At 57.0% G+C, this 116211-nt stretch overlaps 24 protein-coding genes across 24 annotated transcripts; all 24 read left to right on the top strand.

Annotated features, from left to right (window-relative positions):
* Nucleotides 1-2925: 2925 nt before the first annotated feature.
* Nucleotides 2926-4686, top strand: JKF63_06349 (uncharacterized protein; the record flags this gene model as incomplete). Its single annotated transcript, XM_067902299.1, has 1 exon — nt 2926-4686. The coding sequence occupies one exon, from the start codon at nt 2926-2928 to the stop codon at nt 4684-4686; it is 1761 nt and encodes a 586-aa protein (XP_067758796.1).
* Nucleotides 4687-6549: 1863 nt separating this feature from the next.
* JKF63_06348 (uncharacterized protein) lies at nt 6550-7947 on the top strand (the record flags this gene model as incomplete). The annotated part of the gene is made up of 1 exon (XM_067902298.1): nt 6550-7947. One exon carries the CDS (start codon nt 6550-6552, stop codon nt 7945-7947), a length of 1398 nt encoding a protein of 465 aa, XP_067758795.1.
* A 1868-nt stretch (nt 7948-9815) lies between these two features.
* Nucleotides 9816-13112, top strand: JKF63_06347 (uncharacterized protein; the record flags this gene model as incomplete). Its single annotated transcript, XM_067902297.1, has 1 exon — nt 9816-13112. The coding sequence occupies one exon, from the start codon at nt 9816-9818 to the stop codon at nt 13110-13112; it is 3297 nt and encodes a 1098-aa protein (XP_067758794.1).
* Nucleotides 13113-15741: 2629 nt separating this feature from the next.
* JKF63_06346 (uncharacterized protein) lies at nt 15742-16803 on the top strand (the record flags this gene model as incomplete). Its single annotated transcript, XM_067902296.1, has 1 exon — nt 15742-16803. The coding sequence occupies one exon, from the start codon at nt 15742-15744 to the stop codon at nt 16801-16803; it is 1062 nt and encodes a 353-aa protein (XP_067758793.1).
* A 1176-nt stretch (nt 16804-17979) lies between these two features.
* Nucleotides 17980-21519, top strand: JKF63_06345 (uncharacterized protein; the record flags this gene model as incomplete). Its single annotated transcript, XM_067902295.1, has 1 exon — nt 17980-21519. One exon carries the CDS (start codon nt 17980-17982, stop codon nt 21517-21519), a length of 3540 nt encoding a protein of 1179 aa, XP_067758792.1.
* Nucleotides 21520-23358: 1839 nt separating this feature from the next.
* Nucleotides 23359-24756, top strand: JKF63_06344 (uncharacterized protein; the record flags this gene model as incomplete). The annotated part of the gene is made up of 1 exon (XM_067902294.1): nt 23359-24756. One exon carries the CDS (start codon nt 23359-23361, stop codon nt 24754-24756), a length of 1398 nt encoding a protein of 465 aa, XP_067758791.1.
* Nucleotides 24757-26625: 1869 nt separating this feature from the next.
* On the top strand, nt 26626-29922 carry JKF63_06343 (uncharacterized protein; the record flags this gene model as incomplete). The annotated part of the gene is made up of 1 exon (XM_067902293.1): nt 26626-29922. One exon carries the CDS (start codon nt 26626-26628, stop codon nt 29920-29922), a length of 3297 nt encoding a protein of 1098 aa, XP_067758790.1.
* Nucleotides 29923-32609: 2687 nt separating this feature from the next.
* Nucleotides 32610-35450, top strand: JKF63_06342 (uncharacterized protein; the record flags this gene model as incomplete). Its single annotated transcript, XM_067902292.1, has 1 exon — nt 32610-35450. One exon carries the CDS (start codon nt 32610-32612, stop codon nt 35448-35450), a length of 2841 nt encoding a protein of 946 aa, XP_067758789.1.
* Nucleotides 35451-39049: 3599 nt separating this feature from the next.
* Nucleotides 39050-42109, top strand: JKF63_06341 (uncharacterized protein; the record flags this gene model as incomplete). Its single annotated transcript, XM_067902291.1, has 1 exon — nt 39050-42109. The coding sequence occupies one exon, from the start codon at nt 39050-39052 to the stop codon at nt 42107-42109; it is 3060 nt and encodes a 1019-aa protein (XP_067758788.1).
* A 2938-nt stretch (nt 42110-45047) lies between these two features.
* Nucleotides 45048-47384, top strand: JKF63_06340 (uncharacterized protein; the record flags this gene model as incomplete). Its single annotated transcript, XM_067902290.1, has 1 exon — nt 45048-47384. The coding sequence occupies one exon, from the start codon at nt 45048-45050 to the stop codon at nt 47382-47384; it is 2337 nt and encodes a 778-aa protein (XP_067758787.1).
* An 887-nt stretch (nt 47385-48271) lies between these two features.
* Nucleotides 48272-48748, top strand: JKF63_06339 (uncharacterized protein; the record flags this gene model as incomplete). The annotated part of the gene is made up of 1 exon (XM_067902289.1): nt 48272-48748. The coding sequence occupies one exon, from the start codon at nt 48272-48274 to the stop codon at nt 48746-48748; it is 477 nt and encodes a 158-aa protein (XP_067758786.1).
* Nucleotides 48749-52457: 3709 nt separating this feature from the next.
* Nucleotides 52458-67397, top strand: JKF63_06338 (uncharacterized protein; the record flags this gene model as incomplete). Its single annotated transcript, XM_067902288.1, has 1 exon — nt 52458-67397. The coding sequence occupies one exon, from the start codon at nt 52458-52460 to the stop codon at nt 67395-67397; it is 14940 nt and encodes a 4979-aa protein (XP_067758785.1).
* An 861-nt stretch (nt 67398-68258) lies between these two features.
* On the top strand, nt 68259-68909 carry JKF63_06337 (uncharacterized protein; the record flags this gene model as incomplete). The annotated part of the gene is made up of 1 exon (XM_067902287.1): nt 68259-68909. One exon carries the CDS (start codon nt 68259-68261, stop codon nt 68907-68909), a length of 651 nt encoding a protein of 216 aa, XP_067758784.1.
* Nucleotides 68910-70124: 1215 nt separating this feature from the next.
* JKF63_06336 (uncharacterized protein) lies at nt 70125-74813 on the top strand (the record flags this gene model as incomplete). Its single annotated transcript, XM_067902286.1, has 1 exon — nt 70125-74813. The coding sequence occupies one exon, from the start codon at nt 70125-70127 to the stop codon at nt 74811-74813; it is 4689 nt and encodes a 1562-aa protein (XP_067758783.1).
* Nucleotides 74814-75380: 567 nt separating this feature from the next.
* JKF63_06335 (uncharacterized protein) lies at nt 75381-77294 on the top strand (the record flags this gene model as incomplete). The annotated part of the gene is made up of 1 exon (XM_067902285.1): nt 75381-77294. One exon carries the CDS (start codon nt 75381-75383, stop codon nt 77292-77294), a length of 1914 nt encoding a protein of 637 aa, XP_067758782.1.
* Nucleotides 77295-79688: 2394 nt separating this feature from the next.
* JKF63_06334 (uncharacterized protein) lies at nt 79689-80429 on the top strand (the record flags this gene model as incomplete). The annotated part of the gene is made up of 1 exon (XM_067902284.1): nt 79689-80429. The coding sequence occupies one exon, from the start codon at nt 79689-79691 to the stop codon at nt 80427-80429; it is 741 nt and encodes a 246-aa protein (XP_067758781.1).
* Nucleotides 80430-85005: 4576 nt separating this feature from the next.
* JKF63_06333 (uncharacterized protein) lies at nt 85006-87405 on the top strand (the record flags this gene model as incomplete). The annotated part of the gene is made up of 1 exon (XM_067902283.1): nt 85006-87405. The coding sequence occupies one exon, from the start codon at nt 85006-85008 to the stop codon at nt 87403-87405; it is 2400 nt and encodes a 799-aa protein (XP_067758780.1).
* A 3420-nt stretch (nt 87406-90825) lies between these two features.
* On the top strand, nt 90826-93165 carry JKF63_06332 (uncharacterized protein; the record flags this gene model as incomplete). Its single annotated transcript, XM_067902282.1, has 1 exon — nt 90826-93165. The coding sequence occupies one exon, from the start codon at nt 90826-90828 to the stop codon at nt 93163-93165; it is 2340 nt and encodes a 779-aa protein (XP_067758779.1).
* Nucleotides 93166-93613: 448 nt separating this feature from the next.
* Nucleotides 93614-94807, top strand: JKF63_06331 (uncharacterized protein; the record flags this gene model as incomplete). Its single annotated transcript, XM_067902281.1, has 1 exon — nt 93614-94807. One exon carries the CDS (start codon nt 93614-93616, stop codon nt 94805-94807), a length of 1194 nt encoding a protein of 397 aa, XP_067758778.1.
* Nucleotides 94808-95474: 667 nt separating this feature from the next.
* JKF63_06330 (uncharacterized protein) lies at nt 95475-97244 on the top strand (the record flags this gene model as incomplete). The annotated part of the gene is made up of 1 exon (XM_067902280.1): nt 95475-97244. One exon carries the CDS (start codon nt 95475-95477, stop codon nt 97242-97244), a length of 1770 nt encoding a protein of 589 aa, XP_067758777.1.
* Nucleotides 97245-98276: 1032 nt separating this feature from the next.
* JKF63_06329 (uncharacterized protein) lies at nt 98277-100370 on the top strand (the record flags this gene model as incomplete). The annotated part of the gene is made up of 1 exon (XM_067902279.1): nt 98277-100370. The coding sequence occupies one exon, from the start codon at nt 98277-98279 to the stop codon at nt 100368-100370; it is 2094 nt and encodes a 697-aa protein (XP_067758776.1).
* Nucleotides 100371-102776: 2406 nt separating this feature from the next.
* Nucleotides 102777-105275, top strand: JKF63_06328 (uncharacterized protein; the record flags this gene model as incomplete). Its single annotated transcript, XM_067902278.1, has 1 exon — nt 102777-105275. The coding sequence occupies one exon, from the start codon at nt 102777-102779 to the stop codon at nt 105273-105275; it is 2499 nt and encodes an 832-aa protein (XP_067758775.1).
* Nucleotides 105276-106980: 1705 nt separating this feature from the next.
* Nucleotides 106981-110556, top strand: JKF63_06327 (uncharacterized protein; the record flags this gene model as incomplete). Its single annotated transcript, XM_067902277.1, has 1 exon — nt 106981-110556. The coding sequence occupies one exon, from the start codon at nt 106981-106983 to the stop codon at nt 110554-110556; it is 3576 nt and encodes a 1191-aa protein (XP_067758774.1).
* Nucleotides 110557-111888: 1332 nt separating this feature from the next.
* JKF63_06326 (uncharacterized protein) lies at nt 111889-114948 on the top strand (the record flags this gene model as incomplete). The annotated part of the gene is made up of 2 exons (XM_067902276.1): nt 111889-112456; nt 112487-114948. The coding sequence occupies 2 exons, from the start codon at nt 111889-111891 to the stop codon at nt 114946-114948; spliced, it is 3030 nt and encodes a 1009-aa protein (XP_067758773.1).
* Between the last annotated feature and the right edge of the window lie 1263 nt (nt 114949-116211).

Genomic DNA, 116211 nt, shown 5'->3' with positions numbered 1-116211 from the left:
TCTTCAGAAGAAAAGTGGAGCACGAAGAGGAGATACGGAGTCTCGAGCACATAGACAAATCGTATACAGGCAAAAAAAAACGACACCCGAACGGACGCATCGACGCTCAATTAAGTGATTGAAATAGTGAAGAGCAACGCTTGAAGGAGAGAATACAGCGGGCAAGCACGGCAAAGTTGATTTACCCTCCACCCCCCCCTCCCCTCCCCTCCCCTCCCTTCTCTCCTTCTCCCCTCCCTTCCTTTCCTTTTTTAAATATATTGGCTCACAATACTCGATTTGTGTTCTTGTACATTAGTATATATATATATATATATATATTCCCGACATTTTCCTCCTGTGAGGTGTGCCCACTTTGTCCGAGGCTCTGCTTCTGCTGAATTTTTTCTTTTTTTTCTTCTGCTGTTGTTATTTTTTTTTTTAGTTGCGCTCTTCCGTTTTTTTTTGTTCGCCCTTTTTTTTCCCGTTTCCAGATATTTGGTGCCTCGTGTGAAAGAGGGGGGAGGGGGGTACGTTGTGTGTGTCTGCGTGCGCGTTGTTTTGCTGCTGCTGCTTCTTACTCGATTTAGCGCAATTATAACAAAACGGAGAAGTATATGTAAATCAAATATATACATATACATATATATTTATATATTCCCGCCTATTTTCCCCCTTTTCCCCACTTTGTTTTGGGTGCCCCTTCCTCACAATTGTCTCTGGTTCTTCCCATTCCCCCCCAATTGCCGTCCTTTTCCTTCCTTCCCCACATTGCTCTGGGATACGTTCTCTTACTTCCAACGGTGTGTTCAACGTACGCGTTTTTTTTTTGACATTTCAAATCTTGTTATCTCTTTGTAGCTCTCTTGTTCGTATTCTTTCGTCCCTCCCCTATTTTCCCTCTCTTGGTCATCGTGTATCGGTTGTGCACGTCGCTCCTCCCCCCCTCCTCCCTCCCCCCGATTTGCACAACGGATTTAGTTCGATTTTTGTGCTTGCGCTAGTTGCTTGTGTGTGTGTGTGTGTGTGCGTGTTAAATCTACACAAACGTATATATATATATATATATATCCATATAAATTCTTCTGATTCTGCTGTGGCGGTACGTTGCCTGCCCCCCTCCCCCCTCCCCCCACTCACTCACTCCAGACGTTTGTGGCTTCTCACCTGCTTCTTTTACACGCCAATCACTTCTTAAATTTACGTCACCAAAAAGACGGGCTGTTACACCTCTCTTCCCCCACTCGCTTGTCCTGCGCGAGGCATCGTTCATCTGAATCCTCTCCCCCCCCCCTTCCTCCCATCCACACACAGACCACCATCACTACCCTTGCACATTCTTTTCGGCTTTGCATCCATTAGTAGAACTTTCCTGCTGATTGGTTGCACCTCTTGTCTTGCAGATAACGAAAACAGAGGTAGGGAGAGAATAATATTGTTATACCTACATATTTTACAGATACGTGTCTGTCTGTGTGTGTGTGTGTGTGAGGGGGAAGCTAAGGCATAAGACAAGTTGCACGGAGGGTGTCAAGATCGCACCAAGTGTTAGAAAAAAGTTCTCGAACACACAACAATACAACTATATATTTATCTCTCTCAAAGCATAAGGAGGAGGGTCCGATTGCTTTATCCCCTTCTTTTTTTCTCCCTGGCATTTTTTTGCGTCATTGGTGTCTGAACAGGATACGCTAGGCTACACGCGAAGAGTGTACTTCACCACTAGAAGACCAACAAAAGAATACTACGAGAACACTCACAAGGGGAGAGAGAAGTGAAGGAGGCTCCGTGTACACATAGCGGAGCTCACTGTGCCCCCCCCCCTCCTCCCCTCTCCCCTTCTTCTCTTCACCCGGAAGAGAAGAGATCGCTTTGTATTTACAGATCAAAGTGGAAGGCGAACCTTTTCTTGGCTTCTTTTTTTCTTGTAAATAATAATAACCGCACCTATTCGCGCTTCATTGACATAAGCACACACACACACATATAGAAAACAGGAAACGTGAATTCAACAAGGAAAAAAGGGGGTCTGTAGTGTCTCGTGGAGGAGACTCATTACGCCAACCGTCGCTATCTCTGTGTGTGTGTGTGTGTGTGTCTATTCCCCCCCCCTTCCCGCTTCCCTTATTAGTGGAGGTCAGGTTCACATATTATATTTATTTGACTCTCTTAAAAAAACCTTTTCCAGGGGTTGCTCCGACCCCAGACGTGGAGGCACAAGGTCCCCGTCGCTTCGATTCTTTGTTCCCCTCCCCCCTTCCCCCTAAAAAAAAAAGAGGTGAGGACAAGGGAGACAAGACAAAGACCATTGAGTACGTTCATACATTTTTGAGAAGTTGACATACACATAGCCTGTCTTCCTTTTTTTTTGTGGTGTGTGTCCGTGTGGACATTCCACTAGACTAGTTTCTTTTCGTTGGCTCTATTGTGCTTTTTTGTGTTGCCTTCGACCTTTTTTTCTTCCCCCCCCTCCCCCCTCGCCTGTATCTTTAGCGCGCGTGTGCGTGCGTTCGTGCGAGTCTTTTGTTTTGTTCGTCTGCTTCTCTCCCCACCCCCTTTTCTTTGTGTGCCGGTCGATCCATTTTTTCGGTTTCCAATATTTTGTGTCCATCCTCATCTGTGTGGTGTCCGGGGATTATAGCCCCCCTCCTCCCCCCCCCCCCCCACCACCACCACCAGCTCCCCACTATTTGTCTGTTTGTTTCCCCGTTCAGTCGTTTCTCCGTTCCTCAGCTCGATAGAGGAGGAAGTCATCACTTGTCACGTCTCCGTCCGGCCTCTTTCTGCCTCTTTTTGTTTTTCCCCTCGCGTGGCTGTGTGTGTGTGTGTGTGTGACTGCGCCTCACCCGTAGCGGCGGTTCGCTGTAGTCATCTGCGTGAGCTGTCCACCATCTGTACGTAAAGTACGCGCATCTCCCCACCCCCTCTGTCCTCCTAATGCCGCTCATGGATGAGCCTCTGCAGTTGACCGCTTTGCGCGAGGATAAAGATGAGGACGTCTCGTTAAGGGCAGCCCCCTTGTTGAGCTCCTCGTGCTTAGAGTCCTCGGTTAGCATCTCCAACACTCGGGACAGTGCCACAACGAGTGGCTGCGGCAGCAGTAGCGACGACTTCGGCGATTCCCCCAACGGACTTCGTGTGAGGGCCAGAGATTTGGAGCTCCACGACGCAGACATTAGCTGCGAGGTCCATAGAATCAGTCTCTCAACCTCGTCCATGTACCCCAGCAACACAGCCATGACTAACGTGTACGCCACCACAAGCGGTTGCCATGCCATACCCTTCTCTGGAGGGCCACAAGAAGCTGTGCCCCGGGTGAGCTCGGGCGCAGGGCGAGCCTCCGGTTTCGTTCGTCCTCTCAAGATCGCAAGGCGCCACGGTAACATGTGCTCTGCTCCGTGCAACACTGCTGCTGAAGTCCACCGAGAGGCCCCCAACTGTCTCAAGAGTTTAGACAACGCCGCCGAGGTCCTCTCCCCACCTGTGTTCCCCTCTGAGAAGAACGATAGGGAAATCAGGAGTGCCACTCCGCTAGGTTTGTCGCAGAACTCGACAGATGTTGAGGATCTGCAGACGGGAAATTTGCACTTTTCCAGCAGCGGTGAGGCGGAGGACGGTAGACCCTTCTTCCGCACTGCGCCACGCAGCGGTGTGTTTGTGCCGTTGATCGAGTGGCTTCTGCGCCGCGGCAGGTGCGGCGGCATCGGGTCCTCTGCAGCGTCTCAGAATGGCGGCAGCGAGTACACGCAGGCGGACCTCTTCAACAAGGACTACATCAGCAAGTTGTGCGCCGCCGCGACGGCTGTGCTGGCAAAGGAGCCAACGCTGCTGATGCTGGAGGTGCTGGCGCACGACACGCTGGTGGTGGTGGGCGACATCCACGGTCAGTTCCAGGACCTGTACACGAGTGTGCTCTGTCAGCAGTACGACCAGCGCCGATGCAACCTCGATGGGCGTGACCGCCGCTTTCTGTTCATGGGCGACTACGTGGATCGCGGCCCACACAGCCTTGAGGTGGTGCTGCTGCTGCTGGCGCTAAAGGTGGAGTACCCGACGCTGGTGTACTTGACGCGCGGCAACCACGAAGAGGAGAAAACGTCGCGCGTGTACGGCTTCCTGACAGAGGCAATCGCGTCGCTCGGCTCCACAGCCGGCACGGCGGTGTGGAATGCCATTAACCAGGTGTTTCTGGACCTGCCGCTTGCGGCGATTGTGCAGACACCGTACATGCGCTTTTTTGTGTCACACGGTGGCCTCTCACCTGCGCTGCAGACTGTTGATCAGGTTGCGCGCATCGAACGCCATGCCTATAGCGTCGGAGAGTTGACGAAAGAGGATCACGACATTGTGGATGGTCTTCTCTGGTCGGATCCGTGTACAACTGCGGGCCTCTTCGCCGCCAGTTCGCGCGGGTGCGGGTGGAACTTCGGCCCTGCCGCCTCCAGCGCTTTTTGTAGCAAAAACAAGTTTAACTTTATCTGCCGCGCACACGAGGTGGCGATGGACGGATACTTCTGGACGCACAACGACCGCGTCGTGACAGTCTTTTCAGCTCCCAACTACTGCGGCATCAACAATAACCGTGGTGCCATCATGGTTGTCTCAGGGGAAGCAAACAAGCCGTCTTTTGAACAGTACGACTACTACAATGAGATGAGCACCTCCTTCCCCGACGCCCTCTTCCCCCAGGCCGAGTACTTTTTCTGAGCTTTCATTGAGAGAGAAAGAGAGAGGAGGGAGGGAGGGAGGGAGGGAGGGAGGGGAAGGGGTATCGGCTTCAAAAGTGGGGCGAAAGTCACGTGGGTATCGTACGCGTCCCCGTGCACGCGTGACCTCCGTCCCTTCTCACCCCGCCTCTGTCTATTTGTCTAGCAGTGGCTCAGCGCCTCCTCGCTGTTAAGAGGTGCTCACTTCCCCGCACGGGTGTGCAATTTGTTCGCCAGTGCATTGCTCGTTGTGCGCCTGCTTCTCGACTCTCTTTTCGATCCCATTTTTCTGCACCAAGGCGACGCCCACTGTTCCTGTCGAAAAAAGGGAAGGGGGTGTTCGATACGTCCGTGAAGCACAGCGTGCGTGTGTTAGTGCGTATGTGTTTTGTTCTTCCCCCTCTTGTGAAGAGGGGGATGTCTGGGGCGCGATGTATGTACCTGCGTGTGATTGCATTGCAGTGTGAACCCACCTGTCCCGGGCCGTGCAGCAGTCTCTCCCCCACCCCCATTTTTTTTTTTATTTGCTCCGCTCCGTTGTGTGCTACGGCGTTCGGCATGTGTCTTGTCCGGCTATTGTCTTGCCTCTGCCTTTTTCCCCCTTTTCCACTATAAGAAAAACGTTCAACTTTTATTTTGCTCTTTTCTCCGTATTTGCTTGTTCGCCCGCGTGTAACGGACACGTGGGAGGCTGCGTGGTTGACTGACAGATCCTCATCCACCAAGCCTACGCCTGCATCGCGTGTGCGTGGGGATTTTTTTTTTTTTTGGGAGGGGTGGGTGGGTGGTCGGTGCGCTTTTAACCACTGAAGCACCACCCCCACCCCCGCCCTGTGTATATATAAAACATATATATATATATAGTAATGCACTGTTGCTCCTCTGGGACACGCATACTTGCGTGTGTACAGACACTTGGTCGCACCTCACACCACACGCAAACCTGCGAAAGTGAACACCATATGGAAACACACTGGGGAGCGTATCGTGGCTTTTTCTCCCTTTTGTGTGTACGTCACTCTCCACGGAGGAAGCGCAACCCCGCTTCCCGTCCGGAGCGGACTTGAGGAATCTAGTCTCTACATCTCCGTACGAAGGTTGCGGGGGAGGTCTGTGCCGTTTGCTTCAGCGGAAGGAGCTGGACTCGGGTCGACGATGGCTCCATTCTACCATGGCTCGAATTGGAACGACTCAGCAACACTGTCCAGGACTCAAAGAATCTCTCTATTGATTCCTTACTGCGATGCGGGTACACGTGTTCATCCCCTCTCCCCAAATATATACATGTGCGCCCATATGCACTACATGATGTACTTCGCCAACAGCTTCATGGGTGACTCAGAAAAAAAAAGAGGAGAGGGAGTAGGCGGCAAGCAAACACATAAATGTTGAATATACATGCCGAGGATGTCCGCCTGTAGCACATTCTAGTGTGGTCACTGCTTTCACACCTGAATACCATTCCACTTTCTTCCCCTCCCCTTCCCTCCCCCCCACCCCTTCCCCCCCCACCTCGCCCACGAATCCCCTTTGCTGCACCGGGAGGCTCCCTTGCCTTTGAAATATCCAAAGGCATACCTGGACTTGGAGACGCGGTACCGCATCATCGACGCAGACTTTTGCACAGCCACCACAGTAGCGGACATATGTTTATATTTATATATACACATATATTTATACGTGTGCCTCTTCGTCGTCGTCGTTCTCCCTCCCTCAGCGCCACGAAACCGTGGAATCCCCCCTTTCATCGTGGCGGCGTCTACCGCGTGAGGTAAGCCGTGCGACGGCACGTGTGTGCGTGTGGGGGAAAAGAGTGGCGCACCAGCGGACTCTATTTTCCCGGTGCGACTTGCACGGTGGCCGCATGAGTGAAGCTTGTGCGATGGCCGGCGAGGCAACGCTAACTGAGCTGGTGTCCAGGTGCTGCTGCTGTGTGGCGGAGCTGATTCTTGGCGAGGGGGCTGCCGCCGACGTCGGGGGCTACAGAAGCGTCTACCACACGCGATGGCTGGAGCGCTGCAGCCTCGTTGCAGGAGGAGGGGGGACCGTAGGCGAGGCAGAGCTGCATCCGGGACAGCAGCACGAGTGCAGCCCCGCCGAGCATCTAATTAGTCAACTTGCGCGCATCTTCCCGCTTCTTCAGCCTGCAGCTGGGGGCAGTAATAGCGCCTGCGGCGACGGTGGCGCGCTGGCCCCGTCCTTGGCACGCAACGTTGGCGCAGGGGTCTCTGAGACGTCGCCGTCGTGGCAGTCCGCTTTTGCGCCCCCGCCACCGACTTGGTGGGACGGCGTTGCCGACGCCCTCGATGCACTCTTTAGTGCCGTGGACGACGTATGCGTCGACAGTGTGGGTGTGTCGTCGTCCACTGTGTGTTCCTCAGCCCTCTCGCTACCCCCAGCCGTGCTTGGGGGTGAGTCGCTCTCTCAGATCGAGGCTGCCCTGACGGAGAAAAGCTGCATCATGGCTGGGCTGCTGCTCCACCGCGACGTGCTGCTACGCAGTGGGCCGTGCTATACAGCGGTGGTGTCACCTGTGCTGGTTGCATTGGACTTGGATGGTACGCTGCTGCGCTCCCCACTGAGCTCCATCTCGCTTCGAGCTGCGCTTGCGGCGACGGCGGCGGAGGTGCGTGCGCTGTTCGTGGACGCGGACTTCCTAGGCGCGTTCTGCGAAGCGGTCACTCGGCACGGGCACGAGCTGGCGATCTGCTCCCTGACCGAGGGGGCCGCTGATCAGTGGGCCACGTGTCTTTCGGTGGCTGAGACAGTACTGTGCCTGCTCTCGCGCGTTCTTCCACCCATTCGCGCCTACCTCACGAGCACCGACGATGTTGTGTGCGTACCGCGGTCCGTGGCGGGGCCGGGCAAACTCTATCACCTGCAAGAGCTGCAGCAACGTCGAAACTCACGGGACGAGGGGCCGCATCCACTTAGGAGGCCGATGCACCCAGATGAGATGCAGCAGCGGGTTAGTGACACGGGCGCCTCTCCGTCGTCTGCGTTTCTCTACCCCTCACACGACGACGACATTGTGAGGGAGGTGTGGGGCCAATCAACGACTCTGATGCCCAAGTGGCTGAGCACTGATATGGTGCTGATCGACGATGACAGAGAGAATTGCCGCACGGCTGTGACGCAGGGCTACCACGCCACGCCGTGCAGCGAGACAGGAATGAGCGCTGCGTGGTACGCGGCGAACCCAGAGCTGCAGGTGCTCCTCGGCACCCCTGCGAGCGAAGTGGTGCCGCGCAACAGCGCCTGACCAGGGAGTACGTGGATGTGATGCTTCCGCAAGGGCTGCCAAGCGCACCTCCCACCCTTACCGGCGGTGCTTGCATTATTTTCTTGTCTTGGTGTGATTGTCATCTTTTTGTTGCAGCAGCAAACCCCTTCTTTGCCCCCCTCTCCCCACCCCTCTCCGTTCCACACAGACACACGCAATCACACATTGGCGTAATGCCGGGCGCATCTGCACTGCAATAGACGCCGGCGTTTGTGGTGGTGGTGCATCTCGTGTAGGCGTCGGTGTATGTGCAGCTTCCGCGCTGGGTAATGACGACGGTGGGTCCCTCCGCACGATAGGGGAAGGGGGGGTATGTCAGCAAACGGCGACTGCTGGAGAGACGGATGTCTCGTCGACTTTGTAGAAAATGACAACGCACTCGAGCGATTACAACTGGCAATGAAGTTGCATGGACACGCAGACGGGTGGGTGTGGCCCCCCCCTCCCCCTTTAACTCTCTCCTTTGGTGTACCAACGACCCTCGCGTATCGTGCCTCGCTATCATTGTGCTCACTTGCCCTCTTCTTCCTTTCTGCACCCCCACTCACCACAACTCCTCACCCAAACACACACGCTCGCTGCTTGAAACACACCAAGACTATTTACCCCCCAACAGAAAAAGTGTTGGGTGGCGGCTGGACCCTCTCCCCCCACCCCCCTCCTCCCACCTTCCCACCCCCAGTCCCTCTTCCCGTTTCTTCCTGTGCGGTTCGAGGGTTATATATTTCGCCCGCGTTACTTTCTCCGTCTCTCTGTGAGCATATCACTGCAGGGTTGTTTCTCGCTGCCTCTCGCCAGTCCTTGCAGTCTGGCCCCCCCCTCCCCCCCCCTCACTCACTCACTCACAAGCCTGTAAGCGCATTTAAGCATCACCCAACCCACCAAAGGAATCGTCATAAACTCTACAGAAGTCTTCTCGCATCGAGTGTGAGCCCCCCACCTCGCCGCACTTCCCAGCACCGCTTTTTGTTGTCCAACTGAGGTGTGGTGTACTGTTGCGACTGCCGCTGTCATTTCGCCGTTCATCCAACCCCCTCCCTTGATTTGTTGTAAGTTGTCCCGCCTGTGAATTCCATCTTGGGTCATCTTACTTTTGCAGTCCCTGTGGCACACACCGTTGCCGTCGGTGCTGTTGCTGCACCCGACTCGGCAGGAGCGTCCCCATACATTTGCAGGTCCCGTTGTGTGTGCGTGTGAGGGCCTCGTCTCTCCGTGCATTCGTCGTCTACGTTCCCTTTTCTGTGGAGGCTGTGCCCCCCCCCCCCCCCTCCCTCCCTCAGACTGCGTATGGTGTTTCGCTGTTTCTCCCTCTGAAACACACTACCGGGGTCTTTTTTATATATTTTTGCCACGTGATCACATCGAATCGTGTCTTCGTCGCGTGCGCACTCAAAGCTTATTTCTCTCCGCCCTCCCCTCTCCTCCTTTTTTCCCCCTCCTTTTCACTCGTCCGTCGCTCTTAGGCCTTCTTCACCTCCACCCCAATCGGTCTTTTCGCCGCTCGCATCTTTTTTTTTGGTGTGTGTTTTTTTCCTTCCCGACTCTTTTAGGTTGCCTCCACTCTCGTTTTTGATCTCTTCCATCCCTCTTTCCCTCTCTATTTTACTTTGTGTGTGTGTGTGTGTTGGCTCAAGCTTGCTGTCTGCTTCGTTGTGATTTACTTGTTGCCCTCACATCCTTTGCTGTGCTCGGACTTTACCGCAAAACGTTGTCTGTGTGCGTTTTTATTTTTATTTTCTCAGCACGTCTCTCTCTCTGTCTTCTCGTTTTTTTCACACTCACAGTTGCCATACAAATACCCTCGTTAAAGAGAGAGAGAGGGCGGGCGGCGGCGGCCGTGGCCAATCATGCTGAGCCAAGGGCCTTATTGGCGTAGGTACTTCCCCACCAGCGTCTTCCCGGACAAATTGTGTAGTTTCATTTGCTGCAGTCGTCTCGCGGAGGACGTGGATGAGGGAGATGGCGAAGTGATTGTGTACATGAACGACCCCGAGTCAAACGCGCAGTTTCACTACCCATCAAACTTCATTTGTACCTCGAAGTACACCGCCTTTTCTTTTGTGCCGATGTCTCTCTTTTTCCAATTCCACAAGGTGAGCAATGTGTTCTTCCTTATCACAATGCTCTTCAGCCTCATCCCAGGCGTGGCTCCGGTGAGTCCGGCGACGTCCATCGTGCCACTCGTCGTCGTGCTTGCCGTTGCGCTCATCAAAGAGGGTGTGGAGGACATCAAACGGCATCAGGCAGACAACCGCGCCAACTCTATTCCATCGTTGGTACTGCGCAACGGCGAGCTCGTGTCGGTTAAGAGCAAGGACATCCGAGCTGGTGACGTCATGTGCATTAAGAACGGCGAGGAGGTGCGTGCCGATGTTGTCCTGTTCGCTTCATCCGTCGAGGAAGGACTGGCGTTCATCGACACGTGCAACCTGGATGGCGAGACGAACCTCAAGTCACGCAAGGCGCTGGAGGCGACCTGGAAGCTCTGCGAAGTCGAGGCCGTTATGAATACGAAAGCTGTACTGCACACGAGCACGCCGGATCCGGGACTACTCTCGTGGGCGGGGCTTCTGGTGCTCAACGACGAGGAGTACGCGCTGTCGTTGGAACAGTTCCTGTACCGCGGCTGCGTCTTGCGCAACACGGACTGGGTGTGGGGCATGGTCGCCTACGCCGGCGTCGACACGAAGTTGTTTCGAAACTTGAAGGAGAAGCCACTAAAGTCGTCGAACTTGGATCATAAACTCAACTATTTCATCGGTGCCATTTTTCTCGTGCAGCACGCCATGATCTTCACAGTCGCGTTTTTGGCGTTGTGGTGGAGTCAAAAGCACAGAAATGTGCCACACCTCGCATTCTTCATTGAACAGTATCAGGGTGGACGTCTGTGGGGGTACCGCTACTTGACATACTTTATTTTACTGAGCTACTGCGTTCCCATTTCGCTGTTCGTGACGATTGAGATGTGCAAAGTCATCCAGGCGCAGTGGATGCGGGTCGACTGCCTCATGATGGAATACATGGGCAACCGATGGCGGCATTGCCAGCCGAACACGTCGAACCTCAACGAGCAATTGGCAATGGTGCGCTTCATCTTCAGCGACAAGACCGGGACGCTGACGGAGAACGTCATGAAGTTCAAGCGGGGCGACGCTCTCGGCATTCCGATTGACGCCGACAACCTCCATGAGACCATCGTGCGCCTGCGCAGGGAGGAGGAGTCGAGTGAGCTGGGGACGCTGCAGGAGTACTTCCTCGCGCTGGCCTTGTGCAACACGATTCAGCCCTTCAGGGAAGAGACGGCTGAGTTTGGCATAGTCTATGAGGGCAGCTCCCCGGACGAGGTTGCGCTGGTCGAGGTTGCTGCCGCTGCTGGGTATCGCCTCATCAAACGCACCGCAAGGAGCATGACGATCCTACTGCATAACGGCACGCGCAAGGAGTACAACATCCTCGCCACGCTGGACTTCACGCCCGACCGCAAGATGATGAGCATCATTGTCGAGGACGTCGACACGAAGAGGATCACACTGTATAATAAAGGGGCCGACAGCTTCATCAGGCTGCAGCTGAGCCACGCCCCGGATATGCAGGGACAAATGGAGAAGATGGACAGCACACTGACGGACATGTCCTCCTCAGGGCTGCGCACGCTGCTTGTATGTGCAAGGGACATCACGCGGCGCGAGTTCGACCCCTGGCTCATAGACTTCACTGAGGCCGGCAAACTCCTGAAAAACCGGAGCGCCATGGTTGACAAAGTTTGCCTGCAGATGGAGAGAGACTTGCGACTTGTCGGCGCCACCGCCATCGAGGACAAACTGCAGGATGAGGTGCCCGAGACGCTGTCGTTTTTCTTGAACGCCGGCGTGACCATTTGGATGCTCACCGGCGACAAGCGTGAAACCGCCGTGACGATCGCGGCGACGTCGACGCTCTGCGACCCGAGGAACGACTTTGTCGATCACATTGACATTGGCCATTTGTGCCCATCGGACCCTCAGGCCATCGAGCGTGTTGGACACGACCTCGACGTGGTGGAGAAGCACGTCGCGCTGAAGGGGACACCCCAGGAGCGGCGCTGCACTGTGGTTCTCGACGGCCCGGCACTGAACATCGCAATGGAGCACTATTTTGAAAAGTTCCTGCGCCTTTCCCAAGAAGTGAGCTCCGCTGTGTGCTGCCGCCTGACGCCGATTCAAAAGGCAAACGTGGTCAACATGTTCCAAAGGTCGACCGGCAAGACCGCGCTGGCCATCGGCGACGGTGCCAACGACGTCTCAATGATCCAGGAGGGGCGGGTTGGTGTGGGCATTATTGGGTTGGAGGGCGCACAGGCTGCCCTCGCCGCAGATTACGCGATTCCCCGCTTTAAGCACCTGCGCCGCCTGTGCGCCGTGCACGGCCGCTACTCGCTCTTCCGCAATGCCAGCTGTATTCTTGTAAGCTTCTACAAGAACCTCACGGTGGCGACTGCGCTGTTCATCTTCGCCTTCTACTCTGGTTTCTCAGGACTCACGCTTTTTGACGGATGGATACTGACTTTTTACAACGTCGTCTTGACAAGCATCCCACCTTTTTTCATGGGCATATTTGACAAGGACCTTCCCGAGGAAGCACTGCTGGAGCGGCCGGAGCTGTACACGCCGTTGTCGCATGGCGAGTACTTCAACTTCACGACGTTGCTGCGGTGGTTCACTGAGTCGGTTATAACAGCGGTGATCCTCTTCTACGTTGCCTTCCCGACGCTGGTCAATCTGGAGGGCTCTCACCGGCTCTACACTGGCAAGGAGACTGGCACACTCGTGTTCAGCGGCCTGATCTTCGTTGTTCTCACTCGCTTCGCGCTGCAGGTTCACTACTGGCAGTGGCTACAGGTGCTCGGTATTTTCTTGTCCGTCACATTTTACCCCGTAATGATGATGGTGCTCTCCGTCATACCTTCCATCTTGGGTGACACAACTTTGTACTATCAAGCGTTTGACCTGATGTCCACCCCGAAGTACTGGTTTTATATTATCCTCTACGTTGGCATGGTGCTGGTGGTCATCCTCGGCTACACTGTATTCCAGAAGACTTTCTTCCCATCCCCGCGCGACATCGCCGAGCGTCAGTACATCGTGAAAATGGGTGGTTTGCTGTGAGAGATGTGCAACATTAGAGGATCAAAGGCAGGCGATCAAAGCGGGTGACAGTGGCGGTGGCGACAATTGAGAGAGAGAGAGCAACGCACGGTGTATACTCTCCAGGCGACATTATAGTGAAACAACAGACACACCCGCAATAACAGAAGAGGAAACACTTCGCCCTCTAAAAAAAAAATAATCATCAAAAAGAGGGGGAGCAAAAAAAAAATTAATAACATCCGTGCAGTCCACAGAAGTGTGGCGGGGAGGGAGGGAGGGGGGAGAACAAACGAATAAACGAATAGACCAACACAGGCCCCCTCCCCCTCTTCCCCCTCCCGAGCCGGTTAGACGTGTGCGTCACCCCCTCCTTCCTTTAATATTTTTCCCATCGGTTGTGTTTTTGCCATTTTTATCCCGATGACCTGGAGCCGCCTCTCCCGCGTGTGGGGAGGGGGGGGGAGGAGATCTGTGGTGTGCGCATGGATGGTGGTGCGGTGCGGTCCGCTACCCGCTCTGTGTGTGTGGGGGGTGGGGTGGGAGGAGAAAAGAAAGCACACATCCTTCCCCTCTATCCGCCTCTCAAGGACGAACCATCTCTGCTGGTGACACGATCGAGCGCCTGCGATGTGGGGGTAGCGGGTGCGATGTACCGCTACGGACGTCGGCCGTGGGGCCCCGGGCCGGTGGTGCTGCGTGCGGGCGACCTGTAGCACTGAACACGTTTGCACGATCCATGTGCTGGGCGGCGCGCCAGCGTGACTCGATGGGTGAGCCACCCCCGACCCTCGCTGCCTAGTGGTGGGGGGGGGAGGGATAGAGTGAAGTGGTGGGGAGGGGGGGGGGCGTAGAACTGGGCGCCGTGGCCGCGGTGTTGGGGTGTGTGGCTGAGCCGGCCATGACTGTACCGCTGCCTCGCACCACACGCTGGACCAGTAAACGGGCCGCGCGTGGTGGTGGGGGTCTGTGTGTACGGAGCTGATGTGCATGACACAGCGAACATCGTCGGTTGAAAGCGGCTGATTGTGTGTGTGTGTGTGCGTGCGCGTATTTTCACTGTTTATTTGCGATGGTCTCGCGGCATCTGAGAATGCAGTGACAGGCCAGCCTGTGTGGTGATATGTGCTGTGCTTGCGTCGGCTGCCCGTATGTAATGCTTCTTGACCACGAGTGATTCTTTTTTTTTTACGTGGTGGCTTAATTCTTTATTTTGAGTTTCGTGCGGGTGTGCGTGTGTTGTTGAGGAGGCCGTACTTTCTATCACTCTCGTGTGCTGCTCGTCCTTTTTTCCTCTCTTCCCACGTGTGTAAGTGTCTCACCATCCCACCCTTCCGCACTTCTATTTATATCACTGTGCATTGCGGTGAAGGAGGTGCCCCCTTGGCCAGCGAGTGCTCGCGACTGTCTCTGGAGGAGTTCTTCACTGCATGTTTTTTTTTTTTGGTGTTTCTTTTCACTCCCCCATACCGGCAGGTGAGTTCAACTTTGTCCCCGCAGAGTACACGGATATGCATACACGCACCTATATATAAATATATATTTATATATGTACATGTGTATATATGTGTATGTATATGTATATATGATGTGTGTGTACATGTGTGTACATGCGCTCTTTGTTGTATCTCCGCACGCTTCTCAACTGGGGGCGTAAAGGTGTGAGAATATCGACAGGGAGGGGGTGGGGGGGACTTGATATTGTGGTTGGGGGAAACATCCTGGCGATGGGAAACAGTCTATTCTTCAGAGAATGAATGAGCTTCGGTCGTGTTGTTCGTGGATTTGTGTGTCCTGTTCGCTGAGAGACAGAGCGACGTACTAAAGTGTGGTGCAGAACTCCTGTGTGTGTGTGTGTGTGTGTGCTGTGGGTCTCCGCTGACCAAGTCTCGGCTGCATTTTTTATTTTACGTTTTGTTTTTACCTCCCTGCTTTTCTGAACATGCAAGCCGCGCGACTGCCGTACGTGGCGGACACAACGAGGTGAGATGTTATATAATAGAGGAATGGGGAAATTGTACATACCGCACGGGGGAGTTTCCCTTGCTGCCTTCACTCCCCCACCTCCCTCCCCCCCTTTATCGCCGATCTTTTCGTGCCATGTACCCCACACTCATTGTCTCTCCTCACTTCTCCTCATCCATCATCATGCCCCCTACCCCCCCCTGTTCTCCCCTGACTTTCCACTCTTTACGTATCGAACACCTATACATATATATATATATATCTACAAACACGCACACACACACACACACGCGTGCGTGTGTTCACATCAAAATGATTTGTACAGAAAAAGAGGGATTTTTTAAAATTTTATTCTACAGTGCGTCTGTGTGTGTGTGCGTGAATCGTCATTCCGACGGGCCTGCCTGCTGCGTGTGTTTTTTTAAACGTTTTCTCTTTCTTTTGTTCTTTGAGAAAAGCAAAAAAAAAAGAGGAGGACATAAACGTCGGCGCCGTCGTTTGTTGAGGGGCATTGTCTACCCTCTGTGGTACGTACCTCCCACAGAAAACATCACCAACCGGTGACGTGTGTAGGACGAAGAGGGGGAGGGGGAGGGGCGTCTCCTCTTTGTTGAGGGGATATCGCACATTGTTTTTTTAAAATCTGCTACACAACCAAACACACGCAGTTGTGTCTATTCACAATATGGACCAAAAGCAGATGCACAAGTTGCTCCTCATGGGGCCTGGCGGAGCCGGCAAGACATGTATGCGCAGTATTATCTTCGACAATTATCTTCCACGCGATGCTCTGCGACTCGGCATCACTATCTCACTCGACCAGAGCCAAGTGCACATACTGCGCAACCTTTTTTTGAACCTGTGGGACTGCGGTGGCCAGCACCGGTACGTCACAGAGTTTTTAAACCGCCAGAAGGAGTACATTTTTCGCTACGTTGGCGTGATGCTTTTTGTGTTTGACATTAACAGCATGAGCCGTGATAGCCACAGCGGAATGGGCGGCCCTGGCTGTCTTGCAGGTGAGGGTAGCAGCGCCACAACGGACTGGAAGCTCCCAGAAATGCTGGAGTACTTCCGCGAGGCGATGCGTTTTATTCGTCAGTACAGCCCCAAGGCAAAAGTCTTCGTGCTGCTGCACAAGATCGACCTAATCCACAAAGATCTCCGTGAGGAGATCTTTCAGAAGCGCAAGCAAGAGATCTTGAACTCCATCGACGCAGGCGATAGCACGGACATCGAGTTCTTCGGAACCAGTATATGGTCTGATTCACTTTACCTTGCCTACAGCTCGGTAGTACGTTCGCTCGTGCCGCACCGCGATGTTCTGGTTGAGACGATGCGCAGTATTGCCATCGCGTGCAACGCGGCTGAGGTGGCCCTCTACGAGCGGAGCACTTTTCTCTGCCTGACGCACATCAACCGCAATACAGCCTCCGACGGTTCGACAGCGCTGTTTTTGCAGGGAAGCGGGGAACTGCGCACGACGGAGGTGAGTGAGACGGTGAAACGCTTCAAGTTGAGTTGCATGAACAACACAACCAGCCTTGGCGGTCTGAGCATCACCACGGAGACGTTCACAGCCCTCTTGTGTCCGTTCACGGATTGCACGCACGTGCTAGTCGTCTCGGTGGACCCCACAGTAAACGTGGAGCTGCATCGCCTCAACGTGAACGCAGCGCGCCGACGCTTTGAGCAGTTTCTGGACTCCGACGAGCCCACCGCGTGTGCGATGCGAGAGGTTCTGTAAGAAGCGGGACGTCGTCGCAGTGGAGGTGGTGGAAAGGGGGAGCGAAATCAGCGTCTTCGACACATTTGCGTGGGGTCTCACACTTTCTCAAACTCCATACACCCTCTTGGGTTTCCGTCCACTTTTTCGTTTTTTTTCTTGTAATACCGCTGCTGTCTCCCTCCCCCTTTTTTTTTCTTGGGTGGGGTGGGGTGGGGTGGGTGGTCGTGTCTGCCCTCTCAATTTTTTTTGTTTGCAGAGGGAAGGGGGTAAGAGATAAAGAGCCGCGGGTCGCCCCTCTTGTGTACGTATGTGCATGTATGGTTCTGTGTGTGTGTCTGTAGTATGAGGAGTGGAAAGGACGAGTGTATGTTTCTTAGCCACCACCACCTCCTCGCGTGCATCTCGCTCTCTCTCTCCCCCCCCCTCGTGTGGCTCCGCTCTGCGTTATGTTGTTCTGCATAGGTGAAGACACATGGGAACGCCTGAAAAAAAAGGAAGTATGCTCATGAATGGGAATCTAGGGTGGTGTGAGGCGTGGGGGCCACGGCACTCTAGGCAGGTGAACAAGTGCACTGACACCCACCCATTTGGATGCGAGGTTAATTTTGCACCGTTTTCTCTGCTAGGGTTATGCATGCCATACATCTCTGCATTCTGTCAGCGTTACCAGACATTGTTTTCTTTCGCTGCCGAGCAAGAATGAGCATGTCGGGCTCTGTGCCATACCCCTCAGGCTTCTTCACAACCCCTTCCCTTCCCCTCCTCCTCCTCCTCCCCCGCTTTTTTCCCCATCTCGACCACACTCGTTCCTTGAATGGCGCCTAGCCGATGGACGCTTGCGGTTGGGGTCAGAGTTTCGTCTTATTTGTTTTTCCGCAGGTCATTGTTGATGCTGCCTCTCAATTTTTTTTCCATTGGATTTCACACCCCAACACTCTCCTCCTCCTCCTCCTCCTCCTTCACCCCCCCCTCACACACACACACACACACACACACACATCACTAGTCCGAGCTGGCGCAACGAGAACTAAAAGGAAGAAAATACACGCACACGCGTGCACGAAGTCACGTTCCCTCCCCCTCCCCCCTTCCCCCTCCCCCTCCTGGCCCTGATTCTTTTTTCTCTCACCCATTCTACCATTCACCGTATATCGCCCAAAGGAAACAACGACGCGCGCGCGAACACGTGTTGCCATGGAGCCGTCATCGTCTCCGCCGTCCACAGCTATTGTGCCCACGTGGCGCGTTGGCCACGCCGTCACCTCGTCGTCACGGTGTTCCACAGCGTACCGCAGCCACTACGTCGTGTACGCCGCTACCGACAATTGCATCGCCTTCGTCGATGTGTCGACGGAGCAGCAGAAAAGCCTTCATGCGGAGGCGCGTTGGCGACATTCCATGCGCTTATGTGCCCTTGCCTCACCAAATGAGTGCGTCAGCTTCGTTGCCGGCCATCCTGAGAAAGATCTCGTGTGCGTCGGCACGGACTGCCATGGCCTTTACCTCACTTCCCCCACGAATCCTCTGCTGACAGAGGCAACAAAGCTGCCGCGCTCTGTAACGGGGGACTGCACATATGGCGCCACCTTTCTTTTCACGGAAGAGGCGAACTACCTAGCATTCTCGTCTCTGTTGCATAGTCGTCCGTCTGAACAAACACCGCACAGGCTGTTCCTGTGGAGTATTGATGCGAAGGCACTCGTTTGGCGTGGTGCCATGGGACCTCTGCAGAGCATGTGCAGCCTCGCCTACGATCTTTCCATCGCCGCCTGCAGCGCCGGCAGGATTGGCCTGTTTAGCGTGCAACACATTGCCAATTCTGCGGCTGGAAGCACAGAGACACCAGCTGACAGACTGACGCCCAGTCACCGAGAACGAAATCGCCTGATAGTGCTGAGCCGCCACTGCAGCACCGTGGAGGAGTTGCATGAGGCCGAGTACACGTGCTGCGTGGCAAGTCCAGTGGAGGGCGAGAGGGTGTATTTTGCGTTGACACGCAGCGGCCTCTTGGTCGCGTTCGACAGTTCTGCTGGGTCAGTAGTGCGGTGGATGGACTGCAGGGTTCCATCCGCCACAGCGTTGTGCTGCGTTGGCAAGGAATGCTTGATGGTGGCCGGTACCATCGCGCGCCTCTTTCAGGCCGAGACGTGGGAGTTTCAGGGAAAGGCCAAGTGCCAGGACACACTCGTTACCAGCGCTTCTGCAGGCGGAGGTGTTGGGGGTAGCGATGAGGTTGGTGCAACGAAGGAGGCGCGCGAGGAGATCGGTGCTGCTGAGAGCGGCACACCTGTTTTTACAAGTGGGGTCAGCGCAGGCAATGGGCTCTTGGCTATATTTGAACAAGGTGGCGCCCTTTCACTATACTCGACGGAGCCGAAGGCAGGCACACAACGCATAAACCTGCACCGTATCTCCGTCTTCAAGCCGCCTCCTTTAGCGCCTGCGGAATCGACTGAGATATGGTACATGAGTTCATCACTTTGGTGCTGGTGGACACCCCAAGCGCTGATGTTTCTCTCTCCCCCCGGCTGCACGTTGATCGCCTCGTTTGGTAGACCTTCTACCTGCGCGACGCTACACCCCGCCACCGGTGTAGTGGTGTTATTCGACACGGCGCGCAACGCTCTCGTTGCTTACGGACGTACATCGGGGGAACCAGCCGAGGTGGGCAGTGCAACTATGGTCGCTGGGGAAGGTGTGCTCAGCCTCACCAGCTCTCCGACTGGTGATGTTTTGTATGCACTGACAACTTCGGCAACAGCAGCGGGGGCGAACATGTCCTCGGCGCTGCGGCTCAGTCGATACCGATGCTGCTGGGCTGAGACGCCAAAGGAGGGCAGTAGCGGTTGCGGCCGTGCTCTCCTGCTAGAGAAAATCAAAACGAGCAGCTCTGCTCTGGTGCCTGCGGGAACGCACGCATTGGTTGTTTATAGCAAAAGTGACGTGACTGCCTCACAGCCCGAATCCGCAGCTGATGAGACAGACCAAGTCGTGGCAGTGCAGCGCGCGTGCATCACAGCGCTCAGCAGTGGTGCGGCAGTGTCCGGTCAGGCGCCTGTCTTGCCGACGTACACCCACCAGGATGCTATTCGCCAGGTGATACCGTGCCGTGGTGGGCTCGTCGTGGCGGGCGTCGTAACCTCCGCCTATGTGCAACTCAAAGATAAATCGCAGTGGCTGATGAAGTCACTCACAGAGCCATCGGCTGCAGAGGGGACGCAGGAGAAAGGCGATGCCAATGTGCAGGTCGTGGCCACCGTAGCGAGGCACCGGCCGGATATAGTAGCAGTTTGCCGTGGCTCGCGCCTCTCGGCGTGGCAGCTGAACAGCGGCAGTCCTCTGCTGATCGCCACAAGGGTTCTTGCGACCTCTGTACGTGCTATGTGTAGTGCCGAGGGCAAAAAAGGTGCAGAACTGCTTGTGTGGACACTTGGGTGCGGCGGCTTGGACCTGTACACGCTGGGGCCACTGCAATGCACCGCACCGCTTCGCTGCGATGGGGAGAGGCTTCTTCCACCACCTAAAGAGGTCACGAGGAGGAGGACAGTCCCCTCGCCGTCAACACCTCTGGCGTTTGCGTCATCACCAGCGCAAGGTCCTTCCGCTACCCCACGGCGCATCGCCCGCACTCCCCGCGGCCTTGCTGTAACAGGACGTGACGCGTCCAAGGCAGCAGGGGCCCGTGGGCAGCGCCGCACCGCTTCTACAGGTGCACCATCCAGTCGCGAGCTGAGCGACCGCTTTGACAAACTGACCGGCTTCTATGCGCGTCAAAAGCACGACAGCCAAACAGGCGACCATGCACGCACCCCTCGTTCGGTAGGCCTCTCTCGGCGTTCCCAGCCTCCCATCATTAGAGCCGCTGAGACTAGCATGTCCTCCTCGCAGGTAGACAGTGCCCCGGCGCCGTCTCACACGCCTCGTGATCGCTATACTGAGACTCCGTCGAACCCCCCGGCCACCGCCAGCTTGTGTGCCTCAGCGGTTGATGTGTCGGACCTAACGGTGGACTCTCAGGTGTTCCGTGCTGCGGTGGCGGCAGCTCACGCAGGTGTTGACGACGGACCCTGCATAGGCAGTGGTGACGCATTCTCGAAGAATGACGGTGCCTCGGCAGCCTTTGATAGAGCACTCGCCAGCGAACCCGCCATGTGTGCTGATAGCCCACCGCAGCGACGGGACCCACAGTTCACCCCTTTGCCGCCTCTTCCGAACGCAGAGGATGTCGTCTTGCACACCACCACCCCCAGCGGTCGGGCAAAGCCGCCTTTCGGCTCCGTATCTCTGCAAAGTGAGGAGCGGCCGTTGGGGGACGTGAGGCCATGTTCTACCCCGAATGGCAGCAGCTGCTCGATGACAACAGAGCAGTTCGCTGTGCAAGCTCGTCACCTGCGGGAGTCTCTGCTTCACCTGAAAGAGTTCCTGGAGCAGAGCGAGCTTTCAGAATCCGCTAGCGAGGCATCCTTTGCCGCGGCGACGGAGGAGGACCTCGACGAGCTCTCCACCCTCCTCACAACAGTTGCGGCACAGCTGCAGCTGCGCCAGGTCCGGCGATCTGGTGAGAGTGTGCGTGCGTACAACGCGAAGGGGTCCTCCGTTGCTGGTGAACCAAAGGCCACACCTGACGCGTATGCGGTGGTGGCAACCGAGCTTGCTCGGATACAGGCGCAGAATGCGAGGCTGGAGGAGCAGAACCGTATTATCCTTGCTCAGCTGCGCGGGGGGCCGCACTAAGTACACAGTTGCAACGCACGCTGGCGCCCACCTACCAGCATACATGCGCACACACGCGTCGGTACCACGTGAAAGAACGTTGCCCTCTCAACCCCTTGGGTCGCTCCTCCTGAGCGACCCTGTTTTGGCTCCCCACCTCCCTCGCTCCGTTTTTTGTAATGCGTGTCGTTTGCTATACTTCGCTGTGGATATGGCCCCCACCCCCTGTAGTGTTGTGGGGCCTGCGTCTAAGGGGGGGGCGTTCCTCGACTCTTTTCTGTTGTTTTTTTCTCTCTCTTCCCTTTTGAGCACTTCCCATCTCACTCATGAGATTGCGCGCCCCCCCTCCCTCCTCCCTCCTCCTTGCACACTTTCGAAACCAATGATGTCACACAACAAATGTGTGTATCTGTTGCTCCCCTTCTTGTTTTCTTCGTCCCTTTTCTTGTTTCACATCCCACTCCATTTTTTTTTTGCACACACACGTACACACACACACACACACACACCATCACGTCACGTTACGTCATCTCTCCACACTCCTCCAGACCTCGCCTCCGCGGCCTCCGATGGACACCTCGGACTCGCGAATACGTTTGTCTGCGCGTTTTTTTTTTGTCCCTTTTCCCCTCCTCATCGGGTAATCGTGTTTTTGCCATTTCTTATCCCGATGACCTGGAGCCACCTTTCCCGCCTGTGGGGAAGAGGGGGGGGGGAGGGGATCTGTGGTGTGCGCATGGATGGCGGTGCGGTGCGGTCCGCTACCCGCTCTGTGTGTGTGTGGGGGGTGTGGGGGGGGAGAGAAAAGAAAGCACACACCCTTCCCCTCTATCCGCTTCTCAGGGACGAACCATCTCTGCTGGTGACAAGATCGAGCGCCTGCAATGTGGGGGTAGCGGGTGCGATGTACCGCTACGGACGTCGGCCGTGTGGCCCCCGGCTGGTGGTGGTGGGGGTCTGTGTGTCTGTGCTGAGGGGGGGGTCTGGGGGAGGGTGTTCAGTCGGGGAGTGGACTTGGCCTGATGTTGTATGGCAGAGGGCGGTCGCGTTTGCACAAACCGTTTTTGTTTTTCCTTTTGTTTCGTCCGTGTCGCAGGGACCCCCATGCGTAGACGGTGCTTAGCCGCACCTACAAAAGAAGTAGCTCGCGTCTGGCCACAACATCAAAAAACTTTTCACGCATTGAGCCACAACGCGTTAACGCCGCGGAGAAACTCAGCGCTGCAGCACACATAGTCAGCGTCCCGGGCCTCCTTTTCTCTTTCGCGTCTTCCCGGCCCCCGTTACCACGCTGTCCGACGGTCCGACGACCGCCTGTGCGTCACGGAGCATGTGCAGGTTATGTGCATGCTTTGGTGTGTGCGCGGGTCGGGTGTCTAGTCCGATCTGTGTCACTGTGCCGACCACTACGCATGCATGTTTCGTCACGACGTCCCATCACCTTTGTATTCAATGTTCTTGTGACGGGTGTGCGCTTTTTTCTATGCCTCTCTCCATGCACGTCTCTCGGGGGGGGGGGGAGTCTAGCGGATGCATGGGTGCCCGGGTCGCACCCGAGGGCACTATCACAGCTCTACAGGAGATAGGGGGCCTCTCTCGGCTAGAGGCGTAAACTCTTGCACAGCCACCACAGTAGCGGACATATATATGTATATACATATATACATATATTTATACGTGTGCCTCTTCGTCGTCGTCGTTCTCCCTCCCTCAGCGCCACGAAACCGTGGAATTCCCCTTTCATCGTGGCGGCGTCTACCGCGTGAGGTAAGCCGTGCGACGGCACGTGTGTGCGTGTGGGGGAAAAGAGTGGCGCACCAGCGGACTCTATTTTCCCGGTGCGACTTGCACGGTGGCCGCATGAGTGAAGCTTGTGCGATGGCCGGCGAGGCAACGCTAACTGAGCTGGTGTCCAGGTGCTGCTGCTGTGTGGCGGAGCTGATTCTTGGCGAGGGGGCTGCCGCCGACGTCGGGGGCTACAGAAGCGTCTACCACACGCGATGGCTGGAGCGCTGCAGCCTCGTTGCAGGAGAAGGGGGGACCGTAGGCGAGGCAGAGCTGCATCCGGGACAGCAGCACGAGTGCAGCCCCGCCGAGCATCTAATTAGTCAACTTGCGCGCATCTTCCCGCTTCTTCAGCCTGCAGCTGGGGGCAGTAATAGCGCCTGCGGCGACGGTGGCGCGCTGGCCCCGTCCTTGGCACGCAACGTTGGCGCAGGGGTCTCTGAGACGTCGCCGTTGTGGCAGTCCGCTTTTGCGCCCCCGCCACCGACTTGGTGGGACGGCGTTGCCGACGCCCTCGATGCACTCTTTAGTGCCGTGGACGACGTATGCGTCGACATCGTGGGTGTGTCGTCGTCCACTGTGTGTTCCTCAGCCCTCTCGCTACCCCCAGCCGTGCTTGGGGGTGAGTCGCTCTCTCAGATCGAGGCCGCCATGACGGAGAAAAGCTGCATCATGGCTGGGCTGCTGCTCCACCGCGACGTGCTGCTACGCAGTGGGCCGTGCTATACAGCGGTGGTGTCACCTGTGCTGGTTGCATTGGACTTGGATGGTACGCTGCTGCGCTCCCCACTGAGCTCCATCTCGCTTCGAGCTGCGCTTGCGGCGACGGCGGCGGAGGTGCGTGCGCTGTTCGTGGACGCGGACTTCCTAGGCGCGTTCTGCGAAGCGGTCACTCGGCACGGGCACGAGCTGGCGATCTGCTCCCTGACCGAGGGGGCCGCTGATCAGTGGGCCACGTGTCTTTCGGTGGCTGAGACAGTACTGTGCCTGCTCTCGCGCGTTCTTCCACCCATTCGCGCCTACCTCACGAGCACCGACGATGTTGTGTGCGTACCGCGGTCCGTGGCGGGGCCGGGCAAACTCTATCACCTGCAAGAGCTGCAGCAACGTCGAAACTCACGGGACGAGGGGCCGCATCCACTTAGGAGGCCGATGCACCCAGATGAGATGCAGCAGCGGGTTAGTGACACGGGCGCCTCTCCGTCGTCTGCGTTTCTCTACCCCTCACACGACGACGACATTGTGAGGGAGGTGTGGGGCCAATCAACGACTCTGATGCCCAAGTGGCTGAGCACTGATATGGTGCTGATCGACGATGACAGAGAGAATTGCCGCACGGCTGTGACGCAGGGCTACCACGCCACGCCGTGCAGCGAGACAGGAATGAGCGCTGCGTGGTACGCGGCGAACCCAGAGCTGCAGGTGCTCCTCGGCACCCCTGCGAGCGAAGTGGTGCCGCGCAACAGCGCCTGACCAGGGAGTACGTGGATGTGATGCTTCCGCAAGGGCTGCCAAGCGCACCTCCCACCCTTACCGGCGGTGCTTGCATTATTTTCTTGTCTTGGTGTGATTGTCATCTTTTTGTTGCAGCAGCAAACCCCTTCTTCGCCCCCCTCTCCCCACCCCTCTCCGTTCCACACAGACACACGCAATCACACATTGGCGTAATGCCGGGCGCATCTGCACTGCAATAGACGCCGGCGTTTGTGGTGGTGGTGCATCTCATGTAGGCGTCTGTGTATGTGCAGCTTCCGCGCTGGGTAATGACGACGGTGGATCCCTCCGCACGATAGGGGAGGGGGGGGGTATGTCAGCAAACAGCGACTGCTGGAGAGACGGATGTCTCGTCAACTTTGTAGAAAACGACAACGCACTCGAGCGATTACAACTGGCAATGAAGTTGCATGGACACGCAGACGGGTGGGTGTGGCCCCCCCCCCTCCCCCTTCAACTCTCTCCTTTGGTGTACCAACGACCCTCGCGTATCGTGCCTCGCTATCATTGTGCTCACTTGCCCTCTTCTTCCTTTCTGCACCCCCACTCACCACAACTCCTCACCCAAACACACACGCTCGCTGCTCGAAACACACCCAAGACTATTTACCCCCCAACAGAAAAAGTGTTGGGTGACGGCTGGACCCTCTCCCCCTTCCCCCCACCCCCTCCTCCCACCTTCCCACCCCCAGTCCCTCTTCCCGTTTCTTCCTGTGCGGTTCGAGGGTTATATATTTCGCCCGCGTTACTTTCTCCGTCTCTCTGTGAGCATATCACTGCAGGGTTGTTTCTCGCTGCCTCTCGCCAGTCCTTGCAGTCTGGCCCCCCTCCCCCTCACTCACTCACTCACAAGCCTGTAAACGCATTTAAGCATCACCCAACCCACCAAAGGAATCGTCATAAACTCTACAGAAGTCTTCTAGCATCGAGTGTGAGCCCCCCGCCCCACCGCACTTCCCAGCGCCGCTTTTTGTTGTCCAACTGCGGTGTGGTGTATTGTTGCGACTGCCGCTGTCATTTCGCCGTTCATCCAACCCCCTCCCTCGATTTGTTGTAAGTTGTCCCGCCTGTGAATTCCATCCTGGGTCATCTTACTTTTGCAGTCCCTGTGGCACACACCGTTGCCGTCGGTGCTGTTGCTGCAGCCGACTCGGCAGGAGCGTCCCCATACATTTGCACGTCCCGTTGTGTGTGCGTGTGAGGGCCTCGTCTCTCCGTGCATTCGTCGTCTACGTTCCCTTTTCTGTGGAGGCTGTGCCCCCCCCTCCCCTTCCCTCAGACTGCGTATGGTGTTTCGCTGTTTCTCCCTCTGAAACACACTACCGGGGTCTTTTTTATATATTTTTGCCACGTGATCACATCGCATCGTGTCTTCGTCGCGTGCGCACTCAAAGCTTATTTCTCTCCGCCCTCCCCTCTCCTCCTTTTTCCCCCTCCTTTTCACTCGTCCGTCGCTCTTAGGCCTTCTTCACCTCCACCCCAATCGGTCTTTTCGCCGCTCGCATCTTTTTTTTGTGTGTGTGTGTTTTTCCTTCCCGACTCTCTTAGGTTGCCTCCACTCTCGTTTTTGATCTCTTCCATCCCTCTTTCCCTCTCTATTTTACTTTGTGTGTGTGTGTGTGTGTTGGCTCAAGTTTGCTGTCTGCTTCGTTGTGATTTACTTGTTGCCCTCACATCCTTTGCTGTGCTCGGACTTTACCGCAAAACGTTGTCTGTGCGCGTTTTTATTTTTATTTTCTCAGCACGTCTCTCTCTCTGTCTTTTCGTTTTTTTTCACACTCACAGTTGCCATACAGATACCCTCGTTAAAGAGAGAGAGAGGGCGGGCGGCGGCGGCCGTGGCCAATCATGCTGAGCCAAGGGTCTCATCGGCGTAGGTACTTCCCCACCAGTGTCTTCCCGGACAAATTGTGTAGTTTCATTTGCTGCAGTCGTCTCGCGGAGGACGTGGATGAGGGAGATGGCGAAGTGATTGTGTACATGAACGACCCCGAGTCAAACGCGCAGTTTCACTACCCATCAAACTTCATTTGTACCTCGAAGTACACCGCCTTTTCTTTTGTGCCGATGTCTCTCTTTTTCCAATTCCACAAGGTGAGCAATGTGTACTTCCTTATCACAATGCTCTTCAGCCTCATCCCAGGCGTGGCTCCGGTGAGTCCGGCGACGTCCATCGTGCCACTCGTCGTCGTGCTTGCCGTTGCGCTCATCAAAGAGGGTGTGGAGGACATCAAACGGCACCAGGCAGACAACCGCGCCAACTCTATTCCATCGTTGGTACTGCGCAACGGCGAGCTCGTGTCGGTTAAGAGCAAGGACATCCGAGCTGGTGACGTCATGTGCATTAAGAACGGCGAGGAGGTGCGTGCCGATGTTGTCCTGTTCGCTTCATCCGTCGAGGAAGGACTGGCGTTCATCGACACGTGCAACCTGGATGGCGAGACGAACCTCAAGTCACGCAAGGCGCTGGAGGCGACCTGGAAGCTCTGCGAAGTCGAGGCCGTTATGAATACGAAAGCTGTACTGCACACGAGCACGCCGAATCCGGGACTACTCTCGTGGACGGGGCTTCTGGTGCTCAACGACGAGGAGTACGCGCTGTCGTTGGAACAGTTCCTGTACCGCGGCTGCGTCTTGCGCAACACGGACTGGGTGTGGGGCATGGTCGCCTACGCCGGCGTCGACACGAAGTTGTTTCGAAACTTGAAGGAGAAGCCACTAAAGTCGTCGAACTTGGATCATAAACTCAACTACTTCATCGGTGCCATTTTTCTCGTGCAGCACGCCATGATCTTCACAGTCGCGTTTTTGGCGTTGTGGTGGAGTCAAAAGCACAGAAATGTGCCACACCTCGCATTCTTCATCGAACAGTATCAGGGTGGACGTCTGTGGGGGCGCCGTTACTTGACATACTTTATTTTACTGAGCTACTGCGTTCCCATTTCGCTGTTCGTGACGATTGAGATGTGCAAAGTCATCCAGGCGCAGTGGATGCGGGTCGACTGCCTCATGATGGAATACATGGGCAACCGATGGCGGCATTGCCAGCCGAACACGTCGAACCTCAACGAGCAATTGGCAATGGTGCGCTTCATCTTCAGCGACAAGACCGGGACGCTGACGGAGAACGTCATGAAGTTCAAGCGGGGCGACGCTCTCGGCATTCCGATAGACACCGACAACCTCCATGAGACCATCGTGCGCCTGCGCAGGGAGGAGGAGTCGAGTGAGCTGGGGACGCTGCAGGAGTACTTCCTCGCGCTGGCCTTGTGCAACACGATTCAGCCCTTCAGGGAAGAGACGGCTGAGTTTGGCATAGTCTATGAGGGCAGCTCCCCGGACGAGGTTGCGCTGGTCGAGGTTGCTGCCGCTGCTGGGTATCGCCTCATCAAACGCACCGCAAGGAGCATGACGATCCTACTGCATAACGGCACGCGCAAGGAGTACAACATCCTCGCCACGCTGGACTTCACGCCCGACCGCAAGATGATGAGCATCATTGTCGAGGACGTCGACACGAAGAGGATCACACTGTATAATAAAGGGGCCGACAGCTTCATCAGGCTGCAGCTGAGCCACGCCCCGGATATGCAGGGACAAATGGAGAAGATGGACAGCACACTGACGGACATGTCCTCCTCAGGGCTGCGCACGCTGCTTGTATGTGCAAGGGACATCACGCGGCGCGAGTTCGACCCCTGGCTCATAGACTTCACTGAGGCCGGCAAACTCCTGAAAAACCGGAGCGCCATGGTTGACAAAGTTTGCCTGCAGATGGAGAGAGACTTGCGACTTGTCGGCGCCACCGCCATCGAGGACAAACTGCAGGATGAGGTGCCCGAGACGCTGTCGTTTTTCTTGAACGCCGGCGTGACCATTTGGATGCTCACCGGCGACAAGCGTGAAACCGCCGTGACGATCGCGGCGACGTCGACGCTCTGCGACCCGAGGAACGACTTTGTCGATCACATTGACATTGGCCATTTGTGCCCATCGGACCCTCAGGCCATCGAGCGTGTTGGACACGACCTCGACGTGGTGGAGAAGCACGTCGCGCTGAAGGGGACACCCCAGGAGCGGCGCTGCACTGTGGTTCTCGACGGCCCGGCACTGAACATCGCAATGGAGCACTATTTTGAAAAGTTCCTGCGCCTTTCCCAAGAAGTGAGCTCCGCCGTGTGCTGCCGCCTGACGCCGATTCAAAAGGCAAACGTGGTCAACATGTTCCAAAAGTCGACCGGCAAAACCGCGCTGGCCATCGGCGACGGTGCCAACGACGTCTCAATGATCCAGGAGGGGCGGGTTGGTGTGGGCATTATTGGGTTGGAGGGCGCACAGGCTGCCCTCGCCGCAGATTACGCGATTCCCCGCTTTAAGCACCTGCGCCGCCTGTGCGCCGTGCACGGCCGCTACTCGCTCTTCCGCAATGCCAGCTGTATTCTTGTAAGCTTCTACAAGAACCTCACGGTGGCGACTGCGCTGTTCATCTTCTCCTTCTACTCTGGTTTCTCAGGACTCACGCTTTTTGACGGATGGATGCTGGCTTTTTACAACGTCGTCTTGACAAGCATCCCACCTTTTTTCATGGGCATATTTGACAAGGACCTTCCCGAGGAAGCACTGCTGGAGCGGCCGAAGCTGTACACGCCGTTGTCGCATGGCGAGTACTTCAACTTCACGACGTTGCTGCGGTGGTTCACTGAGTCGGTTGTAACAGCGGTGATCCTCTTCTACGTTGCCTTCCCGACGCTGGTCAATCAGGAGGGCTCTCACCGGCTCTACACTGGCAAGGAGACTGGCACACTCGTGTTCAGCGGCCTGATCTTCGTTGTTCTCACTCGCTTCGCGCTGCAGGTTCACTACTGGCAGTGGCTACAGGTGCTCGGTATTTTCTTGTCCGTCACATTTTACCCCGTAATGATGATGGTGCTCTCCGTCATGCCTTCCATCTTGGGTGACACAACTTTGTACTATCAAGCGTTTGACCTGATGTCCACCCCGAAGTACTGGTCTTATATTATCCTCTACGTTGGCATGGTGCTGGTGGTCATCCTCGGCTACATTGTGTTCCAGAAGAGCTTCTTCCCATCCCTGCGCGACATCGCCGAGCGTCAGCACCTCGTGAAAATGGGTGGTTTGCTGTGAGAGATGTGCAACATTAGAGGATCAAAGGCAGGCGATCAAAGCGGGTGACAGTGGCGGTGGCGGCAATTGAGAGAGAAAGAGCAACGCACGGTGCGAGGCCGTGGATTGTGTGCTGATGTTGTTCTTGGTGTGTATCTGCATCGTGTGTGTTTGTGTGTATTGTTGTATGTTTTCTTTTTAGCTTTTGATAACAGACACGTCTCGTTTTGATTGTGGCCCTGGCCTGAGACGACGTGTGATGGAGTGAAGAAAAAAAGAATTTGTCATATACAGTATCTAATGTGTTGTATGCAATGTATAATATTTATTTTTGTGTATTCGTTTGCGTTTTCGTTATATTTATATTTTTTGTATCTCTTCATGGATGTGTATACATATATATATATGTGTATATATATATATGTTTGAGTATATAAAGTGCGTGTGTCAGTGTGTGTGTCATTCATATAAGCTGTCTTCTTTTTCCCTCTTGTTGTGAGGGGTCTAATTCCTGGATAGTTGAGCCGCTACGGCGGCGGCGATTGAAAAGGCAGGCGATCTAAGCGGGTGACAGTGGCGGTGACGGCAATTGAGAGAGAGAGAGCAACGCACGGTGTATACTCTCCAGGCGACATTATAGTGAAACAACAGACACACCCGCAATAACAGAAGAGGAAACACTTCGCCCTCTAAAAAAAAAATAATCATCAAAAAGAGGGGGAGCAAAAAAAAAAAATAACGTCCGTGCAGTCCACAGAAGTGTGGCAGGGAGGGGGGGAGGGGGGGAGAACAAACGAATAAACGAATAGACCAACACAGGCCCCCTCCCCCTCTTCCCCCTCCCGAGCCGGTTAGACGTGTGCGTCACCCCCTCTTTCCTTTAATATTTTTCCCATCGGTTGTGTTTTTGCCATTTTTATCCCGATGACCTGGAGCCGCCTCTCCCGCGTGTGGGGAGGGGGGGGGAGCGATCTGTGGTGTGCGCATGGATGGTGGTGCGGTGCGGTCCGCTACCCGCTCTGTGTGTGTGTGTGGGGGGGTGGGAGGAGAAAAGAAAGCACACACCCTTCCCCTCTATCCACCTCTCAGGGATGAACCACCTCTGCTGGTGACACGATCGAGCGCCTGCGATGTGGGGGTAGCGGGTGCGATGTACCGCTACGGACGTCGGCAGTGTGGCCCCGGGCCGGTGGTGCTGCGTGCGGGCGACCTGTAGCACTGAACACGTTTGCACGATCCATGTGCTGGGCGGCGCGCCAGCGTGACTCGATGGGTGAGCCACCCCCGACCCTCGCTGCCTAGTGGTGGAGGGGGGGAGGGAGAGAGTGAAGTGGCGGGGAGGGGGGGGACGTAGAACTGGGCGCCGTGGCCGCGGTGTTGGGGTGTGTGGCTGAGCCGGCCATGACTGTACCGCTGCCTCGCACCACGCGCTGGACCAGTAAACGGGCCGCGCGTGGTGGTGGGGGTCTGTGTGTACGGAGCTGATGTGCATGACACAGCGAACATCGTCGGTTGAAAGCGGCTGATTGTGTGTGTGTGTGCGCGCGCGTATTTTCACTTTTTATTTGCGATGGTCTCGTGGCATCTGAGAATGCAGTGACAGGCCAGCCTGTGTGGTGATATGTGCTGTGCTTGCGTCGGCTGCCCGTATGTAATGCTTCTTGACCACGAGTGATTCTTTTTTTTTTACGTGGTGGCTTAATTCTTTATTTTGAGTTTTGTGCGGGTGTGCGTGTGTTGTTGAGGAGGCCGTACTTTCTATCACTCTCGTGTGCTGCTCGTCCTTTTTTCCTCTCTTCCCACGTGTGTAAGTGTCTCACCATCCCACCCTTCCGCACTTCTATTTATATCACTGTGCATTGCGGTGAAGGAGGTGCCCCCTTGGCCAGCGAGTGCTCGCGACTGTCTCTGGAGGAGTTCTTCACTGCATGTTTTTTTTTTTGGTGTTTCTTTTCACTCCCCCATACCGGCAGGTGAGTTCAACTTTGTCCCCGCAGAGTACACGGATATGCATACACGCACCTATATATAAATATATATTTATATATGTATATGTATATATATGTGTATGTATATGTATATATGATGTGTGTGTACATGTGTGTACATGCGCTCTTTGTTGTATCTCCGCACGCTTCTCAACTCGGGGCGTAAAGGTGTGAGAATATCGACAGGGGTGGGGTGGGGGAGACTTGAGAATTTTGCTTCTTTGATCCTTTTTTTTTGGAAGCTCCTTTCAGCGCAGGCAAAAACGTTTTTTTTTTTCATACTTGTGAAGAGTGATGCAAACACTGGCCTCGCCCCTGTCCAAGAGGAACTGGCGGGGTGTCCGAGGGGGGGGGGGAGGGGGGACGCCTGTCCCGTGTTTCTCTGGCTGAATGGGGAACGCGGATGAACCGGTGGTACGGCGCTCTGGTATGTGTGCTCTTTTTGGAAAACAGGGCAGTCGCTCTTTCTGCCGGTCGAGGGCATCTCGGGAAAACGTTTTCGCTGCTCTCGTACCTCTCCTCCACCCCATACACATACACTCACACTCTCTGTTTCTCCCGTTCCCTCTTCTTTCCATCTTCCCAGTGATTTCTTCTTACTGGCGAAGGAGAGGAAGCGTGCACTCATACGCACACGCACACACACACACACACACACACACACAAATAAAGGCAAAGAGGGCCTTCGTGCTTCTGGCCAGGGCAGTAGCCAAAGGCGATATGTCAACGCTTTCCTATGAGCAGCAGTACCAGCAGATCCTGGTGGACCTCTCTGAGGTACAACGGGAGGATATATATGTAAGTGCTCTGCGTGTCCCTGAAGATGCCAAAGCACGACAAGCGTACTATGCACAGTACTGGCTCTCCCTTTACGTACGCTACGTGCGGCTAGCGCGACAGCTAGCTGTTATCCATGACATGGAGCTACAGCCACAGCGCCGTTGCGATGTACGCACGCTTTTGGGTAGCTGTATGGGACGCATGCTCGAGGCAAGGCAGAACATTGTCGAGCACTGCGGTGACTATGTGATGCTGGATGACACCCTGGAGGAGATGAAGCTGTCCCCAGCGGACATAGAGCCACCGCTGCCGACGTTTCTCCTCGAGGACCGCCAGGAGACCCTCCGACACGAGCGGGCGTACGTCATTTCTCTCCAAGAGCATTACAAGAAAACGGAGCCTGAGGCGGCTCCGGTGGCGCTCGCGGCAGCCGCACATGACGAAAAACTTTTTACTCGGGACCCCAGCAAAGCACTGCCGCCGTTTCCCACTTCTGCAGAGAAGGCCGCGTCGGTGGCAGAAGACAAGTCAGGGCCCATGCCTATCGAGGAGGCTGTACGCGTTTTGCAGCTTGCCGAGCGCGGCCGCCAAGCTCGGCAACGGGCAAAGATTCAATTGCAACTCTTCCGCCAGCAGCAGTACACAGCCATACACGGCGATGAGCTGCGGTCGATTGCGGGCAAAGATATGGCAGCCACCATCATCCAGAAGGTGGCTCTCGGCTATCTTCAACAGAAGCGTGCGAAGTTGCGGTACCAGCAGGAGCAGGAGCTGCTGGGGATGACTAGTACGGCGGCCATCCGCAGTGATATGGCGAAGATCGCCGCTGGCATCCGGCGCGACGAACGCAAGGCACGGCAGCGAGTGAACCAGGCGGAGCTGATGCAGAAGACGCTAGAGATGGAACGCCAGCTGAAGACTCGGGAGGGTCCCAAGACGCTTGAGGTGATGCTTGATGAAGTGCTGATGCACATGGCTTATGCACGTCTTGACGGGAAGGCCAAGGACGGTGTTATGGAGATTCCGACCGTGATGGATGGAGGCACATTGACCCTACTTGGTCGGAGAACTCGCAGGGCACCTTCGGCTAGCCCATCTGGTGGGGCTGATGCAAGTGCTGGTCCTAAGTCAAGCCTCCCCGCAACGCGGGGCAGCGGCCGCTCACTACTCGCAGCGTCCAACGGCGACGCAGCGGCAGCCACTGGTGGGCAGACCGGCCGCCGTCAGTCCCCGCGTCGTGCAGGCGATGACGATGCCGCTGCGGCCCCCTCGCCAGTCGTGCCTCCTAGCTGCTTCCTCGACCACTTTGCTGCTGTAACAGAGCGACACAACACGCTGTGGAAGGAGAATTTCCAGCGCACTCGCGTGGAGGATGGCGATCTGGATCAGCCCTTTGACGAGGCTTTGTTGAGACAAGAGCTGATGGATGGTCCCCGCGGTGTCATGCAGGAGCTACGCCGGTGCGTGGACCAGCTCGTGATGATGGAAGTCAATAACATTAAGGAGCGCCTCGAGGCAGAGAAAAGGGCTGGCAAGAAGCGGACGGGCGCCCGAAAGGCGAGGAAGGCGAAGGCTCCAAAAAAACCGAAGCTGCGCGACCCAACCAAAGGCGAGGACTTGGAGGCCTACCTCAACACGACCATCCGTGAGAACAAACTCCAGCTGCCGCCGGAGGAGGTTCGGCTTTCCTCCTTCATCGGCCCCGCTAACGTCTCGGCAGGGCCTCTGGATCGACTGCTGCGCACCCAGACAGTCGATAAGGATATTGAGAAAAAGTGGATGCGGGTGCTGCGTGGGTGGAACGACAGCGTAGAGCAGGCGATTGGGATGCCCAAAGACAAGATGGAGGCTCTCTTTAGAGCGTTTCTGCAGCAGTCCTCGTGGCTGAGGAACCCGTCTGCCGCCGAGGTGCGCGCTGCCGCCACCGACTACGCGGTGCTGCCGCTGGGGTCGCAGGTGGTGCACGACTTGGCTCCTCATCCAACAGGGCTGTTTCTCTACGGCGCGCCCGGCTCTGGCAAGACTCTCCTCGCCTATGCCATCGCCAACGAGAGCGGCTCTCGCTTCTTCAATCTTTCCCCTGCCAACTTCATGACAGTCAAGGGCATGGTGAGGATGGTGCAGGTCGTCTTCTACACAGCGCGCATGATGGCGCCGTCCGTGATCTACATGGACCACATTGAAAAGATTTTTCCCGGGAAGGGCCTCAAGGGGGCAAAGAGGAGAAAAGACCCCGAAATACGGCGCGGAAAGAAGCTCAAAAAAGAGCTGCTCAAGGGCCTTGCAAGTTTGCAGCCAACGGATCGTGTTTTGATGGTGGCTACATCCACGGAGCCGTGGTGTGTCGACAAAAACGCCCTCTGCAAATTCTGCCAGCGAGCGGTGCACCTCGCCCCACCCGATTACGCCACCCGTGAGGCGCTGCTCCAAAGCTTCATCAAGAATCAACTAGAGATGGCGGATGTCCCCACCATCACTCCCTCAGCAGAGGCCTCCCTCGCGAAGAGCGTTCAACAGATCTCCCTTCTCACGGAGGGCTTCTCTGCGGGTCAACTCCGCGACTGCGTCACACAGACGCTCCCCGCTTTTCGGCTGACGCGAGTGCTTCATTATCCGATCTCAGTCGACGAGTTCATACCTGCGCTGGCCGTCACGACCGGACTGAGCGCCGCCGAAGTGCAGCGCTTCAACGACTTCCAAGCGTCTCTGCCGGTGGGGATGCGGCGCGCCAATGCCGCTGAAGATTTTCAGCCAACCGAAGAGGAGTTGAGGCGCCGCTGATCCGCGACCAAGCCAAGAAAAGAAGAAAACAAACTCTTTTTCTAGTGGGTTTCTCGGGCTTGGTCTGGTGCGTGCGTGCGTGCCGCCTGCCTCTATGAAGTCGTTCTCCAGCCGAGAGTGTAGGTCTCATGTACATTAGATAAAATGTGAGTGTTATGTACGCCCTTTGCTTTCCTATCCTCCCTGTCGTTGTCTTCTTGAGCACCCACGTGGATGTGGTGGCCGGTTATTGGGGGGGGGAGGGGGGGGGCGGGCGGCGTCGGCGGTACATTGGAAGTCTGACCAACTGATGTGTCCCTCCTCTATATTGTCATGAAAAACGAACAAAGAAATTGAGGGGAATTGCCTGTCATCCCCTTCGTGTGCTCCTCATCGCATTTGTCATCTAACGGCCCCCCCCTTTTCAACAATCGCCCTCCCCTCGATAGCAAGAGACTTCACACATTTGCTAGAAAAGGGGGTTGCCTGCGTACTGGGGGAAGAGGGGGGGGGGAGGGGCTTGAGGATGCGTGGACGATGTCAAAGGTGACGTGGTGTGCATGCGTTGACGATGTAAAACTGCCGCCTACGGGCCATGCGTGTCTCTTCCGCGTTCTTGTGAGTGGGGTGAACACAGGACTAGGGGTGCTTGACACGCGCCTCTTCCTGCTTTGCCTTTGGAGCAAGGGGGGAAGGGGGAACACACAACTGGCGTTGCTAACGTCGCATCTTCGTAGTGCAGCCAGGTGAGCGCTTTTCCAATATCGATTTTCTTGGTGCCCACCTGCTGCCAACACCATCGTCGCAGACACAGTCTACTTTCGAGTCATCTACAAATCCTACGCCCCTTTCTACTCTCCTCGTCGTTCACCTACTCACCCCACATACACGTGGGTCGGTGCGTGTGTGTGTGTGTGTGTCTGTATGTCTGCAACATCGCCAAGCCTCGCGTATGAATTTTTTCCCCTGACTCTTCTCAAGGCTTGCCCTTGGGCTCCAGCGACTGGGTATGAGGGGATGGGGAAATGTCCTTGAGCCTGTGTACTCTGCCGGCTGCCCGACTCTCGGCCTCAGTCACTCAAGGCGCGGCACACCGCTTCAAGCTATCATTCTGCTGGATCACCTCGCCACTGAGAGAATAGTAACCTCAACGATGTGCGTGCTTACCTGGGGTTGGGCTTAGCAGCAAAGGATTGGTGCCGAAGCTGACCCCCGGCTACTTCAGCGAGGCCGTGAAGACTAGCACTATAGCGTCCTTTGACAGTGCCACCGCCCACACCCCGGCAGCGACGGCTGCGGTTTCACCACACGCTCTCAATAACTAGTGCAATAATATTCCTTCAGATCGAGGAGGTAAAGGGGGGGGGCCGTGTATGCGTACCAGCGAGAGCCAGAATCATGTCGTGGTGCGACAGGCACTTGAGTTACTCTAAGGTGCACATGGGTTAGCTGCAGCCCGGATTCGAAAGCTACAACACGCGCCTTCCTCCCCCCCCCCCCTCGTCTCTCTCTCTCTCTCGTGTGTGTGAGTGTGTGTGTCACTCAGCACGACGCTTTCTCCTCCGTAAATATTTTTGGTTTCCTTCCGGCTATTCTTTTTGCACTTTTTAAATATTTTTCCCATCGGCTGTGTTTTTGCCATTTTTATCCCGATGACCTGGAGCCGCCTCTCCCGCCTGTGGGGAGAGGGGGGGGGGGGGGCGATCTTTGGTGTGCGCATGGATGGTGGTGCGGTGCGGTCCGCTACCCGCTCTGTGTGTGTGTGGGGGGGGGTGGGAGGAGAAAAGAAAGCACACACCCTTCCCCTCTATCCGCCTCTCAAGGACGAACCACCTCTGCTGGTGACACGATCGAGCGCCTGCGATGTGGGGGTAGCGGGTGCGATGTACCGCTACGGACGTCGGCCGTGTGGCCCCGGGCTGGTGGTGGTGGGGGTCTGTGTGTACGGAGCTGATGTGCATGACACAGCGAACATCGTCGGTTGAAAAAAAAAACGAAAAACGGTGTCGAGGATGGTGTCGATTCTCGGTGTCCATGTACACTTTTCGGATCTCTCTTGCGTCCCCCTCCCCCCCCACTCCCCCCACTCCCCCCCTGTTCTCTCCCATCCACTCATGCACCCAAGGTGATGTTTCAACTGCTCTTTTTTTTCCGCTTTTTTTTTATAGTGATGTGCACTCACCTATGTGTTGAGTACATCGTTATTATACATATATGTATATATGTGTGTGTGTATAGATGTATAGGTGTGTGTATATGTTGGACATGTCTGGATGGACTGGCCTTTTATCGCTCTTTACTTCATCTGTTACGGTTGCTGCTCGAAACACAAGTTTCGCATCTTCTTGTGTAGTTGTGAGAAAGTCACTCGTTACAAGTGTAGCAGGGTGGGGCCGGGTACGTGGAGTGCTGTTGCTTACGGACACAATTATGTGTGATAGCCTTATCAGAGTGTGCGCACTCCATGCGTCCCCCAGCCTCCTCTCCCACATGGTTCTCTTGTGTTTCGTTGCTGTTTGTTTGGGTTGCTCTCAATACGCGCGGAGGAGGTCATGGGATGATCTCTCTGCTCGCATTGGCATGCGCTTTAGATTTCCATGTATAATTGTGTGTGTGCGTGTGTGTATGGGTTTATCGACTCTCTTCCTCACGCGACTCTCTCTTCTCACCTCGTGTGCAGTGCTAAGGCCTCCGCCGCCGCACCTACCTTTTCCCTTTGTGTACCCTGGCTTATACAAGTCCGAGCACCACCACCTCTCTCCCCCCACAGCCTCTTCATTGCTAAAAGGGGTTGAGCTCGGCCAGATCGACCCGCGGCTCTAACACCGAGGAGAGGGAGGAAGGAGTTCACCGCCATGAGGATCCATACCACGTCTTGTGCACACTCCCTCCCCCATGACCAGCACCACCCACTGCAGCAGGGTGTAGTAGTGTGTGGTGGTGCCCCCCCCCCCCTCGAGCTGCTCTTTAAACAAAGTATTGCACACCGACATACCCCCACCCACTGGTTCTCACCTCTCTCTCCCTCCATGGATACGGTGCGCGCACTCCCGTGGACCCCAAACTCGTTACTCTCCCCCCCTTCTGCGCTTCACCATGTTTCTACACCAGCCCTCTGTTGTTCTCTTATTCCCTTCACCTGAGGACTACTTGGACAGCCCCCCCCCCCCTGCCCCACCCCACCCCCGGCCCTCCCCGTAGTCTTGACTCAGAGAGAGGGGAAGAAGGGGGAGGACCGATCGCTGTTTATCGTTAACAGCTCTTTCCTCTGCTCTTTGCTGTCTTTCGGGAGGGGGGGGGGTGTATCGTGTGTTCAACGTATCCGTTACCCCACCGCCCAACTCACAGTCACTAGAAGGGTGGTGCTCGCCTTCGCGCTCTTTCAGCACAGACACCACGACGCAGGTCGCGTTATAAAGGCCAAGTCGTCACTGTCAAGTCTACTTGCGCCGGTGCTTGTGAGCTGCGAGAAGTGCGGGTGGGTGATCAGAAACAAATCGAAGAGAACAGGGAAATTCTAGTGTGACAACCGCAGCAGTGTGTGCCAAGAAGTGTCTGTGTATGTGTCAGACACTCCCCTCCCCCGACTCTCACTGCGCGAAGCTCACTGCGGGTGCTACATGCCCAAGAAACCCACACCACCCAAACAGCGCGGCCGGTGCTTCTCTGGCAAGCCGCAGGACACGCTGGAGTCAAGAGAGCTAGCAGCTAGCGCGGGCGGTAAGAGAAGCGCACAGCCGGCACCAACACTCTCGGTGCCTGGCATCAGCACTGGCAGCAGCAGCGGTGGAGGTGATGATGGCGCACCCGTCTCCAGACTTTGTTCTTCAGCGCTGTCAAGCCCTGATGCAACACGAGAAACTCGCTCAAATCGGTCGTCGAGTCGTGGCACAGGCCCTAAAGATGGCAAACTTAAAAATCTGCGCGCCACCAGGGTGGCGGAAGGACCGGCGCCCTCTTCCACGAGAACACCAGCGTGGCTCGGTAGCAGAGCAGCGACGCTTTCTCAATCAGATGCGCCAACGTCGTCACCGAAGGAAGTGCACGAGGATATCAGCGCGCGGCCACTGAGGCCACAGCCGTTATTAGAACACCCCTGCTCGTCCCCCCTACGCTCCGGCACACTGGCGGAATCGTCGCTGGCGAGGCTGCGGGCACTGGCGGGGCTGGAGCCCTTGCGTATGCCCTCGGGTGACACGGAAACCCTATCGCGACAGCTACACCGTAACGAAGAGTCACCCCTTCGTTGTCTGAGCGACCTCAGCGCTGACCTCGGTGGCAGCTGCCCGTCCTCGGCATCATCATCGTGCGTGTCGTCGCCCTACACTTCTGATCTTGCCCAACGCCTGTCCTTTCTGAACGGCACGTCCGCGCAGGCCACGCTGGCTGTACTCCGGACTGACCGACTAAAGCGCTCGCGCAAGGGTACCCGGGTGAACTCGTCATCCTCCACTCCATCACATTTGCAAAACGAAGAGGAAGAGAGCGTTGGGCGGCAGCGCAAAGACTCGCCCGGGGTGTCGACTGCCAAGGGTGCGGTGGCTTCCACAGATTGCAGACTTTTCCCTACACCGTCCTCGGGTCTTGTCACCTCGAATGCTTCAACAGTGCTCTATCGTAACGAGGAGGAGATTGGCAGCGGTGATTGCACTGCCACAAAGCCCGGCCCCCCGGAGCCGACCGCCTCGCTCCTGGACCGCCTACGCGCCGCCAGCCCACGCTCATCTTTGGCTCCTGAGAGCGATAGAAATAAGTCCCCGTACATGATACTGAGAAACGGTGTGGTGGGTGCCGCGCACGCTATCGGTGAAGCATGGGCACCTCCTGAGACTTCTGTAGGACCGCGCTGGGTGCCGATTGCGAAGCATTCGGAGCCCGATCCCTCCGTGGGGCCGTTTCCTTCGACTCAGCCCTCCGACATCGGGGAGCGGCTCGCGCAGCTGCGTCAAAGAGCCTCAACGCCTGTCACATCGTTGTCTCACTTTAAAGACACGGGGTCTACTGTGGCGTCGTCATCAGAGTCGGCGCTGGCGCTGCCCGCACCGAGGTCTTCTTTCATGAACTTTTCACGTCTTCGTGAGCTTGCAAACCTCCAGCAATCACCGCATCGACTGCTGCCGGCGCCGCGCTCAGCTGCAACACTGAGAAGGGGCGAGAAAGGCGGAAGGGACTCGTCAGCGAAAACAGCGCTGGAGGCCGCAGTGAAATTCACACAGAACGATCGTATGCTGATCAAGGAAACCGTCGCATCAACGTCGCCTGTCGCGATTGACAACGGCAAGCGTGACTTGGACCCGGTCGAATTAAAAAAGCAGCACGCGGGCAAGCCTATGTCAGAGGCCCTCGCGCCCGCGTATGACAGTAGCGTGAACCAGAATAACAACAGCGCAGCCACCAAGGTGAGCGGGCGCGGGGGACCGCCGCAGAAAAGTGTTGTTGCCCAAAATGCAAAGAAAGAAAGCGCGGATGTGGCGCTCAAGAGTCGATTGGCGAAGGGCGCCCGCGGCAACACCCGCTGCGCGAGCACTGTCACGTCGTTGATGCCACCAAGTGGTACAGCCGGTGCGACTCCGGGCGAAAGCGGCAAAAAGTCCGCAAGCAGGCCCCTGCAGGCGAAGCAGCTGATGAACAAGTTGCGTAGCCTGGCAGCCCCGGTACCGATCGGTGAGTCAGCAACCAAGAGGAACCCAGATGCCGTAGCACCCCTGGCGACCCCGGTATCTGATCCCGCCCCACCGTACCCGTCGTCGTTACCGCCTTCCTGGTCGACCTCCTCGCCGTTTGCTGCGATGGCCTCGCCGTCGCTTCATGCGGCGCGGGCCCAGTGCTCGACCGTAGTGCTGAAGGAACGTGGCAGCCTTGACGGGGGCCACCTGGGCGAGCTCCCCCCTTCTTGTTCAGTGTCATCACCCCCGTGCTACCCGTACCCGTTTATAGTGACCCCCAGCGCTACAGCAGCGAGCAATACGACTCCGGCAACCACATCGGCAGTCACCGCCAGCACAGCCTCCACCAGCGCCGGCGCATCCTCTCAGTTGAACAAGCGTACTGGACGCAACTTGAGCCGAACAAGCAGCGACAGTAACATCGAAATAAAGTATGTCGTTTTTGACACCTCCTCGCTGCTCGACTCCGAGCCGGGCGTCATGAACTTGATATTGGAGAAGTGGTACATTGGCATTCCCTTCACAGTACTCGATGAGCTGGACCGCATGCACAAGGATCGTGGCGGCGGTGGGGGTGGGGGTGGTGGGGGTGGTGGTAGTTGCAAAAGTGATCACGCTGCGACCACAACAGGTGCCCTCGGTGTGGGCGCCACGCAAGACCGTGAGTGGCGACGGCAGAGAGCTCATGAGTTGCGAAATTGGATTGCGGCTTGCTTGAGTGATGAAGCGAGGAGCCGCCTGCTGCTGCTGCAGAAGCGGGCGGAGGTAGTTAAGGAGTACGACAAGCATGCCAACACCAACGATGACCGCATCCTCGGGTACGCCGTTTACCTAAGCCAGCGTCATGGCGCGAAGGTGCTCTTCGTCACTGAAGACAAGTTTCTTCGCATCAAGGCTAGCTCCGAGCTGGGGAAAGCGTACACGTACAGTGAGATCCGCAAGTTGATGGGCATGCCTCCACTCCCGACAGTGTCTGCGGCGGCGCCGCAAACAAAGAAGAACAACAACAGGTAGTCGTTCCTTACATCATAGGACGAAGAGGAAGTCATAGCGGAGACTGTGGAATAGGTCCAGGCGCGGAGAGGTGGACGGGTAGAGAGGATACCCCTGGTATGTGCACGGCTGATGCCGCGACACTGGATAGTGGCAAGAGGGGAGAGAGGGGGGGGGTACACACGAGCAGAAGAGAGTGGGGACGCACCGGTGTGCGATACTGGCCCCTCTCTGAGTTTGTCGTTTTTGTCCACCTCTCTCCCCCCCCCCTCCACCACCACCACGCACACACGCTGGTCGTGTGTGCGTGGTTGCTCTAGGGAGTCATGTTTGCCTTGTGCAGGAGTAGTGCTGCTGCTGCAGTTGTTGTGCGTGCGAGGTGCGTCCAGGTATTTTTTTTTTTTTTACAGAGCCCCCCCCCTTACACACAGATCGACACACCCCGCACCCGCTTTTTTTTTTTCCTTCCATGCCTGCCTCCCTCTCGTATGGTCCTGTGAATTTGACGAATGCCCTGCTTTTGCACGTACACCCTCTCCCTCTCAGAAGTGGCGTGGTGGGGTGCACTTGCTGGTTTGCGGTGGCAGCCTCTGAGATGTTTTTCCATCTCCCTCTTTCTCTTCCCACTGTCCGCGCCCCCTTCCCCTCCCCCCCTTCCCCCCTCCCCCAAAGGCGCGCCCGTGTGTGTGTGTGTGGGGGGGGGTGGGAGTAGGAGGGAGGGGGCGGTGCAAAAAAGTACGAGTGTGCATGAATGTCCATCTGTGTGTGTGAGGTCTTCTTCTTTTCCTCTGGGAATGTGTGTGTGCGTGTGTTGAGGACGCTTTGACAGCTCCCCTCCCCCCTTGTCGAAGGTGTGCGCCAAACTCAAGTAATGGTGAGGGTGATGATATTCTCCTGGGTGCCAAAGTTTCATGGCGATGTGTCACCTGCCGCAGCGTGCACAGGCAAACCGTTCAGACACTATCTCCCCTCCCCCGCTCCCCGCTCCGCACGATGTTGGCAGGAACGCAAGATGGAGCCAACTAGTTTTCCCCAATGACCGTGTGACGCCCTCCTGGAGCAGGTCCGAGGGTCTAGAAAGTGCGGGGCACCGTGTGCAAGTGTAGGCTGTTATAGCGTATCACATGCGACTAAAACATGCAGAAGATGTCAGGAGGGAGAGATCCCACTCGAGTATGCTGTGAAGAGATTCACATAAATTAAAGCCCAAGCCTGCATGTGTGTGACACCCACATACACACACACACACACACACACGCCACACACACACACGGCATCCCCCTGCACGTGGCCGTGTGTGTGTGGCGTGGGTGTGTGAGGTTTACATGCTGAAAAGGGTGACAAGAACACTTCCAGTGATACAACCGAGCGCAGCAGACTTCAAGCTAGAGAGCCTCCACACCTTCTTACAGAGTGCAGGGGTTTACGGCAAGTCGGTGTGTGTTGGGGAGGAGAGAGACGGGAGAGCGCTGGCTGAGTGTTGTGTCTGAGAGTGCCCCGGACCTGAGTGTGAGCAGCTTTTTTCTTGGTCGCTCTTGGGTACAGTCGCTATGCACCTCGACCACTCCATCGCTCCCCCCCCCCTCCCCTCCCCCTGGTAGCTTCTAGTGCCGATTGCAGAGCAAATGCTCGATGGAGAGGTGAAGGGAGGGCTTCCACCCAGGCGTCGTTGAGATGTAGCCGTGGGTGAGCTCTGCCTGGTACACGTCTGCCTCAGTATATTATACACATGTATATATGTATATTAGTCATCTGTTAGACTCGGGCACATCAAAGTTGCCACATTGATGGGGGATGGGGTTGGCACGCGCCGCAGAGAACATAATGAGCGCTCGTTTTTTCAGACATCGAACGGATGGCAGTGCTCCCCACCTCCCGGCAATTCGATTCTCATTTGCCTTTGTTCTGCAGGTGCGTCTCGATACAGCACGGTGATTATGCACATCGCGATGGTGATTTGGTGCGACTGTGAGGAAGGAGAAAAACGGAGGGGGCGGAGGACAGAAGAAGACACTGGGGTTATGCCGTGAGGGAGGTTATGCGTCTTATTTCTGAGGGACAAAGGAGGGAGGGAGGGAGGGAGAGGAGAGGGGGGGGGGGCGAGGAATGCACAACGTTCATCTTATATTGTTTTCAAATGATGGTGCTTTTTAAAAAATGTTTATATATATAAATATATATATATATATATATATATGTATTTATATATTGTGTGTGTGGGGGGAGGGAGGGGAGGGGGGGGGTCATGTGGGATTTTTTCTTTTTTTTCTTTTGAAGGTGTTTATGTTGCATACACACACACACACACACACACACACACACACATCAAAATGAAAGGACGACGAGAAGTAACAGGAATGTTTTTCGTTTTCGGATAGTTGTCTCGTGTTTGTGTCCCACCTCCCTCCTCCACCTAACCACCACCGCCAGCAAAATAAGCAGCGAAAACTCCAACAAGAGCGATGCATCCGGCAAGGTGTGGTACACGTACACCCCGGTGGAATCGAACGTTGACCAAGTGTAGTGAGTGGGAGGAGGAGGAGGAGGGGTGGGGGGGGGATGCTGCGAAAGAGAGGCTCAAGGCACGACGTAAATCGAAGCGAGGCCGGCCTTCGTGTCCCCCACCCTCCACCCCAACCCCCCATCGTTGCCGAGACTTTAATCTCCCTTCTTGCATGCCGTGCCTGTAGTCGACCCTCCTCAGAATCTTTGTAACTCATCTCTGCTGCTCCTCTCAACCTCGCCATCTGCCTAACCTACACGCTTCCCATTTTGAACATCAGGACAATCCCGTTGACCTCGCCACCACCTCTGGCCCCCCCCCCCCTCACAGGCGCACATCTACGGCGAGCGGTGTAGTCTCGTGCTCACTTTGCTCGGGTTCAATCCAGCGGTTTAGGGGTTTGCGTCTCGTCTCGTCTTTTCACCGCCCCCCCCCCCCTCCACCCCACCCTCCGCCATGCGTGTGCCGTCCCTTCCCATCGTCATTGACGAGTTTCCTGCTTTGCTCGACCGCCATGTCTGGAGCCGAAGCGGTAACATCGACGGGGACCGCTCCGCCAGCGGCGAACTTGAAGTATTTTTTCTTACCCACTTTCACACGGATCACATGAAGGGGCTCAGCTCTACCTGGTCAGCTGGCATCATCATCACTGGCACGCTCACTCGACAGCTCCTGTTGAGCAAGTTCGAAGGACTTCGCGGGCGAGTGCTGGGGCTGCCCTTCTGGTGTCGCACTCCACTTCTCTCCGCCGGTGGCACTGCGCATAGCGCAGGAGAGAGCTTCAGCACCACCGCGGACTCTGTCGTGTACGTTACTCTGCTTCCCGCGTTTCACATCCCGGGTAGTGCAATGATTTATCTCGAGACACCGTCCAATGTCACCTACCTGCACACCGGCGACTTCAAGTACACAGAGGCATTGGCCCACATGTCACCGCTGCGCACCTTCTTTCAATCACACCGTGTCGACCACCTCTACCTGGACGACACTTGGCTTCACTTGGGCCATGTGGAGCTTACGTCGTGGCCAACGTGCACTCACCGCCCAGCTATAGACCACCGCGGCGCCGGTGGCACGGACAATGGCATCCGCGTGCTGAGCAAGTTGCTGGACACCGATCAGTTGGAGGAGGCGATTGAAGCAATTGGACGTCGAATGGACTACCAGCGGCAACTGCATACACATTGGCTGCAACAGCAGCAGCAGCAGCGCGACAACAGCACCGCCATGGGGCTGAGCAGCGATCGACTGCCGTTTGTCGTCCGTGTCTATCTGCACAACCAGTTTGGAAAGGAGATGCTTGTCCAGCAGCTGGCGATGCGACTGCGCACAAGGGCGCTCATCGACGACACCCGTTACGCTCGTCTACTGACGGTGGTAGAAGCACTGGAGGAGGAACGCGATGATTTGGAAACTTTTAAGGGGGCAAGTCTCGCCCCACTTGACGGCACCGTGCCACCGCTGTCGGCGGAAGAGCTGTCGTGGCGAGCGTCTGGTGGAGAGGCCGCTTACTACCCGTACAACCTCAATTATTTTGTTTCCTTCGCCCAGGCACAACACGACCTGCAAGCTCAGCTGCAACAGGGGAAAGAGCAGCACCAGAGGCTGGCTAGTTTGAGCCACGGCAGCGCTGCGCTGTTACCTCATCCACCACAGCCGACCGCAGGTTGCGCAGTGAAACGCCTGTGTGAGCCACCTCTCATAGAGGTGGTCAGCAGCCGTGCGTCGATTGCGCCAACCGTTTTGCAGAGGGCCTCGGCGGAGCGTGGCGGGACACCGTACTATGGTGTCGTCATCTCGGGCTGGGCCCGACTGCAGTCACAGACGCGCGGCCCGGCAGCGAGCGGCCAAGTCTGGCATGTCCCTACGACGCTGCACAGCACGCCACAGGAAATCGTCGACTTCGTCTCGCTTATTCGCCCACTGTCGGCGACGCCTCTGCACTACCGCCCCAGTCGTGGGGACGTTGTAATGCAGCGCCTCGGGCCGTACCTGCGCATGCCCTTTGTAAACCAACATGACACCGGCTATGACTCAACCACAGTGTCGACAGCGGGTAGCGGTGCAGTGCGGTGGATGCCGTGCCTTCCGGCTCACCTGCTTTCCTCGCAGCTGGAGAGCAGCAGCTACAGTCAAGTCTATTTTGGTGCATCGCCTCTGTCGGTAATGTTAGGCACACGCGATCCCGCTGCCGTCTGTGGTGACGGCCTCGAATCTCTTGAAGAGAAACCGTGGCGGGGATTTCGAATTGGCCCTGCAAGACTGGCTCCTCTCACGTCCCACGGGGTGGTGGTGGCGGCTTCGCGGCCAGGCGGAGAAGCACCGGTGAGCCGTGATTCGCTTACCGCTGCCATCACCACATCGTACTTCTTCACTCCTCCTCCTCCTCCCACGTCGACCACCTCATTGTCTGACAAGGGGGTGCCGAGGGTGTGCGACACGCCAAGGCATCCAACAGACATCCCCGTCACGTCAAGCGCACACGTTGATGTACTGCGTGTCCCGCAGTTGCTGCCGCCGTGGCGAATGCGTCATCTCACACAGTCGTATCTCCACAGGCAACAGTCTGGCCGCAAGCGTGGAAGAGATGTTGGCGAAGTGGATGGGTTGACTAGCGTGACCCACCGTGCCGAGCGCTGTGCTGCCACTGCAATGAAGGCGGGCTCATACGAAGAAGGTGTAGAGGCGGTGGGTGACAAAGATCGTGACTGCGCCGTCGTGCCGCTCAACGGCAGCGCCACCCCCGCCCGCCTTGGTTCTCTCTCCGATATCGTCGAGCTTCTGCTAGCGTGAGCAATACGAACTGGTGGTGGGTTGATTTTGGACTGTGTGTGAGCGTGTTTGTTGGCTTCGGAGTAAGTGGGGAGTGGTGCTCACCCTTTTATAAGTCATCTCATGGTTCACCCCCCCCGCCGCCCCCCGCCCCCGCCCTGCGCAATCCCCGTCATGACGTCCACCATCACCACCACCGTCACCAGTGCAACGTTATAGCAGCACAGGATGCCAGGGTCGTATTCTCCTGCTTCCTCTTTCCCTCGGGTGTTTATTTTTTTTTTTGAATACTGCGCATAGATGCACCACATGTGAGTCCGTACATGCACCCACCATTACACATGGTCGAAACCCGAAAACACAAGGCATTGGAATGACGAGGCGCATTCGCATACACGTGACCGTCCCTGCACCACACGGATTCCTCTGACCCTCCCTCCCTCCCTCCCCTTCCTCCTCCTACTCCTCCTCCTCCAACGGCTGAGTTCATGAAGATAGATATTTTGATCTGTCAATGTGCTCGCCCCGGCGTCATGTACAAACCGGCAGCTTTTCTTCTCTACTCGGTAGCCCCCCTTTTTTTACACACGGTGCACCCCCCCCCCTGCAATCTGCCTCATCTCCTCTTGACACTTTTTACTGCTGATGGTCGAGCTGCGTTTTTGACACGCATTTCGGCCGGAGGTCATCTAAACCCGCGTCGCCCCCTCCCTCCCCTGTTTGATGGGATAACACGCCTACACCTTACCCTGCTCCCCCCCCCTCCCTTCCCTCTTCCCTCCCCATTTACACTCACACACATACACACTTTGCTGTTCGTCCACGATTTTCAAGCAAACCGAACTGGATTTCTCGCAAGTACACACCACACGTTCAAAGCACTAGCAGCCCTCCCCACGAAAAAAAAGATGTCCAAGATGGACGACAACAATAATGAGCTGATGGAGATTGAGGAGGTGGCCGTCTCTGACGGTGGCGCCGCCCGCTTTGCCGCCGTCGACGTGAAGAGCGGCGAGGAGCGCTTCAACGTCATTTGGCAAGAAACCGGAAAGCTGATGCGATTTGATGAGGGTGAGAACCAGTGGAAGGAGCGTGGACAGGGAACTGCCAAGGTGCTTCAGCGAAAAGATAACACATCCAAATACATGTTTGTCTTCCGTCGCGAGGGCATTGGCAAGCTGGCAGCCCAGCACTACCTCATGAAGGGCATGAAGGTGACAAAGCATGCGCAGGGGGAGAAGGTGATTGTGTGGTCCGCCTTCAAGGACTTCACCGACGACGAGGAGGGATTCCCTGAGAACTTCGTGATGCGTCTGGCGTCTAAGGAGGCAGCGGACAAGGCTCTGGCAGAGATGATGGCGGCGATTCAGAAGTCGAGTGTCTGAGAAACGAGCTGTGGCAGATGGTGGGGGGTGGGCGATCTCTAGCGGCGATATGCACACCCACACACGCACACGCGTGCGCGCCTCCGCGACAAATAATCCGCAGAGGGGAGACCAACGGCTTGAATAGGTGGAACATTTCTAGCTCGCGTGCAGGCACGCATTCCGCAAACAGGGTGAAGAGTGGAGAGAGGAAGAAAGCAGAGAGGTCTTACGGCCTCGTCGTTGGTGTCCATGGCACCGTCTCATTGGAGTTCTTCGTTGTGCGTCTGTGTATTTGTGGAGAGGGGAGAACGGGTATGGAAGGTGTGTGTGTGTGGGGGGGGGGGCGGGCTTTGGCGGAAGCCGCTTGTACGCACACACATTTGTGTTGCGCGCCCCACCTTCGGTGACCCTGCCAATCTTGGAGTGGCGTGTTGTGCGGCAACTGGAAAAGCAAGTCAGAGAGGGAGCCCCCTCCCTCTCCCTCTCCCTCTCCCCCGCCTTCCCTCATTCCACACCCTACCGGTGAGGCTCTTTCGGTGATGTTTACTGACATCTCTTTGAGTGCGAATGGCTGCCCCCGTGCGTTTATCAGCTTGTGGGAGCAACGCGACAGTAACCTCCTACCCTTCACCCCTCCCCTCATCCGGCCAATGCGTGTAAGTATCTCTCTCTCTCTCTCTTGTTCTGCCTTGCTGTGTTGTGTTATGTGTTTGGCGTCGCTCCCTTCTCTCTCTCTTTTTTGTATTTGTGCCAAAGCTAACAGCGAGCAAACTAATACGCGGGAGGGAGGGAGGGAGGGGAGCAACACCAAAAAAAGAAGAAATCGGCCACAGATGAGGCCATCAGCGCATGGAACGATCACCTCATGTACGCACACACATGCACACACACACACACACACACACACACACACACACAGAAGCAACGAGGAAACCTAAAATATGATGGAGATACAACGTAAAAAAAAAATATGGAGAGCGGCGGCGGTGGCGGGGTTGATCGTGAGTAGACTACAGATATATGCGCCCGCGTGCGTAGTATTCGCTTTCCTTTTCTCCGTTGGAAAAGGAGAGAAGGGGGAGTCATCTTGGCGCCGGAGAATACGTGCGTAAAAGATGGACGTGTCGCCTGTTGCCCAGCAATGTGATCTCTGATTGGTGATGGTGGTGTGTGTGTGTGTGTGTGTTTGTGTTTGTCCCTTTATACCCGTGCCCTCCCTCTTCGTGTACTCGACGCTTCTTTCGCTCCTCCCTCACTTCCATCAAACATATATACACACACACACACACACACACATGTACTCGCTTTTCACCTGTGCGTGTCGCTGTCCGCCGCTGCGCCTTCTATTCAGTCATTGTATCACCCCACCAATCCAGTCCTATGTATAGCGACCAGGTCACATACCCTTCCTCTCCTCCTCCTCTTTCATTCTGTGTGTTGTTCCAGTGCGACACGCTCCTTCCTGCTGCTACGTCCAGCGGTCCCCACCCTGGTCCTCTCGCTTGACCAGCTTGTTCTCTCTGATTTGTGTGTGTGTGTGTGTGGTGGGGGGTGGGTAGGTGGGTAGGGGTGCGCATCCCACCTCGCATTGTTTCTTGTTCGACCACTTCATAGGAAAAAATAATAGTTTATATATATTTATATATCCCCGCGACATTCTATTGTTGTCTTTTTTTCTTGCTTCACGTGTGTATCGCTGTACACTCGTCTTTCTTTGCGCTCCTTGCCTTTCTCTGCACGCACCGAGGAATATCCGGAGGTGCTCTGTTCAACTCACTGGGAGGTTGTGTGTGTGTGCGTGTGTGTGTGTGAGCTGTAATCCAGGATGGATCAGCTTAGCTCCCTCTATGTCCGCATGGCGAGCGGGGTGCATAGCCAAATGCACAACCCAAGTTCTGTCATGAGTTTTGTGGACCAAATGCAGAGTCGTATGGAGAAGAGCTCAGCGCCGCGAAAAAATTATCTCATAGACCCTTCCACTCCACACAGCGACACCGTCATAGCCGAGTCATCGGCGCTCAAACCCAGCGTGGGGTGGGTTACACTGCAGGTCACCGAGGGCATTCGCCGAGGCTTCCACGAGTGGGGCATCAAGATCGAGCACCACGGTGAGAGCAACGACGGCAGCGGGCTTATGTTGGGCATTGTACCAAAAAGTTTCACCAAGTACGACACTTTTATTTCTCAGGGAGGCGGCTGGTGCCTTAGCAGGGCTGGCAAGTTTTATGGTCACTGGCGGCGCACCGATACCGGCGGCGGCGTGCTGACTTTCGGCACCGGCGACCGCATCGTCCTTACCCTCGACTACGAAGCCGCTGTGATGACAGTGCGCGTCGGTGAGAAGACAGTCGTCGGAGAGCTTAGCGGGCTGACAATGGAGGTGTTTCCGGCCATATCGCTCCACTATCGACACCAGCACGTCCGCTTCGACTACCACACCGTCCGAGAGACCGCTTCGCAGCAGCTATCGTGGCTCCAGCGCCGGGCCTTCCCGTTCGCACCAGCCTTCTTACCCCTCAGCTTCGCGGAGGTGCAGCGGCTGCCTCTGAACTCGTATTTGTTTAGCAGCCTCTTCCAACATCATACATCGCTGGAGTGGAGCAGCGCGATGGCGGCGGAGGCGGCAGCGACGGCGGAACCCGTGGGCAGCGGTGACGCCGGTCACTTCCCCATCTCGGCGCCTGATGCCACCGATAAGAAGGACAACGAGTCAGCAACTCCCTCGGTCTCTTCCGCTGCGCTCGCTGCTGCGCGGCAGGCGGAACAAAGAGCGATGCGCTTGTATACCTCCTCCGAAGCCTCCACAGCGAGGCTCACGGTACTGTCGCGTGCCTTTGCGGCGCTTCGACGGTACGTTGCTGTAGTGCCCGTGAAAAGCCGCTTCCTTGCACCCCATGTGACCGCAGAGTATCTCAGGCAGCGCCTGCACTCGGCAGCGCGCGAGCCCAGTCTTAGCAGCAGCGGCGGCGGCAGCGGCGCGGCCTTCACGGTTTCTGGAGGCTTGTCGAGCAGTAGCACCAGCACCTTTCGCTTTGTTGAGAGTGCCGGCTACGACGCAACGCTAAACTGTGGTGCCGTCATTGTTGTGCACTTGTTCATCCATGCCGTGTCGAGTGGACACGACGTGGCCATCCCGCTCGTTTATAGTTTTCGCGACTACCTGTTGTCGTTGCCGATTTTCTCCTTGGTGGAGCACGACGGATGTGCCGCAGGCAACGGCTGGAGCAGCGGCAGTGGCAATGTACGTAGCGCCCCTTTCGCTGGCAGTCTCAGCAGCGGTGGCGGAGGTGCGCGCTCGGCGCTAGCGCCAGACACAGTGCAGCTCGCTGTAGACCACATCATGAGGCTGGTGGAGCCAACCCTCAAAGTAGTGGAGTGTGCAGCTGTAAAATCAACGCAAAATTCGAACGTCAGCAACTCAAGTGCAGTCGCCAGCAAGCGCAACGATCGTGGCGGAGACGGCCAGGCGGCAGTTTCGCCGCTGACGTCGGCGCTGCTTGAGGTGGCCCTGGTGCTGGCACTGCAGCGTGGTCTCGTGAGTGAAGTGCTGCGCGTGTCGCGATACCTCTTGCGTGTGCCATCTTGTGTATTTTCACCTCCACTGGTGCAGTGGCTGAACCGGCACGCCGGTGCCCTTACGCCACAGCAGGTCTTGCCCGACGTCGGACGAGCGCTGAAGCGCGCCTGCGAGGACCCGTCCGCCTTCATGGCTACCCCGCTAGACCCCATGACGACAGTGCTATCGGTAGCCTACGGCATCGGTACTACGCTGTTTGTGCACACAGCGGACGGGCTGACGAAGTACGGCCCTTCTGCCGCCACACCGTACGTCCTTGTGGCGGAGACGAGGCAGCCGACAGTGTACTGCGTTGGTGCAGCCTTGTCCAGTTTGGCCGTGACGCACACCCGCGTGCTGCTGCTTACCGACCGTATGGCCTCAGCTGAAGTGGCGCTGGTAGTTTACGGGCTTCATCTTGACACTCACCAAGTCCTGCGCTGGGCAGACATGCATGGAAGTTGGCCCTGCACTCTCAACTCGCACCCCCAGCTCGTGAGCACCACCGAGGATCGCGTCCTTGTTGTCTACGAGGACCACCAGCAGCAGTCGCTTCCAACACACGCTCTGTATGGTGCAGCGGCGGCGGCCGGTACGCCAGCGAGTGCAGCGGCCCGCTCGGCAGCGGATCAGGGTCTCTCCGCTGCAGCCGCAGCAGGTGCTTCAGCAGAGTGGACGGTGATGATGCACTGCTACAACGCAGCGACAGCTTCATCTCTCGCTGCGGCGCCGCTGTGGACACGCGCACTGCACCCTGCTGGAGCCCCGGCAGGGCTTCACCTCAACCGATGCCTTGCCCTGCGAAAGCCCAGCCTTGTAGACCTTGGCAACCCGGAGGAGCACTTGACTGTGGCGGGTGGACAGGTGACAGTTGAACTCTGGGTGCAATTTCTTGACAAGGAAGACGCAGCCACGCTCTATCAGCACGGTGACCGCAGCACAAACGGCGAGGTCTTCCTCGAGTTGACCAAGTCGGAGGGCACGTACTGCATCCGAGGTGGTTATCGGCATGAGATGCGGGGCTCGTGTCTTGTCTCGGCTCCGTTGCCTCCCACGGCGGAAAGTCGGCCTTTCCACATCGGTCTCATCTTCAACGGACGATGGCGGCTCCTGTTCGATGGCGAAGAGGTTGCAGGCAATCGCCAAGGTCCACACGTGTCACTGGACTCACCAAAGCAGCGGTGGACGGTGGGGGCAAATTGCACATGCCTGCTGACGGGCTTACGTGTGTGGCGCCTGGGTCGCACGACGCGCGAGATCAGTCGTGACTACCGCCGCTCCCTGGTGGGTGACGAACCGGGGCTTGTAGTGCAGCTGTTCTTCAATGAGAAGAGTGGCAATGTTGTCTTCAACTACGTGCACAACGTCAAGGCGTGCCATGCCGTTTGCAGCGGGGCCGTAGCCCACGTAGCCTGCGATACCCACCCGTGGCGCAGCTACGGCGCAGGCGTGCTTGGAGGAGGGAGCTCTGCCGCGGCGAGTGCGTCCGCTGCAGCGACAGGCACGTCCCAAAGTACCACTGCGCCGACGGCGGCGGCGGCGGCGGCGTCCTCTTCATCGGACGTCACGCCGGTGTGTGCACGGCTGCACGAGTGGCGTGACCTCGCTATCAGCACCTGCTGTGCTACTCGGCACACCCTTATGCTGAGGACCCCCGTCAGCGATGACGGCCCATACGCACGTAGGGAAGGCGGCCACGTTCTCATGTTCTTCGACCTTAACACCGGCGTCGCGCATCCCTCGCTCTTCTTCCTGACAAGCCGCAGCCCAGTTCGACACATGATGCACGCAGACCCGCAGGGGCGATTGTGGGAGCTGTTCGAGGTAGACGTCGGTCTCGTGAAGGGAGAGCAGGAGGCATCCTACCTGCTTTCTCTGCTGGGCAACCCTGGATCGGCGCCGCAGCGGACGCGCGACCGTGTGCTCGCTGTGGCGCCCCTGCCGCTCGTAGAGGATGAAGATGGTCTCGACAACCTTGGTACGCTCACGAACGAGGGAGAGGACGAAGATGGTGACAGTGCCGTGGATGCGAAGTCACGCGACTCGTCGGACTGGACAATGACTAGCGACCGCGAACTTCTCAGCATGGCCCCCAGCACGGTGGAAGCCCAGGGATCTCGTCAGGCGGCAGCATTACAGGCTACCCAGAGCCTCTCGTCCTTGTCGTCCTTCATGGCACTCCTCGCACAGTCTTCACCGGTAGTCAGCTACTCCGCGGTGGCACTGTGGTTACTGAGACTTCTGGCCCTTCATGCCGAGGCGGAGCTTGGCGTTGATCAGACCCTCTTTTCTCCACTTGCAGACGACGTGGGGAGTCGATGCGTGACGGAGGTGTGGCTCATCTTGGGCGAGCACTTTCGCGTTGTCAAGTCGAATAACGCGCGTCGCGCCATGGCACTGAAGAGCTCCGTGTCGTGGGTCGTAGTGGCGGCAGCGTTGCGCATCTTACTGCGACTGGTGCGCCGTGCGCGTGTTTTTGGCCTTCACCCCACACCGCTGGGTCTGACGGTGGTGGGGGAGGGAACGGAGCACGACGGCGCCGACTCAACAGACGGGTCGCACAGATCATCAGCGCGCGTCTCTAAGGCTACCATGGAATTGCTACTGCGAGAGCTGCACGCGTCGTCGCAACGAAGGCGCGCGAGCGCCTCGGTGGTGCGGACGCGGCGGCCGGTGATTGGGCACCCCAGCGGCGTCGGCGGTGGTGATGACCCCGACGGCCTCGCCACAGACAACTTCACACTCCTTGGCCTCCTCGGCGACATAATTAACGAAGAGGACCTTACGCTCTCCTCGGATGTGGTGGCCCTCGCTCGCACCACCACGATCGAAGGTGTCGAGCTTTTCTTGCCCGATGTTCGTCATCGCGCGCATCTGTTGCGGGATCTGCTTCGCTCCTCCTCAGCCATCTCTTCATCTCACCCCCCGCCGGCCACTGGTGATGCGGCCACTGCATCGTCGCCCTCCGCACCCGCTGAAGAGAGAGTGCCCGCCATGGAGGTCCTGTTGAATGCAGTCGCGCAAAGCTTCGCTACCGTGCATGCCGCGGCGCCTTTGCTGGGTGTCGAGGACAACAGTGCAGGGCCGGGAAGCGCTGCCCCTCTCACCGAGCTCTGCGACACCCTCCGCACGCTTCTTGAGGAGTCGTCTGCGCAGTGGCGCCGCCTCTGGGCTGTGAACACCGCGACACGGCGCATTCGCAAGTTTTCAGCCTTCGTGACATCCCTCTCGGAGGCCATCGCCTCGCTGCAGCTGCTGCTGCTGAGCGCCTGTCAGGGATCGCGGTGGGAGGTGGCGCTGACACTTGTATACCCCGTCGGTGGCGGTGGCGGGATCGCAGCCAGCCGTGTAGCGAACGCGGGTGGCGTTGGCAATGGTGGTAGTCAGGGCCACACTAGTAGCGGTGCGACATCGATCGGGGTCACGGGAAGCGGCGGCCGTGCAGGCTCAGGCGCCACCGACAGCGTCACGGCCGCCGCACTCGATCTACAGCGACTGTGTTTTTCACAGGCCGCCGCATACCATCCCTGCGTGCGGGCATACTACGGGGCCCTCTTCGATAACACGGAGTCCTGCCTAAACCTTTGCGTACAGCAATCACAGCAACAGCCGTCGACGACTGTAGAACAGGGCGGCAGTGGCAGCAGCGGCGCCCTCCTCTCGGCGATCCTGTCGAGTTTAACCCCAACGTTCGTGAATGCTCCACTGCACACGGCCCTGAGCGCTATTCCGCTGATCCTCGCAGCCGAAGACGCGGAATGGTTCCTCAACCGCCTCGAACACTTGCTGGTGCTGTGCGAGACGCTGCTGGAGCAAGTGGAGTTGCCGACGAGACCCAACAGCAGCACTGACGTCCTCGCGAGCGCCACGACCATGAGCAGCCCCCACCCTGCCAGCAGTGGCAGCGCCACCCCTGCACGACGGATTGTGTGCTCACTGCGTGAGGCGTTCTTTTACGCATCTGTATGGGTTGCCGCGTTTCTGTTCAACAGTACGGCTGTCTCATCCGCAGCTGTCAAGGATGACACGGTTAGGCGCCGACTTGGCTTCACGTCGGTGACTACAACGCCGACCACGCAGCGACAAACGGCGCGGCTCACCGGCCACCCGACGTCCGTGGCTGCAGCGACGGGTAGCGTGACGCAGGTGCCACCGTCCAGCAGCGCCGCTGACGACGCAGCCTCTTCAGCAGTAGACGAGGAGCTCACCCGTGTCTGGGAGCATCCATTGCTGGAGGGCGGCCTGTGGCCCACCACCGCAACGACATCCACGGCAGCAGTGCCGACCGTTAAGGAGTCACCAGTGGGGACTGCGCCTCGGCGGCGAGCGCATTTTGTGTCGCAGCTTATCAAGAACACGGCGTACTGGACCGCCAAGCAGAATATGCTGGACCCGCTGGCCTCCAAGTCACACCCTGCCATGGGTCCCCTGATCACGGCCATGGCAGCGGCGGCGCTGCACCTCAGTTCCGTACCGCTGGAGCCGCTTTCACCTACGCGCCTGGAGGAACTGATGTGCTCAGTCATGCGAAAACTCATGCGGCCGGTCCGCATGGAGCTGCTCAGCCGGCGTGAGGATGGCGAAGACGACGCCGGTGGTGGTCTCCCATCACCCCTCTCTTCCTCATCGTCTTCGTTGAGGCGACAGGGGTCGCTTAAACGGACCCTGGAGGAGCTGCAGTGTCGCTGCGAGGTGCTGCTGGGGGCGCGAACCTGCACCGAGCTTTGGGCAGTCGAGGACGCTCTTTTTTGCATACCAGCGGTGTGCCCAACCGCCACGTCTACAGCACCGTCGACCTCTTCTTCCTCCTCAGCGGCACTACGCCGTGCATGGAACACGTATAAGCTGCGGCAGATACGCTACCGCGCACACACCGCCTCCCACCCGAGCTTGACACTGCACGAGGCCATGCAGCTCGTCATGAAAGTGGTACTCTCTCGCCAGCTCACGGCTGATCAACTACGTGTCGCGCTGCAGCAGCGCGAGAGGCTGGCTGCGCTGCGGCGTACCGGCATCGAGCACATCTTCCGTCTCGTGCAGCGGGCCCCCTACAGCGCCGAGTGCGCGGCTCAGCTACTGAGCGCGCAGGGTCGCGGCGCGCACACGCACTACGAGGAGGGTATCGGCGGTGGCTGCAGCGCCCACGTGGGTCACATTCGTCGTGTTCTCTTCAACCTGCTGCGCTGGTCGATGGAGGAGATGCCCGCCCAGCTGGGCGCCGGTGTCTTTGCCCCACGCACTGGTGGCCAGGCCGCGCTCTCCAGGACGAGTTCGGCAGCGGTGCTGTGTAATCTCCTGGATCGCAGTTGGCGGCCGCGTGACTTTGCCTTCTTTGTGCAACTCCGGGTGGTGCCGACCATGATGGAGACGTACGTAACCCTCTTCGTGGCTGCCAAGCGCGCCCACGGTGAGGAAGCGGCGGATATACCCTTGGGTACGCGCGGCAGCAGCGACGCGTGTGGGCCGCGGCGACACTCCCCCACCGTAGCCGCGACGATCACGAGCAACAGCAGTGCTGCTCCAGTAGACGATAACTCGACGCTGACTAGCCCGAGCGCTGGGTCAGTGGAGCTGCGGCACGTAAACCTGACGGAGCGGCAGCATCGCGATAGGGTTGTCGCCGTGCAGCAGACGCGTTACACGAGCAAGGGCGCCGCCATGACAGCCTATACGCCGAATCAGGCCGGCACTACCAGTGGCGGCGGTGGTGGTGGTGCGCAGCACGGCCCTGTTAGCCACCCGAATGGCGGCAATAGCGACATGACCCTACAGCACACCGCCATGGAGGCCATGGAGGCTAAGGTTTGGCAGTGCTTCGAGAGTTTGGCGCTCCAGTCGACGGCGATGCTGTCACCCGAGCACATTGTGACGCTGTCACGAGTGGAGCAGACTTCGGTCATGACGTTCTTGGCTGACATGCTTGCTGCAATGGAGCTAGAACTGCGACGGTGTCGTGACGTGCTGTGGTGTGCCATGAAGGAAACGCCAATGCTGCTTGCCCACGTCAGTGACACCGCCGTGCTGGAGCCTCTTGTAACAGTACAGGACCAGGTAGATCTGTTGCTGAGCTTCCTGGCCGTCGTGGGCGGGACACTCAGTTTGGCCGCTGTGCCCGTTAGTGAGCCGGCGCCGCTGGCCCACACCGCAGCGAACCGCACCGCGAGCGCCAGGGGCGTCGACAGGGATGATGGCAACCCTAACGCCGGCGACAGCACCGCGCTATTTCTCAACAGCACCCTGAGCCGTGTATGCGCCACCATTTCTGAGACGCTGCTTGAGCTCGTCTTCTTGGACCTGTCTCACGCGCGTGCTGTGAGAGCACACTCCGGCACGGGGTGCGTCGTGCGAGATGCTGCAGCGTGTGCCCGGGTGGCGGCGTTGCTGCTGTGTCGGTGCCAGCCGTCTGCGGTCTGCGGCATCGTAGTTGCGGAGGGTGTGTGGAAAGACATGTACAACTCACCAGTGTTCGCGTATGCCCATTTGGGTAATTCCTCGTCCTTCAAAAACTCTCACTCGTGCATGCAGAAGTGGTTAGATCTCAGCATGTACGCTTTGGCCACGACGGGCATGAGTCGTACTACCCAGCATGTGTTGCTCGGCTTCCGCCGACTCTTGCATCAGCCAGCGTGGGCCGCAGAGTTGCGCGGCTTCGTGTCGGCTTATCAGTCTGCGGTCCACGCCTACGTGGCGTCGGTGCTTCGCAGTCGCAGCGGTGGGGGCCAAGGGACCGCGCCATCAAGTAAAGCTGAAGCGCCCGGGCCAGACGACAGTGCAGCAAGCAAGAGCAATGACTTCTCCACCGGCATCTCAGCCTCTGGTCGCGAGCCGTTCGTTGTTCAATTGTATGTATGGTCGGCGGTACTAGGCGGCCAGCTGCTGGTCCCTCCGACTTCACCCGGAGCGTCCGTCACGTTTTTGGATGAACGGAACAGTTACCAGATCACCACCGCCTGCGTGGTGGACGGGGAGGCAGCGGGGTCGGCACCCAGCGGCGCGTCGTCCCCGATCCACTCAGGGCGACATACTCGCGGCTCGAGTCATTTTGCGTCCAAAGCGGCCGCCGCCGCCGACAGCGAGAAGGTACGCGGAGTGGCTGTCGTGCCGACAGATGTGATGGGTTGCAGTGGTGGGTGTAGAGAAGAAATACAGCTGTCACCAAACCAGCTTTTCTTGCCGGCTTGGGAGAGCGCCGTGGTGGTGCCGTCGTACGCGGGCCTTGTCGAAGACTTCATCGCCCCAGCGCTTCGCTTTTGCGTGCCGCTCTTGGGTGAAAAACTGGACACGGCGTCCTCCTTCACGGGGTTAGAGCTGATCTACTTTATTAATCTCCTCCACCTCACGGCTGGGGTGGCGCGTGCGCGGCCAGACCTCGGGCGGCAGCTCATCGAGTGCGGCGCAATGAAGCCCATTCGACAGCACGCGCTCCAGGGCATGGTGCGGCTGCCGTTTCCGTTGAAGGCGCTGAAAGAGTTCGGGGCGTTGGTGGCAGCGCGTGCTGCCGAGGCCGCAGCTGATCGCATCTACGCCGCAGACAGTGCAGGGGACGCCAGTGTCGCTGCCGGCTTGGTGAATTGCGTAGCCGGCGCGGCACCAGCGAACCGAGCAGGAGCGTCGTCTCTCGCTGCTGCCCTGGCGGCTATTTCCCCGACCGAAACCGTTCCTCTCAGCGCTGGGTTTCGGTCCCCGTTTGCCTCGCCGGCGCCGCTGTCCCATCACTCGTTGCCGGGCATAAGCGAGGCGGTGCTGGAAAGTTGCCGCAGCGTGACGCCTGGGCCCGCGGTGGGGTACCCGGCCACCCTTGTATCCAACTATCACCAAGCCAGCGCCACCGCCGCATCCGCGGGCGGTTTTTTGCGGGACTCTAGCGAGTACGGCCTCTCACGCCTTGCGCGCAGCTTGGGAATCCTTGGCGGCGCCTCCCAGCATCCGTCGCGGACGACAGGCCGCGTGTCGGTCACAAGCATCCTCGGCGGCGGCCTCGGTCTCCCTAGCGCGGGTGCCCGCGTTCCACCGCGCACCGAAATGGCAAACGGGAGGCCGATGTTTCTCGCGTTCCCTATGTGGCCTCCACACGATGTACCACCACCTCACAGCACTCCCCAGAGTGGTGCTGCGGGGCAGTCGTACACGCCGGCGGCCGTTGAGATCACCCCGTCACGCGCCGGCGTGTACTTTCCGGTCTGGGAAGACGGCTTCGCAGTTGAACTGGCGGTGATGCTCAGCGACGGCGATACGTACCCCGCCCTGGGTGACGCCTTGAGTGTGCCCTGCTCCTGGCCAAAGGAGCAACGACTGGGCGACCCCACCGCCGGGACCATGGCTCTGCAGTTTCCGCTCTTGACTCTGTACACATCCGCTGCCGGCCACCACAGTGCGGATCCCTTTCCATTTCTTCAGCTGAGTGTTCAGGAGAACAGTCTCAGTGTTGTTGTGAACCTCCCTCCTCCCTCCAACGGCGTCGCGGTCGGCAAGGCGGCCCGGCATTGCAGTGCAAGACGTGCGCTGCGCCGCGAGGACTGGTATCACTGCATGCATGTCTCTGTCATATGCAATGCGCAGAGCCTGGCCCTCTCTCGCAACGGTGAGATGACATCTGTAGAGTGGGGTGGGGTGGCCGGCGTCGGCCAGTACGTGGAGGCCCTGCTGCAACAAAGGGGCTCCATCGTTAAAGTCGTCCTGGGGCGCGCGGCCGCTGAGACGTCGTCAGCTGTGCCACCTCGCGAGGTAGATGGACCAATGGCCCTGGTTGGTGGGCTACGCTTATGGAGCACATGCGTTTTGCGAACGTCTCTCCGCGTTGTCGCCGAGCTGGTGGCCCGTGACCACGCGCTGCAGTCGATCGGCCTGCAGGAGAATATGTGCTACCTCGATCTAAACGAGGGCACCGGCGCCGTCGTCAAATCGGTGGACAGTGAGAAGCAGTTCTGCGGTGTCCTTTCGGGCGCTGTGCGGTGGGCAACAGAGCCGCTACCCCTCGGCTTCTACCCATCGATTGAGCTCAATTCCGGCAACGTGCACGACGGTGTGGCGGCTCCACTGCCAAGCAGCGTGCACGTACCCCGTGCCGCTATGGCCGCCTTTGTAGATTCGCTCTCCCCATTCTACTACGAGCGCTTTGGTGGTGATGTACTGTGGACCCTGTTGACACTGGCGGCACGCCATGCCACGGTAACGGCGCTGGAAGTGGGCACAAGTCTCGCCTACGCCTTGCACTGCCCTGCAGGCACTTCCGTGACCACCGCAACCTCCGCCGATCCTGCAATAGGCGCCGCCGTTTTTGATCCTCGCCAAGTCCTCGACCCCGCTCAGAAAGTACCTTACCAGCTCCTCCGTCTTTTCCAGTTCCACGACAGCGGCGTTCTGCCCAGCGCACACGAGCGCCTCATACACAATGTGGTGCAACGCCTCGTGGCTCTGCTGGCGGCGGCGGGGCCGGAACAGGCGAAGTCGCACAACTCGTCGTCCACCGCCGCCAACGAGCCTAGCGCGACGGCGGCACACGCAACGTCGCTCCTGTGCGAGCTCGTGGCCGACACAGCCCACGTGCTGCGACAGCTACGAAGCGACGATGGGGAGATTTTTGTGATTGAAGTGCCGCCGCCGTCCAGCGCAGCCTCGGCTCCCGCCTCTGCTCCGCTCACCCAACCAGTGATTCTTCCGCTCGCCTTCACCAATGGCGGCACTGGCGCTCTGAACTTTGACGCCAAGTACCGCAACATGGAGCAGGCTACCGTGTACAAGGACATGGAGTTGAAGAACGTCATTGCCAAGTACCCCGACGGGCAGGGCGGGTGGCCGGTGTGTACCTTGGCAGCGACGGATACCCCTTGGGCGTACCTGCGCAGTGTTCCCACCTCCACTGCACATCGGCTGGCGGCTGATGGAAGGGCTTTCAGCACTGGCAACACACCCTACTACCCCTCCATAGTCACGGTAACCACCAAAACCCTAAAACCTGTCATTATGCACGCAATGGTGAAGGCATTGTGCAACGCCCTGCACAGTCTTGCTACTGCTCCGCACTCCTCTGGGGCAAGCGACCAAGGCAATCGCCGCAGCAACGGCAACGTGGACTCCTCTGTTGCCAAGCGTGCAGCCGCACATCTGCTCGACGCCCGCGTGGTCACCTCCCTCATTCTACAGAGCAGCGCTCGCTCAAGTGAGGACGACTGTGTACACTTTGTAGACATCCTTACCATAATAATGCGACTCTGGCGTGACATGCCGCAGGTGCAGCCGCACGACCAGTTACCCCTCGCCATGGCGATGTCACACCTGAACACTCCACTCTGCAGCATCATTCAACACGCAAACAGCGACTCAGACCTTAGCTCTCTCGTCTCGCCATCCACCGGAACGTACAGCCCGTACGTTCAAAGTCTGCTCGGGTTGCTGGTGAGCGCGGTGCACCTCGACTGCGCCTGGGCTGGTCGGAGCTATGTGGAGCGGCTCCAGGGTCGCTGGCGTCGTCTGTGGGGGATGTGGCAACGGGCGACGGTTTACCGGCCATTGGAGTTGACAGATGCGGGAAGTAAGAAACACAAAAGCCTCGCTAGTGGGGGCGGCACAGGCAATGGTGCGTCGAACGTGTCTCCAACGGACGAAAGACGGGATGGCGCCACTGAGGCGGCGTCGACCGTAACTACACAGAGTAATACCACATTTCGCACACTCTTCCTGGCGCCGCCGTCCTCGAACTCAAGCCGCCAGAAGCCGCGGGGCGCCCCACCAAACACGGAGGTGCCACGCAGAGACTCGCTTCACACCCCAGCAACAATCGCACGGTCGACCACAGTGACGCGCGCGAGCAAGGGAAACCTGAGGCTGGCACCGAAGAAAGACAGTCACACCGATGAGGGGGATCCTCTGGGCGGCGTCAGCAGCCCCAGTAACGTCTGTGTGAGCAGCAGTGATGGGTTGTCATTCGCGTCGCGTGTGGTGGAGCTGGTCGACATGCAGCCAGCCCCAACTGAACCAATCGATGTACGGCCTTCGTCGACCTCCTCCTCCGCGGAGCGCCACGACCGGCAGCCGCAGTCACCGCAACGGACGCGAACAAAAGCGCGTCGATCGTGTCCGAACGGCGTCTCACGCAAGGGAAACGGGCTCTGGGTGGTGCGCTCTACCAGCGCGAGTAAGGAAAAGGGGGAGGAGCCGAACCCGTTCGCAGCACGCGATGGGAACACCCGGAGTGCGACGACCGTGCGCAGTAGCGTCGGCTTAACCACAGGTGTGTTCTACTGGGAGGTGTACGTGGCGAACATTAGCCGATCAGAACATGCAGCCACCACGCTGGGCGGGGGCAGCAAGTTGGCCTCAAACATCCTCGTCGGCGTTGCAACAGAGCGATGCGTGCCAACACAAGGTAGCGGCGGCAGTCCCTCTGGCAGCGAGTCACGTGGAGAGGGACGAGACGGGTTCCTGGGTAGCGATAGTGAGTCGTGGGGCTTCGACGGAGGTCGTGCTCTGCGGTGGTGCCGCGGCTACGCGGTGGAGTCGAGCCCACGTACCCGGTGGAAAATGGACGACGTCATTGGCTTTCTGGTGGACCTACGCCAGAACAAGTTCTCCTGCCTGCACAATGGCCGCCTTGTCTCCGAGTTCAACGATACCTTCCTCTCGGAGGAGCAGCGTGCCGCCCGTGTCGCGGTCTTCCCTGTGGTAACGTGCACCGGTGACGCCAGCTGTGAGGTGAACTTTGGCGCCACCGGCTTCGCCACCACGCCGCCACCGGGGTGTCTCCCAGTGGACCTGTCGATCTACCTCAGCGAAGAAACGTGTCGCGTGTGGAAGGTGGTTCTGGCAGACGAAGTCAGCACCCCCTCTGTTTCACCCATGGCGGCATCCGCGGCTCCCGCTGTGCGGCCCGCTCATCTTGCTCTCCCCCACCCCGTCATTCCCCTGGTGAGCCAGCACCTGACACGCTTTACACAAGGCCGCCAAGGTCCACTAGACATTGTTCTCCTGTGCCCGGACGCCAACGTGAAGCTCGTCACCGCGCGCGAGTGCAAGACGAACGACACGGCGAGCCTTCTCTTCGGCAGTGTGACTGTCACATCGGGGCGCTGGTACTTTGAGGTGGTTGTGCCGACAGAGCCCAACTTCAGTGTTGGCTGGTACGCGTGCAAGCAGCTCGAAGAACAAGGCGGTGGCGGTAGAGGAAGCCCTGGCCAGGCGGGACGCGGTGGCGGCGGTGGCGGCGGCGGCGCAACCGGCGGAACAGCAAACGACGGAGGCGCCACCATCGCTACCCCAATCTCGTCGGCCCCAGCGCAGCTCGGGAACGACGGAGCCTCGTGGGCCCTTGACGCCAGTCGCATGATCGCACGACACAATGAGCACCAAGTCAGCCTCGCCCGTCGGGCATGGAGGTGCGGTGATGTCGTTGGGTGCCTGCTCGACTGTGAAGCTGGGACGGTGAGCTTCAGCATTAACGGCGAGTTCCTCAAGGCAGCGCATGGAAGCGGTGACCGGGGCGGTAACAGTGTTGCTGGACAAGGCAGCATGCGCACCACCGCGGAGTACTTTGAGACTTCTAACGTGACGTCCTCTGTGGCACCGTACTCGGCTGAGGTAGCATCTCCGTCCCCAACCCAGGCAGCGGCAACAACAGCGCTCTTCAGTGATGTGTCGATCCGCGAGACGCATGGGCTGGTGCCGACCATTCTCCTGGAACCGAAGTCTTCTATTGTATGCCTGTGGAACGAAGAGGAGCTTCTTTTTCCCCCGACAGAAGGGGGCGGCTTCCGGCCCCTTGGCGGTGCCAGTGCGGTCCACAAGGCTTTGGTGGAGATGATCGCCGCAACAGACACCGGGTCCCCTGACCGCTCTCCTCGGCACCTGCTCAATGCCAAGGAGAGTGCTATCAGGCATCCAATAAAAGGGGGTGTGCCATCGACGCCAATAGACGCCGTGGCGCTGCAGAAGTTGCTCTACTACGCGAGTAAGGTTCAGGAGCTGCATCCCAACAGTCTGCGCAGCTACACAATGCCCTCCCTTTACGGTGCACATAATGCTGTACGGAACGGTGACAGCCAAGTCGCACCTGTTTCGCCTTATCGTAATATGGATGGCAACGCCCTCACACCGAGCCTCGCCATCTCGCAGAAGCATCAGCAGCGCGACCTCTGCACTGCCAGTGGACTCGACACGGCCTCATTGCAACCGCACTTGATGGCCCTGCTTTTCTTTGGGCACCTTGCCACGCTCCTCTATCCGTTCGCCCACCCTACCGCACTTCCAGTGGCGGTCGAGAATACACCTCTCGGCAGCTGCTGGGCCTTCAGCCAGTTGCAGAAGACCCTGCGCGCCTGCCAACGGTACGCCCCGCCCTGGGCGTCGCTGCGGGCACTACAGGGGACGATGGACTCCTCCAACGGCGCTGGTGATGCGGTTCGACTAAGCGTGAACCGACGCAAGGCCCTCACGGTGGTGCAGGACAGCACCGCCTCCTCTGCCCGCCGGCTCCGCGACAGCCTTTTCGGTCAGGTGTATCAGCTACTGGCCAGTAAGCCCCCTCCATTCTTTATAACGAACAAGAAGTTGTGGACCGTCGCCTTCTACGGCGAAGGCGCTGATGACGTCGGCGGCCCGTACCGCGAATGCCTCACTCAGATGTGTGCGGAGCTGATGAGCAGTTCACTCGCCCTTTTCTTGCCGAGCGCCAACATGACCAGCGAACTTGGAGAGGTGCGCGACAGCTATGTCATCAACCCGCTCTGCACGCCTCCGCTGGAGCTGCACATGTACTGCTTTCTAGGGCGGTTGATGGGTGGCTGTCTACGTGGAGGAGAGCCGCTGTCGCTTTATCTCCCCAGTGCGCTCTGGAAGTACCTGGTGGGGGAGGCAGCGGACGATGCAGACATAGCCCGTGTCGACATGGCAACGTTGAACGCACTGAACTACGTAGAGCAGCTAGCTAGGGTGCCATCGCGAAGCGGGATTCTCGGCGGTAGCAGCGACTGCGACGACGCAGCACTTAACGAGGAGCTTGCGGAGCTCTGTCCTGGTGGGTTTTCTCTTTTGAATGACGCCGGCGTGGTCGAGGAGCTCGTGCCTGGCGGGACACTGATCCCGGTGACAGCCGCCAACACCGGCCTCTACACCCACCTTGCGCGGGAGCATAAACTGTACGGCATGGGAGCAGCGCAACGTCGTGCACTGCAGCAGGGCTTCCACGAGGTGGTGCCTTTGTTCAGCGTCTCAGGGCTCAAGTGGTATGAGCTCGAGGAGCTGGTTTGCGGACAGTGCGACTACGACCCAGATGCGCTCCTGGACGCGGCCCGATACGAGGGACTCTCCCCAAATGATGTCCGCATCGGATTTCTCCGTCGCGTCCTCCGGGGCTTCACGCGCCACCAGCGCGCCCTCTTCATGCGCTTTGTCACTGGGCGGGAGCGTCTGCCGCCTGGGATGCATCTAAAGATCATGCCCGACGACGTGCCACGTGTTGCACCCATCCCACCTATGACGCCGCAGCGAGCAACGCCGTCTACCTCGGCCGGAGGGACAACGACAACGATGACACCGCAGCCGCCATCAGGCAGCGAGCAGCGGAGTGGTGCGTCTTTTGTGCGCCACAACACGCTCGCGCAGAGTCGCACCAGTAGCAACGTCGGAAGCACGACGCTGCCGCCGCCGTCACCGCCGCAGCTCGGCTTCACGCCCCCTCCGGTGCAATCGATGGCGCCCATGGTCCCGCCGCCGGCCCTGCAGCCAGGTCAACTATTGCCAGCTTTGGACCGCGGCGATGGGGCACGATTGCCCACACTAGCCACAACATACTCGCCGCCGGATATGCAAGCACCAAATCCACAGCATATCTCAAAGAGCGGCGACGGTGCGCCCGAGGATGGTGTGGACCCTTCCCTCTGCGACGATACGCGACTACCGCATGCCTCGACATGCTTCTACTGGCTGCGTCTGCCATGCTACAGCTCGGCTTCGATGATGGCACAGAGACTTTTGCTTGCGATCGAGCAGTGTGTCGACATCGACGCGGATTTTCGCGTGCATGACACCGATGTACCGGAGCAAGAGGTCGGTCCCAGCCTAGCCCGGGTCAGCAGTGACGACGACGACCTTTTCGAGGACCTATCCCACCTCCGGTGAGCCTCACAAAACGGCGTCTCTGCTGCTGCTGCGTTTGGGCGAGTGTGGCCTGCTCGATCAGCTATCCCCACCTCTTCAAAAAGTTGTCGGGTCCCGGTAAGAAAGCGAGTCACTCAATGCGGGGTCTAATCAACGCGTGAAGCGGCTGCGACGGGTACCGCCATTACGGCGACGAGCGTCTGACAATCGTACTCCCCCCGTGGGATCTGTCTGATCTCATCCCCCATCTCCCCTCCCTTCCTCTTATCAAGGTTATTTGTGTAGCCGATGTGAGAAAAATTGGAAGGTGGTGGTGAAGAGCGGAGGAGGGCGATGACTGCTCAATCACCCGTTATACCTTTTGTGGATGCCATTGAGTATCGAAGCGTTCGTTCTGAGTGTTTGTTTTCTCTCCCCTCTCCCCTCCGCCCTCCCTTCCACTACCTTCTTCTTGCTACCCTCCGTATACATTGCACCCCCGCCTCGCTCCACCCCGGCCACGTCCTCCTCCTCCTCCTCACCGGGTCGCGCGCGGCCAACATCTGCGCTGGTTTACACCCCCCCCCCAACCCCCCGAAAAAAAAAAACTCACTGGTGACCTTAGCCATGCATTACGCCTTATGCATCCACCTATGTATGGTGCACAGCTGTAATGAACGCAATGATGGGCCCCAAGTTCTTCGATTGCTGTGAGCACCTGAAATGTGCGTACACGCGCGCTGCATTTCTGCGCTTCCCCTTGACTCCCCTTCGCTCCTACTCTCTCCCTCTCCTCCTCCCCCCCCCCCCACCCTGCACCGTCCTTCGAGCCCACTCTCCGTTCAACACAAATGAGCAGCCTCCGTGTGGCTTGCATCTTGTATACTCCGTGTTTGCAACACAATGTCGTACCCTTATAAGGCAAACAACAACTACGGCCTGCCGCCCGTATCGCCACCACTGCCTTATGACGCCCAAAGCGCCTACGGCCGCGCACAGCCACTGATGTCGACCGCCCCCGGCATGTATGCCGCTTCAGGTGAGCAGATGAACAACTCAGAGTTGATGCAGTGGTTCCTCGCGGTCGACGCAGATGGCAGCGGGTCTATCAACGTATCAGAGCTGAACGCGGCTCTGACGTCCGCCGGCGTGCCGTTTAGCATGGCCACAACAGAAAAATTGTTGCACATGTTCGACAAGGACGGGAACGACGCCATCCGCTTCAACGAGTTCCAGGCTCTCCATCAATTTATTATGAGCATGAAGCACGGCTTCCGCCAACGTGATCCCAGTGGCAGTGGTCGACTCGACGGCAGCGTGGTGCGCTCTGCCCTTGCAGAGAACGGCGTTCAGATTTCGGAGCAGACATTCCAGGCTCTGATGCGCAAGTTTGACCGTCATCGTCGCGGTAGCCTCGGCTTTGATGACTACGTCGAGCTTTCTATTTTCATCTCCAAGGTTCGAAACGTCTTCTCTTTTTACGATCGTGAACGCACAGGGCAGGTCACGTTTACCTTCGACACATTTGTTGGTGGCAGCGTCTCTGTGCTGTAAATGGGGAGGAGGAGGAGGAGGAGTGGAGTGCCACTGCGAGGGAAGAAGGTGAGCGGAGGAGACGGACTTCCTTTTTATTATTATTATTAGGGGTGTGTGTGGGGTGGGGGGAGGGCTTTTACCCCTCCCCCCCCCATAGGCATATTGGGGGACTTCATGGTTGACTTTCGATTGCTGTCCCCCCCTCCCCCACTGGTATTTATTGGTTGCTGATTTTCCCCATCCGGTTTCACTTGTGTCCGTCTGCAACAGATTCTGGTCAAGGACTATTCGAGATCTTCCTCCCCCTGCCCCCCCCCCCACACACACCGCCTTTCCACTGTCACTGACGCAAGATACGCACACGTTGGCTCATACATCTTCATTGACTTGGCACTCTCTAGATGTCTGCCTCCATATATACACCACAAACACACACACACACACACACACACACTTCTGTTGGGCGCAAAGGTCCCGGCACAGCTACGCCCCCCTCCCCCTTCCTCATGTTTCTTTTTTGGGGGGAGGCGCTGTCGGTACTGCACTATGCGTCAGTCCTCACTTCTTGTGCCAGCACCCCACACCCCATCCACCCTCTTCACCTCCTTCTATATCCCCCGAGTAGGATCGGCGTGAGTCGAAGCACTTCGTTTTTGGAGGCTGACTCGCCACGACGTACTCTCTCCCTCCCCTCCCCCCTCCCGCCGTTGCGCGCATAAACTCGACAAAATATCGAAGGAAACAGCCGTCTCTACACTCGCACAAACATACAGACACATACATACATCAAGACCTACATGCAAAGAGAAACAAGTAGGGGGAGGGGGGGACATAGGCACTAGACGACCTACACTCAGTGCTCCATTCACATTAACGCGTCGCTCTTTCATAGAGCTCCCTCCTTCCCTCCCTCCCCTCCCTCCCCCCTCCCCTCCCCTTTGCACTGTTTGCACCCCACCTGTGAGAACGCATCATCTGGCCGCTTTCACACACACACACACATATATATATATATCAACAGAGTGTACTTCACGAGCGGAGGAAGCTAAAGTTCTGGGGGGGGGAGAAGAAGAAGAGTGGTGCGGGTTGTGGGCCGAGAAACGACGAAAAGCAACAAGGAATTATCTAACACACATCCCCGCCGCCGCCACCACCACCACCACCAATAGAGAGAGGCCGAAGATTGCGTCATCGCTGTTGTCCTCAACGCTGTTCTTGTCGAACAAGGCCAACATGGACACCGTTGTCGCTGCCGAAGGAACAGGGGCCACAGAAGAGGTAATGGATGCCAGTCTGGACGAGTACTTCGCGGTCTGTCGGGAATCGTCGTCGTCGTCGCTCGTCGCCGCCTCGTCCCGCTCCTCTTCGCTTTCCGAGCCCAATCCAGAGTGTCGCTCCCTGGAGCCATCGTCACCCGGCGTGGCAGTCATCGCCAGAAACAGCACTACCGCCCCACACCAGCCTCACCACTCGAAAAGCCGGCGAGACGCCAAGACGGCCGCTCTTGTTGCCGGGAGCCTCCCGAATCCTATGCAGGGAAACGCCACGCGGCCGCTGCTGCAGCGGTCTCAGCCCCCACGCGATTCATTGCTCGCCAATGTGCTTATATCCATTCCCACTACAATGGACGAAGATGGCACGGCGCCGTCATACGTCTCGACGCCCCCACACTCCTCGGACCATCCTGCTCGCCCTGCCCAGCGGCTGAAGTCGGTCGTTCCGCCGCAAGCCAGCGCCGCTGCACCCTTGCGCGAAGGTGTAGTCATGCGGGGGTCGGCAAGCCACACACTGGCAGAGCGGCTGCAAAACACAACACTGCCCTATGCTCCCTTCTCTGGGCCCTCCACTCCTCTGTCCCTCACCGTCAATGGCTCGCGCGCTGCGCCGCCGGGGTGGGCGAGATCTGCATTCATGTTTCAAACGCCACAACCCGCAGACACCGCCGCCGCGTCTCAAGGTAAGACACGTTCATTCATCACCATTACTACCCAGGGCGGGCCCAGCCGCTGTCCACCATCGACACCGCCGTCAAGTTCTCCTCGCACAGTCGCCGCTGCGGAAGTAGACCGCCTCGCACGCCAGCGGGCACTCCTCTTTGACGTTCTTTGTGCCCTGCGCCAGCACCCCACAGCGAGTTGCGAGATGTGTTTGGGCACACGCGGTTCGCGTGGTAGCGCGCACGCTGACCCCTCCGCCGTGTCCCATGGTGGCAAGTGGAGGATGCGGGACGCTGTGCTAGCTGAAGCAGCCACCAAGATGTGGTCGCCAACCTTTTTAGGGGTCCTGGAGAGGCTGCTGGATATGGCGAATGTCGTGGCAGCGGTCGACGCACATGTGCGTCAATGTGAGACAGCGCTCTCTCCCCAGGCCTCGTGTATTTCTCCTGAGGCTCACGAAACCTTCGGTTGCAACGCCACAGAGGACTGTAGAGGTATACAGAACGCCTCCGTGGCCTTGGATGCAGCTGCAGTGCGGTCCCTACAGCGGCTGTGCTCAGTGCTGCGGCAGCTGAGCGTCGACTTTAGTCGATGGGTACTCCAAGTACAAGAGTATTTACTCGTGTTGTGTGAGAGTGCTGCAACGGCCTTCCCTGACGAACATATTCTGCGACCCATGACAGCTGTTGGTGGGTCCCACGAAGCGCGAATCGACCTGGCCAACGAGGAAGCAACGCCCACCAAAGGGGCCGTATCCCAGCCCCATGTTGGCACGGCTTCGCACACGATTTCATCTTCCAGGGTGGCGTCCACGGTTCTCCCGCCGTCCTGCTCGCTGGCTGACCTTGTGGCGGCCGTTTGCGAAAATATTCTTCCGCTGCAGCGTTGCCACGTATTGATAGAGGAAAGCGGCTGCTTTGACGGGCTTGTCAGTCTGGAGAACTCAAGTCCGGCGGAGGGACCAGCTGCAACCGCAAATGCGGCTCCGGCAAGCTTCGCTGGGAAACCGGTGTCCCCGCGGACGTGCTCGCACGCGCTGTTAGCCGCTCGGCTTCTCGACACACTTATCATCAAGGCCAGTGCGTTGCAGGACACATCGACGATGGATCTCTACCGATTTTACGTTATGATTTTGCTCTACACGGCGTGGCCGTATGTGCTGCTCTGCACGGCGGCCATTTTCGGTTTCGTCCGCGGTATCGACCCGTCGGTGTGGCGTCGACAGCTGCCACGACTGTTTCGCTCCTCCTTTTCTCATGTGCGCATCAGCGACGCCAGCCGCTGCTGCCCAACAGACATCCTCTCTTTGTTGCTGAACTGCGTTGGCTTCTACAGCGCCGACGACGTCGCCGTCTCTCCCAGCTCTGAGGAGCACGCAACGGGCGCAGCACAACGCAAAACAAAGACGTCGCCATCAAACGCAAGTGCTCGCGACGGCTTTGTCGGTACGCCTGGCGCGCCCGCTCCTCGACAGACCGACACGAGTAGTAGCGGCCGTCGCCGGGGGGACACCTCTGAACTGCACGTCGCAAGGGCTGCCCTCACGTCGGCCCGCGTGTTTGTGTTGCGTAGCCTCGCCAGCTTCACGCGTAGGCGCAAGCAGGTGGCTCTCTCACGGACTCCAATGCACCCACGACGCCCTCCCGCTACACTGGCTGGTGTAACCGGCAACAAAGCGGTTACGACCAGCTCGAGACCCTCAAGCGGTACAGCACCGTCGCGACTGTGGCACACGATGAGCGTGAAGGAGATTCTTCATAACATCATGTACGATTCTGGTGACCAATCAGGTCACGGCGGCGTCGCCGATATCGTGGTCTACGCTCAACAGAACCAAGACGTCCGGCGCCGTGTCGTCCAGGTCGAGGCGGCGAGCAGCACTGCTGGCGGTAACACGGGTGCATCGCACTACGCGTACTTTCCCACCACTATTCCGCTCGGGTTCTCGGCGATGACGACGGAGGCGCTTGCGGGGCAGCAACAGTGGCAGAAACGGCGTTGCGACTGTGGTGCATCGGGTGCCACTGGTGAAGAGGGGTCGTTCACTCCTTCATCACCCCTGTATTCTCCTCGACAGCGCAGGGCAGCGGGCGGTGGCGAGGGCAGCGGTAGGTTGTACGCACGGATGCGACCCGGCAGCAGGAGCTCTACTGCTGCTTTGGACGACGACGACGACGGTGGTGGTGGTGACGATGGAGCTAACGGAGGCAGCGGTGTGCTGCGCAGGCGGGGTATAGCGCTATGGACGCTCGCCATCAACGAGTCGGCCGCTGCCCTGGACGTGCGGTTCATGAACGCCCTCGCCGATGAGGAGGAGCGATTCCGGAGTGTAGAGGGTGGTGGTAGCACGGCATCCGAGCTGAGTGGTCGGGAACAAGGGAAACGGCGCCCCCATCAGCTTTGGATCAACGTCACCATACCCTGCGCACGCTGGATCACGACAGCGCTTCTCATCCCAATCGGTGTGGCCGTGCAGCGGCTCCAGGAGCGTCGTTTACGTGATCTCTTCAAGCCGTCGCTGCCGGTGGTTCTTGGCGGCTGCAACTTCTCTTTGTCTCCGGCTCAGGAGTCAACGCAAGAGTCTCAGCAGCTGCAGGGGCAATCCAGAGGCACCACGGCTCCGGTAGGGGCGCCGTCGAGTAACCCCCTCACACCGCTCAATGGGCTTGCCGGGACAGGGCTCAGCGGCTCCACCCCCACCACCGTCCAGTGCACCTTCATGAATGCCTTGAAACTGCTTGTCGACATTGCCCTCTGCCGCGACCAGGAGAGACTCGTCCACGGATTTCTGGAGCGACTGCACCGCGAACCGAGATGGTGGGTACGGCACGCTGAGGATGGCGGGGTGGCGGCGTTCCGCCGCCTTGGCACCGCTGCACCTCTTGTGTCTGCCATCTTCAGGGACGCGCTGCGCGGGAAGCACTTCAGTGAGCTGGTGCGTCTCTCTGTACTCCCCGCGAGAGGCGGTGCTGCCGTTGCCGCCGCTGCCACAAGCGGAACGCCAGGTGCTGCTGCGCCCGCACCGGGGCAGACGGGCCGAGGGTCCAGCGGCCACTCCCTCGCGGCCGACATGCTCGACGTGTTTGCCTCATTCCGGTTGGACTTTTCCCTCCCCGACGCCTTCCAGCGCGTATTGCGGCCGCGAGACTTGAGCGTCTACGTGCAGTCCCCGACCAACACGGTGGAGCGCAGCTACGAGACAGACTTCTGGCAGCGGCGCCTGCGGCTTTATGTGAGTGAGGGCAACGCCGAACAGGAGAGATCACTGGTTTCTACCGCCGCTGCGGGCTCAGATGGTGTGGCGTTCGCTGACGTCTGGAGCTACATATTTGGCTATAAGTGCGCTCTCTATTACGCCCAAATCACGCTCCGGGAGCACAAGAAGTTGCTCCACCAACGCGACGCCCAAGATGCGCAGGTGGCACAGAATATGGGGCTGCCCGGACGGAGTGCAACGCAACACCTACGGTACGTCTCGAGAGGACTGGGAAGTGCCTACTACACACTGAGCTTCGCTGTGGATCAGCTGCTCCACTTTACACAGAATGTCGCAGTCCGCGTCGTGTACGACTTGCAGCGCCTGCTGGCCAACGCCACGAACCCCTCCTCGAAGTTGTTCTCCTGTATGGATCTCTGCTACCAGCTGGACGCACTTCTGTTGGATCTAAGTTTTGTGTCGTTCCCTGCCCGTCCGCCTGTTGCGGTGAACGTGCGGGAGCGGGCCATGCAATCCCCTGCGACCGAGGTCGTGCGCGCGGCGGTGCAACGGACGCTCGAGGTGGCCCTCGACCCTTCACGGCTGCCTGTGTCGCACATCAGCAGCAGCACACGCAACGCTGTCGAGGCTCTTGTCGCGGCGGTTTCGGTCTCTGCGGAGCATCACCCGTCTGCACTCGCCACACATCTGCAGCCACTGGTCGTGCGGTTGACCTTCAACCGGTACTACGGCACCGATGAGGCAACGCTGTCGTTTCACTTTCGTTGACAGACGTGCACGCGCACTGGTACATATATATATATATATATATATATTTGTGTTTGTGTGTGTTCAAGAAAGTTTCCTGTTCACGCGATAGGCAAAACGACAACAAAAGAAAACACTGAATGTGGCTGTACAAATATATACGCGGTCAGGACAGGGAGAGGGGATGGGGGGGGGGCAAGAGGGGAGGCTGCATGTATTATGACTGGAGGAGCGAAAGAAAAGGATCAGACCCTGAGGGAGAGTGGGAGGAGGGGGAGAGCGACCGCCCTCTCCTCCCAATCCTTCGCCTGGCATTTTCCTTCGCCGTTGCGGTAGCTGAAAAACAAATGCCTCCGGCCTCTGTAGTGTTTATCTTTGTTTCTCCCGCTCTTCATCTTTTTTTCCCCTCTACACTTCGTCAACGATGACGAGGATGACGCCAACGCGACATCGCCATGTCACACACACACACACACACACACACGCACTCACACACACTCACCTCATATACACACACGCTACACTTGACGCACCCTGCACGACGATCACGACAAAAATAACAACAACCAGCCAAAAGACTTGGGCTTGATGTCTGTCCCCAACTTCACGGCTGAGGAGTTGGCCTACTACGCCTCCCTCAACCTTGATGACCCCGATGAAGCAACTCTGGAGGCATTTTTAGCAGAGACGGAGCAGGTGCCCGAGTATCACACTAGCGATACGGACACCACCTCATCCAACACGGCAGCATCCGCTGTCGAGGACGGGGAGGCGCTCGCCACTTCACGCGACAAGCCCCCAAGGGAGCACTTCATCTGTAGCGGCGTTGGGAAAGTGGCTCCCGAACGTGGTACCGCGCCTTTCGATCATCGACTGTCGACCTCCGCGTCCACGGTGCTAGCGAAGAGGCGATTGTCTGCAGGGCTGCCTCCCGTGCCTGTGTCAAGTACTACCGGCAGCAGCACTCGCTACGGTTTCACACAGGTGCTGGAGAAAGAGAAACTTGTTGGCGGTGTTGAAGGCATTGCCGATGCTGCGCTGCAGACCCGCTGCGTCGAGTTGCCAGCTAAGCAACTCACCTCCACTGCCCCTATCCAATGCTTCTTGAACGCCACACATGTGTATCTCCAGCACAACACCCTCACTGATCTGGCAGGCGTTGAGCTGCTCTCTCAACTCCAGGTCTTGGTGGTGCACCACAATCAGCTGACCTCCCTCGCCCCGCTCCAGCAGCTTGACCGCCTCTTCTACCTCGATGTGAGCCACAACAGCGTGAGCTCATCAGTAGACGCACTCCTGCGCGACGAACTCCCCTGCGCAAGTCTCAAAAGTCTGAATCTCTCCCACAACCCCTGTTGGACTCAGTGCGGTGAGGGCGCAGTAAATGGTGCTGAGGAGCGCCACCGTGCGTACGTGCAGCTGGTCTGCACCGCGTGCCCACTTCTCGAGCGGCTCGACGACGTAGAGGTTGAAGACGGCGAGGAGGTGGTGGTGCCGCACAGCGGCAGCAGCACTGAGAGTGAGGCCAGCAGCGCCCTGGAGCAGCCACCCGCCACTGTTGCCGACACCTCTCCGTCAAAAGCGAGGGGCATCGCTGTCAGACGTGTGCACCATGCCCTGGAAACTGCACGTTCAGCCCGTACACCACCGGGCGTGCCACATAGGCACACGCGTAGTAGTCCCGAGCCGTCTAGTTGCATCTCTAGCGGTGTGGCAGGGCCCTCGCTTCAACCACACAGCAGCGATGAGGTGGAGGAGCTCACTTTGCTGGATGAAGAGGAAACGCGCTTGGTCCATCAGCTGATCCTCCGGCGCGCTGTGGATGGCGCGCTAGAGAGCCCGAAGGGAGTCGAAACCCCTTCGACTGACGACCCCCTACACTTGAGCCGCAACTGTGCCGGCAGCGCCCACCCTCACGCCAGCGCCCCCGTGACAGAAGCAGCAGCAGAACGGAGGACAGGGGAGTTAACCGAAATTACGGCAGACGAGTCTGCGCTCCTCGGGACGCGAAGCAACACCCTTCAACTCTACCGGAACCTGCAGTTCACACAGGCGGTGAGTCAGGCGCGGCTTCAGCGCGACATGTTGGCCTACTGGGATGATGTGTCGCGGGTGCTGCAGACAGCGCAGGCGCTGCAGCAAGACCGGCGGCGCCGGCTACAGCAGAGACTACAGGGGCAAACCCCGGAGTACATGGACTCGTTGGCTTTGCTTCAAAAGGAGTCGTATGTGAAGGACCTTGATCGATATCGAAGCAGCGACTGGATTAAAAAGCACGCATCGGCTGGCAACGATGCCGCTGCAAGTGTCTCTGTGGCTCCCCCCAGTGTCGCAGCGCCCAGCGTTGGTGCAGCCGTGGCAAAGAAGATTACTGATGTCGGTGGCAACTCCACACCGGCTGCCTCCTCCGCATCCAAACGGGCACCAGGGAAGGCCCCCAAAAAAACGCCAATGGATGTCAGTGCGCCGAAGCGCGTGCCAAAGCCGCCTGCGCCTCGCTAAACGTCTGCTTCTGGTCACATGTCTCTCTTCCCGTCCTCCCCCCACCCCCCATACACACACACACACACACCACAGCGGGGAGAGGGGAAGGAGGCTGTGGGTATCCATTTGGCTGACGGAACGGACTGTGACTGAGGTGTCGCTGCCCGCCGCCTCAAGATGCTGCTGCGGCTGCGGTGGCTTTGGACAACCACCCACGCAAATTTGATGTACAGCTCGCATCACTTCTCTTACCCCCTCTGTTATCTTTGCCGAGCTTCATTTGCAAGTCCATGTGCACTGCAGCCCTCCATTTGGTTCCCCAGCCTCTGCCTCAGCCCTCCACGGGCGCTGACTTTCCTCCTCTCCAGGAAACAGCGCATATCCGGACCGCAGTGTTGGCGTTCATCGACAAAAATTCAACAACGCCTGAAGGGAAGAAGGAGGGCGGGGCGGGAGGAACGCCCTCCCGCCTCTTCCCGCGAGCGCGTCCGTGCTCTAACGACTCTATCACCCCCGTCGGTGTTCGCTCGCGCACCTTCAGAGGCGTCAGTGCCCCGGTTAGACGCTGCGCAAGCGGCGAGCGAACAGGCAAAGCGTATCCCACTCGTTTTGTACAGTCTCCTTTGTTTATCGAGCAGCCGGGCTGTATTTCCCTGTGTACCCCCTCCCTCCCCGTCCCCACCCCCACGCTTTCCCAACCCCCTTCATAAACGTATACATACAGATGCACACTCGAATACATGGACACAGGCTTGTGCGATGGTGGACCGTCAGGACGCCTGTGGCAGTACCCCGGTGACACAAACGCATCGGAACAAGAAACGTACATGAACTCAGCCCGTGTACTCGTACAGTAAATGGCACCCTCACAAGGGTGGCGCCAGAATTCAGATTGCGATGCAGACGACCAAACCTGCTGGATCCCCACGTCTGGCGGGGAGTCGTGGATTTTCTTCAAGCTTCATAGGGCCGCTCCCACACACATAGTGATAACATCTGCGTATCATCACCCCCGACGCCCTAATGACACCTGTACTGAGGCCGGGAGAGTGGGTGCCTCATCGCCGGAGTGTACATGCATTCAATATGGGCCACTGCGTCGGACCCGCACTTTGAACAACCACGGCGAGGCAAACGCGTATTGAGGCACATGGGGGGGGGGGCCTTTTTTTTGTACGTTGCCCAGGGGCTCTAGTATGGACTATGTGCCCACCCCCGCCACACAGACACAGTGCGCGTTCTGGACTACACGAACGTACGGGGAGGGGGTGCTTCGAACCCTTTGGTTCTTGTGACAGGTACCGCTGGCGACAGCCGTCCACGACACAGTGACTGGGGTTTTCGAGTTAGGTTCCAGTGCTCATGAAGCGCCATTACGCGGCGAGCGTGCCCCGTGGGGGCTGCGGCTCAACTTCGAGCACAATTTTACACTTCATGACGCTCCACGGGTGTGTACCCGCCCCCCGGGGTATTCCTGCTTGCTCAGGCGGACGCACCTTCCTGAGCGTGTGTATATAATGGTCACCCACCCCTCCATACAAAAAAAAAGGGAGCGTAGGAATTTCGGCAAGGCGCGGTTCATCACAGTGAATAAGCGTAGTTATGCGAGAGGAGGCATGGTGAAAGAACCTTGTGCTCCCCGTCGATGACCGAAGGCTTATCCCCAGTCGCCCACCACCACCACCACCACAGCACGGCATGTGAAGTTTGAGTCCGCCGAACTTGGTACGGCTGTTTCCTGCTTCCTCTCCGCCTCTCTTCCCCCCCCCCCTTCATCGCCTCTCGTGTCACTGTGAGAGACGACAGAGAAACGAAATGAACACCGCAACACAGGCACTCTCTCTCAGATAGGCGTATGCCCCTCTATATGTATGTGTGTACGTGTGTACGTGTGTGTGTGGGGGGGGGGGCGAGAGAGATTGGAAGTGCATTGCTTTGTTTTTCTCTCTCTCACAGGCCCTGGAGACAGGGAGGGGAGAGAGTGGTGTCAGCGCTTGAAGACATGGAACGTAAGCTCCAACCGCCGCTCTCCGCTTTTCCTCAACTTCTTTTCTTGCATACCCTGTCTCAAGTGCCTCCCAGCCGTCTACACTGAACGTGGAGGAGGCGGGTTTTGGGGTAGCACTCATTGACCACCCATTTCACACATACGCACACGAATATTTATATCTTTACATATATATATATATATATATTGCCCCCACCCTCGCGTCCCCGCTTCCCCGTTGCGCGTCTTGGTGTGTGTGTGTGTGTGTTTCACGGCCGGGGCTGGACACAGAGGAGAGTGGGACCCACCGATACACACGTAAAACCACCGCCGCATCTTCTAAGCTGCTACGAGAGCAACAGAGGGGAAGAGAGGAGGAGGAGAAGAAGCAACAACCACCAAAAGGGGGGACAGACCACCTCACGATGTCTTCCACTCTCCTCACGAGTATCCTCGCGAAGGTGGAGAACGAAGTACACCAGCGCCTGTGCAGCACGGCTGCCTCGGCGGCGCCTGGTCCCTCCACTTCTGTAGCCCCGTTCACCTCGCTCTCGCTCCTCACCTCAGAGGACTGGAGCGGGGTGCGGTGCTCGCTTGGAAAGGACCACAATCCTCCACCTACCATTTCCAGCACAACAGATGACGTTAAAAGTACATGGCGAAGTCACCAACCAACATTTGCCGTCGAGTTACTTCAGTATGTGCAGTTGCGGTGTGCAGAGCTGCCCATGCGTTTGCAGATTGAAGCATTGCAAACACGTCGCTACGAGCACCTCTTGCGCCAGCACACGCGCGAGCTCGTCGCTCTCAGCGAGTACATGACACTTATCGGTTGTAATCCCCCCACGTTGGCGCCGATGCCTCGGGGGGTTTCAGAGTCCACGCAAGATCTGGCGCAGCTGCCCGACGATTTACGTGCGCTTCTAGCGGAGGAGGAGATAGTCCCGCGCCTCGAGCGCTGCAAGGCACGTATCCGCGAACTGGAGACGATGATACGGCAGGACGCAGAGGCCAAATTGAGATGCTGCCAACGCATGGTGCTCCTCAGTGAGTTTGTTCATGCGCTGGTGCGGCACGCTACTGCACAGGTAAGGATGTACAACGAGGAAACTAAAAGCAATGACCCCGCCGCCGTGGTGACGACGAAGCGACGTCGTACAGAGTAAATATATATATATATATATATTTATATATATATAGACGAATTCTCCTGTCTTGGCTATGCTGCCTTCCGGTGTTGAAGTTTGGCTTTACTTGATCACTACCGCGCCGTTGACCCATCCTTCCGTGTCGGTGCACTTGTGTGTGTGTGTGTGTGTGTGTGGATGAGGGAGGAGAAATGATCCCAAGCATAACCAAGAGAAAAAATATATAATGTGCATCTGCTTTGCATCCATCAAATCCTCGAAGCGTACAACTTGGAAGGAAAAGGGGGCTGGAGGGATACACTCATCGTGTGCCCCCCCCCCTCCCCCCTTGGAAGAGTTGGCTGAGCGTTTTGGCCGAGCTGGGGTGCTTCAACCTCCATAAATCTACCCACTCTGCCATAGCTCCACCCAACCCCCTCCTCTTGCTTGTTTTTTTTCCCTGTGTATGGTTTGTGTGTGTTCCAACTTCCTCCCTCTGATCCCCGGCTCCCCACCCCCCCCCCCCCCCCCAAAAAAAAAAAAGATCGAAAGGATATCCCCTCACGCACAACTCTTCGGGGACTGGCCAGTGAATTGCCAACACACACTCGCTCCACTCACTCACTCACATTGCTCTCCTTTATCTCGCTACCAAGCAAGCATCAATCGGCCCTGTTTTTTTTTTTCGCCCCCTCCTCATCTTCCTCCCCCTCCCTGCCCATTTGCGTGCTCACGTGTTCGTTGATTACTTGGATTTGTGACTGTGTGTGTCTGTGTGTGTGTGTGTGTCTATTTATTTGTATATATATACTTTTTTTTGTCAAAGCCTCTCTGTACCCGTTGAGTTGTTCGTTGAAACAAACAAAAAAATAAATAACATCTCCTTCGGTTTTATTCTTTAACGGTTTTCGTTTTTTCGTTTCTTTTTTTTTCTTCTCTCCCCGCTAAAGTCGCCCCCCCTTTTTTTGTGAGCAAACGTCTTCGTTTGTGTCGCTCGTGTGGTGCCCACGCACCTCCCTTCCCTGCCACACAGACGTACACACACACGTACAGGGATCTTTCCTCACCTGGGTTTCTTTGCTTATATATATATATAAATATCTGTGCAGCAACAAAATTAAGAGCCGCTACATCACCCGATCCCACCCCACCCCACCCACTACCCTCTCCCCCAGGACACTTCTCTTGGACCCGTGGTGGTCCCCCCCCTCCTTCCTTTCTTTGTGTGCCAACGGTTCATTACTTTTTTATTTTATTTTGTTGTTGTTACTGCTGTTGCAACTTTCTTTTCTAAGTGGAAAATTTTGGAGCACAAAAAAGAGAGAGAAGAACCCCCTCCATCGCAGACACGCACACCCGTCTTTCTCCTCCTCCTCCTTATATACACAGACGAGGTGTCCTGTTGCTGGATCAAGTGGTTGTCTTTCACTGTGTGTGTGTGTGTGTGTAGCCGCTTACTTTTTTTTTATTTGCTTTCCTTTGAATTGTTCAGTAAAACAAACAAACACCAACAATAACATCAAAAGCGGTTTTCATCTAGGCGTCCAACTCCCCCACCGCGCGCAGCCGTGTCGAGGGAAAGAGAAGGACGTGGAAGAGAAGCGGGCACCACGCAAGGGAGGGGGGAGAAAAAAAAAAAGAAACATCTCTTCCCAAGGGATAAAGACAAAAAAAACGCTCACACGTATACATCGATCAGCATACCTACACATTTTCACACACAGACACCATACATTTACATGTATATTTAGCTTTTTGTATAAGTATATATTGTCTGTGTGTGTGTGTTAGGTTATCTTTTCCACTTTTACCCCGGGGACGTCCACACACATCCTCCCTCCCCCACCCCCCCGATCTATTCCGCATAGTTGTCAACAACAAAAACTATATATATATATATATCGTCATATTTTTATCATTAACCCGGCTCCTACACACCTTTTTGTTTTTTGTTTTTGTTTGTTCCCCCTCCCACTCCCCTCCTCCCCCCCCCCTCTCTCCATTCACCCCTTTTGCTGTTTTGTTTTTTTTTCACTGAATTGTTTCCATTTTTGCTAGAAAAATAAAATCGTTTTTACGTTTTTTTCTTTTTCTTTCGTTTTGTTGTTCACCACGCTATTTATTTGTCAGTCACTTGTGTGTGTGTGTGTGTGTGTGTGTGCGTGCGTGTGTGCGCCGACTCTTTTGTGTTATTATTGTGGCCAGTCTGTGCCCTACCTCCCCTCGACTACTCGACGTCTTTTCTTTTTATTATTATCGTATGCGTGGCCAAGTCGAATTTTGTCTCGTATAATATATATATATATATACACTGTTTTTATTTTTTTATCCTGTTTCTTTCTTTTTAGCCCCTCTCTCTCCCCCCTCCCCTCCTGCCATCTGCGCTCTCCCCCTCTTTTCACCTGCGTCTCGGAAGTAGTGTAGGTGTATTTCTTTTTTGTTGTTGTTGCCGTTTTTTTTTTACTTTTCAGCTTACTGTCCGAGGGGGGAAAAACGGCATAGACCATCGGGTGCGTGTGTGTCCGTGTTTTTTTTTTCTGGACCTCTACTAGGAGTGCCCGCTTCTCCGGCTTCTCTGTTTGTGTTGCCCCTTTTTCTTTCTTTTTTTCATATTTATTTATATATATATCCTCACCTCCTTCCCCTTCCCCTTCCACCACCACCCCCCCCTTTTTGTAAGCCATTTTTTTTTGTGTGTGTGTTTGCGATGGACGGTCCAGGTGAGGAACAAATTACAGTACTGTCGTCCGCTTCGTCGTCACCCTCTCTCGTCTTGTCGGGCGAGCAAAACGCCATCAAGTCAACTCCGCAGTTGCCGACATCACCGGCTGCATCGAAAAGGCGTAAGCCGGCGAGTACGCAATCTAGGAGTGAGAGCGCTTCCGAGATTCCGCTGGTGCAGGATCATGCGCATGGGGTGAAGGACGAAGCGTTACCGACACCGCCGTCGTCGTCGTCGTCAAAGCGGGCTTCACCCGCTGGTGTGGGCAGGCTTAAAGGCAGGGAAATGGGCAGTCGCCCACAACAGCGTCAGATGCAAGGAGCACCGATGCCCAGCAGCTCTTCGGTTCCACCGACTACGGTGTTTGTGAAGCGCACCGTGAGTAACAAGAGCAACGAAGATGGGGACGAAAATGTGGGTGGAAGCAGTGTGAGCAAAAAGCAAGCAAGGAAGGCATCCTGCGGCGATACAACGGGCACACTCGCGGCTACAGTGACAGGAGGTGCAACTCCTATCACTACGGGTGTGCCCTATTCGCATTCTTCCGCTTCTCTCCCTCTTTCTCAACGCAGTCATATGAGCATCACCACAGCTTCATGTACCCATAACACAACTACTGTGTCTCCGAGTGGCGGTGGCGGCGGCAAAAGGAGCGCCGCGGCCACCAACAGGGCCAACAACACTCCTGTTGTACCCCCGCGACTTTTTTGCGCGGCTGGTAAGCCGCAGCCCTCTTCAACGGTGCCGGCCACGGCCTTCGAGGAGCCCGTCACGTCAAAGGTACAGGTACGGCTCCCAACGACGACGACGACCACCACCACCACTAGCACAGGTCACGCCGTGACGCTTCTGTCGTCTCCGACTGTCGCTGAATCGACGCCATCTGTCAGGCCAGAAAGCACTGTGCTATCGAATACACAGACGTACTTCCCCATTGGCGGGTCGCGTCAGCGAAAGTGTATCAGCGTGCCCACCGGCCCTTATCAAGTCGACAGCAACGAGACCGAAGACACCTACATGTGGGACGGTGTCTGTAGTGCTGGTGAGCGTTCGATAGGGAACTCACATCACCGAGCCGCGCCTGATCACGGCAGCGATTCCAGGGCACGTCTTCAGCCTCACAACACAAATATGCGAGAGGTTGCCAGCGAGAACGAATTCGTGGATACGCCGCCCACACAGCCTTCACTGAACGCAGGTTACTCTGTCGAGGATGAGGGCACTTCCTCTCACACGCATTCGACAGCGAGCATGTGTACCCCCCTCTCGGCCCCGCCTGCGTCGTTGTCGCATACGGTAAGTATGCCAGCAGCGTCTCCGTCACTGGGGCCTGGTACCACCGCCTTCCTCGCCAGCGCCGCCCCCGCCTGCCCCGGCTGCGTCTCCACCTCACTTCCCACCCCTGCTGCCCTGCAAGGCTTCTGCGGCGGCCGCCGTAGCAGCAACAGTAGCAGCACGAGGAACGCAAGCAACGTGAGTCTCAGCACTGAGCATGTGCGCAACTCCACGTGTATGGGTCTACTAACCTCCCCACTCGTATCGCCTACAGGTGTCAGTGTGGCGAGTGGCAAAGCAGGGACGTTCAACTTGCCTGTCAACCGCGGTAGCGCAGCACACAGTCGATGCGACTCGCACTCGCCAAGTGTGTCGCTGCGCACGGCGACACATGACCCGTACAACACCTCTGCTATTGTGGCGACCCCGATCCCAAGTGGTGTACCGCGCACCAAGAGCCTCACCAGTCACCACCTCACCTCTCCAACGACGACGCCGACCGGGCAGGGTATGATGCCCCCTCGAATGCAGTTCGCCTCGGCGCCCGTGAATGGAAGTGCGTGCGGGGTTGGTGGCAACGCCGTAGAGAGTGGCATCTCTCACTCGGACACCGTGAGTATGAAGTCGAGCATGGCGGATTTGACTCGAGGAACGCATGACAGCATGTCCATTTGTGTCCAAGGTGGGGGGAGCTCTGGCAAGCCGCTCCCCAGCACCTCCATGTGGAATTATTTTCTCTGCGGCCCTCAGGGTCCCAACGGCGGCTACGCGGCTCTGCCGACCGCGCGATGCGCCCACGAGGCAGCGCCGGCGGCATCACCCACATCATATTCTCTGGGCGGTGAAAGCGGAGCTGACGCACCTTGTGAAATCGCTGACCCACAATACCACTCGGACCGAGTGCCGTTCGAGCAAAGGTCACACCATCTCCAGTACGACTGGCCGTACCAACGCAACGAGGAACAAGGGCAGCAGATGCCGTATGTCAACAGCTACGCGCCGCCGTACGAGTCGCAGCCCCCGGCGCATCACTCCCGCAGAGGACCGGGACAGAAATCGTCCCCACACTACCGCAGGGCAAACATGGCGCATGGGCGTCCGATGCCCATTGTGGCGCAGCAGCGACGACAACAGGGGCGGTATTTATACCCCCTGGCATCCGATCAGAACGCCATGTATTATGGGAATCAGGCATACGCCGAGCCACTGTTGAACTGCCCGAGCCCCATGCAGAAGGAATACCAATCACAGAACATCCCGCTGCCGCACACACCACAAGCGCATCCGCAGAAGCACACACACGCCGCCGCCGCCGCCCCACTGGCACGGCAGCCGCCGTACAGTGCTCAACCGCGGCACTCAGTGAAGCAGCCGCACTACCCCCAGAAACCGCTCGCTGGGCGAAGCGGCAACTCAGCAGCGATGCCAAACAACTGGAGTGGTCCACGCAAACGCACACCTCAGAATGCACTGCTTGGCCTCTTTTCCGAGGGCACCATACAGTTGGGCGATCGGACACACCTCTTCGCAGACCGAAATGGGGTTCCCTACGAAGACGAGCAGCAGCAGCAGCAGCGGCAGCAGGAACTCGGATATAAAGCGCGGCACGAAGGCGTGCCTTTTGGCAGTGATAATAGTCTGGATCACATCCCTCAAGAATGCCAAGCGAGCCAGCAGGGATCTGGGTTTACTGCTGCTCTTGAATTCGAGAACGGAGAGTACTCGATGGTGATGCCCTCAACGCTGGTTGTGGGACAGCGGCAGCGCCAGCCGGGATGCCCCCAAAGCGTTCACTTCGACCCAGCGCCCGCGCCTCACACCCTGGGAGAGTACTTCAGTGACGATAATGGGCCAATTCGAATGAACTGCGATGCTCCCCACACCCCGCAGTCCCAGCACGCCGACCAGCACAGAGACAACGCTCCGATCGTGACGGTGGGCGACATGGTGACTCCACAGCCGCAGCACGTGGCGTCCCAAGACGTCTCACGCACTCCGAACCGCCGGGCAGGCCACGTTACGCATTATCCAGGGGGTAGCAGTGGCAGTGGACCCAGCAAGAAACCAATGCTCACCCACAGCAATGTGAGCGGGGCTATAACAAGTCGAGAGGCAAACGAAAGCGGCAGCGGCGACAGTAGTGGGGGTGCGGGCATGACGCAGATGTACAACGTCGGAGGCGGCACTGGCGCGCCGGCGTCCACGTCACTCGGTGGAGCCTCCAGCGCAGCAGCGGCCGTGACAACGTACAGCACCTACCAACGTTACCCTTCCACGAACAACTATGTGATAAGGTCCGGCGACGTGTACCCTTCGCACCTCGAGCGCCGCACAACGACCTCGGTGGCAGCGACGTCGTCCTCGCAGGACGGTGCGAACGAGTCTCGCAGCACCAGCAACGCGCTCTTTGTGCCCCCGCTACCCCGCAGTGCCGGTGCGACGGACGGCGATACCGCCATGGAGCATCGACCGCCCCAGGGCCAGGCTGTCAGCACATGTGCGCCACTCAAAGGACAGCAGCACCAGCAGAGGCACCCCAGTGAGTGCAGCAGCGCCACGGGCGAGTCACAGACGACAAACGACAGAGAGGACTACTCGCCACACATTGCCGCACCAATCAAGCATCGCCCCATCATTCCCTCAGTGAATCAGCCGAACCAATTCGACGGCATGCATGATTCACAGCACCAGCCGGAGGAGCAGTACCGGCCACCAAGCGAGAGAGGAAACACCGGCAGTGACTATCACGGTCACGTGAACAGCACATCCGAGGCATGCAGAATAAGTGGTATCTACGCACAAGGGGCGAGTGTGTCGAGAACGCCATTGCTGAACGAGGATGTCAAGACCAACACCGCATTCTCCGGAAGCCCCTATGACGGCTGTCCCATGGCGCCGTCAAGAGAGCGACGGAAAAAGGCGAACGCTGGTAGACGTGGCGCAAGAAGTATGCAAACGCCGGGCATCAGTGCACCACTCACCCAGCAGCAACAACGGTGGCGCATGCAGACGCATTGATAGATGAATTCGCGCGCCACAACGAGGCAGCGAAACGCTGACAAGGCAAAGCGCCCCCCTTCCCCCCACCGCTGCCGCCGCCGCTCCACCCCGCTCACTCAAAACCCCCATTCGTCCGTCTGCCCAATTCCTCCTTTCCTGAACCCCCCCCCCCAAAAAAAAAGCGTATGACTATCTGCCTGTCTGTGCGTGGTTCATCTATAAAGAGGGCAATTGTGAAAGTGATGAGGTCGATCTTCCATCTCACACACCGGCCTCACCTGCCATCTGGTGGAATGGTCTTACTTTGCTTGTACACAGGTGTTTATATATATTTATGCATGCGTAGATGTATATATACCCCTTCCTCCTCTCCCCCCCCCCTCCCCCGTTTTCCTCACTTCTTGAGTGACGCATAAAAATCTCTTCCGTGCGCTGCATCTTTTTTTTTCTGTTGTTGTGCTTGAGCTATGCCCGGTCGTGTTATCTCACCTTTACCTCCTCTTCATCCCCCCTCTCTCTCCACCTCTTCATTCGCTTTTTCCTTCGGGGTGGTGCTTGAGATTTTTCACGTTTGGGCTCACGATGTTTTCAACGTCATCCCGTTTGCTGTGGTTATTCTTTGTATGCGTGCTGAACCTTTCGTCTCTCCTCCTCCTTCCCTTTTATTTTCTTCAAAAGGCAGTTTTTAATATTTTTCTGTTGTTGGTGCAGGTGGTGTCTCCGTGTGTCTCTGTGTGTGTGTGTCTCTGTGTGTGTGTGTGTCTGTATCTGTGGTCTCCCTCGTATTGGCAAATGTATCGTTGTCGCTTCACCTGTACGGTACCGCATCATTTTTCTTCCTTTTCTTCATGACAATTTTTCTGTCTCTTCACCCCTTCTTCAACCTCTCTTTTTTTTTTTCCCGTCCCCCTCCCCCCACCCCCGACCCAATCTCGCCAACCCTGCTCTTTCTAGCTTGGTATGTATCGCGTCCTACATGTGAGTGCTAGTGCCTCTCTCGCTCTGTCCTTTCATGTTAGGTGTACATAAACATCTCGTGTGTGTGTGTGTGTGTGTGTGTCTATCAAAATACCTCCGTTCCCCACCCCTCTGCAATTTGCTTCTCTCTTCTTTGTTGTTCCTATATTACTCTCTGTTACTCTCTCTCTCCCCCTCTCTTTGTCACTCCCACCCCCCCCCTCCCGTCTTTTTTTTTTTTTTTTTTTCTGGTTTCGCTCTGGGCGTTGTCTATCGCACGCCGTCTCGTCTGCTGGCGTCGATGGCTTGCCTGGCTCTCACTGTGTATTTTTTTTTTTCAGTTGTGTTTAATTTTTATTCAGGTGGGTGTGTATTTTCAAGGGTTGGGAGACCCCCTTCTTCCTTTTCTGTCCTTGATTCTCTCGCCTCTACTGCTCGCTCTCGTGGTGTGCTGATCGTGCCACTGACAGTTCTTCGTGGAGGAGGGAAAAAAAAAGAGAAGAGACTTAAACACTTATATATAGAAATATATTTGTCCTACTGGGACGCCTCTTCTTGTCGTTTTTTTTTTCCTCCCCTCCCTCCCCCTTCCACACACACACACACACACACGCACACTTGAATATAAAAATGGGTATATACATATATGCTTCCTTCTTGCATTCAGAAAAACGAGAGTGGGAGGGGAAGGGAGACCTCACTCCCGCTCGCTCGCTGGGCTTGAATGCCTGTGCGTGAGTGGAGGAGGGGGGGAAGATAGGAGGGTACATGGTCCACCTTCACATCCACTCGCGCGCCCGCCTGTCACCCGATCACTTAACAAACTGTGTGTGTGTGTGTGTGTGTGTGCGTGCCTCTCTATCGCCTCTCTTTGCTCTATGTCTCGGTTTTTGATTGTTTTCTGTTTTCTCAACTCTGATATCGGTGTGAGTGGGTGTGGGTTCTCTTCCCCTCCATTGTTTCCTGTTTCGTTTGTTTATTGACTTCGAGTTTAGTGTTGTGTCCGGCGCTGGTGGATCTCTATTAGCTGGGATGCTCCTGCCCCTTACCCCGCCCCTCTTCGCCCCCCACCCCCCACCCCCGAAACACTCTCTCTTTGGTGGTGTTGATGAGATCCCTTCTTGTCCCTATCAGCCCCTACCTGCCCGCCGCCAGACCACTTTTTTTTTGTGTGTGTGTATTGAGGGAAGAGTCGAGGAGTGAGGAGAGGAGAGGAGAGGACGTAGTCCATGTAAGGTGTATTTGTATGCGCTTTGGTGTGTATGTGTGTGTGTGTGTGTAACGGTAGGTGCAGCCACCGGGGGGTGGGGGGAGGGGGAGGGGGGGACTCCTTCTAATGTGTAACAAAAGTAATCTTGATGTTTATATTTGTCACTTGCAACACACACACATGCACACATGCACATCCACCTATCACATCTCTCACAGTTCCACTCTCCCCCGCCTCTCTATTCTCAGATTTAAAAAAAACGCAGGTTGAGCATGAAAGAGAGCACCCGTCGTACTCTCTGACGTCGCTCGACGCTTTTCAGGTGTTTTTCCTCTTCGTGCTTCGTCGCTTTGCTTGTGCCCTCGTGTCTTCTCTCCCTGTCTCTCTCCCCCCCCCCACCCCATCCCTCCGTCTCTATTGGTGTGTGTGTGTGGAGGGAAAAGAGGGGGTCTTCTAAGAAGTGCACCGATCAGTCACGGGTGAACTGCCCCTACTTCCCCCACCCCACCCACTCTTCCGCACAGTGGATGGCGCCTGTATGTATGTTTGTGCTCGCCCCTTTTTCTTTTTTTTTTTAAATAAATGTGTGTCCCCGTCTGTTTTTTGTTTCTCTTCGCTAACAGAAAACAACAGAAAATCGCCGCCGCCCCCCCTCCCCTCCCCCCTTTCCACCACACTCTCCCCACCGGTGAAAAAAAAAAGTGAGACAAACAACATACAGCAACAACAACAAAAACAAAAACAGCAGTAAATGAACCGCCGCTGACCCCACCTATCTGCTGGCTAGCCGTTGGGGAAAAAAAAGGGGGGTGACATAGACTCGCGAAGTCAATGGATCTCTGATTTCTGGAGTGTGTGGTGTGTGTGTGTGTGTGTATCCGCTCTCCCTCTATATCGAGCGAGCCCAGTGAGATGAAAAGGGGGTTCTGCCTTGTTGTGCAGCTCCCCCCCTATGCCCCTTTCTCCAGATCTGTAGTAGCACTCCACTCTCGAAGAGGGGGGATACAAACAAAACAGCGTAAGCTTCCAGTCATCCTTCGCTTCTCTCTTTCTCTCTTTCTCTCCCCTCTTCCCCTTCCTTCACGGCCACACGCTCGCTTGTTTCCCTCCGGTCTAGCCTGGGTAGGGCTCTCTATTACACACACACACACACACAGGCTTTAGGAAAACTCTTTTTATCGAAGCCTTTCCACTTTCTCAAGTGTCTCGGTGCGCGCGGAGCCTCGCTGACAAGCCTCGTCGAGACACCCCACCCCCGTTTTGTGAATCACATGTGGACTCGGCGGCGTGTCTTCCCAACCTTGTTGGTGCCCGCCACTTCACACACCGCGGCCCAAAGCACCCCGCTTTACAATGAGCAATGTCACAATGGGACACAAGCATCAGCCTTCACCGTGGAGGAAGGTGACTTCAACTTTGTCTGTGGTTTGGACTATACCCTTGTTCCCACCCATGGTGCAGAAGAAGCGACGGCGCTGCTGTCATGGGCCCTACCTCCCTCATGGGCTGGAGATGGCAGCGTGTCAGCTGAGCTAAGAGCCTCGAGGCTGGCTGCTGCGTTGGGCAGCGCCGCTGTTCTCGGTGCGTGTACGCAAGTGGAATACTTTTTTATCGGTACAGACAACGGACATGCCTTCCTAATGCCACTACTGCCTCCACACCTCCTCGAAGCCCTCGTTGCGGAGTGCGGCAAAACGACGCTGCCCGAGCTAGCCCATCTCTGGCAACATGAGACAGAACTAGCACGGGCGGCTGCACGGGGCGACGCGTCGGCGGTCCACGCCATCAAACAAGACGGCCGCGCACCGCTCAATTGTGTGTGCCGTCGACGTCTGCACCGTCACGCTCGCGAGGAGCCGGTGACTGTCATGGACCATTTAGGAACACTCTTCGCCTCCGCGGCATCCTGTGGGGATACAAGTGTTGCGCTGAGTTTCTTTCATCCCGTTCCAGCTGGGATTACGTGTCTGCCGCATGCATCCGTTGTGCGAAGCATCAAGTTGTGGGAGGGCTCCACCTTCACGGCGTCGCCGAGTCATGGCAACCACAGGGAAGAGAGCCACTTACCGTGGCAAGGTGCACTGCAGCGGTGGCGCGGCGCCGTCGGCGCCGCTGAGCCCACAGCCGTGTATGTTTTTACTGGTGATGAAGCTGGTCTCGTGCGACTGTGGCGAGTGGATGTGGTTACCCGCTCCTACACGCTGCAACACATCCTGGTGTGCAGTGCGAACATGCAGGGCATGCTGTCACCGCTCACCCCGTTTGCGCGAGAAGACAGCTCGAAGAAGTTGCCGTCCAGAGATGCACACTGCGTCGTGCATTGTTTGGAAGTGGATGAGCAAGCAGGCCGGGTGTTCGCCGGGACAGAGGGCGGCGTGCATGTATGGGCCATCGACAACTTGCCGTGGCGCGGTCCAGAGTCGGCCTCAGCCGACGTTCTCGCCGCATACCACCCTCTCTGCTGGGATGAGCAGTGCCGAGCGCCTCTGCCCTGTGCGTTGTTGCACTACGAGGCCTTGCCCCCCGCGGACTCCAATCCTGACAGCACACTGCCCACATTCTCGTACACAGCCTCTGAGAAGACGGTGGAGTACCGTGCGTCACGGCTCGCCAACCATCACGTCTGGGTACTTCCCGCATCCATCGTCCGTTCTGAAATGGGGCATGCAATGGAACGCCGCGGCAGCAATGTCGGCATGCTCAGCGGGTGGAAGCCCAAGTACGAACGTGTGGTCACGGGCGGGGCCGCGGTCGGCGTGGTGTTGAACACTGTTCAGCTGAGCGGAACGAAGACTTCAGGCGACGGTGCCACAGTAGGAGACAGACTCACTGACACCGTTGTGCCAGTCTCCTTCGAAGGTGGTGAGCTCAAGAATGACATGCGGGTACCACTCAGCTGCGTTGTACCGGTTGCCTACCCGCTCACCTTCCTTCGAACACCGGGGACGGCGTGTTTTGCACTTCGTGTGCTCGCCGCCCGCCGTCGCCTCGTGACCAGCTGTGCCGATGGCACAGTCTGCGTGTGGACATGCCGCCCCCAAGACGCTTCGTCTGCCACTGAGGCCGAGACATACGTGCCTCAGCTGGTGACGAAGACACGGCAGGCGCATCGTGGCCTCGGACGGCACATTTGTGTGCTGCGCACCCCAGACGTCTTCGTCACGTGCTCCTACGACGAGGGCCTGGTGAAGGAGTGGCATGTGTACGACGAGCCAGAGGCGCTGCTGCGGTGTGCGCGTCGCTTTACGGTGACACAATACTCGTCTGAAAGCGGTGGGGTGCAACAGCAGCAGCAACAGCTCGCCGACACGCTCAAAAATGTACTGAAGCCCAGAACGGCCACCAGCGCAGCAACCAGCAGCGACCATGAAGAGGCGTCAACGACTGATGAGGGGGATGCGAGCGTTGGTGGAATTTCGTGCGCCGCCGCCTACCCCGCATTCGGTGCTCTCTTCCTCGTTGGCGCCTTCGAGTCAGTCATTCAGACGTACAGCCTGAACGAAGTGGCGGGCTGCGAGCCGCCGTGCAACTACGTGTACAATGGTCACAAGACGGTGCGGTTGCCCACTCCCATGACCGAAGACGTCTACCGTGAGGTGTCGACAAAGTAAACGACACACGCACAGAAAAAAAAAATAATAACTCCCCATACACGGACGGTTCTCTAGCCTTCCCCTCAAGCCTGTGGTCGTTCTCGCATCACGCCGGTGTGGCGAGACGTTGTTGTCACGCTTCCCTAGTTCTTGTATCACTTCCCTACCTCTGTATGCTTCTGTTGCCCGGGTTCTTCCATTTGCACGTCACTGACGGGGCCCCCCTCGCACGCGCTCCTCCCCGTCCTCCGCAGCAGTCTGAGAACGCAGAACACGCAGACACCAAAACGGTTCAACGAACTTTTTTCTCCATTATTGCGTACACGGCCGACCCCGTTTACTGTTTTTTTTTCTTTTTGTTGTTTTGCTTTTCGCTTGGCTACCTCAGAGTTCGAATCTCTGCCTCTTTGATATTCAAATCACCACAGGATCACCACCACCAACACGCGTTGTCAAGCGCCTGCCAATGGCGGAGTCAGTGGAGATGAAGCCACGCTTCGAATACGCAAAGCGCGCGGCGATCGGCTCGTACTGGTCGAATCGTCACGCAGACGGGAAGCACTTCAAAAACCTCGGACCACCCTCGCAGCCTAGCGCGCCAGTTTGGGAAGTCGTGAAATGGGGACTACCCCACATGTTCAAAGCCATTCCAAAACCGGAAGGAGGTTATGAGGCATTCGGCAAGATCTGGTGGTCGCCTTGCAACATGGCACAGTCAGTGGCGCAGTGGCGAACGAGCATGAATAATGACGAGGCGCATCCGGTCAAGGACCGGGTGTACTGGATCGGCCACGCTAGTCAGCTCCTGTGCCTTGCAAGTGGCGTGAACATCCTTTTCGACCCCATCTTCTCTCCGCGTGCCTCACCGGTGTCGTTTGCCGGACCGAGGCGCCGGTTCCCACCAGCCACCACAGTAGCGCAGCTCCCGCCGATTCACATTGTAACCGTCTCCCACAACCACTACGATCACATGGACAAGCAGAGCATAAAGGCCGTTGCAGCTCGTTTCCCAGATGCCCGGTTCGTTGTGCCCCTGAACCTGGACCGCTTTCTCCGAGAGTGGGGTGTGCCGGCTGCTTCCATCATCACGCTGGACTGGTACGAAGCGTGCGAGTTGAACGGGGTCCGGGTCGGTTGCACGCCGGCCCAGCACTGGGGAAAGCACAGCGCCTTCGATAACAACGAGGTGCTGTGGTGCGGTTGGTGCGTCGGTTGGAAGCCAGGTGAGCAGCAAAATATGCCCCAGGCATCTACGACAGAGACGCCTACACCCGCCAGCGGCACCCTGACACCACGAGGGCATCAGCAGATTTGGAACAGCTACAAGAAGTACTTCTTCACGGGTGACACGGCGTACAATGTGAATGTTTCGACAAGCATCTACGCGCATTTCGGTGCGATGGATATGGCCGCACTTCCGATTGGAGCGTATGCGCCGCGGTGGTTTATGGCGCGCGCCCACGTTGACCCAGAGCAAGCGGTGCAAATCCTCCAAGACCAGCGCATACGCCAGGCCGTGGCGGTGCACTGGGGTACTTTCGAGCTGGCCGACGAGCCGCTCGATGAGCCGCCAAGGGCCCTTCGCGATGCCCTCCGGGCTGCCGGCGTCGACGAGAGCAGGTTTCAGACGATCCCCATGGGCAGGTTCATCGAGTTCTAACGCCCCATCCAGCGCCGCAGCGGGGCGCCAAACCCCCATACGCCCCCCGGGGGCCAGGGGTTTGACGAGAGCGCCCCCCCTCTCCCCACCCGCCAAGGCACAGCCATACCTCCACCGAGCAAGCACCCTGGCCCCGCGGCCACCGCCAGGCCGGACCCCCCCCCCACCCCCAACACCCCTAGCGGCCCGAGGGAACACAGCCCCCCACCCCCACCCCCCCGGACACACACACAAAAGCAAACCAGCCAGGGCCACAAGGCATAAACGGAGCCAGGGCGCACCGCGGCAGTGGAAATCGAGCTGTGGATGCTGACAAACTAAATCCACTCCGCTGACAGGTTTTTGCACCGCAGGCGGGTGCGCAGAAAAGACCCCCAACACACACATGCGCTGCCCTGCGGCGTTCAGTGGGGCACGCGAGTTGCCACTAAGTCTCAACACCCTCTGCATACCAGAATGACTTACACGGTGCCAGAACCATGCCCTTCAGAGATGCTCAAGAAATAAGCAACAATCACATTGTAATTTCCCTTTCCACATCCCCCCTTTTTTCTCACTGCACGCAGCTGTCACCGCGCGTGAAATATAAAGCTTTCCCTTTTTTGTTAGCCTTGAGCACTTTTTGTGTATGTAAGCGCGTATCTATTCACTATTCCGTTTCACTTCAATGTCCCGAAAGGCCTTTCTGTTTAGTCTACTGCTGGCGAGCATACTTTGCGTGAGCGCTGCCAGCGAATTGGATCACATTTATCATGATGGCGATGAAGTCAAAGTCTTTGCTAAGAAAATAGGCCCTCTGGCAAACCCATATGAGACTTATGACTACCGAAGCATGCCAGGATGTCTCTTGCAAAAACATGAGAAGTCACTCACTCTTGGTGAGCTTCTTACCGGAGAGCACAGCTTAACTCTACCCACAGACATTCGGTTTAACCGCATCGCTCAAAATCAGCTTTTGTGCAGTTACAAAGTAGATGCGCAGCAATCAGCTCTTTTGACAGATATGATTCGAGGCAACTATCGTTATGAACTCAACGTCGACGATCTACCAGTCTGGGGGGCTATCGGTAACGAAACCGCGGACGGGGAGGTGGTGATTTTCACCCACCGCACGTTTTACATCGGTGTGAACAATCAGCAAGTTGTAAACATCACCCTTGAGTCAAGCTCCGCTAAGAAGCTCGAAATCGGTACCACATACGCGTTCACATATTCGGCAGTTTTCATCCCATCGAGCGTAGAGTACACCAATCGATTTTCAGCAGTATTTGAAATCCACTACATCAGCTTACGAACGCGATTCATCTCTCTTATTAATTCGGTTTTGAGTGTGCTTCTCTTCATATCCGTCATTACACTCATTTTGTCACGAACGCTAAGGTCCGAGTACGCGAAAATGGAAAGGGACGCGCAGCTGCGTTATGACGGCCAAGACATCATCGACGAATCAGGATGGAGGTGCCTAAACGCGGATGTATTTCGGGTGCCGCAACATACTGGCATCTTCTGTGCCATCCTTGGAAGCGGCACGCAACTTCTGTTACTGACAACATTAGACATTTTCCTCTCCGTCATTAGCAGCTATCGTATTTCCTTGAACCACGACTTAGTTACCTACAGTGTACTCGGGTATATCTTTACCAGCGGCATTGCTGGTTATGTGTCCGGGTATCAATTTATGACATGCGGCTTCCTGGCGCCGCCCATGGCGTGCAAATGGATTCAAGCATTTCACATGACTTTCCTCCTAGTGCCGCTCATTTACGCGCTCGCTTTTCTCCCCTCTTCTGCCGTTGCACTTATTTACGGGTCGTCGCAACTTCCATACTTCAACGGTATTCTTGTTCTTCTGTGCCTGTGGGTTTTCGTTGCCTACCCGTTGTGTCTCGCCGGTGTGTTGTGCAGCCGTTATGTATTTCGTCGAACGGAGCGAAGAAGAAATATTCCGCACGTCAATCAAATACCACGTCTAGTTCCGCGGCCACCACGGAAATTTCTAGCACCTCGCTATCTGCTTTTGTTTAGTGGCGTTTTTCCTTTTATAACTATGTTTATAGAGTTGACGTTCGTTTTCAATTCTATATGGACGTCAAAGGTCTTCTACTTGTACGGGTTTCTCATCGCCACGACACTCCTTTATGTTGCTGTCACCGCGAGTGTGTCGGTTGTCGCGACGTTTGTACTTTTGTCAACAGAAAACCATTACTGGAAATGGATGTCTATGGGCTTTGGAGCATCCTGTACGGTGTACTTCTTCGCCTATGCTGTTTTCTTCTATTTCTTCAGGACAAGCATGCATGGGCTCTTTATGTTTGTGGTCTACTACTCTTACTGCCTCGCGTTTGGGTTGTTTTTAGCTCTTATTGGAGGATCAGTGGGCTATTTCGCCGCTTCTTACTTTGTGAGGTTAATTTATGCCCAAGCGAAGCATGATTGAGTGAGTGACGGTCGATTTGTGTGCACCTGCGCTGTGGCAATCTAGGCTAAGATGACTGAGTCACTAGCAACTCCAAAGGAGTCGCTTGTGATGCTTTCACTGGTTACCTCTTTCTCGGGAGCTGTTGTCACGAAAGAATTCTTCGGGAGAAAAATGAGGTCAGCTTTTACTGAAGAGTGGTTCTGTCTTTTGTCGCTGTTTTTTGTCTAAAGACCTGTCTCAATTCGCCCATCTATATGTAGGTGCAAAGCGTCGAAGCCCCTGTTCTACCCCCCTGGGGGTCACAATTCCTGACTCTAGTCAAGCTCCAGATGTGATAGTTGTCCAATGTGCAAATTCAAAATAAGTAAGCAACCAGTTTCGTCGAGATGAGCAGTCTAGCACTTTAACCCCATCAAATGCAGTCGGCAGATGCCTTTTTTTTTTGCCATTTGTCTTTTTGATATGATGCTTGCATACACACACATACACTCACAAAAATGGACGTAATCGACATGGCACAACCTCTTTACTACTAGAGAATGACTGTGATGCCACTGGTTCTGAGAATATATATATATGCATCCCATGGAAAAAGATAGGGGATTAGACACCGTTGAGGGGCCGAGAAACCGTTCTTTTCTGTGCTCCTGTGAAGAGAGAGACCCTGCTTCCTCTTAACGGTTCGCTTTGCATTGCTATTTCTTCTGGTGTCAGCTACTGGAGGAAGAAGAAAATAATCATGCCACCAAAGTCACTGCGTTTTTACTTACGTTATCGCCGAAAGCACTTTTTTTTTGATTTCCTCATCAAGACCTAATTTCTATCTGGCCCTGCGCTTCTTCTATTTCTCTATTTTTTTTTACATTTCGATTCTCTCCTCGTTACTACCAACAACAACAACAACAAAACAAATCGAAAGAAATAAAAAAAAAATGGGTGTCCCCCTTTCATTTCTACCCATCCCCGCGTGGAAACTCTAACCGCTTATGTTATTGACACCGCCGTAAAAAAAAAAGATATATATGTATACGTAAACATATAGGTATTATAATGAGGTTTGGCGCCCTCCCGACTGGCATCGAGGATGACGAGGTTTTGGCATCATTCAACGTTTACGTTTCGCCAGCGCTTGTAAACCAAGCGCACATTTTCCAGTACCCGCTGCGCCGTAAGCAGCGACCGTATGAGGCGACGGAGGTCAAGTTGTTCAGCACCAGCGGTCCAGTAGCCGAGGACAATGCGACTCCTCTGACAAGTGGAAAGGGTGTGCCGGTATTTCAATCGGGCTCGCGCCTCACAATGAGGTGCTCTCTAGACACGTTTGGGTCCCCTTCGTTCCGACCGTCACAGGTATCCCCAGCGGAAATGTTAGGTCAAATGGAGCTCCAGCGGCACCACACCTTCAACTACACGTTGCAGTCGCAACCTTTTTTGCCGCAGTCTAATTATGTAATTGGCTACATTACAGCGGAGGGCATTCATCTTACCCCAGTGTCGACGATTCAGCAGTTCACCCCCGCGCTGAATGTGCCAGAGTCGGGTACTGGTGCCGTCCGCGTCACGGAGGCGTTCTGTAGTCAGGTAAACTCAGCTGCCACGCCCGGGTTTGCGGCGGCAGATCGCATCCAGCGTGAGCTGCGGCGCCAGCGTAGTCGAGTCTTAAACGAGGAAGCTGACACTGCGCAAGAGATACAGTTGTTTCGTTCCGACTCTGTGGAGAGCTCGGCAATTCGCTCGCGGTTGCGCTCCTCTACCTTAGAAAAAAGTTTTGACAATTCGAGCGCAGCCTCGGATCCGGCGAGAGTGGAGAACAGTCTCTTCCCTCCTGAAATTCTCGAATCTGGAGGCATCTCTGGCGGTGACGAGGCATACCCCGCGATGATCATTCACCGCTTTGCAAACCGCAAATCTGTCTCCGAGCAGACTTGTCAACTTCTTCAGCGCTGTCATATTGTCACGCTTCCGATACTTCAGAGTGTGGTGGTGCCTTACACCTTGAATGAAATGGTGAGGACGATGACCATACCGCCGGAAGCGCAGTTGGTGGAGGCATTGAAGTCATGTGCCGTGTGGCTCCACGGTGTATGGGTTAGTCGGTACTGTGACCAGTTCCGTGGATCCGTGGCAGCGCTGCGGGAGGTGATTTTGGCTTGTTTTTACCAAAGCCAGGATGGAAGCGTCTCGCGGGCTGACCTAAATGCTTTGGTCACAACATCGGCCGCGCGCCGCTCGATCAAAGACATTCTTGTAACGGTGGCGGTACTGAACACAGAAGAGCCCGATCCATCGAAGCGTCGATGGCGGCTGAAGTACGTCCCTGCAGATCGCGCCGAACGCGAGGCAAGTCTGCGCGCTTTTAAAAGTGCCTTTACAGCTGAGGAAGCTAGTCAACACGAGTCGTGGTCTCGACGTTGTGCACAGGTGATGACACACATCCCTTATATTAACGCAGGCCGACCTGCGCCGCAGCTGTATCTGCGTCCGCGCGGCATGCCGCCCACCACGAGCATGTCGACAAGTGCGACACTTCCGTACGGTGGCGCGGGCCCAGGACAGCATGTCGCTTTCCCGGTGAGCTCCATGGCCAGTGGCCATGCTGGAAGCAATGTCCACGCGTCTGCTTCGCCATTCAGCTCCCCAGTCTCTGGTACCGACATGAGCTTCAAGGACGCTGATATTGCGCCAATCCGCCGTTACATCCGCGAGCTCTTCGCTGAGCACGGCGTCATCAATAAGCAGCGGGTGAAGGACCTCGTAATTAAGGCACAGGAGGCTCGATATCCGCACGCAACCAAGGCGATGCTGAGCACAGCCCTCCAACAGTGCCTCGACAAGTTCACAGATGCCACGTGGATTCTCAAGTCTGTCGGGGAACCGCTTGTGGATTACTACCGACCGGCCATTCTTTCTGTGGTGCTGGAGTTGCGCCAGTTTGAAATGGCAGCGCTCACGAAGCGGCTGGAAGAGGTCGTGCGGGCGCGTGGCTTGACTTCTCCACCAGAGTCTGTCGCACTGCGCGGCCGCGCTGGGGGTGCGGCTGGTTCATTGGAGGCCGTGGTGCAACGCGTTGTGGCGGAGGTGGCCGAGTTCAAGGTGGGTGGTCGACTCTGGCACATAAAGGGCGGCAGTTTGATGAATGAGTAAAGACGCGAGGACGGAGAGGGGTGGGGGATGGGGAATGAAAAAAAAAGCAGAACTTTTTCTCCTTCGGTACCTCTCTATTTTTTTTTTCTCATGTCCCCCCCTCTCTGCCTCCTACCTCTCCCTCCAGCCCTTGCTTTCCTGCCACAGCAGTTTGGGGTATCCCTTTTTTTTCTGAGTTTTTTTTTTCTGTTCACGTAACGCAACGTCAGGGAAAAAAAAGGAGTGGGAGTTTTGTTCATGTCGCTTTCTTCCTTGTTTCTTTTGCCCATCCGCTTTTTTCTCACCCCTCAAATGAACGTTGCGAGAACAAAAGGGGAGCAGCGAAACATATATAACGGAAACGATCAAAAAAGAAAAAAACCACTTCTCTCTCTTTTTTTTTCTCCTCCTCCTCTGTATGTGTGTATCCCATTCCCGGAGAAGGGCGGTTGAGTGTGTGTGTGTGTGTCGCTGTGTCCGTCTGTATATCCTCCATAGTGCGTGTTGGGATTGCTTCGACCCCTTCCCTCCTCCCCATTTCGTTTCTTGTTTTCTTTTCGCGACGTTTTCACCCTCTTCCCTACTCCCTCCAGACCTCTTCCCCCCCCCCTCTCCCACCCACAGACACACGCACGGCGATTAAGCGCCGGCTAACAGGCGGGAGGGGGCGGGGAACAATCAAAGATCCGTATAACCGACCAAAAAAAACTATATATATGCACGCACGGATATCGTTACTGTCTCTCAGACATCTCAGACATATTCCATGTATCGCCGTGCACACGAGTGAGAGTACATTTGGTGACGCTGGGGATGTCTCTTCACCAGAAAGGCTAGTACAGCGCTAAGGTGATATCTTCAGTTACATGTGCGGGGGGCGGGGCGGGGGCGGGAGGGCTATATCAGGGACTCACTGATTTCACTGGAACATGCGAGAGAGAGACCCCCCCGCCCCCTATCACCTTGACCGGTGCTCAGTCACCTCTGGCTTTGACAAGGTCGAGCGCATACGACGTGTGGAGGTCAAAGCAATGAATCGCTACACGGCGGTCTGTGGGCATGTCCCGCGTGTGGTCCTTCGGGTCGGAGCGACCGGCAAACACGTGTGCGCTGCCCATATGATTGTTGAAGTCTCAGCGTCACTGAAGCATACTCCCCCCCAAGTGCCCACCGTTGGTCAGTCTCGCACTGCCTTCGAGAGAGGTACCCTGTGGCGACTTGCGAAGCAGGCGGGGGTGGAGTTTAGTGTAGGAGGCTGTGCATTGATGACCGAATCGGTCCTACTGTGACCCGTGTGTAGATGTGTGTGTCCACGCCGCCAGTTCTTATCGCGCACTTTGGGAAATCCGTGACACACACACACACACACACACACAGGGTGTAGAGGAGAGGTGGGGTGGTGGTGGGAGTAGTGTAACCAGGTTGTATGGGCACAAAAATGGACACGTTGAACAACAACCAAAAGCAACAGCAAAAAAGAGAGAGGGTTTCTGTGACGATGTAATCACTGTGCACCCGTCCTCCCTCCCCCTCCCCCCTCCCCTCCCGTTCTCTGTCTCTCTCTCTCTGTTGATCCCATGAGGAGAGAGAGTGAGAGTCTGTGTGTGTGTGTGTGCATGTGTGCGCTCACAATTCATGCTTGCTAGTTTGATTGTTGTTGGCTCCAGCTGGTGGTCAAATACGGCGACAAACACGTCTCCCCTCTTTCTCTCGTGCTTTGATCATTTCATCTCTCTCTCCCTCCCTCCCTCCCCCTCTCCCTTCTATTCAACGCATCCCCTCCCCATTCCCCCTCCTCCTCTTCTTTTTTTTTTCCTCTTTTTCTTTTTTGCGCCACGCGTATACGCTTCCCTGCAATTTCTCTTGGCACCATTTCAAAAGTGTTGTGCTAGTTGCGCTCCTTCTCGATTTCTCTCGTGTTGTTGTTGTTGTTGTGCTACATTTCTTCCCTTCTCTTTTCGATACCACCACACCACCCCGTTGAGCTGCGTTCCCGCAGTGTTTGTATGAGTGACGCTTTTTCATTTGTGTGTTGTGTTGGCTCTTGGCCTCTATAACCTGCCGCGAGTTCGTCGTCCAGCGTCTATTTTATATTATATTAATATTATATATATATATATACTGTGGCCTGCGTTTTATCCTCACTGTTTACTCCGTCGAGCGACAACAGGGTGACCATTGCGACGGACCCACGCGCATTCGTCATCATCGACTGACGATTTATTTTTATTTGCTGTCGAGGACAAAGAAGCAAAGAAAGAGAAGAAGAGACCGAACGAAGGGCGAGGGAAGCAGCTACCCCCCCCTCCCCTCCCCTCCCTCTCTATTCATCATTAACTCCTCCCCCACCCCCTCCCCCACCCCCTCGCCCACTCCCCCTCTTCCCCCCCCGCAGGTTTTGCGGTATTTTTTATCGTTGATATTAAAATGGACTGCGTGGAGCACGTTACAAGCGATGCGGACATCTTGCCGTGCAAATCCGATGTCATACTCAGTAAAACGTCGTCTGCCAACTTCACGCCTGGCACAAAGCCGTTGCTGGCGAGCCACCGACGTCTGCTGTGCATGAACGTCAAGCAGACGAACATGCTTCGTGTCCTGAATCGCCATGGTAAGCACAACGACACGAGCATCAAGGCCGCCGCCGTCACGAATCTTGTCTCGACGGAGAGGATCACGGGTCACCCCACACTCTTCTACGCCGTGGGCGGTAAAGACTTGGCGATCATTTGCCCCACTACGCAGGCGAACGGTGACATTTCTGTCTCATTAGTGGAGTCCAGATTGGAGGAGGAGGGCTACGCCTCAACTGCCGGGGAACCGCAGCGACTCTACGTGCTCGGCCAGCACAACGTGATGGAGGTAGAGGAGTCCACTGGTGTTGTCAAGGGCAGGATCCCGCTTACTCCAAAGACTACGGTCAAGTACCCCGTGATGGACTACCATCAGGCCGCTCAGCTGCTTCTCGCGCCGGCCAAATCGACCCATCTTGACCTTATCTCGACTCGCACTCGCAAGAGTGTGCTGGGCCGTGTCTGGGAGCCCCATGAGGACACTGTGCCAACCTTCGCTTGCTTCTTCCAGCATCACTCCTTCTCCGAGGAGTCAGGCAAGGAGTTGCTCATCGTGACGGCGGCACATGGCAACTGCGAGATTTGCTTTTGGGCCTACCAGAGCGACACTCAAAAGTTCGTACTCAAACAGCAGCTCAACCTCTCCTTCAGGGATCAACCAAAGGAGGAGTACGACATTAGTGTCACCGCTGACGAGGAATACATCACCCTGTGCTCGCGAACAAGGCCGTATGCGGTTGTGATCGAGACTCACCACTCCCTTTTCAAGGCGTTCCGGGTGACGTCTTGGCGTATGGCAGGGCCGGCGCTGTGTTCAACGACATCTGTTGGCAAGGTCACAGAAAGTGCGCAGAGCAAATCTGTTAGCTACGAGCTCTTCATCACGATTCGCACGGACACCGGCTTTGTGCAGTCGATGCCGAACTCCAGCCGCCTCGCTGGTGGGTCAAACCTCTCGGTATCGAAGGCCGACTCTGTGGGCAACTGGTTCCCATTCATGGCGGCTGGCAGCGCCGGTGCCGCTCATGACGCGTTGGTTGCATCGCCTGGTGCAGCGCTGACGCCGATCACTGCCGTCTCGTCCTCAGTGGTTGGAGACTTGAAAACAAGCAGCATGTCCGAGACGGTTGTTGCCTCCATTGTGAGATCGCAGGCGCAGAAGTTCTGTGATCAGATCAAGGTGGTTGATGCGGACCTTGTACACATGCAGAAGAGAGCCTCAGACACAATGCGGCTGTTGCAAGACTCGCGCCACCGCACAGAGGCGCAGAACAGTGGTCGCAACTTCGCCATCCGCAACCGCGCGCGCCTCGAGAAGAATGCCTCCACTGCACCGTCCCCGACAAGCACGAAGCCGGCCTCGCCTCCCGCTTCATGCGATGTCGCACGGTCTGCTGATGACGAGTACGGCGTTCTGACAGCCGGGGAGCGCGAGCTTGTGCTGAGCATTCGCAATTTTGTCCAAGAGTTGCAGGGCGGCAGCGCAGCGGCGGCTTCGGCGGCGTTGAAGGCGCTCCTCAGCAAACAGCTCCGTCATTCTGTGGAGCGGGCAGCCAACGAGGCGGGCAAGCTAGAAATTCCCTCCTATGCGACAGGAGACTTGAACACGCTACAGTCTGTGCAGGATTACCGCCGCGTCGTCAACGCGAGCATCACACGCATCGGCGCCGCAGTGAAGCGGTTCCACGAGCTGAACCGCACTACGGTGGAGGCCTCGTCCGGGCAGACGGCAAGGTGTCTCGCTGAGGCTCAGAGTTTCCATGAGAAGCTCAGCTCTGCGCTGCGCGCCATGAAGGAGGAGGTAGGAGAAGTGAAGGTGGCACTCACGCAGTGCCAGCTTTCCGGAAAGGCTGCCGGTGAAGCTGCGGCACCGCCGAGCCCAGACGTCATCTTGTCGCTTGCAGTAGAGCAGGCCAAGTCGGAGGATTGGAAGGGTGCTCTGGCCACCATTCTCGCCCCCAGTGACCCCAGCCTTCTATTGACGTTCTTAGAGAGTGAGGTCTGCCAGGATCAGCAGGCGGTGCTCACCTCGCCCAAGACTCTGACGTTGCCGCTCTTCCTCAGTATCTGCCTGCAGCTTACCTTCGAGATGCCTCTGCAGGCCGGTGCAGTGCCGTTGCGTTTGCAGCACTTGTCTGATTTCTACGTGGAGTGGGACGATGCTCTGCGCACCATCCGTGTGCAGGCGCAGAAGGATCCCCAGCAGGCCTCTATCTTCTCGCTTGTAAAGCGAGAGCTGTCCACCGTGCTGGAGGCGCTAGAGACTGTACCCCGTGAACAGCTAGACCGCAAGAGTCGAAACAAGGAGCGTCTGGTGCACAAGCTCATTTCCCAGCTCATCACGGATGAGTGAGGCAGGGTGAAGTCAGAGACGACTGTTGGCGCTATGCACCATTCACGGACGATACGTCTTGCACTTTCCACAGATCACCTCGCGCTCCGCTACGACCCCCCTCCCCCTCCCCCTCCTTTTGCCAGGCACGGATTCTCGATAACATCTTGTCGTTGTTGTTTTGTGCGATGCATCGCTCGGCTTGACGCAGAGGTGAGATACACCAGACATGGGTGGACTTGATTCAGATATATAGTCATTTGGCCCCTGACTGTGGGTTTCCTTTCCCCCCTTCCCCCCCTTCCCCCCTCCTCTCCTCTCCTCTCCTCCTCTCCCCACATTGAACTCCCATCCCCCATGTCCTTTCCGTTTTTATTGGTGCTGATTTTAGTGTTTATATTTGTGTTTTTTTTTGGCGGTCGTGCGTCATCCCTCCCCCTCCTTTTTGTTTCCTTTCTGCATATTTCTTGGTGTCTGTATCTGTGTCTGCCCCCATCAGCGTATGGTTTGGATTGTCTGTAGGAATTGTGCGTTACACCTGTGTGCATGTGCATGCGTGTCGTGAAAGACCTCTACGTCTCTCTCTCTTTCGCTGGGACTGTGGGTTTCCTTTGCCCCCTTCCCCCTCCCCCCTCCCCCTCCTGCTACTGGCGTATGACAGTGGATGGTGATGAGGATGCGAGAAGTGAGCCTTACAGTTGTGAAATGATGTGAGGTGTAAAGATTGGTGGGGGGGGATCTTCATAAGCCGTAATACTCTCCCCCCCTCTCTCCCCCCCATACACAGACACAGACACACACACACACAAAACAAAAGAATTGCTGCAAAGAAGGGGAAAGTGAAGGGGGGCTCTGGGATTCGGACTCGAGAGCGCTACAGCGTTTTCGTGATGGATAGCCTTCACGCATATCCAGGCCTCTTACGCAGCGCTTAATCGGGTGCTCAAAAGTCCTCTTTCGAGGACTTGGCGGACTCGCTCTTCGAGGTGAACACGGAAGCTATGTGAGGGAGAAGATTTTGATACACAGCCCCCCGCTGCACTTCCCCAAACTCTCTTGGGGGTGAGAGCGTGTGTGTATGTGTGTGTGTACGGTGCTGTGATAACACTCCCAAGGGATGCTTTCGAAAGCAGCAGCGGTGGAAAAAAAGTTTACATGTGTAATCCCCCCCCCCTTCCCTGCCTCCCTCCCCTCCCCTCCCCTCTCCTCTCCTCTCCCCGTCCCGCCCGTGAGCTTCCTCGTTTTCTGATGACGTATACATGTTTTCATTGGAATGGTCACGCGTCTGCCCCCTTCTTGTCCATATGGTCCATTTTTATGTCCCTCTCCCACCCCACCCCACCCCACCCCACTCCCCCCCCTCACCCATTCACCCCTCACTCATTCACTCATTCACTCATTCACCCCATTCGCCATGGTGCTTTCTGTAATATATGCGTGCTCAATGTGATGGTCGTTGCAGCAAATCATCGTCGCTGCGTTCTTCGCTTCCCGCTTTCTTCAAAAGGGCACCCATTGTGGAAAGGACAGCGGGGGAAGGGACGGGGGTAAAAGACGGCAAATACTTGGCAGGACATCCCATAGGGGGGATGAGGTTTTGATTTTCTCAAAAAAAAAACCAGCCCGAATACGGTTTCCATATCCGTACACAAGCGCACCGTCATACAGATCAGGACCTCCCTCTCCTCTCCACCCGCACACAAGAGGGTACAACAACAACAAAAAAATGCCACGCATCTCTGTTTTCTTGTCCTACGTGGACTCCTTTGTCGGCACTCGTCTCCTGCATCAATTCCAGCAGTACCCGTCGTGCTATCAGGTGTACGGCTGCACGTGGGATGCGGCAGGGGCAGAGAAACTCAACGCCGCCGCGTCAGAAGCTCAGCAACAGCAGCAGGAGGAGCAGCGGCAGCGGCAGCGACCAGTGAAGTCAGTTACTCTTGATAGTGACCCTGCCAGCGTAGCGCTGGTGTCTTCTGTTGGGGACAACATTCCGCCCGAGGAAACCAGCTTCACGGCAATGCCCCACTCTAATGCTGACACGTTGTCAAATGTTCTCCTGATGGAGCCCGGTGCCCTCGCAGTTGTAGAGAGCCACACAACGACAGAGGTGAGTGTTGTGGAAGGGTTGCCACCCATTCCGCCGCTGCTTTCTGCTCCAAGAGAGGTGCCAACTACTATTCCCCGCATCGATGATGACCACGAGACGTTGCTCAACTCGGATGCGCCTTGTGTTTTTTTCTCACGTCTCGACACCGAAGCCGTTCGTACCGCGTTGCTCGCGTGCAGCTGGATCGTGCTGGAGCTTCGCCAAGCCCAGACCGTGCTAGAGGTGGTGCAGTTTTTGCAAATGCAGTCCTCCTTTGACCAGCCAAAACGTCTGGTTCTGGTTTCTAGCCTCATGACGTGGTACGCCACACCGTCACTGGAGGGAGAGGTGGTCTCACCTGGTGACGCTGGGGGGAAAGACGACGACGACGACGACGACGAGATCTCTAACGCGGGTGATGCTGATGACGTGGACGCTCCGTACCCCCCTCCCCCGCCGCGTTTCCTCGAGGACATTGTTGCTGCGGCGAAGGAGCAATCGCGGTACGCCCTAGTGGATGCGATGCGCGGTGACGGGACTACATCCAAGGGTAAAGATAACTTTGGCGGTGAGGACGACGAGGATGAGAAGGAGGAGGCCAGTAACGCCGCCCCTCCAGAGGACACCGCAGAGGTGCTGACGGAGGATCAGTACAACCGCCGTGTGCCGCATTTGCAGTATCTGAACTGGCGCGATGCCGAGAAGGCTGTTGCAGCAGCGCATCATGCGAATGGTCTGCCGCTGGACACTTTTGTCATTTGCGCTGGCTTACCCTACGGCGGCGAGGAAGACGTACTCGAGCCTCTGTTTCGCCTGGCTTGGTGCGCCAAATCGGAGAAGCAAGAGAGCGGCCAGACAGCTGCCCCGGCGAGTCTGCCCATCTTTGGCAGCGGCCAGCAGCACGTGCCGCTTGTGCACGCACAGGATCTTGCCTGCTTTGTGCGCAAGCTGCTCCGCTGTCCCACAGACGCTATGCCGTTTCCCGAGCGGCGTTACCTCTTCGCCACAGATGGGAGCAACCATAATTCTTGGCAGGGCATCGTCTCCGCCGTGAACTGCATGTTTGGTGGGCGTTGCGCGGTGTGTCCCGTTGCGCCGGAGTCGTACCCGCTGTACCGCAACGTGGAGCGCTTCACCATAGACCTGCGTGTCGAGCCTGAGACGATGCGGATCATCATGGAGCGCACCGACGATGTCGAGGACGAGCACGGGTGGGGCGATACGACGACCGCCTCCGCGTGGCAGAAGTCGCCCTTGCCGAACACATGGGTTGCAGAGGGGGGCATTCGTCGTCATCTTCGTGCTGTTGCAGACGAGTTCACCGTTGCTCGCCACGTGGACCCGCATCGCATTGCGATTGTCGGGCCACCGCTGGTGGGCAAGACGTACCTCGCGACGCGTGTGGCTGCATTCTACCGCCTTCCGTGCGTGTCCATGAACTCGGTCGTGCACGACTACACATCCGCTTTGCAGGAGCTCCGCACACGTGTAGAGTCAACGAGGGCTGCGGTGCAGGAGGCCGAGCGGGCACGCCGCCTTGGGGTGAAGCGGCGCCGTCTACTGGCGCGGCAGCAACGCGAGTGGGATGCGCAGTGTGAAGGTGGTGGTGCGGACATGACAAGTACTGGTGGAGAGAGGGGAACACCAGGCGAGAGCCAACAGGATCCGGTCAACGCTGAGGACTTCGCGGAGCGTGGAGGGGGTTACCAGCCCGGAGGTGCTTTGAACCGCGCAAACAACTCTAACGGGCCGCGGGATGCATCGATGACCACTAGTGCTGCTCCCTTCGTAGCGGCAGAGGTGGTCCTACGCGAAAATCAGAGGTTTGCCAATGACTTGGTTCTTAGTGAGGCAGAGGAGGAGGAGATCGACGCCTTCTTGTCCGATTGGTGGTCTCAGCAGTATCACGTGCATGAGTGGATCGATAGAGTTGCAGAGATGGAGCGCGTGCTGCTGCTCCGACTCCACCCACGCCCTCCAACGCCAGAGGCAAATCCGAAAAAGAAAATCGGTTCGGTGGGTGCTGGCGGCGCCAGTGCGAAGAAGAAAGCAAATAAGGAGGCGCAGAAGACCCGGGAAGATGAAGAGGAGCTACAACAGTTCAAAGCGGCTTTGCAACATGCGCCCTTTCAGCCCCGCGCCCTCGCTCTCATGCTTCGCTGGCGGCTTGCCCAGCCGGATTGTCGGGTGCAGGGATTCGTTCTGGACGGTGTGCCGACGACGCTGGAGTTGGCGCGGCTCGTGTTTGGCGACGGTAAAGATGAGCAGCTCCAGCCGCCACTGACGGAGGAGGAAGCGCTCCGCCCGTGCTACGCCAACGAGGGCGGTGCCGCTTCCTTCACTGGGACTGGTGCTGCGGACAACAGCCACGATGACAAAGAAGCTGACGCTGCAGCTGCGGTGCCGCCAAAGGAGCTGGCGAGTGATGCCCGCCTGCCAAACCACGTTGTTGTCCTCCAGGCGTCCGACGCGTACTTACTGAGTCGCCTTGAGGCTATGGGGATTGCGTCAGAAGAGGGCGCTGTGACGGCCCGTGGCAACGATGACGCCACTCGCACTGTAGACGTTGAGGCTTTCCATCACGCACTCCAGACGTACAAGCAGGAGTACGTTGACATGCCATACTCAGTGCTCAGCTACTGGGAGTGTGCGGCTGCCACCACTCCTCCGCTGCTAAGCAGTGGTGGTGCGACGGGCGAGGAGCGCCGCGCCGCAGTGCACCTCGTGTCCATAGAGGATAAAGAGCCTCTTGTCCCACCACTGCCGCCCATCTCAGCCTTCGCACCACGGCAGCTCAGCAACACGGAGAAACTGCTTGAGGAAGTCATTCTCGGAAAGCCGCACAACTTTGGTCAGAGTTTGGAGGAGATTCAGCGCGAGGCCGTGCGACAGCGCTGTTTGCAGACCGAAGAGGAGGAGGCTTATGCTGAGCGCCTTGCAGCCGAAGCAGCGGCCAAATCTCTGGAGTGCGCGCATGAGGCCGAGACTCGTTCAGCCGCTGAGGAGAGACTTCGGGAGCAGAAACACGCGGATGCGGTGGAGTTGGATAGGCGCAAGCTGCCCATGGCGACCTATCTCCAGGAGCGCGTTCTGCCTCTTCTACATAAGGGGCTTTTGGAGGTATGTGCCCAGCGACCAGAGGACCCTGTGGATTACTTGGCAGAGTGGCTCATTCGCCACAACCCACACGACGACATCTTCTGTGATTTGTGACGTTCTTTTTTTTTTTTTTGTGTGTGTGTGTGTGTGTGTCTGTGTGCTCTTCCTGGCTTTCTCTCTCACACACACGCACACACACACACACACACACACACAGACAGACATAGACCGACCGACCGACACACACACACACGCGACCTTTATTTGTGTAAATGTGTGTTGGAGTCTTTGCGGAGTGGAAGTGGGTGTTCGTGTGGTAATGTAGTCGATCATCTCTTCATAGTCTGTGACGTGATGCGGTGTGAAGTGTGTGTGTGTGTGTGTGTTTTGAGGAGTTGCTAATATATATTTATATTAGTTTTGTTGATGTACAGAGAGTTGTCATGTGTGGCCTCTATGTGAGAGTGAGAGTGTGTGTGCTATTGACTACCTAGTTGACTACTACTTCTTTCTGATGTACAAGTAGACACAGGTGTGCTGCTGTTCCTTCTTTCCCCCTCGTTCCATTCTGAATGTTTATCATCCGGAAGTGTGTTTTATGGCACAAAGAGGGTTTCGTTGGTTTGGCTGTTTTTTTTTCCCTCTCTTTCTCCCTCCCTCCTCCCCCCTCTCTCTCTCCCCCTATTCGTTCGAGGTAAATGTCTTCAAGGCACTACGCGGTCTGGAGGGAGGGATAGGAGAGGTCAGGTGACGACGACGATTACAAGGTAGGTGCTCGTGTATATGTATATAGATATATACAAACGTGTATAGAGAAAAAAGCAGCAGTTCAAACGCGTGCGCGCGCTTCTCTCTCTCCCTCCCTCCCTCCCCTTATCTCTGGCTGTGTGTTTGTTTGTTCGGCATACGCGTTATATGTCACGAGTCGTCACAGGTGCAGTCTTTTGCTGCTTCACTGGATAGCGTGCAAGTGTGTGTGTGTATGCATAATCTGTGTTCCCGTCTACGCTGGCGCAGGCACCTACACACACTCATATATATATATATACATGGTATGCAGACGTGCGTGCAGGTCATTCATGAACGGGTTCTCTCCGCGGCAAACATTGTAGCTCCCCCCCCCCCTTCCCCCTCCCTCCTCTTGGCCTTCGTTTCCCCTTTAGTCGATTCATCGCAGCACCTCGCCGGACTGTTCTTCCATCGAGCACATCCCTTCTGGCACGGTCCGCACAAACCGTTGAGCTCACCGCCTGATTCACTACCCGCACACCCGCCCATGCAAACGGGGAGGGTGGGGAAGGGGGTGATCATCTGAAGCAACGTGTTCGTTCACCTTCCGCTTCTTTCTAGTTGGTGTGGGCCGTCTCGTTACTTGGAGACATTGGTGCCGGGTTTGCGCAAAGAGACTCTCTCTCTCTTTGTGGGTGAGTGGTGGTGGTACCCAAAATGAACCGGCACGCTTTTTCGGTGTCCAGCAGTGCCGACGACATCGGCGATGTCCTGCCTTCCCCTGCCGCGCGTGCCGGCAATCGGGCCACGTCTGGAACCCCAGTTACACCCCCAGCAGAGGATCTGCTGCCTGTTGGTACAGGCTCTCATCCCCATACCTCGAGTGACGACAGTGTCAGGAGTAGCACATCAGCCGTGCAGCTTCCCGAGTCAACCAAAGTGACGGCTACTCGTCGAAACCTGTCTGAGCTCTTCGGCGCCAGCCCCGTGCCCTTGACGGCGCCAGTCACCGCCAGATCACAAGGTCAGTCCTCGGCTACGCAGGCCGCTGCTGCAGGAGGGGGTGAGAGGGATGCATCCCTCGAGTCCGACAAAGTGACCATGAACACCGCCGCCTTTTTTGCACCGCGGTTCGATTACAACAGCTCTGCTAGCATGGGTGCCAAACGCGGCGCCGCTGCTCTTGCTGCGGTCATGGTTGCCACGAATGAGGTGGCGCCGGGGCTCATCACAGCCGAGTACGCCTTCGTGCAAGCGTACCGTGACACCCTCTACAGCGGCACGTGCATGCTGGCGATATGCGTGCCCCCTGCAACCGCACCACTGTCAGTCGCTTCGCATCGACATCCCCAGTATGAGAAACAAGAGGCTGGCGCCGCTTCTAATGCACCAGCCAGCAGTCCTACCTTGCTGCTGATCAGCAGTAACCGCCAGGTACTCTGCCGCGTTGCGCTCGACGCCACCGACGCCGTGTTCAGTGGCGAATCGCTGCGATTGCGTCAAGACGTTGCCCAGCCGCAATACCTTACTTTTGACGACGACGGCCACTCTAGTATCCATGGAGGCAGTTCCTCTCGGAAGCCTCTAGGGAGTCGGGGCAGTGGCTGCTGGTGGACGTGCATGTTTGCCGACCGCGACATGGCAAGTCGCTTCCTCGTATCGACCTACACTGTTGCGCAGTACGCGGCGGTGCTGGCGAAGATCACAGGCGCGACGTCGGCATCTGCCCCATCGGTGCGCACGCTGCCCGCTTACTCGTCTGCGGAGACCGACAAGGCTATGTCTACGGTTCCAAACGACACGCAGTGCGTGGCCCGCCCAGACGTGCCGGCGACCATCTGGTGGCAGACGTGGGCCTTGCGCCGCGTAAGCTCGCAGACTCTCTACTATCTTCCAGGCACCTGCCTGGAGGCAGTACCGCCGTCCTCACCGCGAAGCGTGGCGGCCACGGATGGGGCGATTTTGGGCAAGGCTGCAGCCGCGGTGGTGGGCATGCGATCGGGTGAGTCGCGGCTCGTCTTCTTGACGCCAGAGGACCTGCGGGCATGGAAGCCAAGGTCACGAGCGGACTCCGGTCTATCGGACCGTCTCGACAGCGATTCCATCGAATGCGATATCGATAGCCCGGCGGTCATCTACATGACCTGTGTGCAGGTCGCCTCGTCTCCCATTAACACACCCGTGTCGTCAACTCCAGCTGCAGTGGACGACTTGGCACTGCTGCACCCGCGCGCACCCTCTCCGCCTCCCCCGCCTGCTGCTACTGTCACTGAAAGCAGCGTCGCAGTGGTTGCACCACAGTCTGCGGCTGTTCCGTCACAGGTGCCAGGCGCTGTCGACACAGTGGCTACGAACGCCCTACTTCAGCAGCTCCTTCTCCACTTCCTGCAACAACCACCACCGCAGCCCCCTTCCAACGCCCCCGCGGCACACCAGGGGCCACCACAGGAAGCCTGGGAGAGCATGGAGCGCACACTCAATCGTGTCCAGGCTCGGCTGAGCTCTTTGTCTGAGCAGATCGATCACCTCGACATTGAAGGGGCGCTTCGAAGGAATAACACTGAGCTGGAGCGTGTGATACGTAAGGTGGCTGGGCTGGCGCCACAAGGGGATGTCGCCATCGAAGATGCTCTGAAAGACCGGGAGGCACTTCTCGCCAGCATCGAGCGCTACCGCAACAGGTTTGAGGAGGCGAACACAAACTACCAACGCGCGCTCGAGGCCATGGGCCCTTTGTCCGACCGCGCTCAGGCGTTGGAGAGGGACCTCCACCTTCAGCAGGACCTGTGGGCTAAACAGCGGAGGGACGAGGCGGAGCAGATGCGTCTGCGGCTGGTGGAGCGCGACGCGCGGCACCGCGACGACCTGGAGCGAGTGGGCGAGGAGCGGTACGCCGCGGGCAGATCGGAGGGCCACGCGGAGGGCTACCAAGAGGGTCGACAGGCGACACTGCTGGAGCTGGAGGGCAACGGTACCGATGGTGTCGCGGGGTCGGTCGTAGCACAGTGGCGAGCGAAGCTGATGGCGCGGGACCAGGAGGTGTCCGCTCTCCAGACGGCCTTGCAGGAAGCCAGGCTCCGCCACGAGCGCGATCGAGCCCAGTTGCGCGCCGAGATTGACGTCTTGTCGGAGCTGAAGGAGAAGCTTGAACATCTTCAAGCCAATGCAGATGTTCGTGTCCCGGAGGAGACGGTCCAGCAGCAGTGTAAGCGTGTGAAGCGAATCCTTAACGCAGTATACAGCAAAGTGGAGGGGGAGCTGCTGCAGCTCTCCTCATTCCAAGAGCTTCGTGTACGATCTTGTGGTTCACGACCCCTGCCACCCGGTGGCGAAGGAATGGGGATCGAGGAGGCACGTGAAGCCGTCGACGGCGGCGGCAGTGACGGCAGAGTAGTTGCTGTAGACGACGTATTGGCTATTGTGATGGAGGCCATACGATCCGAGGCACAGGCAGCGGTGTTGCAAATTCGTTCCATTGAGGCGCAGCGCACTGCCGAGAATGCTGAACTTCGTGGGCTGACCGCGTCTCGGCAGATCGGGCAACACCCCACTTGGACGTCTTATCATGACTACCGGTCCTCCACACCCTCCGCTTTCTCGGTAGGGCAAGGTATGGAGAGGGAGGGACGTGGTCCTGTGGTGGAGGGTAGCACCGTGTCGAATCATGCATCGATGACACCACCGCCAGTTACGCCAGTGCGAACAGCGGCCTCGCAGGGCGCGCTCACAGCCATGGAAACGCAGATCTTCCATCAAGGACGGCCCACGTGGCATTGATTATGGCGAATGCAGCGGAGGCCCCAGAGGGTGCTGCCGACGCTGCAGTCTGTTTGGTGATGGACGCGCCCCTGAGGACACAGCGCAGTCCTCCACCCCTGTGAGGCGGCCTCAAGAGCAATTGCAGAAAAACTCCTTTACTCACTCAAAGGGTGCGGGCAGGGGAGGGAGGGCGGAGAGTAGAGAGAGGGGGAGGGTGGGGGAGGCGGCAGGGGCCAGTCGTGCATCAGCCTGACAGCCCGGCAGCGCACGTTGGCTGGGCGCTGATCTCGGCTCGAAGAGTGTTTTCACTGCTTCCGTCTCCCTCGGCGAATGGGGGGAGGAGGGGAGGGGGGCGGTGGTTTGACTCCCCAGGACGCGGGCGCGTTGACTTGCCACTCTTTGCAGCGGTACGGCCAGCAAGCGCTTTCATCGCCAAACCCGAGAGGAACTCGGTTGTAGTGAGAAACAACCGAGTACTGTGCTTGAATGTCGGCGGCATCACCAGTGACGCGAGTCAGGCATTCTTGTTTTCTTCTGTAACTGCCCCCCCCCTCCCTCCCTCCTCCTCCCCCCCACCGCACACTACGTGACCGGCAAGGTCATTGTTTCTTCAAAGGGTCTTGCTGTCTGCGATTGTGGGCAAATGATGCGCAGGCCCGAGTGGACTCACGCCAGCGGTCGCACCCCTTATTTCTAGGCGGGGGCAGGAGCCGGAACCGTAGACGTACACAGCATACCTGCACACGTTATAGTTTCTTCATAACGTCCAACAATGTCCCCTTTTACTACTTTTTGTTGATATTTTTCTGTGCGTCTCTCTCTTCCCCCTTGCCTTGCCTTGCCCCTGCTCCCTCCCCCTCCTCCCCCCCCCCGGTTGTCTGTTTGTATATATATATATATACATATACATAGATGCACACGCTTACGTACGTACGCACATACCCGCAGAAGTGTATTGGTGGATGCATTTCTATCGGTATATATATATACACCTATGTATGTATATATACGTATATATACACCTATATATATATGTATATATCCATGGCTATGCTTGTCCCTTTCCCTCCCTCTTTGGCATTTTGCATTCACCCCAATTCCTTCCTCTCTCTTTTTTTCTGTATTTTTGTAGGTCCCCCCCCTTCCCCTTCCCCGAGTACTCTTTTGTTTTGGTCCGTTTTCTGGGTCCACGAGGGCACGTTGACACAGAAATTACACACGTGCAGCTCCACCTTTGCAGAGAAAGGGAGGGAGAGGAGGAAGAGGAGGGGAGTCCCAACA

This window comes from Porcisia hertigi, chromosome 13, assembly GCF_017918235.1.
Source record: "Porcisia hertigi strain C119 chromosome 13, whole genome shotgun sequence".
NCBI classification, from domain to species: Eukaryota; Euglenozoa; class Kinetoplastea; order Trypanosomatida; family Trypanosomatidae; genus Porcisia; species Porcisia hertigi.
Note: the sequence above shows the minus strand (reverse complement) of the source record. Positions and strands in the feature narration are given on the sequence as shown.